The sequence below is a fragment of the Medicago truncatula genome, chromosome 1 (assembly GCF_003473485.1).
Source record: "Medicago truncatula cultivar Jemalong A17 chromosome 1, MtrunA17r5.0-ANR, whole genome shotgun sequence".
NCBI lineage: Eukaryota > Viridiplantae > Streptophyta > Magnoliopsida > Fabales > Fabaceae > Medicago > Medicago truncatula.
Window position 1 is genome coordinate 7,911,143 of NC_053042.1, and position 116,083 is coordinate 8,027,225.

The 116,083-nt window shown below is 33.3% G+C and overlaps 10 protein-coding genes and 2 pseudogenes across 14 annotated transcripts; 6 read left to right on the forward strand and 6 right to left on the reverse strand.

The window, feature by feature from the left end:
• Positions 1 to 12,693: 12,693 nt before the first annotated feature.
• On the forward strand, positions 12,694 to 17,900 carry LOC25482197 (filament-like plant protein 4). 2 transcript variants are annotated; one of them, XM_013610722.2, is made up of 6 exons: positions 12,694 to 12,885; positions 13,415 to 13,546; positions 14,008 to 14,227; positions 14,319 to 16,761; positions 17,033 to 17,075; positions 17,167 to 17,900. In XM_013610722.2, the coding sequence occupies exons 2-6, from the start codon at positions 13,442 to 13,444 to the stop codon at positions 17,599 to 17,601; spliced, it is 3,246 nt and encodes a 1,081-aa protein (XP_013466176.1). In that variant the 5' UTR covers positions 12,694 to 12,885; positions 13,415 to 13,441; the 3' UTR covers positions 17,602 to 17,900. The 2 variants fall into 2 exon arrangements, with proteins under 2 accessions (XP_013466176.1, XP_024631197.1); XM_024775429.2 differs by lacking the exon at positions 12,694 to 12,885 and adding an exon at positions 13,004 to 13,215.
• Positions 17,901 to 23,194: 5,294 nt separating this feature from the next.
• Positions 23,195 to 32,486, forward strand: LOC112418725 (5'-3' exoribonuclease 3). 2 transcript variants are annotated; one of them, XM_024775431.2, is made up of 23 exons: positions 23,195 to 23,578; positions 24,291 to 24,393; positions 24,490 to 24,566; positions 25,120 to 25,311; positions 25,406 to 25,525; positions 25,655 to 25,717; positions 25,869 to 26,012; positions 26,103 to 26,267; positions 26,465 to 26,542; positions 26,654 to 26,740; positions 27,332 to 27,610; positions 27,807 to 27,902; positions 28,813 to 28,908; positions 28,992 to 29,062; positions 29,613 to 29,741; positions 29,831 to 29,907; positions 30,004 to 30,044; positions 30,127 to 30,201; positions 30,353 to 30,510; positions 30,774 to 30,890; positions 31,072 to 31,147; positions 31,346 to 31,425; positions 31,552 to 32,486. In XM_024775431.2, exons 1-23 carry the CDS (start codon positions 23,375 to 23,377, stop codon positions 32,231 to 32,233), a joined length of 3,210 nt encoding a protein of 1,069 aa, XP_024631199.1. In that variant the 5' UTR covers positions 23,195 to 23,374; the 3' UTR covers positions 32,234 to 32,486. The 2 variants fall into 2 exon arrangements, with proteins under 2 accessions (XP_024631199.1, XP_024631200.1); XM_024775432.2 differs by having other exon boundaries at positions 23,196 to 23,578; positions 30,786 to 30,890.
• Positions 32,487 to 45,012: 12,526 nt separating this feature from the next.
• LOC25482199 (cytokinin riboside 5'-monophosphate phosphoribohydrolase LOG1-like) lies at positions 45,013 to 48,819 on the forward strand (annotated as a pseudogene).
• A 1,645-nt stretch (positions 48,820 to 50,464) lies between these two features.
• LOC25482201 (elongation factor 1-alpha) lies at positions 50,465 to 51,146 on the forward strand. Its single transcript, XM_013610727.2, has one exon. The coding sequence runs from the start codon at positions 50,501 to 50,503 to the stop codon at positions 50,948 to 50,950; it is 450 nt and encodes a 149-aa protein (XP_013466181.1). The 5' UTR covers positions 50,465 to 50,500; the 3' UTR covers positions 50,951 to 51,146.
• Positions 51,147 to 52,740: 1,594 nt separating this feature from the next.
• On the forward strand, positions 52,741 to 54,302 carry LOC25482202 (elongation factor 1-alpha). Of its 2 annotated transcripts, XM_039833321.1 has the most exons (2): positions 52,843 to 52,985; positions 53,065 to 54,302. In XM_039833321.1, exon 2 carries the CDS (start codon positions 53,081 to 53,083, stop codon positions 54,152 to 54,154), a length of 1,074 nt encoding a protein of 357 aa, XP_039689255.1. In that variant the 5' UTR covers positions 52,843 to 52,985; positions 53,065 to 53,080; the 3' UTR covers positions 54,155 to 54,302. The 2 variants fall into 2 exon arrangements, with proteins under 2 accessions (XP_013466182.1, XP_039689255.1); XM_013610728.3 differs by having other exon boundaries at positions 52,741 to 54,302.
• Positions 54,303 to 56,539: 2,237 nt separating this feature from the next.
• On the reverse strand, positions 56,540 to 57,534 carry LOC120580141 (putative proline-rich receptor-like protein kinase PERK6). Its single transcript, XM_039833323.1, has 2 exons — positions 57,183 to 57,534; positions 56,540 to 57,119 (listed from the first exon to the last, which is right to left on the reverse strand). The coding sequence occupies exons 1-2, from the start codon at positions 57,520 to 57,522 to the stop codon at positions 57,094 to 57,096; spliced, it is 366 nt and encodes a 121-aa protein (XP_039689257.1). The 5' UTR covers positions 57,523 to 57,534; the 3' UTR covers positions 56,540 to 57,093.
• Positions 57,535 to 57,798: 264 nt separating this feature from the next.
• Positions 57,799 to 68,585, reverse strand: LOC11420419 (ABC transporter E family member 2-like; annotated as a pseudogene).
• Positions 68,586 to 71,798: 3,213 nt separating this feature from the next.
• On the reverse strand, positions 71,799 to 77,665 carry LOC11415306 (transcription factor bHLH140). The gene is made up of 6 exons (XM_003589410.4): positions 77,525 to 77,665; positions 77,318 to 77,427; positions 74,770 to 75,734; positions 73,312 to 73,960; positions 73,057 to 73,227; positions 71,799 to 72,504 (listed from the first exon to the last, which is right to left on the reverse strand). Exons 1-6 carry the CDS (start codon positions 77,550 to 77,552, stop codon positions 72,184 to 72,186), a joined length of 2,244 nt encoding a protein of 747 aa, XP_003589458.2. The 5' UTR covers positions 77,553 to 77,665; the 3' UTR covers positions 71,799 to 72,183.
• A 1,765-nt stretch (positions 77,666 to 79,430) lies between these two features.
• LOC11422487 (L10-interacting MYB domain-containing protein) lies at positions 79,431 to 82,370 on the forward strand. The gene is made up of 3 exons (XM_024777943.2): positions 79,431 to 79,599; positions 81,037 to 81,372; positions 81,493 to 82,370. The coding sequence occupies exons 2-3, from the start codon at positions 81,043 to 81,045 to the stop codon at positions 82,072 to 82,074; spliced, it is 912 nt and encodes a 303-aa protein (XP_024633711.1). The 5' UTR covers positions 79,431 to 79,599; positions 81,037 to 81,042; the 3' UTR covers positions 82,075 to 82,370.
• Positions 82,371 to 83,202: 832 nt separating this feature from the next.
• On the reverse strand, positions 83,203 to 85,489 carry LOC11416394 (protein SPA, chloroplastic). Its single transcript, XM_003589412.4, has 5 exons — positions 85,218 to 85,489; positions 85,043 to 85,126; positions 84,871 to 84,922; positions 83,710 to 83,866; positions 83,203 to 83,557 (listed from the first exon to the last, which is right to left on the reverse strand). Exons 1-5 carry the CDS (start codon positions 85,374 to 85,376, stop codon positions 83,536 to 83,538), a joined length of 474 nt encoding a protein of 157 aa, XP_003589460.1. The 5' UTR covers positions 85,377 to 85,489; the 3' UTR covers positions 83,203 to 83,535.
• A 1,550-nt stretch (positions 85,490 to 87,039) lies between these two features.
• LOC11422758 (HVA22-like protein i) lies at positions 87,040 to 90,562 on the reverse strand. The gene is made up of 7 exons (XM_003589420.4): positions 90,325 to 90,562; positions 89,531 to 89,571; positions 89,229 to 89,327; positions 89,073 to 89,129; positions 88,921 to 88,984; positions 88,623 to 88,832; positions 87,040 to 87,895 (listed from the first exon to the last, which is right to left on the reverse strand). The coding sequence occupies exons 2-7, from the start codon at positions 89,560 to 89,562 to the stop codon at positions 87,335 to 87,337; spliced, it is 1,023 nt and encodes a 340-aa protein (XP_003589468.1). The 5' UTR covers positions 89,563 to 89,571; positions 90,325 to 90,562; the 3' UTR covers positions 87,040 to 87,334.
• Positions 90,563 to 94,105: 3,543 nt separating this feature from the next.
• On the reverse strand, positions 94,106 to 101,591 carry LOC11419256 (tRNA (adenine(58)-N(1))-methyltransferase non-catalytic subunit trm6). 2 transcript variants are annotated; one of them, XM_003589419.4, is made up of 14 exons: positions 101,457 to 101,591; positions 100,948 to 101,068; positions 100,710 to 100,834; positions 99,657 to 99,810; positions 99,288 to 99,369; positions 98,796 to 98,866; positions 98,289 to 98,330; positions 96,793 to 96,917; positions 96,457 to 96,547; positions 95,837 to 95,933; positions 95,562 to 95,758; positions 95,366 to 95,471; positions 94,786 to 94,872; positions 94,106 to 94,594 (listed from the first exon to the last, which is right to left on the reverse strand). In XM_003589419.4, exons 2-14 carry the CDS (start codon positions 101,055 to 101,057, stop codon positions 94,508 to 94,510), a joined length of 1,374 nt encoding a protein of 457 aa, XP_003589467.1. In that variant the 5' UTR covers positions 101,058 to 101,068; positions 101,457 to 101,591; the 3' UTR covers positions 94,106 to 94,507. The 2 variants fall into 2 exon arrangements, with proteins under 2 accessions (XP_003589467.1, XP_039689271.1); XM_039833337.1 differs by lacking the exon at positions 101,457 to 101,591 and having other exon boundaries at positions 100,948 to 101,412.
• Positions 101,592 to 116,083: the final 14,492 nt, after the last annotated feature.

Below are 116,083 nucleotides of genomic sequence, written 5' to 3' on the forward strand. Positions count from 1 at the left end.
AAAGAAATGATTAGCAAAACAAATGACTTTTGTTTTGAATTAGGATGGAGAACTAATACTAAACCATTCAAACTTAGTTTTTTAATGTAAAGACATTCAAATGTAAATCAGTTAATAACATACTAGGTTGGAACTTGGAATGGAAGGTATCCAAGAATTATGTATGGGAAGTTTGTCAAAGTGCTCAATCCTAGGTTGTATTAGCATAAAATAAAATATAGAAGAATAATTGGGAACAAATATTATTGTTAATTATTTTGTAGTTGGTTGGTGGGGATGGTTTGTCAGTTAGTGTTTTTCTTTTTAAAGTTAGTTGTGGTAAAAATGTAGGTGACGTTACTTGTACATTCTAAGCAGTGAGAATGTGACACCTGCTGAGGCAGAGAGTGACATTTTTTCTTAAGTAGATTAGGCAGTGAGTGACTTACACTGTCACTTCTGTTTTCAATTCGTTTATTTACTTTTTTAAGTTATAATACCAACTTTTGTTTTATTCAATTCTATTCTATAGTAGTGTCTACTCTCTGCCGACGGTGTGAAGGAGAAGTGTGAGTTTGGAGGTTTCTTTCTAGAATTAAGGCTTAATTTATGGCTTTAAGGCTTGTGTTAAAAAAACCATGTTTAAATGTGTTTTTGATCCCTGCACTTTTATCAGATTTTGATATTGGTTCCTGCGCTTTTTTTATTTGACATTGGTCCCTGCATTTTGTAAAAATATTGGTATTGGTCTCTCTGTTAACTTTCAGTTAAAAAAAAAACACAAAACTAACGGAGTGCCACATGGCCTAATCATCTCACGCCACGTGGCACCAATATCAATAGTTTTACAAAGTTCAAGACCAATACCAATAATTTTACAAAGTGTAGGGACCAATACTAATAGTTTTGTGTTTTTTTTTAACAGAAAGTTAACAGAGGGACCAATACCAATATTTTGATATAGTGTATGGACCAATTTCAAACAAAATAAAGTGTAGAGACCAATGCCAAAATCTGATGAAAGTTTATAGACTAAAGACATATTTAAGCCAAAAAATTATTGTGTTAAAAAGACTATCAACCAAATTCTATGCAGCAACGGAGCCAAAAATAATACTCAACGGGGGGCGCTTGATTTGCTTATTTTAAAAAATTGTTTCGATTTATTTAAAGTTAAGTAATTTAATATATGTTAAATTATATTCTTGTTCTTTAAGATCTCCTTCAAAAAATAAGTTATTGTTAGATCTGATTTTGATCTCAAAAGTCTTTTTTTTCATTTTGGTCTCTAAAGTCTTGGAATATATTGTGAACTTCTTTACATTGCAATCAAAGTTTATCATTTTGTTTTAAGTTCTTGCTTTATTTTTTGCACTTTTCATTTTATTTCCCCATTCTTTAAAATTCTGCAGTTTATTATTCAATCATTTACTTTTATGCATTATCATTCTATGTTTTTAATTACTACTTTTTGTCTACAATGAACATGAGTGAGTAGACCCCTTTAATATTGAGATTGTTGGATAAGTTTAATGATTAAATCTTATTCAAGTCAAGTCTAGAACTTTGTTTTATTTAAATTTGTTTTCTAATCTAATCTCATCATTTTTAAGTCGTATTTCAAATATCAATTGAAGGATCACAAGATGAAGATTGATATTAGAACAAATGAGATTAGATAAGGTGAGCAAAACATGTGAATAGTTTTGTAAACCTTTAGACTATAAGTTTCGCACTTAAATGATTTCAATGACCGTCAGCTATGAGAATAGGTTTGGTTGTTATTGAAATACATTCGTGTATTCTGAAAGGAAACGTGAAATATAATGGAGAAACTTGTCTTTAGAAAATGAGTTTAACGTAAGATAAAAATATGGGCTTGAATTGTTTGTGATTTGCTATTAAGACGAACCAATAGTCCTCATATGTTTTTTATAATCTAAATTTTGACAAAGAAACTATTCGACTTCTAAACTTGAACCTTTTCAACTAATCAACATTGAAAACGAAATCGATAATTACAATAACTCTCTATAGAACCGTATACTTGCGGATCGTATCAAAAAGTCAGATATAACCTAAAGTGCGTTGATCAAGTAAACAAGCTTTACAAGAAAGTTATTGCAAGTTTGTAGAAACATAGTTACTCAAAGGAACATGTGTTAATCTTAGATTAAGAAAAGTTATTAAGTAAGACATTTATGAAAACAAGGAACATATGGAGTTTTTTCTTTCTTTCTATAAATAGTTGTAAACGTATGTATTATTAGTCGGAACCTGTACCTAATATCAAGTCCACGGTGTTCGCAAATTAATGGGTCGCTACAACGTTTCAACAATTTTAATTTCAGTAATTATATTTCTTTTCTTTAAGTTTCTTGTTTTTTTTTTTTTGAAGGGAAGTTTCTTGTTCTTTATTTGATTTCATTTACTTTTCATCAATGTAAATGATTTTCTTCTATCAATCAAGTGGTCTTTCGAGCCACTTGAATTCTTTAATTTATTTTCTTCAAATTTATGATTGGAGTTGTCCCATTTATCGGAGAATCTCACTCTCGTTATTTAGATCTTGATTATTTGTTGTCAATGTTGGTTTATAAGCCAAAAATCACCGTTAACAACTCTTTTAACATTTAAATATGTCAAAATCTATCATTTTGATATGGGTGAAGATCCTATTCATTTGGCAGAATAAATGGAGTTTTGTAAGTTGGAGAGAGATAGACACAAGAAATAGATGATGGGTCCTACCATTAAGCGGGTCCCACCTAGGGTTGGAAATGAGTCGAGTTGAATCGAATTCGTCTGAACTTGACTCGACTCGTTAAGAATTGGTTCGGCTCGAAATCGACTCGAGTTCGAACCGAACTTTTTTTACGCTCAAACTCGGCTCGTTTAATATTCGTAAAAGACTCGGTTCGACTCGTTAGGTTCAACTAATTTAAACCTCTTAAAAATTTTGGTCCAAAATTTAAAAAAAAAAAATACAAGAGACACATAATCAATTGATCAGATCAACATTTTGAGCAACAATATGGCCCAATACTTCAAAAATAAAAACAAAAACACAATTTAAACAAATAAATTGATAGAGGGAAACACAAAATTTACCGTAGTGAAATTGGGTCTCTACCACTACCTTGAACAGTGTAGCATATGCATCATTTATTTATAGGCAAAGCTTGCCATCTATTATGTATCCACTTCCGATGTGGAACTTATGAAAACAAAAGAATGTTACTTTGATATTTACAAGCTTATTTGCTATTAGTTGTGGCCCTATTTTTTATTTTTATTTTTTCTTTCTTTCTCAGAAGCCAAGTATAATAAGCCTCCACTTTATATCTAGATAGCATCACGATTGACAAGTAAAAACAATTAGAAAATTAAACATCAAATCTTGAACATGGTATGACCGTAAACAAAACAAGTATGAATTGAAGCATCTATGACAATTGGATATCAGCTGCAAATTTGTGGCATATTAATCAATAATTGGGGCAAAGTAATATGAAAGTTGATTGCATTTTTCTTATAAATGTAAACATGTAATGGAAGACAAGGAATAATGGTCCTGCCTTGTTTATCAATTTTATATTTTACTAGTTCTTGAAATTTACCGTTGATACAGTACAATACCATATCTTTACACAATCTCTTACAATTATAAACATGTAAACATTTATATAAATTTAAGTTCGGTTCATTTGGTTCATGAACCAAGTTCAACGAATTAATTATCGAATCGAGTCTCGAATATTTTCGAGTTGGTTCGGTTCATTGACAGCCCTAGTCCCACCATCATTAATTATATTTTACTTTTTTCAAGATTTTATGTGTCTTTATCTCTCCAAATTGAAGAAATGGAAAAACATATAAATGGAGAGAATCCTAACCCATTCGATACATGTGGGATGCTAAATGTGATATCTCTTCCACCGAAATCCAAAGTTTAGCTTGTCAATATTGTGTAAGATGAACTTCCATTAAACCTAAAATTCACTTTTAAATAACCATACTTAATCGATTTTAATAATTTTTTAAATATTTTAATTTTATTTTCAGTTGTTTCATATTTTATAATAGGGTTTAAAACTATATGTTAATGAAATTGTGAATAAAAAATAGAGAAAAATATGTATTCAAAATTTGATTATATTAAAATGAACCCGCAATGCTATTTTTCTTTGAAATGTGTTAGATTATTTTTTTTGCTAGATTATTAGAAATAAAATAAAAAACTATTGAGGGACTAACACGTAGAGTTTAACTTAAGAGGGGAGGGGAATGTAATTTAAGCTTCTCTTCAAGCATCTTTGAGGGGATGAGAGTGTAATTTACTCTATTTTAAATAAGAAGTTGCGATGAAGAACAAAAATGATTTTATTTTAAATAAAATAAGTTAATAAATCAAAAGTAATAAATATTTTTTACGAGGATTGATTTGTAATAAGATAAAGTTTATTCTTACAGTGGTCTATCAGCAAGAAGGGATGGCAATGGGTACCCAATGGATAGGGTACTACAATGCCCATCCCCATACCCGCATCTGTAAAAATTACACGTACTCGTGCCCGTACCTCGTGTGCAACTACTTTAGTGCCCTTCTCCATACTCTATGGGTATCTAAGTGCCCATACCCGCACTCATTACCCGCACTTTAACTATGAAAAGACAATAAAAACATCACACTTGAAATAAAACTATGGTCTAAATCTCTTAAAATTAACTCATAAAATAATACAAATCGTAGTATTTAGTCAAATTAAAAACATCCAAAATATCTCTAAAAAATTGTACACCAAGATGAAGTTGTTATTGTATTAAACAGTTTTTTGGTTTAGGTTTTAGTTTAAGTTTAGCTAAATAAATTATTTAATTATACGCTAAAAAAAAATTACTTATGATATTAAATAAATATGTATATGCGGTGTTGCGGGGCTGAGCAGTATAGTACCCTTACTCGTGCCCAAATCCATTTAAATTCGTGGGTATTATCTGAACCCGTCCTCAGACCCATGATAGTGAGGTTTTACCCTACCCATTATGAGTATTTTGTGCGGGTATCCATTGAACATGAGTCCAATTGCCATCCCTAAACAAGACACCAAGTGACATTGCATCAACAATTATGCTATTGGCCAACCAAAATAACTTTTTAAAAAAAGTCATTTTCTTGACTACACCATAGAAGCACCCTTCATTTAGTTGTTGAGATGAAATGTTGTCGTTTTTGAAGGACGCGTGTGTCAAAATCTTTATAACCTGGTCCCCTCATTCTGAAAGTGCTAATCCAAAAAATTCAATACAATACGTGTGGGTGCCAACTGTTTTACCCTTTTTCTCATTGGATCCTTTGTGGCCTATGTCCCTCTCTCATGGGTGAATCAAACTTTGATACGACCCACTAATATACCTTTTGTGAGTTATTTTTAAATTATAATACTATATGTAAAGTTACATATTATTCTTTAAATTTAAATAATATGACTAAGAAAAATGTTTGTGCAGTTTTCTAAAAGAAATTTATATAGACATTTAACTTGGTGGATTCGTTTAACGATAGGATTCACTATCTATTTTTTGTATCTATCTCTTTTTAAATTGTATCTTTCATTTATTTTGTCAAATAGAGAAGATCTTAACCTCATATTTGTGCTCAATTGCATGAGTTAAGATTCTCTTCATTTATAATCATCTCAATTTCTTCCATTTAAAGAGATGAAGATACAAAGAAGTTTGAAAAAAGTATAAACTAATTAATAATAAGGGGGAAAGGAAATTAGAAGGAAAAACAAGGATACCCAAAAAGAATTTGAATATGAGAGAAGCTAAAGGAAAAAAAATAAGTATTGTGTGTTTTGTTTGTGAGAGTATAGGAAATAGTGTGAGTTGTTGATAAATCTACGAGTTTGTTGAAGAAGTTGGAGATTTTTGGATAATTATTTTACCAAAAAAATTAGATTCAATTAAAAAACGCCACATAATTTTAAATATGTAATAAACATGTATTTATCAACCCAGCATAAAACATCTTCAATTTTTCATTATCATTTGTCACCATTAACCAAAAGAAAACAGCATCCAAAATTCACAAGAAAGAGAATAGCATGCAAAAACTAAAATTTAAAATTGAAAAATTAAAGACTTAATTGCAGTTTTAGTCCCCTATTTTCAGTAACTCTTGAAATTGGTCCGTTCGTTTTTAAATCATTCAATTTTGGTCTCTTTCTCCTATTTTAAGACTAAAAAACAGTGATGGACATATTTTAATTGACATGACATACAATCAATGATGTAAAATGATTAATACCAATGTAATTATCTGAAAACTCTCTATAAGTTTCAATTTTAACATGACATAACACCATCTTTAAGTTTAAAAATCTAAAAGATGAACCAAAACTAGGTGATTATGAAATGGAGGGACAAATTATCTGAGTGAGTGAAAATGGGATGACCAAAGCTACAATTAAGCCAAAATTAAACAAATGACTTCCAAAAACTAAAAAAACAGGACATCTTAATGTTGTGAGTTTGTGGGATCCTATATTGAGTTTGATCATCACGTTAGATTAAAAGAAACCACACAAGTGAGTTTGACACCACATCTTCACTCTAAACCTTAAGTCATTAATATATGGGTTATATCACTTATATGTTGTTCAACATCTATTATTGCATCCAATGTAGAACTTTAAATCACAATTGACACGTTAACCTCTTTCTCTCAAGTATGAGACTCTCTGCATCTCTATAATCTACCATCAAAAACTACTATTGTTTCCCCCACAAAGTTGAACCCGGCTATGGTATTGTCGTTGGACCGTACGGGAGAGACAATACTGGTGTGGATTGACTCATTGAACACAAAGCGATCATACAAATGTGCATGATGCCACATCTTCACCCAATATATTAAATTTGGCGAAAGTCTAGCCTGTGCTTGGCACGGGTTTCCATACTAGTTTCTTCCATTTGAAGAGATAAAGATACAAAGAAGTTTGAAAAAAGTATAAACTAATTAATAATGGTGGGACACACTTAGTGGTAGGATCCAATATCTATTTTTTTTTTGTCTACCTCTTTTCAAATTGTATACTGAATTTATTTTGTTCAAATCCTTTCCATCTCCATTTGCTAAAAAAGAAAATGCTAACAAGTGTTCCTAGAACATTTGTTAAAAAGTCTAAAGAAGAAATTTTGTTTTAGTAAGGATGCATTTAACATATTAAAAGTTTAAAAAGTAAATTTTGCTACATAAAACAATTTATTAACTCTTGCAATAGGAGGAGTTAGAATACTCTCCATTCCATTTATTGTCCTCTCAATTTTCTTTCATTTGAAAAGATAAATGAAGTTTTAAAAAATAAATTATTAATAATAGTAAGACTCATTTAGTGATAGGATACACTATCTACTTTTTTTAACATTTTTTTCTATTTATTTTAAGGTCTTAGTAACAAGTACCCTTAATTAACCTTCCTGGTTCACATTCTAGACATTTCCAAACCTTTACCCTCTTTTTCAGTTTCCAATTTATTCCTTAGTCCACACAAATGTAGAATCCAAAGAAAAAGTCAGACTCTTCAATGTGCATTGTTTGGCTACTCCTGGAAAGTCTCGTAAAAGTACCTTGCATGCATGTGGGTTTAATTTGCAGAGAAAATATATGGACAGGGATACCCTTGTAGTACACACCAATTATCAAATAAAAAAATTGCTCAAAGCAATAATCAAAATCTTCAAAATCGCTTTCTCATTCTTTCATGCAGCTTACTCTTGCTCCAGTGGCCATTTATAATCTCTTTTTATTTATGGGTCCATCCAATAAAAATTTATTTCCTCTAGTCTTTGTCAAATAGCTTTTTTGGAGCAATAGCAAAATAATTTTTTCGAGAAAGCGATTTTGCCTCATATATTGGCATCGTTGGAAAAAGAAACTTGAAAAATACGTAACTAAAATATGATATAATATAATACAACTAGTATATTTTCCGGCGTTGCCCAGTTAGACATATAAGTTTGTGTAAATTATAGAAGCACAAACAAATATAATTAACTGAATTTAGTAAAATTATTAACATATATAGAATAAAATAAACATTTTTTTTTAAGTATTCGGACTTGCAAAAATTTAGAAACGACAATGTGTTCCTATAGACTATTGGGTTCACGGTGTCCGCTGTAATGGCATGCGCCAATTACGAATGGATGTCAATCCCTATTGCTATAATGACACGCACCAATTAAGAATGTCCGCTATACTGGGTTCACGCACAAAACAACATAAAAGATCAACATAAGCAAAAATACCTATTGCTAAACTATGGAACTCGTGAAATAATAATAATAATAATAATAATAATAATAATAATAATAATAAAACAAAATAGGAATGGATGCTACAAACTCAATTATGAATTATGAATAAGAATAGAGAGAAGAGTGATATTGTTGAATTGGAAAGAAAAAAAAAACAATAGTATAGGTGTTAGTTCAAGGACCTGAAACTCGTAGGTGTTTGTAATGGATGCCAGAAACAATAGTTCAAGGACCTGAAAGAAATAAAAAAACAATCAATAAACTCACTCGTAGGTGTTAGTTCCATCTTATATTATATATATATCTAAGCATAATCAGAAGAAATAATAGTATAGGTGTTTGTCAAACCTGAAGAAAGAAAAAGCTTAGATTAATAAAGGTTTGAGTTTAGGTTTCTGCTCAAAATATGTGATTGTGGTGATTGAATAATATGGTGTTAAAAGATTAGATAGTAACTAATTGAAACTTCTTTTCCTAAAAAAAAGAAAAAAAAATTTAATGGATAGTATTGAAAGTATTATATATAGTTTGTTGAGATATTTTGGCTACATAAAATATTAGAAATTAAATATAAAATTAAATAAAATGTTTAGTGGATAAGATCAAAAGTTTATTGAGATATTTATGTCAAATAAAATATAGAAAAAATAATAAAAATATTGAGAATAAACATGGAAGTGACACATGTCATAAAAAAACCTTACTTTATATATATACTTGGAAAATCAATTTTATATTTACAACTCATAGTATACTGTTTACCTATATTTGTTTGACCTAATCTTGTGCTTGTCGTTTTGGAAAACTAGAAGAAATAATTTGTAACGTAGCATGATTTAAAATTAAATGATTAAAAAATATGCCAACAATAGGTACTAGAATATCAATATATAAAATATATTAAAAAAATCCTCACCAGCAATTGTAAATTCAGCATTATAATCAAATAGATGTAATTAAAAAAATGAATGACACGACATCTTATAAGCTAAAACGATGGTCATTGGATGACCCTGCAAATTTTTTATTTGGTTGGTATCTTGCAAAACCGCTTATGTAACATTATTATATATAGATAGATTTTTTTTTTTTGAAAGATATATATATAGATAGATAGATAGATAAAATTATAGGGATTTGATTAAGTTTCGTTTTCATGGATTATTTGCAAAATTTATAATTTGGAGGAAAGATACATATAAATTATAAAATTTATAGTAATTTAGATAAATGTTGTATTGACTCTTACTTAACACTAAGTTCTTAAACAATTGCGTGCTTACGAAGTCTTGCCTTTTGTAACCCAATTTTCTTTCAAACATAGTTAATCAATTATTTGAACTCTATTGGGTAATTACTTATCTAGCTAGTCTTCAAAATTATTCAGCAAACATCTTAATAAGTTCATTGTTTATCCTTCAATTTTTTTGGTTTTCATACTACATTAGGGGTCTTCTAAATGAACTTTGTTTGCTTTATTTTATAGAAATAACAAGGTAAAATTTCGTGTTAGCTGAGTAATCATAGTTTTAATAAACTTGTCTAATTTCTTGATTTATCGTTAAACTGGTCGTAGGTATAAACTTTTTTTTTTTTTTTTTTTTTTTTTTTTTTTTTTTTTAGTTTTTTTTTTTTTAAATTGTCTATTTGGTTTTGTGGATTAGTTGTCTTACCTAACAATGTTGAAGGCGCATGCCACATTTGGTTTGGTATATTTTAAAAGTTAAATTAAATATTGGATTAAGATTTAGACTTCGTTTTTTTTTTTTTATATAAACGTTATCTGTTAAAATGTATTTTTTATTATATTGATTATTATTTGAAAATAAATTATCAAAATTTATACATGTATTATGATGATTTTAAAATTATCAAGTAAAGTTTAAAATATGTGACCTAATAAAATTGCATTCATTTATGTTTTTGCTTGATTATTAAATACACACACGTACTACATTACAAGAAAAAGAGATACAAAGATATACATATATGATATCTGTCACCTTGCAAGATTTGAAAATGAATGCTTTTGGTCCTTCATACTGTTTCCCATCCCACTAGTTTGGTCCCCCAGCTACTACTACTGACTCAAGTGAAAGATATATAGACGACAATGTGAAAGATAAAAGAAATATCACTAATGAGATTGAGAGTATTTCAACGCTGTAGGGAATGGATCTAAGAAACAAAGTGGTAAGGTAACCCTATGGATATGAAGAAGAATTTAAATCAATCAATTAAATTTGTTCGGTTTTTTCAATGTTTGAGGAGTTAGGACCGGAGAGAATTTTCAATGAAGAGATTCAACTTGAGAGAATCCAAATCCTTCTATTAATCTGAGTATCAATTTTAGATCATTTAAATTGATCATACGAAAACCGAACCAAATGTATTATTTTTTAAATGTGTTTATTTTATTATTTGACACTGAATTAATTATTTTTTCTTGAGGGGTATATGTTTTAACAAAAGACTAAATAAATATATGATTTAAACATCTTTTAGAATATAAGAATCTAATTTGAAATGAAAGACTATTTATTTTAAATATAATATTTAGAAATTTGCTAGCTGCTTTTTAGTAAAAATATTGTTTAGACGAGTTGAATTTCAGAATTTAAGAAGAAAAAAATTCTCCAGAGACTAATTAAAACTTTCTCTTATTAGCATTCCACAAAAGAATTAAGTTTGTAGTATCACTTTTTATTTATTTTAAAAAGTATAAACCAAAAGTCACATACATTGAGTGGAGGGGTACACCTACACCCTTATATGTAATACCTGTCTATTTATCACTTAAAATATTTTAATCATCGGTTGTTTTTTATGGACATTTAGGGTAATTTTCCCTTCTAAAGATGAGCTCATGGTGAACACTTTTTCATAGTACACCCTTTCTGAAAATAGATACACTTTTATCAAGACCAATACAATTATATCATTACTTTATACACATATCAAGTGATAATTAGTAACCTAAAAAAGTTATTGGTTCTGAAATACGTAACACTATAGTTTAAGCTTGGAAGTATTACAAAAAAGGGCATAAATGTATAAGTAGAGTAACCTGATGAATTTAATTAATTTTGTAAGTATAGGACGTTGATATAATGTCAAGTAGTGGTAATATTTATTGATTTAGAAAGCCGCCAACTCATATATGTCGTCCATGTCTATGCAAGCTAGGTTACAAATACTCATGAGCTGTATTTTATGTTATGGACTATGAAATATGAACTATAGTACAAAAGAAAAATAAAAATATGCCAGTGGCAGTAAGTGACGGTGGTCCAATAAAAAGTCTTTGTAATCAAGCTTGTCTCAATTGGAAAACATAATTTAATCATAAAATTTCTATTTTACTTGAAACTATTGTTTATGCAAAGTGAAAGCAAAATTATGACTTTCCTTTCCCTCTCCCATTATCGGGTACAGCTCATACATAAATTCAGCCACAAGCTTTAACCAACAACGGTGCAAGGACTTTTTCATCCCATTCCCCCTTCCATGCATTTTCATTTTTTATTTATATTTTGACCATGAATCAATAGAGTTGTGTCTGGACACCACAACATTACCGTGAATCAAAATTTAAATCTTAACTGAAATATATTTTTATATGTAATGTTTGATATACTTTAAATATGATTAAATTTATAGGCAATAAGTTTTTATTTTTTATTTTTTATCTAAATGACAATAGTCTTATGAAACTTATACACGCAAATAGAAGAGTCAGGGTTTGAACCCCATTTATAACGTTTGATATAACAACATTGTCATTTTTATCAATTGAACAAGAACTTGTAAACATATATCTCTGTTATTTTTATTAAAAAAAATAGTTCATCCGAAGAGTATACTTTTTGTGTGTTAATCATTAGATTTTCAAAGAAAAAAGACTTTGGTAATTTAAAGTTTGATCGTAAGATAAATATAATCTGGCCAAAATTTCTTCCCAAAAATCAAACTCTATTTTTTCAAATGATTCTTCTTCTTTAAATGGAGTTCATCAACCATTTAAACTCAATTATTTGGTTTATTTTATTTGAATGAAAATAGTATAATTTATTATCATAATAATAGTAGCCTACACTACTTAAAATTATTAAAAACTTAATTCTTTTGACTAAATTGCTAATTACTCCTAAGCCTTACAAAGAAAAACGTCCAAATTACTCCTACTTACTACTACTAGTAAATAAACGATGCTATAGTAAAAAGCATGCATTTGCCATGAATAATAATAATACAATGATGCTTTTCTAGTATTTAATTTAATTTAATAGTACTATAGTATTTTGATTTTATTATTTATTGATTGATTGAACATAAAATTCTAAGTAAGTTAAGTGAGAAAAGACTATAGTATAGTAGTAGAAGGTAAGGTGTTGCTTTTAAAAGAAGCACCTAATTCTAATTCCCAAAAATCTTTCTTAGCCACCATCACCACTACCACTACCACTACCACCTCCTCAATTCAATATCACAATCACATTCTCTCTTCTCTTCAATCTCTTCTTCTTAAACCCAAACTACCTCTCTCATTTATTAATTTATTTATTTATTCATTTTTCTTCTGTAAGTTCATTTTACTCTCTTCTTCTTCTTCTTCTTATTATTATTATTATTATAGTTTTTTTCTGAAGAGAAAATATATTAATTTTGTTGGATGATGATGATGATATAAACAGAGGAAAGTGTAGTAGTTGGATCTTGAAGATCACATTGGATTAATTTTTATTATCACTGTGTCTCACACTTTGAATGCATTGGTACAATTATAGTAATTTAAGGGACCCATTTCATATCATAATCATAATAATATTAATAATCAATCTTATAATAACCAAATTCTACCATCTCATCTGGGCCTTCTCTGTTTGTTGCATTTCTTCTGTTTATGTGATTGTGAGTGTTCACTTTTTTCATTCCACCACCGACACTATTCACCTTAGTGCATGTAATCATTTCTGTTGAAAATAAATATATATATGGATAATGATTATTGATTATTACTTTCTCTTGTTATTTTCTTTGGAAACATAAAAGGCTTGTTTTTGTTTTTGTTTTTTTATTTATATAAGGTTGTGTTTTTTATTTGTTGTAGAAGGTGTTTTGTATTGTGATTTGAGATATGGATAGAAGATGGCCCTGGAAGAAAAAATCATCTGATAAGACTGTTCTTGAGAAAGTTGCTGCTGAATTGGACTCTGCTGGTGCATCTAATCAACCCAATCAGGTATATGTTTTGTATAATCCTTGTTCGGCATGTGTCAGTGTCCGTGATTAAATTCAATGTATCAGTGTCAATGCTTCATAGGGTATATGTTTATTGGCATTTCACATAAGATTCAAGTATTTTTCATTTGACTTCTAAATTCTGCTTAATTTTTATGCATGGCCTAAGTTTTGAACAATTTCTGTTATTTTTGTTAACATTTCATATGAAAGTTTCTTACTTTTCTGCTATGGCCTTTTTTTAATCGCGGGTTTATGGTTAGCACATTATGAAGCATAATAGATGCGGCTCATTTTTAGATATGTGTTTGTGTGTGGGATTTGAACTTGGATAATTGGATTGAATACTTTACCTAACTAATACTCCATCTGTCTTGCTTTATATTGATACGGCAATATGATTAAGTTCGTTTATCTTTGTTTTCTGATTCTCTGCGCTGTTTCTTTTGCTTATGCAAGCAGGATGTTTATAAGAAGCCGAACTATGTCCAAATCTCTGTAGAGTCATATTCACATCTGACGGGTTTGGAGGATCAAGTGAAGACATATGAAGAAAAGGCTCAGACACTTGAGGATGAGATCAATGAATTAAATGAAAAACTGTCAGCAGCAAACACAGAGATAAATACCAAGGAAGCTTTGGTAAAACAACATGCTAAAGTAGCTGAAGAGGCTGTCTCAGGTATGCTGTTTTTATGTAAAATAAAGTTCTTTGATATTTAAAGTGTTTCCTTTTTTGTTTCCTGAGTTAAAGTTCTGTTCAAATTTTCCAGGCTGGGAAAAGGCAGAAGCAGAAGCTTTGGCGTTGAAGAACAGTCTAGAATCTGTCACTCTTTCGAAACTGACTGCTGAGGATCAGGCTTCACAGTTAGACGGTGCTCTTAAAGAGTGTATGCGACAGATAAGAAACCTGAAAGAAGAACATGAACTGAAAATACAGGATATTTCCCTTGCAAAAACCAAGCAATTGGACAAGATTAAGGGTGACCTTGAGGCTAGGATACGGAACTTTGAACAGGAACTTCTCAGGTCTGCTGCTGATAATGCGGCTCTGTCTAGGTCCTTGCAGGAGCGCTCCAACATGCTAGTAAAACTAAGTGAAGAAAAAGCTCATGCTGAGGCTGAAATTGAGCATCAAAAGAACACCGTAGAATCATGTGAAAGAGAAATCAATTCACTTAAATATGAGCTGCATGTTATTTCCAAAGAGCTTGAAATTCGCAATGAAGAAAAGAACATGAGTATGAGGTCTGCAGAAGCTGCTAACAAGCAGCATATGGAGGGTGTTAAAAAAATTGCTAAATTAGAGGCTGAGTGTCAAAGGTTACGTGGTCTAGTACGGAAAAAGTTACCTGGTCCTGCTGCGCTTGCACAAATGAAGCTGGAAGTTGAAAGTCTTGGCCGAGATTATGGCGAAACTCGATTACGGAAATCTCCTGTTAAATCTTCTAGTCCTCATTTCTCTCCGGTACCCGATTTCTCCCTCGAGAATATACAGAAATTCCAGAAAGATAATGAATTTCTTACAGAGCGCTTATTGACAATGGAAGAAGAAACAAAGATGCTGAAAGAAGCTTTGGCAAAACGTAACAGCGAATTGCAGGCTTCAAGAAGTATGTGTGCCAAAACACTTAGCAAACTTCAAATTTTGGAAGCACAAGGCCAGACAAGTAATCAGCAGAAGGGATCTCCAAAATCTCCCATCCATATGAACCATGAAAGCATATACAGCCAAAATACAGGCTATGCAGCAAGCATGATCTCCATTTCTGAAGATGGTAATGATGATGCGAGAAGTTGTGCCGAGTCTTGGTCGACAGCAATAATCTCTGAGCTATCCCAACTCCCAAAAGAAAAGAATGCTGATGAATTGGGCAAATCTGAGGCGACTAAGAAGTTAGAACTGATGGATGACTTCCTAGAGGTGGAGAAATTTGCTGGATTATCAGATGATTCTAATGAAGACGCCTCTTTGCCATTTACTTCAAACAATAAGACAGACGAAATCATGACCAATGATGTATCCGAAGTCAGTACCAGCAAAGATGATATATCCGAGCCTGAAAAGAAGAGTGATTTGAATCCATTGCAAAGCCAAGAGTCTCCTGCTGCAGGATCACCAGTCCCCAGTCCCCGTGGGATTGATAGCTTTTCACCAGCAGATCTTCAATCAAGAATACTGTCAGTGTTTGAATCTATGGCTAAGGATGCTGATGTAGGTAAGATCCTGAAGGATATTAAACATGTTCTTGAAGAAGTACATGATACTTCCATCCAAGACTCTGTAGCTGAAATTCCCGTCGATGTGCCAGCTTCTGATACTCCATGTGATAAAAAGGATGATCCTGAAGATGTTTGTTCAGTTTCAGAAAAAGAACTTATATCATCCCAAGAACCTTCTGAGTGTATGCAGATAACTTCTGATATAGAAGCTGCAATTTCTCAAATTCACGACTTCGTATTGTTCCTTGGCAGAGAAGCAATGACAGTTCATGATATATCTTCTGATGGAGATGGTATAAGCCAAAAGATGGAGGAGTTTTCTGTTACTTATAATAAAGTCAAATGCCATGAAGCAAGTTTGCTACAGTTTGTTCTTGATCTGTCTCATTTCTTGGCTAAAACAAGTGAATTCAGATTTAATATCCTTGGTTATAAGGGTATGGAAACTGAAACTAACAGTCCTGATTGCATAGATAAGATTGCTCTGCCTGAAAATAAGTTAGTTCAAGAAAATTCGTTGGGAGAGAGATATCAAAATGGTCATTCTCATATTCTCAATCCCTGCTCTAATCCTGAGGTTCCTGATGATGGAAATTTGACATCAAGTTATGAATCAAATGTCACGTCACAAAAGTTCTCCATGGAGGACTTTGAGGAATTGAGATTAGAGAAAGAGAAGGCAATTGTGGATCTGTCAAAATATTCTGAAAATCTTGAAATGACAAAATTGCAGTTACAAGAGACCGAGCAACTTCTAGCTGAAGTTAAATCACAATTGGCTTCTGCTCAAAGGTCAAACAGCTTGTCCGAGACTCAACTCAAATGCATGGCAGAGTCATACAGATCACTTGAAACACGTGCACAGGAGTTTGAAACTGAGCTCAACCATCTACGAATGAAGACAGAAACTCTTGAGAATGAACTTAAAGATGAAAAGAGATCTCATGAAGCAGCTTTGGCAAAGTGCAAGGAGCTAGAAGAACAATTGCAAAGGTTAGACATCTATCCAATATCATATAGTGTGTAGGTACTGAAATTAGTTTATTCTGCATAATCCATTCCTACTCGCAGGCCTGTTCACAACAGTGGAATTTATGTTGGTTTGAGTAAGAAAACGTAGGATTAGTACTATCATTGTGTGCATTTTAATTGCCTGCTAACATTAACTTACCATACAAGTATGCAGATATTTTTCAAATATTTTTGCAAAACTGACTATGCCAATTCTATTTCTACTTCCTCCTTTCGTTACTTTGTCTATTAGGAATGAGAGTTCAGCTGCTGATAATGAAATTCAGACTAAAAAGGTAAACCACCGATTCCATTCAAATAGAAAGCCAGGCTGGATTTAATTCCATTAAATAGAAATCTAAGATTGAATTATTTTCTTGAACATAGGAGAGAGACTTGGCTTCTGCTGCTGAAAAGTTAGCCGAGTGTCAGGAAACCATATATCTTCTTGGCAAGCAGCTAAAAGCTATGCATCCTCAAACAGAACCGATGGGATCTATGTACAGTGAGAAGCTTTTGAAGGTTGAAGGCTTCACAGAGCATCAACCTCGGAGCCCAAATTTGCAGGATCAGGTGGAGATGGACGGAGCTAGTTTTGGTTTTATGCAAAGGCAGGGTGCAGAGTCCCCTTTGCATTTTACAAACACTTTATATAGTCCATCAGATAATGACTCAAACTTTCAAGCCATATCTCCTGTACACCATCCAAATCACAAGCCCACAAAGTCAGCCTCTTCATCAGCTTCTTCCACTCCTACACCGGAAAAACATGGCCGAGGTTTTAGTAGATTCTTTTCATCAAAAGGAAAAAACGGTCATTGAGCTTTTGCGGCATACAGGACCAGTGAAAATTCATGATATGAGGCTGCATGGTAATGATATTTGGACAGCACCAGGTTGCGAACCCCTTCATGATTTAACGAAATTGAGCTTGTGGGAGGTTTGTGTAGTTAAAGGAGAGGGTGCCATGAATGTCTGGTAATGATATTCTTGTATCTAATGTTGTACATGGTAACCATATGTTGTATTCTTTTCCTTTTCATTGTTTCCCTTTATATTTGTAAACATTGACATAGTCTCTGAAATATTACAGGATATGCTGAATATGTTACATTTCAAAATTTATGCTTTCCTTTAACAATGACTATGGTTTTTTAAAAGTTGTAACCATGGTCATAAATGACAGATTTCGTCAAATAAAATATATTACTATTAAAGGGGTGCGGTTATTATATTTTCTTTTCTTTCTTACCCCGAAATGGTATAGGTTCTAGACCATTTAGGTTAGGAAAAAATTCTAGCTCGAGAAATAAGAAAAAATTATGATATCTCACTTTTCACGAAAACTTTATTTCATACATATGTTACTTTCCCAAATATCTATGAAATATGCTCACTTCATTTCATTCAAATCAAATCATTGATGAAAAAAACATGAGTTTGATTTCTAAAGTTGTTTATTTGGGAGACAACTAAATCCATGTCTAATGTATGCTGTCTTGTGGATTGGTCTCGTAGTGGATCCATATCGTGCAAGTTTCTTAATAAGAATTAAAAAAAATGACAATCAACGATTTAATGAATAAATTACTAAATTATTTTTATTAACTATTGAAATTAAGCATCGGTGATTGTCATACAAGTTAAGTATAATGGTTTGAGAATTGTTCATTAACGCACTATTTATTTGAGTAAAAATAGTAATGTTATTTGAGTAAAAATAGTAATGTTATTTGAGTAAAAACAGATGCAGATGCAGACTCATTCCATGAGGTTCAGCTGTTTCGGAACATATAGCCTCTGTTCTCGTGTGGTCGGAAGGTCCTATCGGTCGTCGTAAGTGTTCCGGTCCAGGTTTCTTGGGTTGCAGCAGTGGTGGTGGGTACGAATCTGTACGATTTTTACCTGCTGAATCTTTATTCAGCCGCTGTACAACCCCTCTCTTTGGTGTTGTTCCGTTCCTGTGGTGTTTTAGGTGGTTTCAAGGGTGTACCTTGCATGGTGCTGGCGATGCATAAGGGAGTGGTGGTGATGTGTGGTGCCGATCTGTGTGGTCCATTTTTGGCGGCGGAAGGCGTGTAAGACTGTTGGTGGGTGGTCCGGTTGGAGTGTAGGTGGTGACGGGGTGGTCCGGTTGGAGTGTAGGTGGTGACGGGGTGGTCGGTGGTAGTGACGGACGTGTTGTATCGAGGGGGTAATGTGTGGTGCCGAGAGGTGTGGTTCGTTTCCGGTGGCCGTACGTGTGGAGGCATCTCTTCCATTCATGATTAATCCTCCTTCAACGAACTTCTGGATCGTTTGTCGTCGTAAGGATCGTGATGGTTGAGGTTTGTTCGTGTCGGTGGTCGTGGGCTTCAGATTCTGCTTGTTTTGGTGGCAGACTCCCCGAGGTCACTGTGTGTTTCGTTTTTTACTACTTCGATGTTGTATTCTGTTGTGTGGTGGTGGTGCGTGGTTGTGGTTTGTTTGGACTCGGATCTGGTGTCGGAACGGTTTTGCGAATGGGAGATTTATAAGAGGGTGGCTGGTGTTTTTTAGGTGAGGAGGAAGGTATTTGTTGGGGTGACTCCTTTTTGGAGGCTGGCTCTGTTACTCGGGTCCATGTTCGTCGTCACTAGCTCTTGTTTGCGTCTTTGGGGTTGTCAAGGTGTTTAGGGTGTTTGGAGGGAGTGTGTCCCGTTGTGTTTGATCCTTTTCCTTGTGACTGATTTGTTGTCTGCACCAATCGCATATCATTGTTTATCGTCTTACATATTGTGTGCTGGTTTCCAGTGGGCCGATTATTTTTGCTTCGAGATCGGGAGTTGGTGTCTAGTTGCAATTATGTTTGACTTGATATGTTGTTCTCTGGTGTACTGGGGGCGAGGGGTGCCCTGCTGATTTGGTTCTAAAGTCTGGTGGGCCGATCACTTTTGATTCGAGATCGGGAGTCAACTCTTTTGCTGAAGTTGGTTTTTGGCCTTTTGTTTTGTGCTCTTTCGGTGGATCGGTGGTCGAGAGGTTGTGGAAGCTGCTTGTCCATTCGGTTAGGAGCTTTTGAAATGTGGCTCAGTTTGGGTGTTGAAGTCTGGGAGTTTTATTTTGAGGGGTGTTCTATGGGGGTGAGTAGTGGCGATGGGTGGTTGTGGACCGTGTTTACAGTGTTTTGTTTCTGTTAAGGTGTCCGTCTTAGGTGATGATGTGATTCGGTGGGTTATCTTCAGAGGCTTCAAGCAAGAGATCAATTAGAATTGCAAAAACAAAATCACCATAAAAAGATTAGAATTTCATTACTTATACACACAAAATCCCATGTAACTCGTGGAGTGGACAACATTGAAGAATAATTCAAAAGGTGAATGTGCATTTTTTCTAAAGTTACTATTTGTAGCCTTTTGATTCCACGGTAAAAAGCAACCACAACACCGTCTGAGATGACGAAACGCTCAGGCAAACACATGCTTAGAAGAACGGTATAGAAAGGACATAATCTTGTTTTATAGCTACTTATCTGAAAATTTGGTATACATAGAGGCTCTATTCCGGAAAAATTTTCATTTGCAAAGCCATATCTTGCTCACAGGTGTGTAGAAGTTTAATCATGATGGGTCTTTCACTATTCCAAAAATGTATTATTCATTTATTGACATAAGAATATGTGATGACAGTATATTTGATTTGGTATAAAAAAAACAATTGCTCAAAAAGAAAAAAAGACAATATATTTTGATCATGTTTGATTTAGCAAAAACATTACAAAATAAATAAATATGTGCTTACTCATTTTAAGTTGTCGATGGTTGCATAAGTAGAGCTTTACCAATGGTGCAACCACTAAACCACATGAATTGCTCGAGTGAGTTACACTGTAACAATCACTTAAAGCATTTGATCTATTTTTTATTTTTATTTTTTTACTTTTGGAATGCAACCCTCAAGAATATCAATAAATCTTATTTTGAATTATTTAAGTAATTTCAAGTGCTGCTTTCATGAAATTGATTTATTCTTTTGAACATCGTTAACTAGCTGCTTGTCATAGAAGTCATTTTCCACTAGGTAGATAATAGAGATTCAAATGACAAACCCAAATTAATCTCTTAAAACTAAGCTAAGAATGATAAGAGAGACCTCCTATTGGAGATTTTGTTTATTAGATTAAAAGGTAGGTCGATTGTAAAAAAGTAACGACATAATAGAGGGCCCTTAATTTATTGTTGTGTGAAAAAATGCAACAACAATCGGAAAACAGTAACACATTGGTGTAGTTTATACACAACCTTATTGACACTCATCTTGTCTTTTAGTTTATTGGACCTCTTAAGAAAGGGAGACTGAAACTCAATGTTGACGGTAGCTTTTTAGAATATTTCAGATGCTTAGGTGTTATTGTTTGCAATCACGATATAGATTAGATAGCTAGCTTTTCTCACTATGAAGTATGAGGTGATGAGTTGTTGTCTGAGTTGCGTGCTATCCGAATGAGTATTGATTTTTGTCGATAAAAAGGCTATAACAACATTATTTTGTGAGATTGATTGTGTTGGAGGCACTTGAGTTGTTTGTTTGTTGGTCATGATCGTGCCGATACATTTATGCAACTAACATATTTCATATTAGAAATGTTTTAAATGCAAATGGTATCATATATTGGTGCATGTTCTTAAGAAACAAAATATGTGTGCAAACTTTATGGCTAAGGAGGAAACACATGCAAGGTACTTTGCTCGTTGGAACTGCTCCCACCTGCCTTGGAGTCTTTCATCCTAACATATAAGCTTGGAACTTAATTTATGCTTTTCCTTTTTCTTTTTCCTCGTTACTTTGTAATACCACCAAAAAAAAAGAAAAAAAAACTTGATGAGTCACTCACTAAAATGAAATTAATCATTATGCATGTAAAGTAATTTTACATGAATTCAATTAGTATATTCAAATACGAATATTTTACACGTACATCCAATAATGTGTTGACACAACAATTAATGAATATGTCTCATATCATTTGACATAATTTTTTTACTTCAAAAGTGAATGGAAACAAACTGTAATCTCGCCCCATTCACAAGGATAAGATAATCATTTTTGTTGTTCATAGTCTTATATATTCCCACTCCCTCCCTTACATAAGGTTCAAATTTCGATCATAGTTTTCCCCCAAACATGTGTTATACATTTATTTTAGGTCCAAGCCTATTTTGTTGAACAACGGTAAATCTTCCAAGTTCAAATCTTAGAGAAAAGTAGACATGTCTCCCTTCTCCTCAATCATAATGAGGAGTGCTACTTTTATCTCCTATATTATAAGGAAGGTGTTCTGGAATGGGTTAAGGTCCAATTCATTAACATATTGGATTACTCTAAGTCAATAGCTAACAAACAAGCCATTATATAGACCTGTCCTAGAGGCATAGTAGAGGATTAAGTGAGGACCACTGATGGAACTAGATTCGTTTAAGTGCATTAGGATCGCCGATTGAGTTAGGACCCTTGATTGGATAAGGAATTTTCGATGAGGATCAAATCGTGACATGTCTACAATTATTTGAGAAGATAGTTGTCCAAGCTAGGGTTTTAGGGTCTCTTGAATCTTAATTCTTCCATTATAAAAAGTTATATCTCAGCCTATACCGAAGTACACACTTTCTAACCTAAAAACCTCTTACGACACTTACTAACTTGACTGCCAAAGTGTTTGCAAATACACCCCACCTCCAAGGCTGAACTCACAAATTTGTCCAACTATTTGGATTCGTCTAACCACCACCATTTGAAGGCCCGAACGAAGAGCCTATTTTAACAGATCATCGTCACCGTAGGAACATGAGTTCCAACGCATTCCACATCCTCCATTAGGGCCCAAAGACAAAAGGTTCCAACAAAACTCAACCAATTAAAACAAAATAAATTAAAGTTATACTCCCTCCGGTCTCAAATGTAGGGAAAAAAAAAACACACCAATTAAAAAAATGAATTGATTACATTGAAGTCATGTTAAAAAATGTACAACTTTTCAATTTTGCCCTTGTCATGTTTTAGTAATAATTAATGATGGAGTGGGTTTAAGTAATAATTGTTGCGTGGAATGATGGAAACTGTTGAACTTCTCATAAAAATAGTTGTACACTGAGTAATGTTTCTAATAGTTTTTCAAACTTAAACATGGTCTAGTATGGGAGCATGCAGCTTTGAATCATGTGATTTTTAACAAGGGTAAAATTGGAATAATAGTATTTATTAGGTTGCTTTTACTATACTTTTTCTTACATTTGAGACCACAATTTTTTTTTGTTTTTTTTCCTACATTTGACACGGAGGGAGTATATATTTGGTCCCTATTGAATATAATTTTGACATTTTTCCAATACGTATCCCGTACCATGTAACAAGTTAAAAAACATATATAATCTGCGCCGCCTAGCTACTTGAAGTACACAGTTCATTCACTATAATTAACCTAACCGATTCATATCACCGAAAAGACCATACACTCCTTCAATTTTACCTTTCGCCCTAAACAGAAGAACACTATCAACAACCATAACACACCCGTGCGTGTCATTCGGCGGTAACATCTTCTTCCTTCTTCTTCTTACGATCTGAGTTACTCTATACGATGGGAGTTCCGGCCTTCTATAGGTGGCTCGCCGAGAAATACCCGATGGTTATTGCCGATGCGGTTGAAGAGGAACCAGTGGTTATCGAAGGCGTTCAAATTCCGATAGACACCAGCAAACCCAACCCTAATAACCTTGAATATGATAATCTCTATCTTGACATGAATGGAATCATTCATCCTTGTTTTCATCCTGAAGATAGGGTAATTTTTTTACTCTCGATTCATTTTTTAGTTTCTATTATAATTGTTGTTGTTATTATTATTCGATTCGTAGAAATGTTAATGATTTTGAGTTATTTGACGATTATTATCATTATTATTACTATTGGATTCGGAGAAATGTAAATGATTTTGAGATATTATTATTGAATTAACCATCAATCTAGTCCCTAAACTATTAACCTCGCTTCAGTTTAGTCCTTAGACTATATATATATATATACACCAAGTAGTTGCTAAAATATAGAAAAGTTGTCAATCTAATTCATCAATTTAGTCCCTGATATGTGATATCTTAATAGCAGTGACTCAATTGACGGATTTTATATACTTTTGTTATATATGCATAGGTTAGGGACTAAGGGCCTGTTTGAATGAACAACTTATTGCAACTTATGGTACAGGCACTATAAGCTCTTATGCATAAGCTTTGATAAGCTATTTTTATAGAAAAAGATAAAATGATGGTAAATTGTTTTTGTCTATGCTATAAGCTGTTTCTATAAGCTATATCGCAGAACATAAGAAAATAAGCCAAAGAAAGCTTGTGAAAATTGTCAGAAGCTGTTTTAATAGGTTCTCCTAAATAGTCTAACAAAACTTATGCCAGTAGGTAAATTGTGGTTTATTCTTATTCTGATTGTTGTTGTTGGATTTAGAGAAATGTGAATGATTTTGTGTTATTTGATTGCAGCCATCCCCGACCTCTTTTGAGGAGGTGTTTGAGTGCATGTTTGATTACATTGATAGGCTGTTTAACATGGTGCGGCCTAGGAAGCTTCTCTTTATGGCTATTGGTTCGTGTTCTATCTTTTGTTTTCTGATTGTTTGTTTTCATGGTTTTTTTGGTTGTTGGTGACGCTTAATTGATTTTTCGGTTTTAAATTGCATAGATGGTGTTGCACCGAGGGCTAAAATGAACCAACAACGGTCAAGGCGGTTTAGGGCTGCTAAAGATGCATCTGATGCGGTATGTTGTGATGAGTTTTTTCATTCTTTTGATTTTGTGATTTGTTGGAGAATTAATCTTTCGTGGTTTTTAATGTGCAGCGATTTCCATTAACTATACATAGACCAATGCTGCACATTGGTCTGATTACTTATGGGTTTATTGAAATGTAGAAAACTCTGTTATTGGGTATTTTCCTGCTGCATTTTTATGTCGGTTTCATAGTCTTGACATAATTGTTGTTAAATATAGGCCCTATAGTGTAGCGAAATTTTAACTAACTGCTATTGCTAAGAAAATATAGGCACTATAGTGTAGCGAATTTTTAACAAACTGCTATTGCTCAGAAAATATAGGCACTATAGTGTAGGGAAATTTTAACTAACTGCTATTACTCAGCAGTAAGCGATTCAGTACCAAGTGTTGCCAAATATTAGTTGCAGTAGTGCTATAGCATTGTAGTAGTACTAAGTGATACATGTTCAACTTTAATATCACCGGGAAAATAATGAAATATTTTGCTAACGCGTAAACTTGATTCACCTTTTTTGACTGGTGTTCTCTTGTGTGATAGGCTATTGAAGAATCAAGGTTACGAGAGGAATTTGAGAGGGAGGGCAGAAAACTTCCTCCTAAAGAGGAATCGGCAACTTTTGATTCAAATGTCATCACACCTGGAACTGAATTCATGGCTGTTCTGTCAGTTGCACTACAGTACTATGTGCATCTTAGGTTGAACAATGATCCTGGTTGGAGTAACATAAAGGTAAGTTCATTGTATTTGTTACCTAAATTGTATGGCTGCAGTATGTGTGTCTTTGTGGAGTTTATAATACTGTGATTTTTGTGTATATCTGAAGGTTATTCTTTCTGATGCAAATGTTCCCGGTGAAGGGGAGCATAAGATTATGTCCTATATCCGCCTTCAAAGAAATCTTGAAGGATTCAATCCGAATACACGACATTGCCTGTATGGTTTGGTATATATCTATCTTCCAATATTTTGCTACTCTTGGAAAGCAACTTCTTCTTGATATTCACTATGTCTTCAATGCATTATCTATCTTGGACTTGATCAACTTGTTCATATCATTTTTTTATTTTGACAGGATGCTGATTTGATTATGTTGGGTCTGGCTACCCATGAAGTCCATTTTTCAATTCTTAGAGAGGTTTGTGTACTAAAATTGTATTGAGTCTCTGAATTAGTGCATATCAGCATTGTAAAACAATTAAACGATGTTAATTATTATAAAATAATGATTGCTGTTTTTGTCAGACTTTCCTAGGGATTGACACATGGTAAATAATGGGTTGTTTCAGGTTGTATTTACTCCTGGTCAAGACAAATGCTTCCTGTGTGGTCAAATGGGTCATATGGCTGCGAACTGTGAAGGAAAGGCTAAAAGGAAGTCAGGAGAATTTGATGAAAAAGGAGACGCTATTGTTGCTAAAAAGCCTTTCCAGGTCAGGGTTTGAGATAAATTTTGAAATTCATAATGAAATAGTGACGGGGCTTTGGGATTTACTTCTTACTTCTGCATGTTTCGTTTGTAGTTTCTGAATATTTGGACTCTGAGGGAATATCTGGAGTATGAGATGAGAATACCTAATGCTCCTTTTGAGATCGATTTTGAATGCATATTGGATGATTTTATCTTCATATGCTTTTTCGTTGGCAATGATTTCCTACCACATATGCCTACACTAGAGATTCGTGAGGTAAGGGTTGTATTTTATTCGCAATAATCTGCGGATTGTCCTTAATGAAAGTACTTGGTCTTCAAGTATACAGGAGTAGTTGTTTTTGATACTTAACGAATTATGATACCGGTCTTTTATTATCTGAAATGCACATTTTTATGCCGATAAGGTTATGCAACTGATACAATTTTTTGAACTTCCATTATTTTTTATAGGGTGCGATCAACTTGCTGATGGCAGTATACAAGAAGGAACTTAAGGGAATGGGTGGCTATTTGACAAACGGTAGCAAGGTACTTTCTTGATAGTAACAAGGGTGATGATTGGCATATTTGTAGTATCTGTGTCGTTTCCATCTAAATCAAGCTTATGTATAATGTTTATTTTCCCCCTTCTTTTCTCAGCCAAATTTGAGCAGAGTTGAGCATTTTATTCAGGCTGTTGGATCATATGAAGATAGCATATTCCAGAAAAGAGCTCGAATGGAACAGGTCTGTTGATCTTGGATAACTATATCATTATATTAGCCAGCAGTATGATTTTGTCGATGGTCAAGAACTGTAAATATCATTTATTATGTATTAGTTATATGTTGTGGCTGATCTTGAAATAGTTAAGAGGAAACAACACCGAGTATTCAGTATGCTGGCATAATTTATTGCTAAGTTGTCTTAATTTATGATTATGGATGATTAGTTGTATATTTTTCATGCATTTTGTATTTTAACACTAATCATGGTTCATAATGGATTTGTTATTTCCTTTTACCTTCGTATCTAGTTGCATCTTTTCCCCAATGAAAACAAGGTAGAGAGAGATCATCAGTCTATGCCCAATATCTGTGCTGTATTTATGCTGTACCTTTGTGCAGGAAAATGGGTGCTAATTGCTTAATTTTTAAGACAATTTATATCCATGTATTCTATCCATGTATTTTTGTATATGAACTGAAGGGAATGTGAGCGGTCAAAGAAAGTTCATATCTTGCCGTATAGTTTTCATGTTCATAGCAATAGATGTTTGACTGCTTGCTCTGAAGTGATTCCTCCTATGTGTTTTTACTGTTTTTTTTATATCTACAGCGAACGGTGGAAAGAATAAAGCGTCAGAAGTCACAAGCAAGAAGAGGAGATGATGTTGGGCCTCAAGTTCAACCCGAGTCTCTAGTTGCAGTTTCTAAATTCCACGGTTCTCGTCTTGCTTCAGCTCCAACGCCTGCACCATTTCAACAATCTGGGCCCACCTCAGTTAGAAAAGGCAATAAAGAAGTCTTTGAGAGGCCCAGTAAAGTTTCTAAGTTATCTTCAGGAGCAACTGCTGCTGCTGCAATTGTTGAAGCCGAGAATAGTCTTGAAATAGATGTATGTTTTCTACTTCAGAAGAGGCATTCTTTAGATAGAACTAATATATAAGCCAAGCTTTTACTGGATTATGAGCCTGGGAGAGAGTTAAACAAGCATTTTAATAGCTTGTTAAATAATTGTTTTTCTAAGAGTTCTACTTTGAGCTGGTGATTTCTATGTACTTCTTGAAGTTTAGTATTCTTCTGCTCTTCAGGTTGAAGATAACCAAGATGACTTGAAAATAAAGCTGAAGGGGATACTTCGTGACAAATCTGATGTGTTCAACTCAAAAGGTGGTCATGAGGACAAGGTATAGCATAGAACACATATAATTGTGTCTGGAATTTTGAACTTCATTGATGGTTGAAGTAGGTATTTATTGAATAAATGACATGTAAATTATCCTGCGTATTAGGTGAAGTCTTTGGTTATTTAATTTTTCCCAAGTCTTGTAGAAGAAAATTTAAAAAAATTCAAATGATTTTATTAAACGTTTATTTTTTATACAATTTATGTAATTTTCCCTGCAATATCGCCTGGGTTGATATTCTTCCCCGCTTTTAATGTTTTCTGGTGAGTATTGACCCTTCATTGTAGAAAAACATTAAATCAAAATCTTTAGAGCTCAATCAAAGCTTTTGAAATTTATAGTTTGCTGAGTGACGGATATGGGGGTTCTTTAGTTGCAAATAATTGCTTTTGAAGTTGAAACATCAGCTTTGAAGGATTACCCATTTGTAACGATTATCAAATATTGATTAGACATGTATTTTGATTTTTCAACGACAAATCAATGTGGTCCTAGTTGTTGTAGCAACGCCAAGACAAATTTCAAGTGGTTCAATCAACCTCTTGGCCACACAAGGGGCCTAGCCATTCCCATGATGGGAAAAGCTTACCGGATCAAATTTCCCCCCTCTGTGTGTATTGGGTATGGGATATTGATTCAATGCCTGTTTTTAGTATATGAAGGTGTTCGGCTATTGTGAGTTATGATCAACAACCTAGGCCTTTCTCTGTCTTGGCCATATGCTACTAGCCTACACAATGACTGGGATTGCCACCTTAATTTGCAATTGAATTATGCAACATAACATTTTAAAGTGTTTCTGGATTATGACATTAGCTCGATATTTTGAAAAGCATAATATGTCATAATATAATGATTTCCTATATCTCGATTATTGATTTCAGGTAGTTAATTGTTTTTGTTTAAACAGATCAAGTTGGGAGAACCAGGCTGGAAAGAGAGGTATTATGAGGAAAAATTTTCTGCTCAGACTCCCGAGGAACTTGATGCTATACGGAAAGATGTTGTAAGTTGGGAAATTGAAGTTTTATTAGTTTGGTTTTGATTCATGTGAAGATCTGGGTTTTCTTATTGCGATTTATTGCTTAGGTCTTGAAATACACCGAGGGTCTATGTTGGGTGATGCATTATTACTATGAAGGTGTTTGTTCTTGGCAATGGTAAGTTCTTTTTCTAATTTTCTCTGGAATGTTGTATGAATCTTAAGTTGTGTTGGCTTTCCTTTTCTTTTTAGGCTAAAATATGGTTTTAGTCCTTGCAAATATGTCTCGTTTTAGTTTTAGTCCCTGTAAATTTTTTTTGTTGTTTTCGGTCCCTGCAAATTATTTTGGTTTTGAAAATAGGAGCGACTATTTTCAAAACCAAAATATTTTGCAGAGACCTTTTTAAAAATCAAAAAAAAATTACAGGGACTAAAACCAAAATAAGACATATTTGCAGGGACCAAAACCATATTTTAGCCTTCTTTTTATATGTACTTGTTGTATTTTCCACCTTCCTCACCTTGATGAGAAACTGCGATAACCAAATTTTGTCTTCTATTAGATAGAAATTTATCGGGTGATAAGGAGTGCATGCTCTTCCGATACCATTGTTCTACTGATATTTCTATTTAGATCATATGTGGTATGGTATTCTAAGTGGAATGTTGTGTGTGTCATACAAAAAATAATTATTTTTCTTATTTTCCGATTCCTTGTTATGAAACAGGTTTTATCCTTATCATTATGCCCCCTTTGCATCTGATCTGAAGGGCCTTGGTGAGCTTAATATTAACTTTGAGTTGGGTACTCCATTCAAACCATTTGATCAGCTTCTTGGAGTTTTTCCCGCTGCAAGGTCGATTGCTATTCCATTTTTTCCATTAAAGTTGTAACTTAAACTAAACTTGAAGTTTCTGTAACATGGAAAATATGATTTATCTGCAGCTCTCATGCGCTGCCTGAGCCGTATAGGAAACTTATGACTGATCCAACCTCGCCAATTATTGACTTTTATCCAATAGGTATGTCTATAATACAGTGTACACTCAATAAGTTTTAGAAGTTTCATTGAATTGTCTGTATTGCTCCTGTATGTAATATTTGATGTTGTGTGTCAGACTTTGATGTGGACATGAATGGCAAACGCTATGCTTGGCAGGTTTGCCTCCTCGTTACATTTGCTTTTATCTGTGTTTTCAAACATGACAGCAACAGTTTCTAATAAAATCCTTCTTTCTTAGGGTATTGCGAAGTTGCCTTTTATTGATGAAGTGCGTCTTCTTCAGGAAGTTCGGAAAGTCGAAAACTTGTTAACAGTAAGCTCATTCCTTCATTAAGTTTTATCAGCACACATTCGTTCACTTCAGTTCATTGTTCTCAATTCCTTCCCCTCCTGTTCACACCCCTCTTATCATAGACTGATTTAGTTATATTTTGTTTTCCCATGTCTATTCAAAAAAATAATAGCCGGAGGAAAAGCGACGAAATGCAATAATGTTTGAGATGCTTTTTGTGAATTCATGTCATCCTCTCTCTGCGTGCATTAGTACACTCGACAACAAATGTAGAAACATGTCCAACTCTGAACGTGCTGATGTTAAGGAAAAAATTGACCCCGTTGAAAGGTTGGTGCACAGCTTTTCAATTTTTTTAACTTGCTTTTTGAACAAGAAAGGATTAAATTAATATGCTTATAATCCTAATGGTAAAGTAAAAAAAAAAAAACAATTGTTTTGAAACCTATGATGGCGTATTGTTCTTTTTTCAAACCAAGGACAAAAAGGACAGGTTGTATGCATCACATTATTTTGTTTGCATCATATGTTTGATTTATAAATTATAATGGCAAATTTAAGATCTTGCTCGATTACTTTCTGATGTTATTTAGGGATACATGCAGTGGTGGAATGAATGGTTACATATCCTTATGTAGTGGAGAACCTTGCCCTCCCATCTTCAGGTCCCCTATTGCAGGCATGGAAGACATCATGGATAATCATGTCATGTAAGTTTGCCACCGATGAATATATAATAAAAGCATTATTTGTGATCACGAATCTGATGAGGAATGCTAGCAGCCCTCTTTTGATCACACTTTTCAGCACACACCCGTTACGTTTGCTTCATTTTTTTATTAAATAACACTAAAGTTATGTATGTTTCTTATTTGCTGCACTGGTGCTCAGATGTGCAATATATAGACTTCCAGATGCACATGAACATATAGCTCGACCACCACATGGAGTTAAGTTTCCAAAGAAGGTATTAAATTTTCTACCTGCTGCTTATTAATAGTGCTCTAACTTCCTCTCCCTGGTTTCCCTTCTCGGGTTCATTGCCCAATTTCAGTGGTTTAATTAGCAAGACCATACTGTGTTCTACCTAGATTGTTTTGTTTCATCTGTTCATATACTGTCAGTATTGCTGAAAATAAAATAAAATCATGCTCCTTTTCTACAGACTGTGACAATTGGGGATCTAAAACCTGAACCTATTCCATGGCATGAAGATAATGGGAGGAGATACAACGAAAGTGGAAGGTAGGACTTTCATTTATTTGTGCTAAAAGACTTGAAGTTAAATTTGTTATTTACCATTGAACAACATGGAGTATTTTGTCACCCTTCTGATCAAAATTGTTAATGGGGCTCGGTTTTCTATTTCAGGAAAAACCCTCCGGGCTCCGTTTCTGGTCGCGAGCTTGGAGAGGCAGCACACAGACTCGTTGCCAATTCCTTACAGATCAGGACGGATGGAAATAGATACCATCATCCTAATGGATCAACGATGCCTTATAATGGACCAAGGGGTCACAGGCAATCATGGCCTCGTAATAACTATGAATCACACCCTGGCTATAACTATGAATCACGCCCAGGCTATGCTGCAATTCCACCGCCTTTATCAGCTCCTCCACAGTATGTACCTTACGCTGCTGCTCCTACTGCGCATTATGGTTATAACCAACCATACTCTCCACCTGTAATACCTAGTCCTCATCAACATCACTCGAATTCCTTTCCAAGAGGTGACCAAAACCCCAGATCACATCATTCTGATAGAAATAGCCACCATGTTAATGGCGGAAATGCAAGGCATTCCTCAGGAAACAATCAGAATCCCCGGTTTTCGAATACTCAAGGTTCATTTCCCCGTCAAGGTCACCATCACGACGCTGGTCGCCACAATCAACACTTCCAACCATATAGAGCTGACCAGCATTGGACTCCACGGGGTAACCCTAGTGGGTACAGGGAATATGGTCAACATTCAGCCAATCAATATTCTCTATTAGATAAAGGAGCAAGTAGGAAGCCAATGCCTCCACCCGGTCATAATCACAAATAAATTGTAGGGAGTATTTTACTCCGGCCTTAATTTTAGCATTGTTGTACCATATATTTTTTTACTTAGATTCGTGTTTGAGAGTTGTACTGCTAATTTATTTTTGCCGTCCAAACATACGATAATGGAGTCAGTATCCTACCAATTAAATAGAGGGACAATTGCATAATCTTAGGACTCAAATTTGTAACAGTATTCAATTTGTAAGGCCTTTCAATTATTATTTATATTATTGAGGTTCCCTTGTTTGCGTTGATTTTGGAGTTCATGAAGTGCACAATTATTATCCTCTGCTCTTGGTGCTTCAATGGGTTTAATAGACTTCAGAAAATCTTGCACATCTATTAATCAACAAAGTACTGTCGTATTTTACTGGAAAATCAAGACATTCCTTTCTTACTGTGGTATTCGATGTGATTATGTTTGTTTGGAGAAAACGCCTATAAAAAGATGGTGAATATTGTGGTATCCATGATATTTGGTGGGTATTCTTTCAAAAAAAAAAAAGGAAATTTGGTGGGTATGTATCCATCATCAAATCATTTAATAATATTTTTAAATTTTAAATGAATTTTGCTTACTGAGATTCTCTGTCTAATTAAACTCCAAGATGTCTAACAATTTAGCTAAAAAGATATCCATCGATTTTGAGTAGTAATAAAAGGGGATATTGAAAACCTCGAATAATAAGTGAGTGATATGGGAAGCTGGTTTTCATTTTGAGCATTGGGTGCTTCACTGCGTGGCATATAATGATGATTGATGCATAACAGAAGAAGAGTCTATGAAGACTATATTTATGTTAGTGGCTAGTGTAGGGTATTTAGGAGTAGTCAGAAATGTTTTTAAATTGGATAAACTCACATGTATAACCGGAGTTGTAAAATTGTATTTGGCATCGAAAATATTTGGTCTTTATTTATGACATTGTGGCAACGAATAATCGTTATTATGATTTTTTTTATCAAGTTATTCGATTTAATCTGATTAAATAAAAAACGAACTAATTTGATTGAAGGTGTTTGGAGAAATGTCAGGATGATCTAATCACACTCTCACCCCAAAACAACGTTTTAAATACCACCTTTTGTTGCTCAAACAACGTTTTAAGGACACTTGTTAGTATTTTTCATAAATCAAATATTAGCGTTATGAATATTATGTGTAAATTGCATTGAAAATATCCGTTGGATAGATAAGTCTTTATTTCAATCTTTCTCCTTTGGGGCGCCACAACTCGAACCCATTAACACATAGTTGAAGAATTACCATAAACCTAGTGATCTACCTTGAATATGTCCTTTTATTTTTGTCGTTAACTCGTTAAATTGAGAAATGCATGATCTTGAATCTTGACTATAAATAAATACTTGCATGATCTTTGTCATATATTAAATCAAAATGTGTCTTAACTCTACACTCCTTTTCAATATGAGAAAATGATTCACATTCGTCATCAGTTAAGAATGTGAAAAAGACGGAATTTATTATTGAAAAAAAATTCAAACCTCCTATAAAATAGAGATATGGTCGACAATTTACAAGTAGTGACATCCTCATCCTTTTAAAAAAAAAAGTAGTGACACTCTCATCTTACATGTTGGTTTTTTAAAGATGATTTAAATTCAATAAAAAAACATGATATAATATTAGAGTCTATTTATTGAAGGTCATCCATCATTCATATTCACACACCAAGTCAAATAGTGAAGGACGTGATAAGAATGAGTGTTTGAAAAGAACGAACTCTCTATAATAGAGAAATGTTATGATTAGCGTTTATTAAGAGTGTCACCCTTCACATTATACACTAGTTTTTTAAGGATGAGTTCAACAAAACAGTTAGGCTCAAGTGATTAATGAGTTTCAACAAAGAACGAATTATTTAGGAGAACTAAGTTTAATTCCTCGGTGGAACAATTCTTGGCTAAACTTTACTTACCTCTACTAGACTGAACTCCAGATTTTCATGACCCATTTTTCATGAAAACTAGGAGGTTAATACAAAAAAATAAAACAAAACTTACCGTAGTATCATAGCCTATCAATTTCGAGTCACCCATTATTTATATTCACACATCAAACTCAATAATGTTTGGGTGTGAGAGTTTATTGGAAAAAGATGGTCCTACATAAAATAGAGAAGGCCTAATTAAAGTTTAAAAGATTGTACCCTTCATCTTACAAACAACTCTATAAGGATGGATCAAACTCATTCATGATCACTCACCATTCATATCCGGGAACAAGTTTAGTTGTGTTATACTTGTATATGATGATGCATATTAAGAAAACTTTACATATCGGTTTAAAATGAGTTTATAAAAGGGACACTTCTCATTTTACAAATCAATTTTATATAAATGAGTCATTCGACCTAATATTAACCAAACACTTTTTTTTAATAGTAACTTAGGAGAAACTTACATTATTAGAAAAAAAATCTAGTAAACTTGAAACTAACGCGAAAAGGTTTATAATTAGTTGATAATTTATCTTTTTTATCTCAAATTTTGTTTCTTCACTCCTCCTATATATGTTTACTTGACTGTTCGTTTTCAACCAACAACAAAAAACACAAACAATCGAAAGAACATTGCGCATAGTAGCGATATCAGAGAGGGAAAGGGTTAGGAATTAGATTTAGAGACTGAGATTTTTGTTTGGCTACCACAAAAATCACTGATGCTATTTGAACGTGAATTTTAAAATTAGTTTAGAACTTTCATTTTTTTCAGCTCAATATGAGTTTGTTTTCTTGATTAGTTTTTTTTTTCTTTTCCAAAAGATAACGTTTGTTTCATTGACTCCTAATTTGTCGGTTAAATTTTTGTGTACTTATAAGTTACTTGATTACTGCTTCTTATAATCAAAACCCTAACAATTGAAAAAATTGAGCATAGTATAGATGGTGAGTTTAGGATAGATTTAGAGACGGAGATTTTGGTGTGACTTCTTCTAAAGTCATTGATTCGTTTTAGATGTGTTGAACGTTCTTGGAATGATCTTATTCAGAAACCTACCTTTATGAAAAGAAGGCAGATGAACATGTTTGATAGCCAGCTCTTGATCCTTAACAAAAAAGAACCCTATGTAACCCTTCTCTCATATGTGACAACCTAATACACTCTTACTAATGTCAGACGCCTATGTCCTTCTAGATATAACACTCTTGTTAACGGCGTTTATCATTGGATTACAGACAATTCACTCTACTATAGCAATGATGGTTTTGCGAATATTCTATATATGCTTTGACTTTCGCAACAACCAGTTTCACGAACTCAGAGGGCCAACCTTCTCAGTTGAAGACCGCAAATTTCTACGCGATGATGTTGCCGAGATTAAGGGTTCCCTTGCTTATGTTGTGCAGCATCACTTCGATTCTCCTGTCGTTTCGAACATTTGGGTAATGGATCAAAGTGGATGGCACAAAAAGTACAACATTATTGGCCCACCTGTGTCAATGTCTCGTATGCTCGGCCTTTGGAAGAATGGCGATGAACTCCTTGGAGGAAAGTTTGGAGAACCGCTCAAATCATATGACCATCAAGGCAACTCACTTTGCCAATTTCAAATTGATTTTCATAAGACTAAATATTAAGAGTATGTGCCAAGCATAGCCCCCTTGTCAACCAAGATAGGTAGGACACCAAACTAGGATCAATATATTTGTGTTAATTTAATTTCTCTTAATTATTAAGAAGAACTTCTGCAGGAGTTGTTATCATTGTTGATCAACTATCCTTAACTAACATTCTATCAAATTTATCTTTTAGTACTGTTTTTCGATTATTTAATAGTTATTACCATATAAAAATGCAACAAGAGAATACGTACACAAAAGTTGATCTGGTTAGAAAAGAGTCCACTCAAGATGAACTGGTTAGAAATTAAGGTCAATCCATTGCTTTGAATTAGAAATTGTTAAATATTGGGATAAGAACCATATATTGGAGTCAAACTGTATAGGGTGGTAGTTATTTTTAAGCTTACAAATATGTTATTTCAGGTAGTTATTAGAAATTTATTGTTTTTATGAACCAAATATTGTTGTTTTCGCACATTTTGTAACTAGCAGGTGTACACTTTTGTATGTTTAATAACTTTGTTCTTTTCATTCTTGCCTCCTTGTTTTTTATTCCTATTATTGGTCAAGTAACAAAAATTGGTATATCTAGAGACTTTATCCTAAGGGATTTGTGTGTAATTTTAACATGGAAGCCGAAGCAAGTCTCTACGGAATCACTCCGACAGTGCTTGACAGAAGCAATTACCAACTTTGAGCAGCATCGGAAGAAAATTATGAAATCCCTATACTTCCGAACAATCTCGCCATGACTTCCAAAGCCATGCAAGTTGACTAAATATTATTAAGTGTAATAGTGATTGTGTAATTAAACTTCAGCCATATTTTAACTATTATAATAATAATACCCCTGCATGTGAAATTATGCTTATTCGGGAAATCTTGGTTAGAATATGAAATATCTAGAGAAAGTTTCAGTAAAAAAGGAATGGAAAGAAATTAAATTAGTTGGTAAACACTACAGCATAAAAAGCACTTGAATCCAAATGAATCGTGAAATATCACAGGTTCTTCTTCTTAGTGATGAGGGAAATAACTTTGTCCTCCATAGTTTTATACATGGACTCATGATGTAGATTTTGGACATGCAAAGATTAAAGTCTAAATCTTAAAAACGTTGATGCCAAATAAATTAGAAGAACATTTCTATGTCCTTTCGTTGTTATATTTATTATCACGTCTTAGACAAATTGCTACATCGTTCAATGTTTGAATAGTTTCACATAATACTATAACCCGTTCATTTGGATTTTCTTTCAAGAGTTCAACGACAGTGTGTTGAAATGTGCTCGAATTTCATCAGTTTCCATGATCTGCAAACATGACAACCTATTGTAATGTCACCACCACACATGTCGGACACATACGAGATGGAAGCATGGTGTGCATAAGACATCATTTCAATTTCTGGAAACAACTAGTTTATGAAAAAAAAATAAAAAAAAAATAAAAATTAGTACAATGAAGCCGGTGTATCACATTGTACTACAAAGTTATGTGATAGATATAAATTTTCTACTGCTATGGCATTCTTGTCTTGGTTTATTTCAAAAGCTTGATATCTTTTTAATGTTTGGTTTTTAGTTTTACCTTATTTGTAAAAAATTTATCTTGCTCCTTGTTGATAAATATGAATGAAAAGGCTGCACATGACAAAACCATGATTTCTTTGGCATATATTCATTCATTTTCTTGTAAACAGAATTTTTATGACAATAGGGACAATATACTACTTGAAGAACTAAATGTATGATTTTTGGTAAGAAAAAAATCTAAATTTTTAAGTTTAGGGGGCATTTTGCACATAATTACAAAATTTCAAGGGGTATTTGATCATAATCGTAAACAGTTAACAGAAAAATTTGACGGAGGGGTAAATTGATTAACGTTATACAATTTCAGGGGGGTAATTGACGAAACTTACAATTTCAAGGGGAAAATTGACTATTTACTCAATAATAGTAACAACAATAAAATATATTAAATTTGTAATTATTCAATTTTTAAAGAGAATTTTAATATCTTCTATCAATTTTCACAAAAGGGTCTAAATCTTCTATCAATTTTTAATTTTACAAAAGGGTCTAAAATGTACTCCCTTATAAGCAAAAATAATAAAATCACACTTATTAAGAAAATTAAAATATAAAAATTTGAATTATAGTTTTTTGTGTTTTCTTTGAATTTTTTTTTTTATAGAAAGATGTAAAAATAATTTTTATTGACTATTGGTTATGGAAAAAATAAAAGAGAGAGAAAATTGAATGTAATTTGCATTTGTTATAAATATTAATAGTGAATGTCCAAATAACAAATGTGTTAGTGGACCATACTACTAGGTTATTAGGCTTAGTTCGTAAGCTACTATATTTCCCTATAAATAGAGCTCATTTGTAACATTGAGATACACATTAGTGAATAAGAATATTTCCTTATTCTCTCTTCTTCTCATTTTCTCTATTTACTTATATTCATAACACGTTATCAGCACGCTCTAATCACTGAAAATGTATTAATATAATATATTTCACCAATTTATAGTTTGTTTTCCCTTGCATATCATGTAGCTGTGTATATAAGTGAATAGGATCATTAGAAATTGGTTTTTTTATGTTGTGCCTATTTAATTGTTGTGATAATTATACTCTTGTATCGATGATTATAGGTTACTGTTATAATTTCATCAAATGGAATCAGTACCTTATAGATACAACAATTTTTGTTATGCAAATTATAGTATTTATTTATTTTAATTCAACATTCATGCATCTTAAAAAGAAATAAAGAAACTCTAAAACAGCAAAGCAACTCCTCACTTATACGTGTCTCTATCATTTCAAACCATCTCGCCTCATTTGGGTTCACAAAGGAAATGGCAACTCCAGCAGGAGCCCGTCCCACACGGTGCATATAATCCTGTAGTACACAAGGTCAGGAATTCGTACCATGATTTTTGGATTTGGGTTATTTAGATGTATTGTCTATAAATAGCCATGAGTAACAATCAGATTCCTTACCATTACATGAAACCAACCGTGAACTTCTAATTAATTAATCTTTATATAGTTTGATAATATTACATTTTATTAAGCTTTATATACTACTCCTCTTCATGGTGTTAACACAAATTATATTTGTGTATGACATATTGTTTATACGAAGAAAAATAGTCATAAGCTTTATATACTACTCTTCTACATGATGTAAACTAAATTATATTTGGTATAACATATTGTATATTAATTCATACAAAGAAACATAGTCAAGTAAACATATATATGTTTTATTATTATTAATATAATAAAACATGTCAATAAAAGTCTAAAAGCATTGTATACCACATCTTACTCTGGGGTCGCTGGGTATGTCGTAGTTAATCACCATATCTATTGCTGGAATATCTAGTCCCCTACTAGCTACGTCATTACAAAGGAGAATTTTGCAGTTCCCAGACTTGAACGCATTCAAGGCTTCAAGTCTTTTTGCCTATAAAAAAAACGTAATTATATTAAGAATTAGGCATATTTCTTATTGGCAGTTTAGAACAAATTACAATTACAATACAGGATTTGCAGTGCGGTACAATTACCTGACTCATAAGACCATTGATTAGGATGATTTTGAAACCAAAATCCCTAAGGCTTTGTTTGCGAGTTTTGAAGGGAAGGAAAGGAAAGGTTAAAGAGGGGAAGGGAAGGAAAGGGAGGGAAGGGAGAAAGGAGGGAAAACCTTCCCCTTATTTGGGAGTTAAAAAGCCAATAACGAAAGGAGATTGAGGGCTTATGTTATAATTTTACTATTTTACCCTTTTTCCTCTTAAAATCAATACATTGTTATACTTCGTAATTTAACTTCTAATTTATTCAAAACAACTTATCACATGAAAAACAAATTATTAAGATCTATTTTTAAAAAACAACTTATTTATAAAAAAAAAAAAAAAACTTATTACAATCATTTTTTAAAAACAACTTACTTATACAAAACAACTTATTACGGCCTCTTTTTAAAAAAATAGTTTATCTTATGAAAAACAAATTATTAAGATCTTTTTTTAAAAAACAACTTATCCAAAACAGTTTATCTATACAAAACAGCTTATTACGACCTCTTTTCAAAAAACTTGTTCAAAACAGCTTATTTACACAAAACAACTTATTACAATCTCTTTTTCAAAAACAACTTATTCAAAACAGCTTATTTATGCAAAACAGCTTAATACGATCTCTTTTTCAAAAACAGCTTATTCAAAACAGCTTATTATACAAAACAGCTTATTACGACATCATTTTCAAAAACAGCTTATTCAAAACAGCTTATTTATACAAAACAGCTTATTACGACCTCATTTTCAAAAACCACTTATTCAAAACAACTTATTTATACAAAACAGCTTATTATGAACTCATTTTCAAAAATTGCTTATTCAAAACAACTTATTTATACAAAACAGCTTAATATGACCTCATTTTCAAAAACAACTTATTATGCAAAACAACTTAATACAATCTCTTTTACAAAAACAGCTTATTACGACCTCATTTTCAAAAACCGCTTATTCAAAACAACTTATTTATACAAAACAGCTTATTACGACCTCTTTTTCAAAAACAGCTTATTTATGCAAAATAGCTTAATACGATCTCTTTTTCAAAAACAGCTTATTCAAAACAGCTTATTTATACAAAACAGCTTAATACGATCTCTTTTTCAAAAACAGCTTATTCAAAACAGCTTATTTATACAAAAAAGCTTAATATGACATCATTTTCAAAAACCGCTTATTCAAAACAACTTATTTATACAAAACAGCTTATTACGACCTCATTTTCAAAAATCGCTTATTCAAAACAACTTATTTATACAAAACTGTTTATTACGACCTCATTTTCAAAAATCTCTTATTCAAAACAATTTATTTATGCAAAACAACTTATTATGTCCTCTTTTCAAAAAATAACTTATTCAAAACAGCTTATTTATGCAAAACCGCTTATTACGATCTCTTTTATTAAAAAAAAACTTATTCAAAAAACACTTATTTATGCAAAACAACTTATTACGATCTCTTTTTCAAAAACAACTTATTCAAAACAACTTATTTATCCAAAACTTTTTTGTAAAAATAAGTTGTTTTAAATAAGCTATTTTTTGAAAAGAGGTCGTAATAAGTTGTTTTGCATAAATAAGCTGTTTTGAATAAGCTGTTTTTTGAAAAGAGGGGGATAATAAGCTGTTTTGGATAAATAAGCTGTTTAGAATAAGTTGTTTTTGAATAATAGATTGTATTAAGCGATTTTTGACTAAACGGTTTTTGAAAATGAGGTCATAATAAGCTGTTTTGTATAAATAAGTTGTTTTGAATAAGCGGTTTTTGAAAATGAGGTCATAATAAGCTGTTTTATATAAATAAGCTGTTTTGAATAAGCTGATTTTGAAAAAGAGATCGTATTAAGCTGTTTTGCATAAATAAGTTGTTTTTTAAAATGAAGTCATATTAAGCTGTTTTGTATAAATAAGTTGTTTTGAATAAGCGATTTTCGAAAATGAGGTCGTAATAAGCTGTTTGGTATAAATAAGCTGTTTTGAATAAGCTGTTTTTGAAAAAGATATCGTATTAAGCTGTTTTGCATAAATAAGCTGTTTTGAATAAGTTGTTTTTGAAAATGAGGTGGTAATAAGCTGTTTTGTATAAATAAGTTGTTTTGAATAAGCTGTTTTTGAAAATGAGGTCGTAATAAGCTGTTTTGTATAAATAAGTTGTTTTGAATAAGCTGTTTTTGAAAATGTGGTCGTAATAAGCTGTTTTGTATAAATAAGGTGTTTTGAATAAGCGATTTTTGAAAATGAGGTCGTAATAAGCTGTTTTGTATAAATAAGCTGTTTTGAATAAGCTGTTTTTGAAAAAGAGATCGTATTAAGCTGTTTTGCATAATAAGGTGTTTTGAATAAGCTGTTTTTGGAAAAGAGATCGTATTAAGCTGTTTTGCATAAATAAGCTGTTTTGGATAAGCTGTTTTTGAAAATGAGGTCGTAATAAATTGTTTTGCATAAATAAGCTGTTTTGAATAAGCCGTTTTTGAAAATGAGGTCGTAATAAGCTGTTTTGTATAAATAAGTTGTTTTGAATAAGCAATTTTTGAAAATGATGTCGTAATAAGTTGTTTTGTATAAATAAGTTGTTTTGAATAAGCGGTTTTTGTAAATGAGGTCGTAATAAGTTGTTTTGTATAAATAAGTTGTTTTTAAAAAAGATTGTAATAATTTTAGTAATGTCTAAAATTGGAATTTTGAATTATTAAGAGGGCAAAATTGTCAATTTGTATGTTTAACTCTCCAATTTGGGGGAACTTTAAAATTGAACAAATGAATCCATTTAAAACCCCCCAAAACCTTTCCCTTGTTTTATCAAAACTCGCAAACAAGGGTTACCACTCCATAAGCCTTTCCTTCCCTTCCCCTCCCCTCCAAAATCCAACTCGCAAACAAAGCCTAAGAGTCAAAGCCAGACGAAGCAATAAATCAAAACGCCGAGCGAATACCAATGATGTTTTACCAGCCATTTGAGAGAGAGTGTACGCAAGGTAGCAATCCTATGCAAGAAGCATGCAATGGATGAACACGATCAGCGCAAGCATAAATAATAATAGTTTCCGGTTCATAACCCAAAACTAATGGATAAAAAATTGATTTGCTTGTTTTCACTCGAAATGGACAATTTGTTAGAAGCGTTCAATATAAACATTTCTTGTATATCCGAGTGCTTTCGTTTGTGCATCAACTACGATAACCCATAATCTTATTCGGTATTAAATAAATAAAATACTTCTAGTATGCTAAATCTGTTGTATTTGTGCTATAAATTCATGATTGTATTGTATATGTCTGGTCTAACACAAAGCAAGCAACATATATTTTCTTATTATTCCAACTTATGAGATTTCTACATCTACATAGAACCAAATAACCTAAACCAAAGTGAACCACTTTTTAAGTCATGTTCTGTTATACTACTTTTAACCGACATCAAACATAACTTTTTCTAATTTGTTCTCTTCTAACATGTGTATCAAGAGCCACCAGTGACCAATCCATTCACAAATTTTTCCATAGTATCAAATCAAATCTTTGACAACCTCGCCAAGACACATTTACAAAGTCTAACTCACTTTAGGGAAAAGAATAATACTAGAAAGATGTCATTTGAAGCAGGGCAGTAAAACATGTGTGAAAAACATTGAAATATGAAATGGCCTATAAACAACTTCTGTTCGGTTAAGAATCCGATAGTAAATAAATTCAACTTGCAATTCATCAATCAAATAACTAATACATGCATGAATATTAAAAAAACTGGGGAAGGAAAATCCAACGAACATACCAACTGCTGTTTCGTTTTCTGCGCAGAGCAAACGAGATATTTCCAATGCAAAATTTATTTATGATTTCCTTGCCCCTTTAGAATGTATCTCTCTCGTGTTTGAATTTTTCTATACTAGGATGGAAACCCGTGCTTAGAATTTCTTGAGAGAGAATAGTGTGGCGTATCAAGTGTCCATTAAAGCCCAATATTTGGTAAAATAGTGGAAGTGGAACAGCAAATAAGTGAACACACTCGTGTACTTGAGCGTTAAATTTTTGGATGAGGATGTGGTATCATTCTCGCTTATATGATTGTTCCTTCATTAATATATCGATCAACACCAGTGTTGGTCTCACACAATGCTCAACGATGATAAACTCAATGTGTTGCCATGGATGAAAAATTTATAAATGTACCTGGCCAATCCACGAATAAGAGGACAAAAGAAAACCTTCAAATAAGGCCTTTATTTTGCCAAGGAACCCTGCAATGGTACATCGTCATTGCCAAGGAACCCTCCAAGGAACATAATTCCTCCCTTTGTAAAGTCTTATGAGGCCTTCTTGAATCTTCATTCTTTATCTTCTCAAGGACCACATAAATCTTCAGATGTCTTTGCTTTGCCAATTTGCATGATTTCTTCGTGAATTACATCAAAAACATCCTAAAATTGCTATGTTTACAGACTCAAATATATATATATATATATATAAAACATTACAAATTGCTAATAGATATTTAAATATAGAGAAATGTTAGCCAATACCAGAGACACTAGATAAAGAATCAAATATACTTGAATTACATTGGAAATTGTGTAGCCAATGTTTAAGAAGTCTAAAAAGTGTGATTTTCAACTTAAAACTTTTTTTTTCCTTTCTTAACAAGTGCCCTAGAGGCACCGATTAACATACGCTTAAAGATATTAAAGATCACTGTCTCGATGAAAATTTTTGAAATATAAAAAAAAGAAAAAAAGAATGCTAACTAATGCCCTAAGGACAATGATTAAGCATCTAAAAGAAGTAAATTTTAATATCTTCTATCAATTTTCACAAAAAGGTCTAAATCTTCTATCAATTATTATTTTTACAAGAGGGTCTAAAATGTATTTGGTAGATTAGTATGGAGTAAATCAGATATCCCTCATGCGCCCAATTGAAGAGACAATTCATTAAACCAAATAACACTGAACAACCCAAACATTATCTAATTATTAACTTCTCCAACTATGATCACTCAAATATGGTTTTTACACCATTCTAACGTCTAACTTCTTCAAGAATCGAAGAAGAATATATTTTAAGATCATTCATAATTTTTGAAGGGACATTATACCGAAAAGGGACTATGATCTTAAAGTATTATTCATTCCGAAGGACATAAAAATATCGGAGGGACTCTGAACTTAAGACCATTCTTAATTCTGAAGGGACATTATACCGAAAAAGGGACTATGGTCTTAAGAACACTCTTAATTCCAAAGGGACATAAAAAAGGAGATGAAGAGAAGAAAGACTCGTCAACACAAGTTAAGAAAGGGAGAAGAGAGAAAGAGTTCTCGACAACTCAATAGAAACTCTTTGATGTGATCTTTGAACTAGGTGAGCTCTCCTTTTGCAGGAGAGTTTGTAACTAATTTGTGCTATTCGCTGTTCTCTCTGATCTTTCTTCTTCCAAAACTAACAAAGTTGTTCCAACAAACTGGTATCACGAGCCTCTAGGTCGATCTATAACAAACTTCAACAATGGCGACACAATCAAACAAGGCCAATCGCAGCAAATCTTCCAATATTCAAGGGACATAGTTATGATAGGTGGGGTTCGTAGATGAAGGTTATATTTAGATTCAAAGATGTGCTTGAAATCATGAATGATGGTGTACTAAATTTGCAAGAGAATGCAACTGAAGCTCAGAGAACTGCAAATCAAAAATTAAGAAAGAAAGATGCAAAGGGCTTGTTTCTAATTCATCAGTGCATTGATCCTAATATTTTTGAGAAGAAAATTGATCAAGAATCTGCAAAAAGGACTTGGGATATTATCAAGAACGCTTATGGTGGTGATGAAAAGATAAAGAAGGTGAAGCTGAAAGCTTTAAGGCGCCAATATGAAATGTTGTAGATGTCAAATCAAGATTCAACTGCTGATTATTACTTCACAAAAGTGGTAACTCTCACATATCAAATGAAATATAATGGTGAAACAATGCAATGAAGTTTTGTCACAAGGCATTGGAAATATCTTGGTTCAAAGAAAGATGGACATGAATCTGTCATAAGTGATGCGATGTTTGTTCCAAGCATGAAGAGTAATTCGATAAGTCTTGGTCAATTACTTGAAAGAAACTATTCGGTGAAGATGAGAGGTAAAGAATTAAATGTCATTGATGAAAGTGAAAGATTGATCTTGAAGGCACCTCTATCCATAAATAGAACCTTCAAAATAGAAATTGAAGTATTGATCATCATTGTTTAGCAGCTACAGTTTTGAGTGAAAACTGGACATGGCATCACAAATACGGGCATCTAAACTTTAGAAGCTTGTGCATAATGAATGCAAACGGTATGGTAAATGAACTTCCCCATATCAAAGTACCTAAACAAGTTTGCAATGAATGTTGTGAAGCAAAACAAGCAAGAAATCCCTCAAAACATGATTTATATATGAAGGACGCTGTAACCAATGATGGAAATTCATAAGCAACAAAACCCATCAAATTTAGTAGTATTTGTGTCTTCTGTGGAACCAGCCCGGGCAACATGCTGCTATTCAACTCGCTGAACAACTGGTATAATATATAGTATTCTATATACTCAATACTTTCAATTTTTCTCAATTATTCTTCACATAAACCAGGTTTCTTGTCTCCAATATTCATATTATTATACATACCAGAATTAGAGTGTACTTTGGTGGTCCTTGTTATATTTCTATAGATGGTTTTTTAGTCTTTAACTCTCTGATTCTTAGAAAAAGGGGTCATGACAATTAACTGTTTAGCCAAAACGTAAGTAAAGCTTGACAAATAAGTCAATATTTGAACTTGAATTTTTTCGAATGATTATGTTTAATCATTTGGTACATGGAGTATGAAAGAATAGATGATAAATATTACCAAATATTACAATTGAAGTAAATTAAGATGAAAGTTGAAATGATATTTTATAATCATGGAAATTGAATGAATTAATACAGGTGGAGAGGAATATTGACTTGGTATATGGAGGAGGAAGCATTGGTTTGATGGGTTTAATATCACAAGTTGTGTTTGATGGAGGAAGCCAAATCATAGGGTAACTAATCCACCTCCACCCTTTTCTCTGCTTCTTTATTTGTGATTATGATCAATTTTCCTATTGTTGTAGGGTCATCCCTAAGACTCTTGTACCAAGAGAGGTATTTTGTTCAATTTTATTTTGTTTTAACCAAAAAAATTATGGCTATGTTTTTATGAGTATGAATGGAACTCAATATCTCAAGATTTACGATATCCGCACACTTTGTACACCAACTACTTGCGTTAAACCCTGTGGTGAATCATGACTATGTTTTTTTTTTAAAGGAATTATTAATTAAAATTTAATAACCATAATACATTCCGACAACATAAATAATTGGTCCCTTCAATTATGTTTTATTTATATCTTGTGTTACATAATAGTAAATACTAATATTACGAGGAGTCAGATAATAGGGGAGAGTGTAGGTGAAGTTCGGGCTGTATCGGACATGCACCAACGCAAGGCCGAAATGGCTCGACAGGCCGATGCTTTTATTGCCTTGCCAGGTTACTTTTTTCTCTTCGTAGCTCTAACATGGTAACTCAAGAAAATGATAATATTAATAATTTATTATGATGGAATTGTTTTCATAAAAAAAAAAAAAAAAAAAAGAAGAAGTTAATCTTTGGTCACAAATGCGACTTTGAATCAATATATAATAAACAAACAAAGTGGTTTGGCTTTACTCTTTTATGCAAAGTTACTAACTTAAAACGTACGTTTTATCTCATTGCAGTTTTTATAACAATAATTTTCCTATTCTTATAGGTGGATATGACACCTTGGAAGAACTATTAGAAGTGATCACCTCACCTGGGCTCAACTAGGAATTCATGATAAACCTGTAAGCATATACTCTCAATAGAAGTGTAATGGAATGTTTAAAAAGTATCTTAAAGTAACATTTGACATGTTGGGGCATATATTCAAACTCACAATACTCATGTTCTCTACACTTTGTGTGTGTGAGTTTCGCCACTAGATTCTTTAACATTAAAAAATCTTAATAAATGAAAAAATGGATTGATTGCATTATATATTGCAGGTGGGATTGTTGAATGTGGATGGTTACTATAACTCATTGCTGTAGATGAAGGTTTCATAACACAGGCTGCTCGTCATATTATTGTGTCTGCACATACTGCTCAGGACCTCATGTGCAAGCTTGAGGTATACATGATATTATACAACTCAATTCCCAAATTTTCAAATTAATTATTGCATCTCACTTGCTCCAGCTAATATTAGTATTTAATTTGTCTAGTATATGTTTTTTATTAGCCCTCTTAAAAAGAAAGTTTTTTAGTATTACCATTTCGTTCAAATAGTAAACAACATCTTCTAACTCACATATAAATACACATGTTTATAATACATTCAAATTAATCAACTGAACTACAGGTTTTCAAAACCTCAGCATTACTAAACTCCCAGCTGAACTACAGATTTTCAAAACCTTTTTTCCTTGAGAATTGAAGATTTTGATATAAAAGAAGAAGACAAATTAAATTTCTATACATACATAATAAGTATTCATTTGTTAACTCATTGCTAATTTTACCAGGAATACGTCCCCAAGCACTCTGGTGTGGCCTCGAAGCAAAGTTGGGAGATTGACCAGCAGTTCAATAACAAAAGTTAGCACCGTAACATTAGATATTTCTCTACTTGATCTTTCTTTTCGTTTTATAGATAGATCTTAGTCCTTACCTGGCGCATGCACCAACCAAACACCCTTGAGGTCTACTTTTTTGCGTGTTTATTAAATTTCGACTTCAACGTTGGAATTGCATTAATTGTAATTTTGTTTACACCAAAATCATATAATCTTACCTGTTGGAAGTATTTGCTAAGACGTTACAGCGCAAACTTCCTGCTGAATCTCCAACATGGGTAAGGAACTTTTGGATGTCAATGTTCTTTTCTGCAGCTTTGGATTTAACTAAGGACAAAATAGTTGACTTATGTGTCAAGTCATCTATAACAAGTTTGGCATTCTCCATCTTATTTGAGTATTCTGCGACCTTCTCAACAATAATAATATCAGCTGCCTTGTCATGGTTGAATTGGAAATCAGCTGTTGAAATAGACGGAAATGCCAGAGTCAGAGTATCATCAAGAGAAACTTGATTGTGACAGAAAGCAGCGGACTTATCAGCTTGCCCTTCTATTTCCTTTGACCCTAACTTGGAAGTATCATGCGTTGATGGAATGTTTTCCATATCTTTGCGGAGGGAATCATTTTTCCTTTGGACCAACAAGTACCAGTTTCAGTACCGATAGATTTATAAAGTGATGTTCGAAGGGATTATTACAAGTGCCTAATAAAACTAACAAAAACCAGGTTTATGAAGTTTCAGTGAATAAAACTCACTTTCATTCCTTATAATACAAATTATCCTCAATCCAAACACATCTAAAGTCCTCAAGCAAACTATAACTAGAACACCCATCAACTGCTTAGGATCTTTCAAATATAGGTGTATATGAAAATATCCAAAATCAAGATGATGATCAAAATGCATAACTCATAAGTATAACACACACAAACCCTTGATTCAACTCAGGGTTATCAAACAAACTAAAGCAGCGTTTAATAGACACACTAGAACAAGAAAGAAAATAACTCAACACGCTCTTTTTTATTTATTTAATTTTATTTTATGTTTGATGCATTATTATTACAAAAACAATAACAGAATGGAACATAAAATTAAGAAAAAGTACTACATTTTGATTCCAATGAAAAAGTCGAACCAAAGAGATTAACACAATGTAATTCAAACATATTCTCTATTATCGGTTAAAATTCATGAAGTCCCATATAAATTTTAACCAATAAAAAAAGGTGTGTGTTGCTAGCATTAATCTTTGTTTCTTGTTCTAAATGTGAAATTTCATTCAGTCCACTTTCATCAATTCCCTCACTTATTTCAACCTAACGTATAACCAACGCTTCAAATTAAAGACGTGTCCAGTGACCAGTCCAACACATGCCATCTCAACACTCATTATTACAAGCAATCACTTCTATAAAAATTTCACCAATGTCTACGTATGAGTGGGTGTAATGTGCTTATACTTGATAGTTTTCAACTAATGATTATGAGTTACCATTTCATAAAAAGGAAAAAACTTGAGTGGTTTAAGTGAAAGCCAACGAGGCATTTAATGAAACAGGTAAAAGGCAAAGTTTTAAAACCTGACAAACATGAACCTAAAAAGGGGGAAATGAAAGAGTTAACCAAGTGACTTATAGTATAGTCGTAGATGCACCTTCAAATGTGGTTGAGATCCATGTTCATGTTCGAATACTTGAAATTGTTAAAAATGGAATATTTGGAAAGAATGGAACACTGCCTTTTATAAGATAGATGAGTCAGTGTCTCCCACTGATTCAGGAAACGGCAATGCGCAATGTAATGTTGCATTGCATCATTTCTTTCTTTATTAACTGTACAAAAAAAAATCTTAGGTTGATAGGATTTTTTCAAAGCTGAATTTATATCCTATTTCTTCGTTTCCAATTCATGTATTCTTATTATCGATATCACCAATTCGTAGTTTTTTCATTTGTTTGTGTTCTGCTTTTCCTTTCCGATTCAGTTTTCGGTTATCATAATAATTGGGTTTCTGCTTTTTCCTTTCTATTAGTTAGATTTTTGTTTATGTGTTTGGATTATTATTATAATTTATGAAAATTCCACACTCGTAAGCTATGAAGCACATACACAAACACCATATAACACACTAACACACATACTAATTTTGAGAAACTCGCATAATTTAATGTAATCACAAGTGTCGGTGTCGGGTGTTGGACACCCTCCAATCAGAAATGTTTATGTAAGTTTTAATGAAAATTTATGTATTCAATTGAAAACTATTTGACTTTTTCAATGAATAATTTATTAATTTGAAATCCAACACTCTTTAGCAAGATCCTAATATAACATATCATACAAACACAAATACATGTTATAATCATAGAGGTTCTGTGTTGAATTTGCAGATTCATTCAAGTTTAAGGACTAATGAGTAGGCCAAAGTTTCCGCCCCCGGTTCCTCTTAACTTTCTGTTTATTGGTCATGTTGATTCCGGGAAGTCAACCACTGCTGGTCATTTGATCTACAAGCTTGGAGGTATTGAAAAGGATGTCATCGAGAAACTTGAGAAAGAAGCTGCTGAGATAAACAGACGTTTATTCAAGTATGCTTGGGTGCTTGACAAACTCAAGGCTGAGCGTGAAAGAGGTATCACAATTGACATTTCTCTTTGGAAGTTTCAGACAACCAGCTACTGCTGCACTCTCATTGATGCCCCCGGACACAGGGATTTCATCAAGAACATGATCACCGGGGCGTCTGAAGCTGATTGTGCTGTTCTCATCATTGATTCCACAACTGGTGGTTTTGAAGCCGGTTTTTGTAAGGATGGTCAGACCACTGAACATGTTCAACTTGCCTTCGCTCTCGGTGTTTAAAAAATGATCTGCTGCTGCAACAAGATGGATGCCACTACACCCATATACTCCTAGGACAGGTATGAAGAAATTGTGAATCAAGTTTCACCCTTTTTGAGAGAGGTTGGCTATAAACGAGTTCCAGTGCTTCTTAATCTTCAAATGTTTTGATTCAAAGTCTGGGCTAATAACATGCAAATGTAGTTGACGCATGGACGGAGCCTGCAGAACGTAGACATGTCCAGAAAGTTCAACATATATGTATATCAGTGGTGTTATATCAAGTGAAACATCATTTCACGAAGCATCACGAAGCCTTAAATTAAAAGTTCAAAACCGCTTGAGTCAGGACTTTGGAGGAAAACGCGGTAGGAAAACATTTTAAATAACCAATCATATTACTTGCAAATGCACCTTAACCTTACAATAATATGATTGTGTTATTTTATATTGGTTTTTTTAATATGTGCAAATATTCAAAAAAAGGTAATTACTTAACAAAACAAAAAAAAGATCATGAATATAAACTCTGCATACCAATGATATTCTTCGCAAAATAACAGTGAAGCATTTGATACGAAGTCCCTCCACATCATTTTTTTCTTTCTTAACTTCTACTTTATTTGCTCTTTCTAATCCTTGCTATTCTTTTCCTTGGAAACCACTGGCTCAAGGGCACCTAAGCGGCCTTCTTTTGATGGTCTGACTGTCCGTCGGGGAACTCTTGGTGGTTCATCCTGGCTCTCAGCCTAGGAGGATGCATGTTGACACCACTAGTGGTGAGGTTCATATGGAAACGGGTTCCTGCCTCCTGGCTCTCAATTTTTCAAAGTTAAAAATATGAAATTTTAAGCGCTAAAATTTCATATTTAATTCATATTTTGTTCAAAAATTCTAAATTTATATGGAGAGACTGATATAATATTCTTGACATCTCTAAAAAATTGGTTGCAGACTTGACCAAAAAAAAAATAATGGTTAAAGAAAATATAAACTGCTCCTAACTTCTAGGAGGGTGGTTATTTGGATTCTATAGTTATGAATTGTGTCATTCTAAATTAAATTAAGCAAGGTTATTAATCACTTTCTATAAGTATTCACGTTCAAGAATTTCTCAGCCCATTTCAAACCCACTGCATGCATCCTTAGCAATACTGAAAGCTGCTCATTTTTGACATCTGACAGGAAATTCTTTAACTACTCTTCTCTACCATCTTTCTCCTCCCCGCGTCCATCGCAGCTTCCTTCGAAGGTACGTAAATTCCTCCTATTTTTCTAATTCATGTATTCTTATCATCAGTATCACCGATTCGTAGGTTTTTCGCACAATTTAATGTACCTTTGTTTGTTTGTTTTCTACCTTTTCTTTTCGATTAGGTGTTAAGTTATGATAATAATGCTAGGGTTTATGCTTTTATTTTATTTGTTATATTATAGGTCAATTCTATGATGCACAACCAAGACAAGTCTTGCATCATGCACAAACTAATTTTCACCCTTGAATCAATAAATTTCACCACTAAATTAAACAAAATATGACGTGACTTATTGATCAATGGTGAAAATAAGACAAAAATAAGACAAGTATTGCATCATGCACAAAGTAGTTTTCACTATTGGATCAATAAATTTCACCATTAAATTAAATGAAATATGATGTGACGTATTGATCGGATAGTGAAAATAACATTTGTTTGTGATTGTTGCAACACCATTTTGCGCTTGTGCATGTTTGACAAAGCCTATATTATAATATACCATATTATATAAATATACATACAAACATACATGTGATAATGATAGAGGTTCTGTTCAGTGTTGAATTGGCAGATTCAAGTTTAAGGACCAATGAGTAGGCCAAAGTTTCCTATTAACATTCTGTTTATTGGTCATGTCGACTCCGGGAAGTCAACGACGGCTGGTCATTTGATCTACAAGCTTGGAGGTATTGAAAAGGATGTCATCGATAGATTTGAGAAAGAAGCTGCTGAGATGAACAGGCATTCATTCAAGTATGCTTGGGTGCTTGACAAGCTCAAGGCCGAGCGTGAAAGAGGTATCACAATTGACATTTCTCTGTGGAAGTTTGAGACAACCAACTTCCGCTGCACTCTCATTGATGCCCCTGGACACAGGGATTTCATTAAGAACATGATCACTGGAGCGTCCGAAGCTGACTGTGCTGTTCTTATCATTGATTCTACACTTGGTGGTTTTGACGCTGGTTTTTGTAAGAATGGTCAGACCACTGAACATGTTCAACTTGCCTTCGCTCTTGGTGTTTCACAAATGATCTGCTGTTGTAACAAGATGGATGCCACTACACCCAAATACTCCAAGGATAGGTATGAACAAATTGTGAGTCAAATTTCACCCTTTTTGAGTGAGGTTGGCTATAACCTAGGTAAAATTCCTTTTATCCCTATCTCTGGTTACGAGGGAGATAACATCATTGAGCGCTCTTCTAACCTTGATTGGTACACGGGTCCCACCCTTCTTGAAGCTCTTGACCAATTCAGAAGGCCTAAGAGGTTAATATTCAGGCCTCTCCGATTACCACTTCAAGATGTCTACAAGATTGGAGGAATTGGAATTGTGCCTGTGGGACGCGTTGAGTCTGGTATCTTGAAACCTGGAATGGTGCTGACTTTTGCCCCAACTGGGCTCCAAACTGAAGTGAAGTCTGTGGAGATGCACCATGAAGCTCTCACTCGGGCTCTTCCTGGTGACATTGTGGGATTTAACGTTACGAATGTGTCTGCTAAGGATCTCAGGCGAGGCTATGTTGCCTCAAACTCCAAGCGTGGCCCAGCTATGGAGGCTGCTGAATTTACATCTCATGTTATCATCTTGAATCATCCTGGCCAGATTAGAAATGGCTATACACCTATTCTCGACTGCCACACCTCCCACATTGCTGTCAAGTTTGCCAAGCTTGTTAGCAAGTTTGACAGGAATACTAATGTTGAATTTGAGAAGGAGCCCAAATTCTTGAAGAATGGCGATGCTGGTATTATTAAGATGATTCCCACCAAGCCCATGGTGGTAGAGACTTTTACTGCATATCCTTCACTTGGTCGTTTTGCTGTCAGAGACATGCGTCAAACTGTGGCTATTGGAGTCATCAAGGATGTGAAGAATAAGGATCCTGTAAGGTCAAACTATGGCTATTCGAGTCATGAAGGATGGGAAGAACAAGTATCCTGCATCATGGAGGAGGGATGATCCCTAAATTGGCATTGAAAAAGTGAATCTTGCAAGATGATCTATCTAGGGAAGTCTATTGTCTTTATTACAATAAATGGTCCTTGATCCATAGGATGTCTATTTGTCGTCTAGTAAACTTGCTTTGTAGGTTAAGTGTGATGTCTGCACCGTCATCTAGCAGCTTTTGTTCCTAGAACTGGCTTCTAGATCGGCGGTGGCAGGTCCATTTCTTTTTTGTTTTTATGCTATGATTATTGTGTCTAGTGTGAATACTTGGATTTTGTAAGCAGAAAGTTTCCAGGCCTGCTGCTTTTCTTTTAAATGTCAACTATTTATTTGCGTGTTTATTCCTCGGTGTAATGTTTTTAAGTTTTTTCTGGTTCATGTCTCTTATTGCTCTAGGCTATATAGTTTGGCGAGAATGCCAGGAGCATTTTTTATTTTTGAATGTCACATGCTGCATAATGCTCTGATCATTTGTTATTTTTGTCTAAAACTTAAATACCTTGGTATAATATTCAATCAAGTTATTGTTGCTTTACTTAACATCCTCAACTTTACCTGATGCAATGCTTGCTTTATATTTCTTTTCGAGATAAATTTCTTTTTTAATTTGTGAAGCATATACTACGGTACAAGTGCATCTTCTCTCTTGCCACAGAATATTTAAAGCAGCTTCAAGTTCCTAAGTCCAAGTGAGTTTTCGTTTCAACTATGCCATGCCTGTTGTAATATTGCAGAAAAATATAGACCCCTATTAAACAACTTATATATGTATTTATAGTTTCTTCTTCAGCAACTTATGTACATGTACAAATTGATGCATGATTGAGTTATGTTCTATACCGTTTAGTTACTATATTTTAAACTCTGTTGGCAGAAGGAATGTTCATACTTGGCTTTATAATTTCATTTGTCAAATTTTCTCTGCATTTTTCCCTGGAATTCTCTGAAATTCCTCGCTTCTAGCTCGCCCAGCAAATGTATTCTGCCTCAGAATCCCGTGCTTTGGACTAATTCTTGGTCATCAATCTCAAAACCTATATATATTAGATTAAATACTTACATCAAATTGGGTGTTTTTTACTAAGATTACTTGCAAAACAAGTCAATAAGTGCTAATGAGCTTAACATGATTTTGGCACTTATCATTCATCTTTCAATCTACCAGGTAAATATATGTACTTCTTTTCCTCTAGTTTGTCGGAAAAAAAATTCATCTCAACTGTTTCCTTAAATTATATTAACAACATTTTTTATTCACCTGATCTGTATTTGATTGAAAATCTCACTAGTCAGGTTATTGTTGTATATTGTAATCAAATGGATAGATATATGTATAGCTTTCTATAGATATTGGTATAGGTTGCTATGTATATTTTTGAATAGATATAAATGGTATTGATTTTGATTTTAATTTAGATTCTGAAAGTTCTAGTTTTATAATTATCACATATCTCAAGTAATCAATTATGTCATGATTTTATATTTGTTTGAGTTCCTTTCCTCACTGCTCATGGATTTGAAGAAATTTTCATTGATGTAACACTTAAGTTTCATAGGATAACATCTCAAGAATCTGTCAACCTTGATGATGAAGACCTTGAAATAGTTTAGGATCATAGATCTTGAAATAGTTGCAAAAGAAAGCTCTCAAGCACAAATGCCACTTATTCATGTCAATCAACTGTATGATGCAATAACATTGAAACCAAGCATCTTTATATGATTTCTGATTCAGCTTTCCTTCGATAGCCAATGCATACTTAGGAGCTGTCTGTTATTTAATACTTTCATATGGCCTTCCATGATCATTCTTATCATATAGTGGTTTTATTTCCAATGTTTTGTTAATACAAGGGATCTTAAATACTACATGCTAGCAAAATATTCACTTGTATATCTACACAGGTGATCAACTAAGTCTCACCACTATGGTGGAAGAAATTTGCATGCATGTCAGTTGAATGGCCGTGCCATTTTTGTTGATCTTCAAACATCATCAGATCCAGCAAAACATGTTTTTGAAATAATTCGGATTCCTATTCTTACACGGGATGAAGACATAACTATTGATAAGAGTGACATCTTTCTGTTGATCAGCTGATGAGAATCTCAGCAAATATTGAACCTCGTGTAAAAGTAAAAGGCAATGAAGCTAGCACTTGAATTGAAAGAGACTGTGAGAGAAGTGCTGAAAATTCTTTGATGATCTGGCAGCTGATAAGAAATTCTCCATGAAAAATGTTTAGAATATGCTGATAAGTTAATGTTACCTTGCAAAATAAATCAAAACTTTTCCAACAAACTTATGTTACCTTGCAAGATAACGCATGTAGTAAAACGATTCCATATGACAGGAAATGTTCCACAAGTTACTCATGAATTACCAACACTTGGCAATATTAAAAATTATAAGTACTCATTCAAGGAAAAGATGGGTTTGAGTCACATGGCATGGAAAAACAATGAGCACCGGTTTTACCAGGCAAAACAACCACCATAATGCTAAAAGTATTTTTAAATTCGTGTAAAACACTGAAGCATTCAATTCTAGAAAAGAAAACAACTACTCACAAACAAACAAAAAATACAAATGCCTTGCACAAAGGTTCCCTGCAACCTGATCATCCTCAAATCCATTTACACACCATTTTGATTCCCTGCACCATTTGCATTGTTGTCATGAGCAAGACCATTTGCGTTGTCGAAACAAATGATGGAGTTGCTCACAATGTTGAACGAGTCTTTGCGCTGCAGATTCTGACAAAGTATGGCCTTGCCGACAACAATGGTTTTGCTCATGACAACCATGCTTTTGCTGCTGACAACGCAAATGGTGCTGACAACAATGGTGCAGGGGCTGATGACAACGCAAATGGTCTTGCTCATGACAACAATGCCTTTGCGCTGATCTGCACAAAGGTTCCCTGCAACCTGATCATCCTCAAATCCATTTACACACCATTTTGATTCCCTGCACCATTGTTGTCATGAGCAAAACCATTTGCGTTGTCATCAGCCCCTGCACCATTGTTGTCAGCACCATTTGCATTGTTGTCATGAGCAAGACCATTTGCGTTGTCATCAGCCCCTGCACCATTGTTGTCAGCACCATTTGCATTGTCAGCAGCAAAAGCATGGTTGTCATGAGCAAGACCATTTGCGTTGTCATCAGCCCCTGCACCATTGTTGTCAGCACCATTTGCGTTGTCAGCAGCAAAAGCATGGTTGTCATGAGCAAAACCATTGTTGTCGGCAAGGCCATACTTTGTCAGAATCTGCAGCACAAAGACTCGTTCAACATTGTGAGCAACTCCATCATTTGTTTCGATAACAATATTGCCATCAGCTGAATTTTCAGAGTTTTCGGTCACCGAGATCATTTCCTGAATTGAAAGAGACTAGCACTTGAAGCTAGCACTTGAATTGAAAGAGACTGTGAGAGAAGTGCTGAAAATTCTTTGATGATCTGGCAGCTGATAAGAAATTCTCCATGAAAAATGTTTAGAATATGCTGATAAGTTAATGTTACCTTGCAAAATAAATCAAAACTTTTCCAACAAACTTATGTTACCTTGCAAGATAACGCATGTAGTAAAACGATTCCATATGACAGGAAATGTTCCACAAGTTACTCATGAATTACCAACACTTGGCAATATTAAAAATTATAAGTACTCATTCAAGGAAAAGATGGGTTTGAGTCACATGGCATGGAAAAACAATGAGCACCGGTTTTACCAGGCAAAACAACCACCATAATGCTAAAAGTATTTTTAAATTCGTGTAAAACACTGAAGCATTCAATTCTAGAAAAGAAAACAACTACTCACAAACAAACAAAAAATACAAATGCCTTGCACAAAGGTTCCCTGCAACCTGATCATCCTCAAATCCATTTACACACCATTTTGATTCCCTGCACCATTTGCATTGTTGTCATGAGCAAGACCATTTGCGTTGTCGAAACAAATGATGGAGTTGCTCACAATGTTGAACGAGTCTTTGCGCTGCAGATTCTGACAAAGTATGGCCTTGCCGACAACAATGGTTTTGCTCATGACAACCATGCTTTTGCTGCTGACAACGCAAATGGTGCTGACAACAATGGTGCAGGGGCTGATGACAACGCAAATGGTCTTGCTCATGACAACAATGCCTTTGCGCTGATCTGCACAAAGGTTCCCTGCAACCTGATCATCCTCAAATCCATTTACACACCATTTTGATTCCCTGCACCATTGTTGTCATGAGCAAAACCATTTGCGTTGTCATCAGCCCCTGCACCATTGTTGTCAGCACCATTTGCATTGTTGTCATGAGCAAGACCATTTGCGTTGTCATCAGCCCCTGCACCATTGTTGTCAGCACCATTTGCATTGTCAGCAGCAAAAGCATGGTTGTCATGAGCAAGACCATTTGCGTTGTCATCAGCCCCTGCACCATTGTTGTCAGCACCATTTGCGTTGTCAGCAGCAAAAGCATGGTTGTCATGAGCAAAACCATTGTTGTCGGCAAGGCCATACTTTGTCAGAATCTGCAGCACAAAGACTCGTTCAACATTGTGAGCAACTCCATCATTTGTTTCGATAACAATATTGCCATCAGCTGAATTTTCAGAGTTTTCGGTCACCGAGATCATTTCCTGAGTTTTCAGAGAACAAAATTATCAAAAATCTAAACAGCACCAGATTGTAAACGAGAAAATAAAAGATAAACATCCTAAAATTTGCAGATATATATACAAGTCGGAGCTAACTATAATTAAATTATCAAAAATCTAAAAAGCACAAAAGTAGTGTATCAAAAGGCAACATAGTGACCATCCATTCATAAATATCACTGTAGTATAACATCTTTGACAAACTCACAAAGACACATTAACTAAGTTCAACTCAATATAGGGAAAAGAATAATAATACAGTGATTTCGTGATTTTGTTTGAAGCATGCATGATGCCAGTAAAAAACATGTGTTAAAAACATTGACATATCAAAGAATTTTCCCCTCAACAAAGGTAGAATGAAATAGCCTTCAAACAGCCTCTTTCGGTTAAGAATCCAATAGTAAGAAATTCAATTGCAATTGATAGCTAACCCACATAATTGAGATACACACATTTTTAGACAAGGGAGAATATTAACCTTTTGTTGCTGCTTCAGTGTCTCCAACACTTCGGGAGATACAAAAACCTACGTAGAATAAAAAATTATGAATAACATCAGTGTGCATACGGGCAAAATACACATCTTTCCCATGAAAGACGCTTAAAATAATACAGTTCCCTCCAGATGAAATAATATGCGACACTACAGCCCATTTTAATGTATATAAACCAACTGGTGAGCAAATCACCTAAAGCCATTTTTTTCTTTTTTAGAATTGTCAATGTATCATCCAGAAAATCTCACTCGAACACCATATTATTTTATTTTGGGTGTGGAGTTGGTTGGGTTGCACAACTAGTTTGAGCTGAGGATTAAAGTTGGAGGCCCCGGGTGCAAACCCGTGTAAAGGAGAAAGATACCAACAACCAATTACTAACATTGGCATTTTAAACAAAAAAGAAAATTAGGACTTCAAAAGATTAATAAATTTCAAATTATCTGCTTTGGGATTTCTCCCAAAACCATCATTTCATTTTCTACATCCCCAAATTGAGTTTAAAAACTATTTGGCATTTATTTATACTAATTAAAATTTCCCCTATTTGTGAGCTGTATTTTCCTAATAGTCTGTAAGGCACTAAAACCAACAAAAGAAAGAGTAAGAAATAATATTACTAAACACTTTGTAAACATTATGGTGTTACCTTCACATGATTCCTTGAAAACACACTTTCGATCTTACGGACCTGAAATCATAAGAGTGGAATTTTCTCTATTATTACAACTGTAAATTTAAAGATAAACAAACTACATAATCAAGCATGTTGTGGTATATAAGATGTACGTAGAAGATGTATTATTATAACAAAATATAAGATATAGTATATAAAATGTATTATTATAACTAAATATAAGATATTTAACCTAGAATAATATGATTGACTACTTTTTAAAAAATATGAAGTATAAACTACCGACCAGAATTTATGTTCATTGGAGTTTGACGAAATAAAGAGAAACGAAAAGATATTATATAATCAGAGAGAACTATGTCTATAAAGTGAATATGAAAGTAAAAGAATGATTGATTTAGTCAGTGTAGTACATCCTCCTCTCCTAAATATCCTCCACTCCTCCAACCGATAAGTCTTGGTCAATTACTTGAAAGAAATTATTCGGTGAAGATGAGAGGTAGAGAATTAAAGGTCATTGATGAAAGTGAAAGATTGATCTTGAAGGCACCTCTATCCATAAATAGAACCTTCAAAATAGAAATTGAAGTATTGAATCATCATTGTTTAGCAGCTACAGTTTTGAGTGAAAACTGGACATGGCATCACAAATACGGGCATCTAAACTTTAGAAGCTTGTGCATAATGAATGCAAAAAAGGTATGGTAAATGGACTTCCCCATATCAAAGTACCTAAACAAGTTTGCGATGAATGTTGTGAAGTAAAACAAGCAAGAAATCCCTTAAAACATGATTTATCTATGAAGGACGCTGTAACAAATTTAAGTCGCTTAATTTCAAATTGACGATTGAGATGAACTACAATGTGAAACCACCTAAAATCCATACAATAGAAAATCTGGTTCCAATGGTAACCACTCCCTAAATTGAGACATGATACATTAATTGTAGGCAATAATAATATAAGTATATGATACTACTATTGTTGTGTGTGATGTAAGATATGATGTATCAGATTCTCATGTTATACAAGAGAACTAATGACACCAAAATTCTTATAGATTCCCTTCACTCACTTTTGGCCATTTGTTTTCCAACAAACACCCCTACTAGAAATTTACCTAGGATATCTAGCATGTGTGTTAAATTTGGCATTGGATACATTAAAATTACAATAATAAAGATTTCCTTTGAATAAGATATAGAAAATTCTCGTCTTATACCTCTAAAATAACACTACTGACGTGAACTTCCAGCGACTTATGCTTCTTCATCACGAACCATGACGTCGTCTAGTAACTTGAATATCTGAAATAAATAAAAGGGATTGGGGTGAGACAAGATGTCTCAGTGAGTTCCACCTATCCTAGATTGTAGGCAATCTCAAGGAACCTAGGATCGACATTTGTTCTAAACTCAACCCATTTCGGATTTATACAGTCTTTATCCTACATAATAAAAGCTCATTTTGCTTCTTTCTGCTTTTCTTTTGGTTAGCACAAGAAACACGTTTGCCTATTCTATTCTTCTGTCTCTCTCACCCTTCATTATATTTATATTCACATATCATAACATAACCAATTCAAGCAACAAAATCATAAAAATACTTTTCCCTATTATGGAAATTCATAAGCAACAACAACCCATCAAATTTAGTAGTAGGTTCAAACGTATTTGTGTCTTCTGTGGCACCAGCCCTGGCAAAAATCCCATCTACCAACATGCTGCTATTCAACTTGCTGAACAACTGGTATAATATATAGTATTCTATAGACTCAATACTTTCCATTTTTCTCAATTATTCTTCATATAAACCAGGTTTCTTGTCTCCAATATTCTATTCATATTATTATACTTATCAAAATACTAAAAGTCAAACCAAAATTTTTGGCCTCACAATGTTTGCTTCAAACTATCTATATATACCAAAATCAGTGTGTACTTTGGTGGTCATTAATATTACTATATATGTTTTTTATTCTCTAATCCTCTGGTTCTCAAAAAGAAAGAAGTCATGACAAATAGCTGTTTAACCTTTGACCAATAAGTTAGTATAGTATGACAAATAACTTTTCAGTCAGGATTTGAACTTGAATTTTTCCGAATGATTTGGCGTTAATAGAAACTCATTAACCACTTAAGTCTAACTACTTGATTTTGGAGCGCGAAAGAATAATGCTAAATATAACTAAATATTACAATTGAAGTAAATTAAGATGAAAGTTGAAATGATATTTTATAATCATGGAAATTGAATGAATTAATACAGGTGGAGAGGAATATTGACTTGGTATATGGAGGAGGAAACATTGGTTTGATGGGTTTAATATCACAAGTTGTGTTTGATGGAGGACGCCAAGTCATAGGGTAACTAATCCACCCCCACCCTTTTCTCTGCTTCTTTATTTGTGATTATGATCAATTTTCCTATTGTTGTAGGGTCATCCCTAAGACTCTTAGAGCACCCACATCCATGCCACCTAAATGGATCGTATAAATGGGACCCACATAATATATTATATTACTTTATACTTCCCAATTATTTAAACCACTCAACTACATTTTCTAAATATCCATACCACTCCTCTAAAACTCTAAAATGGGTCCCACTTATCTTACAACTACAACATACTTTAAATTATATTTTACATTAATATATAAAATGTGTAATGAAAATATATAAAATGTATCACGCAATATGCTCAAAATGAATCAAAATATCTAAATAATAAATAAAATAAAATGAAAATTATACGAAAATATATTAAATAATTTACTACTTGACACAAATAAGTTATAAGAAAATATATTAATAAAATTATTAAACGTTGAAATAAACTACTACCTCCAAAAAGTACCACCAGAGAGAACAACATAATTTTTAAATTTTAACATGCATGATACCCTAAATTTTTAAAAAGGGACGAATTAATGAAACCATTGAAAAACAATGACACTTACAGATAAGAAAAGGTTCATCCCAGTAAGCAGTGATTGTGGACAGTTTGCAGTAAAATTAATTGAAGGTTGACCCTCAAGAACGATAACTTTGTCAGCAAGATAATTTGCCATGATGAAATCATGCTCAACGATAAAGGCTGTTTTCTTTGCATGAAGAATAAACCTCTTAATGACTTTTGCAACTACAATACGCTGTTCGGAATCAAGATATGCACTTGGCTCATCTATCAGATAGATGTCTGCAGGCTGTTGTTGTAGAACAATAGCAACTGATTAAAAAACTATAAATACTATTTAGTTTAAAATGAATAGATGTCTAAAGTAGCAAAATCAAACACACAACAAAGCTGAGTGATATAGTTCTAAAAATCTTGCTACAACATCATCACAAATTGATGTCTGCAGGCTGCTATAGTAGAACAGTAATAGATCGTGAATTCAATTAATATTTTGTTTGAAGTAAAATGTATTACATTAAAGAGATATAAATAGATCAATCACAACAAATCCAAGTTTAAAAAAAAAAAATCAACACAGGTTGAGCTTTTAACTTATTTCCGTTACATAATTTGAAAAAAATCCAGCTGACATCACCAACAAAGATTGGGCATCTCAAAAGTGAGGAAAGTACAACATCTCAACCATAGAAAAAATAAACAGCAGTTGATGAACATTCATAGCAAATCACAGCAGATCATAGATTGTCATCAATCTAAAGTAAATAACTCACTCTGAAAGAGCAAAATTCCACTGGTATATAGGAAACTAAGATTGTATTCAAGAATGTAGAAGGGAAAGAAAAGACAGGGCAGACACAAGAACTAAGGTGCACAAGCAATCCCAAGGATGAAACATAAAATACCTTTCCAAGACAAAGGCATAAGGCTACTCTTTGCAACTCTCCTCCAGAAAGATTCTTAACGTCTTTGTCCATCAACTGTTCAATAAGTAGTGGCTTCATCACTTCTGATATAAACAGGGGATGAGTATATACATTACGGATTTTTTGATGTAGCAAGTGTCTAACAGCTAATCGGGATTTTGGGCTAATTTTCTGAGGTTTGTATGATACGTTGAACTTGGGCATCTCCACATCAGATCCACCTTCTATAGTATCGGGTTTCAACAAACCAGCCTGAATAAAAGAAGAGGGTGAATAAATATATGAAGAATTATGCAGTTTGATAAAGAAATAATAAGACTAAAAGAATACCAGCATACGAATGAATGTTGTCTTTCCTGTCCCATTCTCACCCAGCATCACAATAATCTGTGAATCTGTAAATTCTCCTTCAACTGCATGAAGCCTGAAATTGCCTTGAGTTTTAGTCATGGTTGGGTATTTGAATCGAGCATAAGTTTGAGCTTCCTCGGCAGTTTTCTGTGGAGTCTCTGCAACCTGGATAAAAGATTAGAGCAAGGTTAATTCGATAAAGTTTATTTGTTATTTCTACCCTTAGTTTTTGGTGGGTTAGCAACCTGTAGGATTTCTCTGACCCTTTCACGGTTCCCCTGTGTTCTTCTATTCATAAACGACTTCTTTTACTTCAAAACATATTCAAATCATCAATAATTATATTTTCAAGTTCTACTTCTACATCCATCGTTGATGTTCCAAACGAAGCAGGATAATACATAATCAAGATTCCCACAATTCCCTCAAATCGTTCCACAGCTTCCTTTTTACTTTCATTTTTTAATAATGAGAAACAAGCTGCGAGAAGAGGGTTATAGAGCTTTGATGGGTTAAAGGGTTCTTTGAGGGAGAAATCAAGGAACTTGGCAGATTTCGTTGCTCCTCAAGGTTGTGTCATACTACCATAGAAGATGCTCATGAGATCTGAAACTTTCTAGAAACATACAATTCATGAACTCACCCAACAAATTGTTTAACAAATGATTAGAAATCCATAAAAAGGGTTGATTTAACAAGTATTCAGACATAGTGAAAGATGCAATCAATGGTCATGTTCCATGGAAGCAGTCATGTAGATGACGTGAACGAAGAAGTAAAGCACAACCTCATTACTCCAAAAAAAAATACTTTTTTTTTTAATTTTCAAGTATATATAGCATTTTTTAATATATATTTAGTTCAATGATATATACCTTATCATGCGGGTATCAAGTGTCGGACAAACAAATGATATGATAAAATAATGTTATCGTATTTATTATCATGTTTTCACCAAACAAAGGATAGAGTAATGTTTATCTTGTAACTATCCTATCTTTTTTTTTTTTGGTCAAGTACCCTAGTGGCTAGAATTCACATTTTTTAAGGTCAATAAGCGGGGTGTCCCGGGTTCGAACCCCAGCCCCTGCATATAACAATGCATGTCCCTACCAACTGAACTATGCTCACGGGGACATAACTATCCTATCCTTATCCAATTCATTATCATATCTTGTCTCTATCCTATCCTACGCACCAAACGCGCCCTTAACGTTTTGTAAAAAGTTAAAATCACTTAATTAGTTCAGGTACATCATCTAAGCTTTTAGATAATTAAATAAATAATTATAGTGATAAATGTATACATATATATATAAATTTTAGCAAAATATAAGGACTAACAATATAATTTAATCTTTTTTTAATGGCAATATAATTTAATCTAATATAAATGATGCAATGTAACCAAAAAAATATAAATGATGCAACACAAACGGAAATAATTGTGATCTGTTCATTTAAATGGGGAAATTTTGCTGAGTATATTCAGAAACCAAATACTTTCAGCACTTCACTCATGTATGTTTTTGATATGTTGAAACAAACACCATTGGAACAACGGATGGGAGGTAGTAGATAGATTATATGTACCTTGAAAGTAAGAGAGACCTCCCGAAACCTAAGATTTTCTGTTGGAACAAATCCGGACAAGAAGATATTAATTCCTTCTCTGACTGAGAAAGGGAGTGTCACAACACCGTATACATCAGGTTTGCCATACAAACAGCAAATAAAGTCTGATAAGTAGTCCAAAACACTAAGATCGTGCTCGACAACAATTACAAAGCGGAAAAAAAGAAGAGGATTTCAAATAAAATAACGATTCTTGATAAAAATCAATGACAAATCACATAGTGATATCAACAATGTTTAAAGCAGAAACTACAAAGGAAAGGAAACAAACCTATTAGGCCTGAGCAATGACCGAACAACTTGCGCAGCTTTCAGCCTCTGTTTCACATCAAGATAACTGGAAGGTTCATCAAACATGTATATCTCAGCATTTTGGATGGCAACAACTGCAATGGCAAACCTTTGGAGCTCACCCCCTGAAAGATCACCAACATTACGATCTATAACTTGATTAAGTTCAAGATCAGCACACAAAGCTTTTCCTTCATATCTCTCTCATTTTTTTGGTCTAGCACTTGCCCCACGTTCCCTTGCACATGGTTTGGAATGTCGTCAACATATTGAGGCTTGATGACAGCCTGTATTGTAACGTATAGTGAAATAAGCAAGCCGGAAGGAAAAAGGACAAAAAAAACATCTGTAACACACTACCTTATCAATACAAATTTCAAAAACAGCTCAATTTAAATGAATGAACATTGAAAAAAAAATGAAGCACAATTGATGTTAATTTTTTTAGGTACAATTGATGTTAAATTGTTAGGCTATCAAGTAAAGATAAGAATGTTTTTCATAAATAAAGGATAAAGAACTCTGTAGTGATTATTATTATAACGAATGCAACATTTGCTTCCAGTGCAGAATCGGTGCTGAAACATGAAATCATATATAACTAATTATGGATTATAATGTCTTAAATTTTTGGGTTGAGCCTAAGTCAATCTTAGACTTTAAAGGCAAGGGCTATCCGTGCTTTATAAACACTACACATGCCATATCTCTGAGAAATGTGGGACTAAATCCACCCCTTTCACACCCAACACAATGAAACTGCCGGAGGATGCAATGAAGGCAACCCAAATGCCACAATTAGGCGGCTAGGGGGGACTGCAATGAAGGAGGAATTCCCAACATAATGCTTACAAACAATTCTTATATTATGTATTACAAGGCTTTCCAATTTGTATTAATGTAGTATCTCGATGATAATATGGTTAAGGTTATTGAATAAGGACATAAACATCACCTTCAAATCACCCTCTTGAATGTGAGTAAAGTAATTCTGCAATTCAGATCCTTGAAAATGGGTCAAAACTTCCTGCCAATCAGGGGGGTCCTGCAAAGGGAAAGAAAGGTTAAAAATGAAAGCAATGAAACCTCTCAAACATGTTTGTTTTTTCACTGTTGATTAAAAATTGTGGTAATTTCTTACAGTGAAACGACCCAAGTTGGGCTTGAGTTTTCCAGCCAAAATCTTAAGTGCAGTGGACTTCCCAATTCCATTTGTCCCGACCAAACCAAGCACTTGCCCCGGCATGGGAACCGGCAACCTGCAATTACAATTCTTGGATTGGAATAAAAAGCAAAACATAAAAACATAAGTCACAGCACACACACCTGCGAAGCATAAAGGTATTAGGACCATATCTATGAGTGATATCTTTGTTAAAATCCTTAGTGTTGATAATTTCGATGGCTCCAAAAGGACATCTCTGCAGCAAAATCACCATCACATAAACAAACCCATTATTGTTATTATTATTAACAAAAGCGAGCATCTTTAAATAAAATAAAAAATAAAAAAGTGAATGAATAATGAATAAATAATACCTTAACACACATACGGCATCCAATGCACAATTCCTCAGATATGTAAGCAATCTTGGACTCAGGAGTAACCTCAACACATGATTTTCCAATTATGACGACAGGACAAATCATCTGGCACTCTTGATGACACTTTAGCGGTCTGCATTTGTCGTTGTTAACGAAGGCAGTACGCATCGATCGTTCATCAGACATGTTGCAGCAAATAAAACCTAAATCCCAAATTACAATCAGAAAATGAATCGAATTGAATTGAGAGTAAATACAAAATTGAAGAGCTTACCGAATCGAGAAAGGAATGGGAGCGTTAGGGTTTTTTTTTTTGAGAGATAGAGAAGGACGGGGTTTTTTACTTCCAACAAGAGTAGCGTACAATGTACTAATGCTGATGGTTTTGATAAGGAGAAGCAAATGGATGGTTATGTTAAACGAGGTGTGAACAATTTCCCTTTGACGGTTAACTTGAAAACTTCGACTCATGTGACGGGTCTTGTGAATGGTGAAAACCTTAAAGGCTATGAATGGTAGGGGGAATGAGGCATCTCAAAAAATCCTTCATGATAAAGATGATAATTATGAGATGGAAGACATTGTTGTGGAAACTCCCAATATACAGTGATAAGTGGTCTCTGGTTAGTGAGTTTTTTTTCTTTCTTTTTCATCTACCTTTATCAATGATTGTGTTTAAAGATTTTTCTCTTATTTTTTGGAATGTTCGTGGCTTCGCCAGTAAAAAGAGTAAAACGCATATGCGTGAGCTATTAAAAAGGTTTAAACCTGATTTGTTGTTTATTTTCGAGACTCATACACCCTTTGCTTCCTCTAAGCAATTTTGTGATAAAGAGGGATTTAAATGCCTTGGAGTGGAGGAAGCCCAAGGTCATTCGGGAGGTGCTTGGGTTGTGGTTAATCAAACTAGCCGTTTCTCATATGATGTTATGGATACTATGCAACAATGTATCAGCGTTAAGATTTCCTTTGGTGTTCATTCTTGGGTTTGCACAGGGGCTTATGCTAGTCCAAACTACACAACTCGGTGCCTTTTCTGGGATTATTTGGTGGACCTTAGAACTCGAATTGACCAACCATGGGCCCTTATTGGGGACCTTAATGAGATCTTACTTCCTTTGGATTTAATCAAAATCAAAATTTCATAAAAAAACATCGTTCATAATTTCAAATGTTAGTGCAATAAAAATAGCAAAACGACGGGTGTGCCCGTCTTTTCGCTATATATACAAAGAGAATACATGGATTTGTGATGTTTTTTCACTTTCAATTAAACAAATTTGACTATAAGAATGTTGTTTTATTGTTCACATTTAAAAGATAAGAATTTATATTATATTTTTTATATCATTAAAAAAAGATAAATATGATTTATATTTTGATGGTGTCATTCAAAATAATTTTAATCGAAATTTCATTAATAAAATATTATTTGTAATTTACACGCATTAGCGCAATAATAAAAGCAGACATATACAAAATGCTCGTTTGAGCATGTCTAAACGTTAGTATATATGCTGATATCACCAGTTTAATATAGTTAAAATAGGTAATTAGTTTTCGAATTCCCTATATTTGAATTAAATTAAAAATTTTAAAATATTGAGTTAATATAGGTTTTGAATTAGATTAAAAATAAAAAATTATTGAATTAATATAGATAAGATATGAATAGTTAAAAAGTCATCCTAAAGTCTTCTATTCTCTTTATATATAGTATACAATATTATTTTTTTGAACAAAACAAAATGAGCTATATTACTCGAACAAAAAAGTCTTCCTGCACAGACGTGCAAAAGAAGAAAACTTAAGGTTGATACACAATATAAACAACCAAAAGCAATAAAAAAAATAAAAAATAAACTACTATATAGCCGATATGCAGATAATATGATAACGCCTCCAAAAATTGTAGTCAAAATTAAACATAATATAACCCGGTTTCAACCACAAAAAAGAATGAAACTTAACATGTTCGTTCAATGAAAGAATACTTTCTTCCTTGTACTTTATTTTTAATTATAATAAAAAGGTTTGTCCAATATGCTTAAGGCTTTGTTTGGATTGATGGAATGAGGTGGAATGGAATAGAATGGGGTGATATCTACATATATTCCCTTGTTTGGATTTCTACATAATGTATGGAATGGCATGGAACATGATGGAATGCATTCCATCCCATACAACCCTTTTACTCTATTTTTCATTCCTTCCAAATTGGAGGGTATGCAATGGAATGGAATCTCTTAATTAGATAATTACTCTTTTACCCTTTTTAATTTTGGTTGTCAGTTTTGTACTCCATTGATTTTCTTTTATCGTGGTCCTGCATCTCCTTCGTCACACATAATACATAACACGACAACCTTGTCTCTTCCAGCAAATACATATTTCTTCCTAGCTGTATTTCATTCTATTCTAATGAAAAAGTTCCAGTAATTAAAATTGTCAAAGTTGATTATGTTTCTCACGGTTTCTATCATTAGTTAATTGTATGTGTTTTAGTCGACAGAGATGCATCGTTTCATGATGATTAGGTTTATGAAGACAAACTTTGTCGTATTAACTTATATTTGATATCATTAGTATGTTGTATGTGTTTTGGTATTAACTTATATTTGATATTATTAGTATGTTGTATGTGTTTTAGTTGACGGAGATGTGTCATTTTATGATGACTCGGTTTATGAAGGCATATTTTGTTGTATTAACTTATATCAAAGATTTTCATTGTCAAAATTTGAGTTTCAAGTTCATTTTTAGTACAATTAGGTCATATATAATGTTAAATTTGATTTTATCTGATATCGTTTGTCAGTTGGATCTGTTTCAGTCGACGAAGATGTTCCCTTTTCAAGTTGACTTGATTTGCAAATGTATAGTTCGTCGAGTTGACTTATACCAATGATTATGATTGTTGAAAGTAGAGTTTCATGTTCATTCTTAGTTTAATTAGGTCATATCGTACATTTAGTTTGATCTTATTTAATATCATTAGATGTTTGGGTTTGTTTCAATAGATAAAGAAGTGTTGTTTCATATTGACTAGGTTTATCAAGGCATGGTTGTTTGAATTAATTGATATCTAAGGGTTCGATCGTCAAAATTAGAGTAATTGATTTAAAGGGGTAATCGGTCGAACCATAAACCAAAGGGGTAACTGGCCTTGTATGGCTATTGGATCAAGTAAGTAATTGAATCAAAATAGGAGAAAATTAGTGAACCGAGGGTTTCGGTAAACCGGGAATATATTCCTTCAAATATATAGACACGCATATTACTCAGAAATTTTGGTTGAATATTTATACATCATTCAATTATTTATGTTATATTATACTATTATATTAAAATAATTTAAATTTTAAATGAATTTTAGCACCCAATCTAGGATTACATATTATGCATACTTAAGAATTTATCTATATATACTCATAACAATGCACAAGAGAATACATCTTTTTGAGTTGAAGTATTTCTTCTATTTTTCTATTTTATTTAAATTATTTTATCATTTCTATAATATTATGTAAATTATAAATAAAATAATTAGTTAAAACTTATTAAAATAGAGACAGTCTATAACAATACGAACGAACCATAATAGGCAAGGTAAAAAAAGCATTATTTTGACCCTGTATAAAAAAAGTAACGTGTTTTGGTGTAAAAAATAAATCTTTAATTTTACTTTTCACTTCAGTATTTTTTATCATTTGATTGTTTGTTTGTATGTAATAAAAACGGAAGGAGATGCATATCAATATTGATGCAATAATTGGTATTTAGCACACAAACTCTTAAAAGATAAACTTTTCTCGAATGTTCTTTCAAAAAACTCTTCTCAAATGTTGTCCTTTTGCTTTTAACAAATATAAATTATTAGAAAAATGTGATAGGATAATAGGGATGTATTCAAGACTAAGTTTATGATGCGAATAGAATAATAGTGTCAATTTTTTTTTTGGCAAAACAATAAAGACTATGTATTATCCCATCCTAAACAACAGTTTAGTAGTTTTTTTGGGCTAATTTTATTAGTTCAAGTTCATTTTTTATTTTTTTTTGACAAAATTAGTTCAAGTTCATTTGTAACCTTAACAATTGTTAGCTACCAATTTTCTTTTAACATTTATTTTTATAGACATTTTTTAATCTTTATATAAGATAAATTAACCAAGTGATTAGATGCAAAGTAATTAATATCCTTCAGTAAATGTCAATTTGTTCTGATAGTACCAAAGTTTAATCCCTAACTGAAAAAAAATTTAGTTAATACTAAACTCTTAGCTGAATTACAGATTTTCAAAACCTTTTTTCTATGAGAATCTAATAATTGATAGAAAAAGAAGACAATACGAATTAAGTTTCTTCTATACATACATAATAAGTATTCATTTGTTAACTCCTTGCTAATTTTACCAGGAATACGTCCCCAAGGACTGTGGTATGGCCCCGAAGCGAAGTTGGCAGATTGACCAGCAGTTCAAAAACATTTAGCACTGTAACATTGGATATTTCTCTATTTGACCAAGGTGAGTCTACGTATATATTTATCGTTCTTTTCCTTTCATAGATTAGCACTTACTTGGTGCAGGCACCAACCAAACGCCCGTTTTCGAGTAGGTTAGCAGGAAAGGGTGCTTGACAGCTACTAATATGTGACTTTAAGCGGGGTATGTTTGGATGTGCACTTTTACATTTGTGGCACCTCAACTCCATAGACAGTAGCTTGTCATCATCTTTCAATGTTGCTTTTCCATGAATAGATACCTCATCAATTATATCTACTGAGTCGCGAAAGAAAGCAGTGTTAAACGAGTTCCAGTGCTTCTTATTCTTCAAATGTTTTGAGTCAAAGTCCTGGCTAATAACATGTAAATGTAGTTGTCGCATTGAAGGAACCTGCAGCACGTAGACATGTCCAGAAATTTTAACATATATGTATATAGTGTACACAAAAAAGGGAAAATAAGATTTTACAAGCCATGAAAATTTTAGTTTACAGATAACACCTAGAAGCATGCCCAACAACAACAACCAAACCTTATCCCACTAAGTGGGGTTGGACCTAGAAGCATGCCCATAAAAATTAAAAAAAACTTAACCATGACTTAAGCTACTTGTAGATGCACCTTCTCAGCATAACAATAGTACAATCGAGTTATTTCATATCGGTTTTTCCAACACATGCAAACAGATGATTAATAACCGAAAAAAAGGGAGCAATTAATGATCCTTAGAGTGTGCATGCTGAATTATCACTTAATTGTAGAGTTATTGAGATAATGACGAAAATATGCCCAGCCACAAAAAATCATTTTCAACCTCAATTCAATTTGAATTCAATTTGGCCGCAGCTAACTTAAATTTGTTTTACGGTTAAAAACATGCTAGAGTCAAATTCACTCATTAACCAAGTGAAAAAAATAGGTCTTGAATATAAACTCTGCATACCGAGTGATATCCAAGGCGAAATACCAGTGAAGAATTCTCACTCAAGAATTTCTCAGCCCATTTTAAACCCACTGCATGCATCCTTTTCAATACCGAAAGGTGCTCATTTTGGACATCTGACAGGCAATCGAGACCTCCACTCCGTGCCAACACCAGAACATGTTTTTGTGCCTGCAAAGCACATAGAAATTCAGTGCAATACATTTAAAGAGTCAAGCATGTCAGAAAAAAGTGAATAAAAAAAGATGAATTCACCTTAGGATACATATCATTCAATACAACAATGTCCTCTGAAATTTCAAGCAAGTCATCCTTATGCTTTTCAGGATGCATAGCTATTAGATGAAGAGCTTGAGCCCATGATCCCCATGCCTTCTTTGTGCTCCCATCGGTTCTTTTATGCTCTGAATCTACCTTTTCATCTCTAGAACCCGTAAAGGTCGTGTCAAAACCATCATGGGTTCCCTTGTATTTCTTGCTTTTTTCCAATTCGTGATCAGCATCTCTCTTACTCTTTTGATCGGTATTTCTGGAACACTGTTCAGACTGATCTTGCAACTCCAAAGACTTTTTTCCAAGGTTTTCATTTTGATGTACCGTGTTCCTAACAATTGATGCAAAACCTTCAAATAGTGATGCATAAGCATCCTGGAGAACCTTGCAGCCTCTTTCATAATCATTGTTCAGACAATTTGGTCTTTGTGGATTCATATTAGGTCCAAGGACGTGTATGACATGGGTCACACCTTCTCTGGTGAACAAAGGAGAAGATGAAGGTAGAGGGACAACAACAGCATTCCCAGGTGAAACAGTCTTCGCTTTTTCTTTGGTTGCAGACTCCAGTTCAGGACCTGCGGCATCAAAAATTGATGCATTAACACCTCCACCGCCAGGTTTCAGTCGCCTGCAAATGTTTTTTCATTTCAACCAAGAGAACATGTGAAAAATGACAGGTTTAATTGATCGAAAACATTATTAAAAAAAAAACTGAAAACATATTCTATCCATGGGAAATGAGTTAAAACTAATGAGATTCAAATCAATAAGCAAGCTTAAGCATTGGCGGTAGAAGATGCATCACATACGAAAAAGTGATAGGCGTTAGTCTAGAATTTGATTGTAAAATTACAGTTAACAGAAACTTCCTAATGTGGTATCAGACAGCTAGAGATCAAGGAAATCCTAAGGCTTTGTTTGCGAGTTTGGAGGGGAGGGTTTTTGAAAAAAGGAAGGAGCAAGTGGAAAAAATAGAGAACTTTGGGAGAGGAGGGCTTTGGGGGGTTCATTTTTCTTCATAATATAGAACCCTCCTCATTTTGGGGGATTCAAAAATTGTATTGGAGGAGGGTTTTGGGAGGTTCTGGAGGGTTTACATGAATTCTTCAAATTTAATCCGCGTTGTTATAATATTCTTAAATTAAAAATATATATATTAATCATAAGCATTAATTTATCACTCTAAAAAAAATACTCTTTCAAATTTTTAGCATTAATTTATCACTCTAAAAAAAAATACTCTTTCAAATTTTTAGAAAGATTTCTCAAATTTTCCCTATATTTCCTACCCCCCAAAGCCCTCCCCTCCCCTCCCGTCCAAACTCCAAAACAAAGCCTAAAACACACAGCATATCATATAAAACTCATATTTTTCACACATGCAGTTCTTTGAGGTCTATTTTATGCGTGTTTATTAACTATCTACTTCATTCTCACCAGTTCGCAGCATTTGCAATGACATTACAGCGCAAACCTCCAGTTGAATAAAGGCGAGTGATGTCTCCAACATGGGTAAAGAACTTCTGGGTGTCGACGTTCTTTTCTGCCGCTTTGGATTTAACTAAGGACAAAATTTTTGATCTATGTGTCAAATCAACTAGAACAAGTCTGGCATTCTCCATCTTATTTGAGTACTCTACAACCTTCTCAACAATAATATCTGCTGCCTTGTCATGGTTGAATTGGAAATCTGCTGTTGAAATAGAGGGAAATGCCAGAGTCGGAGTATCATCAAGAGAAACTTGATTGTGACAGGAACCAGCAGGTATATTAGTCTGACCTTCTATATCTTTTGACCCTAACTTGGAATTATCATGCGCTGATGGGATTTTTTCCATATCTTTGCAGAGGGAATCATTTTTTCCAGAAGTCTGGGAAGTAGAGTCTCCAATGGTATTTTCTTTAGATGCAGTATCAACTGGTACCTCTGCCTTTTTCAGGAATTTCATTATACTAGATTGGATTTTGGAATCTGGATTTTTCTGACCGAAGCAGCCATGTGAAAGGTTCTCCAGTGGCCCAAGTTTTTGATATGTATCAATAGCATCTTTGACATTACTCTCACTCTGACAAAATGTTATTCGGTTAAAGCCTTCGCTTAATTTGGGCAACTCTTTACTTTGAAGCATTCTATTCACAACTGCAGCAGCTTTTCCACCTTGCAAATTTCCTTCATGCCCAGATCGTTTAACAGATCGAGAAATACACAGCTTGGCAGGAAGGTCGAGTACAACTGCATGGATATCTATTTGGGATTCACCCCGAAGCTTTAAAAAATCTGACCGCTGTTCTCTATTAAGATTGCACCTGTCAATGAATACACTCTTCCCATCTTTCAATCCTCTAGCTGCACTACTTAGGCATTGAGCTTTACTTCCTGCTTTACCGTTTCCAATAGTGTCCTAAAGCAATAGAAAGTACAACCAATATTAGTAAAGATTCAAAACCAGCTCCTGCAATCAAAGCACGCAGATTTTTCACATCATGCACCAAGGGATTATTATAGTTGCGGAGCTGCCTAATAAAACTCACAAAAACCGAGGGTAAGAAGTTTCAGTGAAAATTCCTCACTTTCGTTCCCTTCATAATACAAACTTCCAAACAACAAGAACCAAGCCTTTTCCCACTAAGTGGGGAATGAATAATTCCCTTATCCTCAATCCAAAAACACCTAGAAGCCCTCAAGCAGACTAGAACTAGAACACGCATTAACTGCTTAGGATCTTTCAAATAAAAGCATATATGAAAATTTTCGAGATCAAGATGAAGATCAAAATGCACAAGTATAACACACACCCCTTGATTCACCTCAGGGTTATCAAACACACTAAAGTAGTGTTTAATAGACAGGTTAGAACAAGACAGAAAATAACTCAACACACATTTTTTTAATGTTTGATGTATTGCTTTTTATTACAAAAAAAAAAAAAGATAACACACCTAAAGGCTAAAGCCCTCGTGCAGACTAAAACTAGAACACCCATAAATTGCTTAGGATCTTCAAAATATAGGTGTATATGTAAATATCCAAGATCAGGATGAAGATCAAAAGGAATAACTCATAAGTACAACACACACCCTTGATTCAACTCAGGGTGTTATCGAGCAAATTAGAGTAGTGTTTAATAGACAGATTAGAACGAGACAGAAAATGACACAGTACATGTTTTTCTTCTATGTTTAATGTATTATTATTACAAAAATATAATTGAATGGAACATTTTGATTCCGATGAAAAAGTGAAACCAAAGAGAAAAACATAGTTTAATTCTTCAAGTAGTGCTAGAAACACACACTTTCTAACACATTTTCTATTATCGGTCAAAATTCACATGGGTCCGTATAAATTTGGTGGAACCCATGTGAGCTTTAACCAATAAAAAAAGTGTGTTGACAAGTGTGTGTCAAAGGGCACGTTGCTAAGATTATTCTTTTTTTCGCATGCCAGATGTATAATTTCATTCACTCCTTTTTCATCAATTCCCTCACTTCTTTCATTCTAACATAGAACCACCCCTTGAAATCAAAGACGTATCCAGTGTCAGCCAGACACAATATTACAAGCAACCACTTCTATTTTTTCAAACTATTGCAGATGTCTACGTGTCAGTGTTGAGCCATGTAATGTGCTTATGCTTCATTTGCAAATGAAAGTTGTGTACAATGTCCTATGAAGCACGGACACTCCTCGGATTAGGTGTGTCCTGGTGTCAGAAACGTTGACACGACACTGACACATATAATTACACTGAATTATGTGATTTTCTCAAATTATTAGTGATGTCAGCGTGTCATTGTCTGTGTCGTGTCCGGTGTCCATGTCTGTAACCGTGCTTCATAGTACTGTCATGTAATGTGGTTATATACTTCATAGTCTACGACTAATGATTATCAGTTACCATCTAAAAAAAGCATAAAACTTGAGTGGTTTCGGTGAAACCCAAGAAGCATTTAATCAAACAGGTAAAAGGCAAAGTTTCAAAACCTGACAAACGCGAAGCCATGTGCGAGAAGAGGAACGCATAACTTCTTCACAGAAGGTGGATTTCCCGCTTCCAGGTGCACCAACTAAGATTACCAAAATGGGTTTTGCATCTGCATTATTAATTTTCATGATTCATTCGCATATATGCATGAATAGAGAGAGAGAGAGAGAGAGAGAGAGAGAGTGATGAAGGTTATAGAAGGAAACCTTTGTTGTTGTCGAGGTCCATGTCCATGTTCGAATACGAGATTCTTCTTGTTTAGGATTCTATGATCTGAGGAGTTGTGTCACTTTTTGGGTTCAAGACAACACGTCACACCAAAATAATAGTCTATCACTATGCAAAAATCAAATTTTTAAGTTGATTCATTTAAATGATGTAATTAGTCAATAGTATAAACCAAATACATCATTTATGCATGAGGATGCGTGTTTTTGCTTCTGGACCAAATGGATTGTTTATCTAAAACAAAAAAAAAAGTAATGTTATTTGAACAACCCTTTCTTGTGACAACTTGTTAGACAACCAAATTATACAAAGAAATTTAGGTAGTGGCACAAAAATCAAAGTAATAGAGAGATAAAGTAGAAGGACAATATGAGTATGAGAGAGAAAGTTGTCACGAAAGTTATCAAAAATTGATTGTTCAAATATCATTTCTCAACAAAAAATGATCTTTATATGTATTCTTTTTATCTTGATTGGTGTAAGAAATTTAAAGGGAGTGATGATTAAAATGAATTTATGTTTATCTCTTTAAAAAGAACTCAAAATATCAAGTATCTCTTATTTCAACGGTCGTTTTTTGTTTTTTATCGGGAAGGTGAATGGGTTCTCATTGTCTCTTTAGTTGTGGTGGTGTTTTTAGATATCATAGTATTACGACTCCTAACTTCTACGATCCTTTTGAACAAACTTTGAGATTGATTTACGCTGACTTTGATAGGGATAACAATAGGCACCATTTGGACCAGAAATGTTCATCTCCATATATGTGTTAGTAAAAAATTACTCATGCTCTCGACCATGGTGGATGATAAATTTAGTGTCAATCCTCCTATATATTTTTTTTTGTTAATCTTTGAAATGGAACCATGACAATCTAAAGTTTGGTCAAGAGATAAGTAAAGTTTAAATAAGAGTCATTTCACTCAGAAATTGAACTAAAGTTCTCTTAAACAATTCGTTGTTTGAAGGAGCTCATTAATCCTCATATCATCTAGGTACCGAGGTGCTTGTACTTGTGCCCATTTTCCACAATTTAACAAAAAAAAAAAAAAAGACAATAAATAACAATAAAACACCACATTGTAATTAAAAAATGATCTAAAATATTTTAAATCAACTTATAAAATATTACATATTATGGTATTTAGCTATTAAAATCATCTGATCGTAGCATGATCGTAGCAGGAAGGATAACAATTTATGTTTTAAGAAATGTTCATGTTAAAGTTTAAATACATGTAAAAAAAAGTTACTAAGATATGTTTATGTGTGCGGGTTGTGGGTGAGTTTACACGAGAGTATTTGTACACATATCGATTCAAATATTTAGATGCACAAACCTAAGTTTAAACTCATAAATGTATTAAGATTTCTCTCCATTTATCTTATTTAGAGAGATAAAAACATAAAGGAATTTGGAGAGAAAAAAAAAATCCTCAAAAAGAGTTTGTATAGCAAAACTCATTTAGTGGAAGAACTCATTATCTATTTTTTTTTTTATTTATATTTATCTATCTTAAAATGAAATTCTCTAATTGTTATCGTAAAAAGGAAAATGCCAACAATTGCATTGAAACACTAATTAAGAAATCAAATATAATAGTATTTGTATTTAAAATTGTGCAGTCAATGCATCAAAAAGTTTTAAATTTGTCCTTTTCATCTTAAGATTTCATCTTTTAGTTTTCTTAATCAATACTTCCGAAGACGCCGGTTAACATGACCCGTATAAAAAAAATAAAAAATAATTTTAATTATGTAACTTGGTTGGTAACTTAACTCAGAACATCCACTTATTTTAAAAAAAGAAAGAAAAACGATGTTCTAATCCTAACACTAGAGTTTGTTTTCTTCCATATACATTACTGAGATAATAAAAGAGGGAGAATAAAAAATAGGTGAATAATAATAAAGCACTGAAAATAAAAATGATGAAAAGTGAATATTCAGTCACTGAGTCACGTTCTCTGCCAAATTGAAACTGATTGATAATACGTACGACACACTCGGATTCATTCAAATTCAACAACTCGAAGCGAAGCTGTTGAGCGAGGTATTGAATTTCAAAACCTTCTTCTTTATTCTATTCTATTCTTAGTTAGGGTTTTATCTTTCCAATTTTTAATTCAATTCGATTTCCCTTTTCATTTTATTTTTTCTCAAACATTACATTACTACAATAGATAGATACACTCACACAATGCTGCTGCTTATTTTGCTTCTATTTGAGCTTTGTCACCCTCCTCCTCGGTTTAGGCATGTCCTACACAACACTGACACGTATAAATTCATCTAATTATGTTGTTATCTCAAATTATTATATGTGTCGTATCCGGTGTCCGTGTCTGAGTTTGTGCTTCATAGCCTTGAAATGCATAATAAAGGGAATTCCTTGATGTAAAGAAAGATGCTCAGCATTAGTTTAGTTGATCGATATGTAGTGGTGAAAGAGGTTTCTTTCCCCTTCACCCCTTGTTTTGATGTTTTTTGGTTTGTCTGTGTTGGTCTTTTGAATTTCTTTTTTCTATTTAATTAAGTGAATCGAATGTTGGTGGTCTTTTATATAGTATAGCAAACAGCAATTCCATGATATGAATAAAAAGATGTGGAATTTGAGGCTGTAGATCTTTCTTTTTATTTCCTTTCTTTCTGCATAGTTAACTTGAGTGTAACTGTTGTTGAACTGATTATATAGGATGCTAGTTAGTGGGGTTAAGTTCTAACTCATATCTGCAAATAATAGACTCTTAAATCAAACAAAATTTGGTGGCAGTTTTTGTTTTAGTTATGGTGCCCTTTGAGATAGTTGTGACACTTATGTAAAAATGCTATTGTTGATCATGACAAGGGTAGGTATAAGCTTTTAGCAAATATAGGTGAAAGTTGGAGATCATATCTTACCACAAGTTACACGATTTATATATCTTGGATCCATAGTACAAAACGATTGAGAAATAGAAGGAGATGTAAACCATCGAATTCAAGTTGGGTTGTTGAAATGGATGAGGGTCTCAGGTATTTCATGTAATAAGAAAGTGCTGCTCAAGTTGAAGGGAAAATTTTCCTGAACATCTATAAGACCGACAATGTTGTATGGTACAAAGTGTTGGGTTGTAAAGAACCGACACAAAAGATGGGGTAAAACCTATAGTAGAAAAGATGGTGGAAACTAGGTTTATGTGGTTTGGACATGTAGAGAGAATACCTCGGAATTGCAGTAAGGAGAGTGGAATTGCAGTAATGGAGGACAATTAAATCACTAGAGGTAGATGAAGACCTTCAAAACTATAAAAGAAACTAGTAAAAACGATCTAGAGATTAATGAGTTGGATAGAGTATGGTATATGATAGTGTCGTTTGATTATGTAGTTGACCCCACTTAGTGGGATAAGACTTGGTTGTTGTTGTTGTTGTTCGGTGTAGTATATGTGAAAGGTGTTTTCAAGAGAATCTTATTGAGCAAATTACTGAATTTTAAGCATTCATGCAGGTGCTGATGGAACTTGAATCCAATAATCAACCCAAGCAAGAGCGTTCAAGGACAAGATGGACAGCATCACTTGACAAGATATTTGCAGACTTGGTTGTTAAGCAGATTCAACTGGGGAATAGACAAAACGATACTTTTGACAAGAAAACGTGGAATCACATCCGTGATGAGTTTAATAGGAAAACAGACCTTAATTTCAATAACAATCAATTGAGGAAGCATCTTGATGTTCTTCGGACGCGCTTCTATAATTTGAAATCTACTAATGATCAAAGTAATGGCTATGTAATAGATGATCCCCTTTACATTGGCCTTGAACAGTGGGAAGACATAGGGGTAAGTTAAGTTCCTTTCTCTATACCTAAATTTCCTTATGCATTATACTCTAAATTGAATTGTTTACTTTAGAAGAGTCAAATCTAATTTTAATATGAATTTGTTACGTTTTCTATACAGGCACAGCCTAGGAATGAAACAGTTAAAGGGAAAGATTGTCCGATATATGAGCAACTCTGCGCAATATTCACAGACTTGCCCGCTGATGGGAAATACGCTCAATCTAGTCACTATGGAGAGTTAGATAAATCTTTCGGTATCAATGCTGCTTACTTGACTTCATATCCAGAAATTGGGGTCTCTCATGAAAATCCATCATCATCAAAATCCATTCCAAGGAATATCTCAACAGTTGAGAAAGTGACCAAGAATACTCTTGATAGGAAAAGGAAACGTCCTAATGAGACACAAACTACTAGTCTAGATCAAGACACATGCAATGCTATGGCAGAAGCCATGTTAGAGATGATTTCTGCGTCGAGGTTAAGAGCAGTTGTTTCGAGTGTAAGTGATGATAAATTTTCCATAACAAACTGCATCAAGGCTCTGGATGAAATAAAAGGCATCGATCAAAATCTTTACTTTTCTGCATTGGACCTCTTTGAGAATCCTAGTTTCAGAGAGACATTCATTTCTTTAAAAAGTGTCAAGATAAGGTTGACATGGTTGCAAGGAAAGTGCAGTAAAAGTTCCTTCCGTTAGTATAGGTTTAAGCCATTTTGAAGTTGGCTTCATTGACTTAGGCTATGGACTTAGCATACCCTTCTTTTTGTTTTGCTGTAAGTAATTTTGTTTTAGCTCTTGCAACCTTTCTAAACTGTTCAAGTGCCATTTGATCTGAACATGATTCCTATAGTTATTTCTCTAGATATGATTTTGATGATCCATTTTATCTACACTTATCTTTGATACCTATTAGTTAAATGTAAACAAATGATATCCTTTGCAAATTTTATTGCCATGTTAATGATTTATGACTCAAACCATTTTATATTGAATTTGTAGTCCATTAACTTCATGTATATTCATTTAACCTGCAATGGTTGAAAAAAAGAGAAGACTTCTGTTGTACTTCATTCTACTGATAAAGGAATCCAACTGTTCATGTATCTTCTCTTCATTCAGAAGTGTTGTCAACAAATCAAAACCCAAGGGTATACACCATGATTCTTATGGGTCAAGCTTGCATATATTAAGGGAGATACTTTTCCCAACCCCTAAAGTCACTTCAGAAATACACATTCCAAAAAAAACACAATGTCTGTGTCATCCGGATGTGTACTTCTGGACAAAAGCATATTTTATTTCCCATATGAAAGATGAAGATCACTTCTAAAATCATGTTTTTTTTTTTTTTAAAAGACGCTCCAAATATTAAACCATCTTTCCTTTGCTAATAAAAATACAGTTTTCAATATAATGGCGGCATTAGTGTCTTTTAACTTTTCACTGTGGATGTATGCATGATAAAACCAATTCTAATCTATCTTCAGTAAAAAGGAGAACTTGATTTCACATTTCATTCTTAGAGCTCTAAAAAACACTGACAACGAATTCAAACTTAAAGCTATCCTTAATCCCATTATCACTTTTGCTGCTGCAATCAAAAGCAAAACTGACATGGCTTCTATTAATTTCAGGCAATAACAAAGAATTACCTCTCACTTAAGAAACTAATTATGCTTCTAGTATCGTTGTTACAGTGGTAATACAAAATTTGAACAAATAACCTTGAGCAATTTAGTGAGACCTCTCAGGCTCTCACCCTATCACCATTACTAAAGCTTATTATCCTTCTGAATTCTAATATTGTTAAAGAAACGATGATGCCAGCCATTAAAGATAGTAAACTCATTTACAAGAACAGAACTAACAACGGTGATAGTTATGTAAGCATAGTTACTTTCACCTGGGGCCATATACACAACAAAATTCAATCTTTACAACAGGACATTCAATAAATAATGTCGACAAACACCAAAATTTTACATAGATAGGTCATGAAAGGGAGTGGCCTAATATCACTGGTTAAAATTGTAAACCAAATGAAAGCATCAACATGATTTTGATAGTTGTATGCGGTGTGTACAGAGACAAGAAATGGAACGAGTACATTAACATCACGATTAAATCCAAAATCAGTGCCCACAATCTTAGCTTCTCTCAGTCATCGTCTTTGAATTCTCTGATCAAATATTAAACACAAAATAGTGTTAGCAATTTTCATGGTTATTGCAAAACGTGTGCCAAATGACAAAATTACCATGGTATACATAATGACTAAACTAATTCATTATTAAATTATTACAAAGGGGAAAATAAGATTGAACACCGTACCTACGATCAAGGTAACGAGGTTGAATTCCAGATCCTTGACAAGTTGTGCATGTCAGTGAACCCGCACCATCACAATTGATGCAGCGAGAGACCTCCGTCTCAGCTCCACCAAGTTCAACAGTCACATTACCGGTTCCCAAACAAAATCTGCATTTCTCTGGCAAAAGTGCAACATTTTCAAAGATAAGATTGGTAAAGAAATTATCAACCTGATGTGGATTTGAACTGATTACATTCACAACCTAATGTCTAGTAACCGGCACAAAGCAACCAGACACAATCATAAGCATCGCAAAAAGTTTCAATAAAAACAAAATGGCAATAACCTATTTTATTATTCTTGGTATAGATAGAAATGAATCGGATTTAGTCTAGTTGGAATAAATACTGATTAATATTATGGAAAACAGTGGTAGTGAGAAGCAATTAATATAATTTTCTTTGCAAGCAAATACTATTCGACACTCCCTTTGACTTAAACTCAACAAACACTTGTCCTCGTGAGCTTAGCTCAGTTGGTAGAGACAATGCATAATATATGAAGGTTCGGGGTTCAAACCTCGGCCACCACCAAAAAAAATTGAACAAACACTTCTAAAAATAGAATTATTAAAAGAATCATACAATACCAATAAAAAGTTAAAATAATAACTTCTCATCTAAGTTGAAATGAAATTCTGCATTTTAAATTCTTTTTCTTACAGAACTTATATAATTTAACTTATCCATAAACACTACCTATAAGCAATCTTTAACGAATGCTGCTAGTTTGAACAATCATTGATTAGACTTTACCTAACAATTAACTCCCAACCAAACTCCATATTACGAGTCTCTTTTCCTCGAGATAAGGATTAAGACAAGAAATAACAATAACTATAAAAAAAAAACTTATCCACAAACACTGCTTATGTCAAGAATCATAGACATATTTTAATTGAGAAATTCCAATGAACTAAAAGCCAATTTAAACTCGGATGAAAAAAAAAACTAATCTATACGTTGGCCTTGCACATTACACTACAGCAGCAACAATAGTTATGTACTAAAAGTAAAAATTACTCCAAATTAACAATAACTTGTGAACTACCTCCATAATGCTCCATTCATAAAAGTATAAAGTGTGATGATGAAATTGAAGAGAAAAAAAATGATACTTACGAGCTCCAGATCCATTGCATGGGAAGCAGGGCTGCGTGTTATCTCTCTTAGCCTGCAACAAATTCCAAAAAAAAAAAAAAAGGTACATGTATACCATATATAACTAAATTTTAATCCAACACATTATTATATTATATGATATAGTAATAATTAAATGGTAAAAACACTTTACAGCATTATCAATTTGTGATTCATAAAACACTGGTATGCCAATTCCAACAGCCACACTCAAAACACCAACAGTTATAGCAACTACCTGAAAAAACAAACACTCACATATTTATCTTAAGATTGATAGAAAATAAAACATTGTATTAATGAATAAGAAATAGGAGGAAATTATAAACCGTGTTTTGATCAAGTTCAAGAGCTCTAATACGTGGATAAAATGTGGGTTTTGGTTGAAATTTATTTCTAGCTAATGGTGTAGTAGATAAGGATTTAAGAGGAGAAGAAAGAAAGGATGAATGTAATTGAGGAAGTGAAAGTGAACAAGATATTGTCATTTCTCATTCACTTCAACGAAGTGTTGAATGTGTTGTTAGGCAATGAAATGAATGAAACTCTCAATCAACAATGCAAGTGAACATCATCAATCATCATCCATTCAGTGGTGAAGCTGTCACAACCACATGACATGGTTATGTTTTTCATCTTCCACGTGGCTCCATTGTGGGCATTTTTTTCAATTTCTTAATTTCTCCTTTTTTCTTTGTTATTTCTTTGAGAAAATTGTTTTCTCCCTTTGTTTTTACTCATTTCCACCCCGATTTTTCATAAATAACCCCAGTGTGAGTTAACATGCGCTGATTTCTTGTGTGAGTACATCATTTCTTGATAGAGATGGTGTTTTTAAAGCTTTTAAACGTGCATTTTTCACAATATTCATCATCGACCATCATTACATTTATTTAACACTTTCATTCATTCACAATACCTTATGTTTATTTTTTTAATTCCCAATCATTCACTACTTTTTTTTTAAAAAATCTTTTGTTTGATGGTAAGCATGTCTTAGAAAGATCAATTCATTCATTTTGAAAATAAATCCTAACTAAAAATAAACAAGTACGTAAAATATTCTAAAGCAATAGAATGCGACAAATTAACATTTAATGTTTAATTTCATCAGGAATGAATAAATGGTATGAGACTCCATATAAGATATGTGACTCTATTGATATATGATGCAAAGACATTAGACCCATTAAGAAAACTATTTCTCGAGAGTTTTAACAAAAAATCAAACCACACAAGTACTTCTAATCAAATCACACAAGCAGTTTGGGGGCCTGTTTTTTTTTTATTGGTGTTTTTGTGGTTTTTGGTGGTGCCTTTGGGCGTTTTATCCTTCCCCGCTTGTGGGGTCTGGAGTTTACCCTAGGGGTTTTGGTGTTGGGCGTCTTCGGACGGTTTTTTGGTGTATTTGTACAGTTATCCGTTTTTTATCTTTTATATATATATTTTGCCATTAGAAAAAAAAAAATCTAACCAAATTTCAATTTCATTATTGCCATGGCACGAAGGGCTTCTATTACGTGTCATTCAACAATTTCACTCAGAAATCTTATAACTAATACAAATATATGTTGTTCTAACGGTACAAATCCTTAGAAATTCCAAAGTCAAATGCCAGTAAAATAAGTCTTCATTATTGCCATGCCAGTAAATTCCGAAACTATGGATATGTTTGGATAAACAACTTATTCACAACTTATAACACGAAGCTCTTATCCCGATAAGCATTTATGTATAACTTTGCAAAAGCTATTTTATAACAAAAAATAAAATAACGTTAAAATGTTTGTGTATATGCTATAAGTTGTTTATTTTATTTTTTTTTGACAAGACTATAAGTTGTTTATATAAGCTATACTGGAGAACTTGTTGAAAAAAGCTTATGACAATTGTCATAAGTTGTATTCATAGGCTCTCCCAAACAAAGTCACAAAATTTATGTCAGTAGATAAGCCGAAATAAACCATCCAAACATAACCTATGTACATTGCCACACTTCACCTTCCTACTTGCTCCTGCAATGAAGTTGTCATCAAGAATATATATTAAGCACAATTTGTTATGTTGCAGCATTTGTTTGAACTACTACAAATATTTGCTTTTGAAAATACTTCTTGTATGTTGATGACAACTATCAATTTCACTGCAAAGTAGAATTTAAATTTAAAATGTTATTGTTAACCAACTAAAGTTTCTGAAAACAAGTTAATACTGTCTGTTACACTTAATCGTGAAGACCTGCTATACAGAGGAGCCGATGCAAATATCCATCCCATCATAATATGATTCCATAAAAAAGTGGCATCAAGCTACTACGATTCCGTGCCTAGACAAATTCATATTAAAAGAAAAAGAAATAAAATGAAGCAACAAATCCGAAACCGTTACATAACGCTTTAAAATGTTCCAACTACCCTATTTCCGGCTAAACATCGACAATTTTGTGCTACTGGGTTCCTACTGATCTGGTTTTTCTTAGTCTTCCCCGTGTAACCCGAATACTTTCTTCCATTCTGGTCTCCTCCTTTACAAGAGATTTTCCATTTTCAGTTGCTGAAGAGGAGGATGTTGCTGTTGATTCAATATTCTTTGGGTTTGACTCTGTTGATGACGAAGATATGATAATTGTTTCAGATGAAGGATTAGACTTCTGGGTAATTAAAACTGCTGCAGAAGATTTTTGAGTAGTTAAACCAGCTACAGGAGGCTTCTGGTTATTTAAAGAAGCTACTGGAGGCTTCTGGTTATTTAAAGAAGCTACTGGAGGCTTCTGGTTATTTAAAGCAGCTACAGAGGATTTCTGTTTGTTTAAACCTGCAACAGGAGGGGCTACTTTAGGAGCTTGTGGAGAATCCAGTAACTCCTCTTTTACTTCCTTTTGGAACTGACTTGAAGTTGTGCTAGAGGCAGGAGATGGGGGTTCTTCAACTTGTGGTTCTGTAGCAGTGGCTGGTTGGCCCTTGGCAGGTGCAGGTTTACGAACTCTCACACCCGGTCCCGGTCGTTGCTGCAATTTCAGGAGAATTTGATTGTTAAAAGAAAGCATGCAAGAAGAAGAGTTAGATATGTTAAGAGAATAAAATAGTTGATGTAACATTGTTAGTTACAAGTTAATTAGGTTGCTAGGTTGTTGTTGTTGCCATAATTAGTGTTATATATCATTTCTTGTATCAAATTTGTTCATATATTGAATATGAATTATGATTGCGTGATAAAGAGTTATTTCCCTTTCTCCCATTTTCCTCCAACAATGAATACTTTCAAGATGGAAGAGAAAGGAAAGGATATATACTGCTCGCAAAGAACACTTTCCTCCAACGATGAATACTTTCAAGATGGAAGAGAAAGGAAAGGATATATAATGCCAGCAAAGAACACTACCATATGCATACTAACGATCGATCAAATGTTAATCTACAAAATTTCTAGCGAATAACAACTTTACGATGTCTAACAATACAAACACATGAAATGAAATATATTCAACGGTATAAATGAATAAAATATGAGAGTCATTTTGCTTATCAGAAAAAGAAAAAAAAAAGAGTCATTCCAGTTATTAGTTAGTTTCCTTGTTCAAATCCCCCTAGATTAATGATTTAACAGGTATGTATTAAGTTGTATGTGGCTTTAACTGTGTTTTGATATGCACATCCATAAGTACTTATATCCAAAGTTAAGTCAAACTCAAATGTAATAGCAAACAAAACCAATGCATAATCATAGTGAACTACCTGAGCGGGATGAGGTGCTGGTGTTGATTGTGCTGAAACAAACTTCAAAATGTCATATATTCTAGTCTGACCATAACTAACAGCTCTTTGAGAATACACAACTACATAATCTCCCGCCCTTGTCCTTAGTTCCGACAAGCTCCGATCAATTTCTGGCTCATGTTTTGCAACATATGGTCTAAAGAAGGAATCATATACATATGTTGTTCCCTAACACAAACGTAAACTTTACCATCATATTGAAGAAATGCAAATAATATGCTTATATCAGATTCTACCACAGAAAATAATTATATACCTTTGTTTTGGGGTACCACAAAAATATGAAAAATGCCAACTTAGCTTCACAATACATTGGGACCCTTCAAGAAGAAATCAATTCAAAAATAAGAATCCATGATAAACTGTATTTGAAATAGAACAGAAACCTTCAAAGATAGAGTCATCCACCATGATACAAAAGTATCTCCAAATCTCTCACACACTGTCATAACAGCAACCAAAATCCTGCAACATGGAAAGATAAAAACATGATCAGTATCATTATTCACCACAAGTTATCAAATACTACACGTTTAGCATCAAGGATCAAACAATATTGCATACCAATACTGGCACCAAAATCGAAGTTGTTCAATTTCTGGCTTATTCTTTTCAACTACTTTATAGCATTCATACGCTGGATAGGCATAGCCAAAAACACTCCTGCCATTACACCAAAGGACAAATAAAATCATTAAATTTCAAATACCACAATGCTAATCATTAAACCAGACACAACAGAAACCAAGTCTTATTCCACTAAGTGGGGGTCAGCTACATGGATCAAACAATGTCATAATGTTCCATCACAATGCTAATCATTATCACCATATAGATTCGAAAAAATTGGAGAGTGTGAAACATACACAAGCGCCCAGGTAAGAAAGGATCCTATCATTCTGTATCCCTGAAATTAAAAATCAAAGATAACCTGTTAATCCAAAGTCCAAACAGGATATACCAAAGCATCCAATCCAAGCAACTGAAACTAAAGAACAATGATACTGTTAATATAATTAAGCTTGCAAATTCTAATTCATAACTAAAATAGTTCTAATTCCCTGCTCACTAACGTTTTAGATATGATACTATGATACTATCCAATGGATTGTATCATAAACTATTTTACATTTTGAATGAATTGATTTTACTTAAAAGTGAGTTGTGATTTATGATTGAATACATTTACGTGAAAGTGAGTTGAACAATAAATTTCAGTTTACCTCTCAAAAAATAAAAATAAATAAATTGTGTAAAAGCACGTTTAGACTCAAAAGCTACAAATTCTAACTTGGAAGTTAGAATCAGCTCTACTCGTGAGCAACCAAACATGTCAGAATCAATTTCAAATTCAACTTGTGGTTTTCAGTTTCAAATTGAAAATGCAGTGTTCATAGGAGGAAAAAAAAACCACTCCTCAGGAGTTTTATTCAGCACAATGCTCATCGAAAAACAGAACTATATTCTAAATTAATAAATCCAGGGCGAAAAAACGATGAAACTCAACAAAACTATGACATGTAATAATGCATTGAAAGAATTTGATTAGATAAGATTTACACATCGCAAAATGAAACAGAAAACAAGCACTTAAACATGCAAAAAATGAAAACGAAGAAGAATAAGAAAAGTGTTAAATCTAAAATGATAAGAGTTTTACGAGATGAGGTGAATCTGGCGGTGGCGGTGGCGGTGGAAGATCGGCGACGGCGACGGAAAATGTTGTTGTTGTTGTTGTCGGTGAGAGATGAAAGGGGGAAAAGTAACAGAAGAAGGTTTTGGAGAAGAGCCGTTAAATTGTTGCTTTTCAATTTGCAAATGCAAATGTCACTTTCTTCTTCTTCTCTTCATTTTATGCTACCAAGTAACTCTACTACTAGTGACCGAGTGAGTGAGTGATTAGGGTGACCAAATTACGGCTTAATTATAACTAGCCTTAAAAATCGTATTAAATTTGATAGGATTTTTTCAATATCTTACCTCCTTACTAAACTCGATCAGATTTAATCTCATTTAGAGTTGCCTTAAAATATATGTACTGGATCGTTGAATCATTATCAAACAAATTATTGAATCATTGGTTGAATTGTATCACTTAGATGAATAATTTAATTATACAAACACAACAAATTGTATTAGTTGTGTATATATTAATTTGGATAAAAAAACGACAATATAAAGGAGTCGAGAGAGTGAGTAATACTCTTCAAATTAATTTTATGAAAAAATTGCGTTGACATTTTACCTAAAATTCCTTCTAGTTTTCAAAATGCACTCACCGCCTCTCTTATCATTCACTATATATATGATATGACTAGAGTTTTCACTTTAATTTGTAGAGGTATGATCACATACATCTTATATATGCAATTTGAAAGGTATGGTAATGTTCCTAGTGGCACAATGGGTGTGTATTCTAGTGTCTTTTTGGTGAATGACTAGAAAAGTAAGCATGACAAAAACAAAATGATTGGCGCAATTGTTTTTAGTAAGTATAGATAGAGTAGGTGAGTTCATTTTGAAAACTACAGGGAAGTGAATGTCATTTAAAGAGACTTAACAGAAGGCTATTACAATTCTCTCTAACTTTAGTGTTGATCCTATTTCCATTGTTTAAGAATGAACTAATTTGAGAGAATACTTTCAATTTACAAAAGAAGAAGAAGATCTCCATTAGTTTGTAAGTGTTCAACATGAAGTATTTTGATCAATATGATCGGGTTCGAGTGAGTATAAATAAGAAGGATCTACTACATTTGTGTTTGACAAAACAGACGAATAAATGATTGATTATTGTCATGCTAAAACGATCGAATGGTATGAGACTCTATATAAGATATGTGACTCTATTGTTATATGATGCAAAGACATTAGACCCGTAAATCCCTCCTCACTTCCATATATAAAGAGAATGTTTTGTTATAATTAAAACATCTCTCATATCCACATTTTAATATTCAATTAAAGACTAACTTGTAAATTAAGTAAAATAAAACTTGTAAATGAAAAGAATAAATGAAAAATTCAAAACTTTAAATTCTAAATAGTTATAGTTTGGTGGTGAAGGTACATGTATGAATAACCACAAACAAAATTGCTTTTGATCAAAATCAAAGATGTAAATTAGTTGAGGTGCACAAGTTGACTGTAACTGGACCCCAAATTAACCTTCTCATTTCATCAATTATTTGTCACATTCAGTGTCGTTAATTGTTCATTTTTGCATGGTTGTTTACTTCACACAGCAGATAAGCTTTACATAATTTCAAATTAAGTTGTAAAACGTGGAGGAGGACAGCATGAGCAACACATTGCTTTAAATAAAGTTTATCCGTGAAGTCTCCCATTCTCATGTGGATCACTTTGTCTTCTTTTTTGTGCCAGAATGCATGCTGCAAATATGTTCCAAGAAATCATGTGGCACACTTAAAATACTATAATGTGTACAAAAAAATACCAAAACTATATAATATAATAATTGGTTCAAAAATCTTGATTATAAATAATATATTGGAAATGCGTGATGTTTGGTTATATATTGGGATTGCTTCTCCATTGTCCCTTGATAGGATAGAATAGTTGCAAAGAGAAGCAATGGATTAGGATCACTATCTTTTAGTTGGTGGAGTGGAGGGCACGGGTCTTTATTGGAAGTTTTTGTCAACCACAAGAAAGCTAAACAACCATGGTGGATGGATTATTGGCATCAAAAGCAAAAGGTGAAAAGAAATAAACTTGTCATGTAATAAAGGGACCTTAATAAAATGTTATGTATGTGACTATCATCATATAAAATGTACATCTAAAGGTCCAAAGAAAACAAGCGAAAAGGATGTCATGTGTTGGACAAGGTGATATATATGTTTCCTCTTAACAAAAGATAAAAAGGGTAAAAATATTGTACAAAAAAGGGTAAAAAAGAAAAGAAAGAAAAACCTTGGATTCTATTATATGTTATATGGGGCATTGGGAATGTCCAACATAGATGGTATGAATATAATGCACCATACCATGATGCTAATCGCCAAAATTCAAAATCATGATGACCAATATTGTTGCTTATTCCCTCATGTGCCTCCTCCTCCTAATCATTCTATTTGTTAGCCTGTCGCTGTCAATATCTACATGTAGTTTTTCTTCCTTCAATTAATTAATCGCAGTGGAATTTATTTTTTTTTGACTCATTATTTTTGCATCATTTTCTTTAGCTTCTATGAAATAAAAAATAAATCAAAAAACACTGTATTTGACATCTATATTTTCTTTAGAGATTAAAATAAATAAGTAATATCAATTGTTAAATAAATTAATGTGTGATATTACATGCACATAAAACTTCACAAATGATTACAATATTAACCTCTTAATTTTCTCACTTTACTCACTATTAAATTTATGTAAACATTTTGTAAAAACAAAATTATACACATAAATTTTTTATTACCCTATATTATTACGCTATACTCTACACATGAATAATTAGTATAGAAATTAATTTCCAATCAATTTTAATAAATGTACATTGTTAATTTTATTTTATATAAACAACTAATTACCAATATTGAAATTATTAGGTTGAACATATCCGTATGAGTTTAAACATGAAATCTTACAATTATACATGGAAATTTCAATAGTGTACCACTTCGTATATATTGACAAAAACTAGTTATCTTCTCGCATTATATAATTATGTTTTTAATATATGTTAACACTCACAATGACAAAGCAATGAAATTATAGATTTATATGCATTCGTATAAAAGAAATTTTATTTACATCATGAATTTGTAAATATTATTAAACTCGATAAAAATTATATATTCAATCCATGATCACTTGTATGTAATGACATGAGTCTCTTCCAATTTAATTAGTGTTATTTAATTAATGTAATGCAGTTTGAACCGATCGTAAAAGAATCAACATTGATGATATATGTTAAAACTCTCGAGAAATAGTTTTGTTCATGTGACTCTACTTAGACTCAATAAATTGATCTCCTCGGTTGCTGGAGATATTCAGTTTAAGCCTAACTGTGAAGATGGCTAGTTAACAAACAATACTTGAATATGCCATCACAAGTCACAACCCACCCAGCAAAAGCAGCAAAATCTCGAAGCAATCTGCTCTTCCATATGCATTTGATAAATATTTTGATTCCAAATATACACGTAAACTTAATCTTTAACATATGTGGGACAGGGATTTAAATGGCCTAATTGAACCCGACATTCACAAGATAGCATGTGACTCACATAGCTATTCGGTATAGATGTGTTATTTGAACATCAAAATAAAAACATTAGATTTGACTGTCTTTTTATTTTGATGTTCAATTAACATAGTTGCTAACAGAAAAAGCAGGTCATTTTGGACTGTTCCATTATTTGATGTAAGGAAAAGGAAGCTATTAGTTTTGTGGAGGTAGGTAACTAAGATTTAAGCAATAACAGTGACCGTTCTTCTATTAGAGATTAATGAAAGCAAGTAACAAAAAGATTTGAGAAATGACAGTAACTATTATTTAGTTTCAGGTAAAAATGAAATAAAATAGAAAAGCTATAAACTACAAAAATCTTGTTGCAGCCCGCAAAAAAATTGAGGTAGTTAAAAGGTTTTTTTCTTTGTTATTTCATGTTCCAGGCTTTCCTCAACGCCGGTTTCGATCCTTGTATCAGGAGGTTGGAAGGACTTGGTTCAAACCATTCCCCACCAGGTGAAACCGTCGAGGTAGTTAAAAGGCTTGTGGGCAGAAAAAACAGTAAAATATATATCTAGTGAACACTGGCCATACTTTAAGCCGACAAAATTTGTAATCAAGGGAGATGGTTGAGCTGGAATCAGCTGCTGCAGATCTTTGTCCCACTGAGAATGTAACCCCCAAATGCACTCATTTGCATGCATGGGTGAGTTCTTGATGGAAGTACCTACAAAATAAAATATACCATTAAATAGTTATCAGAGATTTGCACAGAATTGGTAATTGAAATTGACGTGTGATTAGTTTTCAAGATAGATAAAATTAAGTTATTTGCCCTTTTTATTTACTTTTATGAACAAAGGAATTCAAAATACCAATAATTTCATAATATTGATGTTGACAAGAATAATTAAGTACCTGGTATTCACGTAGCCAAGGCTCAGTTATTTGCAATCCGATGGCCATTTTCTCAAGCTGTAGATTGTGCATGCAAGTTGCTAGAGGCTGCAGTTTATACAGCAAACAAACAAGAAGATTATGTTAACAACTGAGTGAACAGAAGCATAATCTATTTGGCATTCAGTGCCAAATGAAGTATTGAAAATTTTCAACTTTACCCAAACCTACACATGATCTACAATCTCCAGGATACATGATAGTTAAATTGATAATATGTGCAGCATTGTGTAATGCCTCTTTAAGTATACACATATGGATTTGATTGAAGTCTAAGTTGCAAAATGTTTGATCTCTTACAAATTTGCTACTATTCATAATCTATCATTTATATGTTTGATCTCTTAAAAATTTGGAACTATTCATAATCTTATCTTTTATATGTTCCTAAACTTATAACCAAAGCTACCCAGAACAATAAACTTTTGATCCTTAACATGAAAGAAACAAAAGAAAACAAATTAATTGAAAATATTATCATGCACGGATACCTTTATAATAAATCGCTATTCATTAAGCTTGAAAATTGAACCAAAATTACCTGAAGATATTGGTGATAAATAGCAAATGGGGCAGAGTTTGATAAAAGTGGTAAGAGGTCTTTAATCAATGTCCAAGTATCCAAGTCTGGTGCAGCAATAATTAGGCTGTGCAAATTATAAAAGAAAAACTCAATTTTATGATTTTTAGAATAGTGAAGTGAGTCAAATATGTAACTTTGATTGAAGTTTAATTACCTAGAAAAACCATTTTCCTTCCACGAGTCAATGATTTCTTGAGATGCTTTTTCTCCAGCCTTTATAGCTTTGCAGGCTCTTAGAGCAGGAAATGTGGAACTCTCAATATTTTCAGCATTGTCAGCTCCAAGATCAGAAATTCCATTTTCTGACGAATGAGAGATTTCCTCCATGCTGACTGATGCACACATTTGATTCTGCAACATCGCAACATATGATAAATTGTTCGAACAGTAAGATAGAACCAATTAGAAGATCAAGGAAGTGCAATTTACATTTAATTGGCTTTCCACACTGCCGTCATCATGTTTTGGATTTTGTTGAGATGATTCCTTTTGTGACAACAAGTCAGAAATGGAAGACCTTACAATTCTGCAATAAATAAAAAGATGTTAATAACACCAGACAAAAGAAACAAAACTTCAGTTCATGCACATTCAGACAAGTTGTATAAACATTCTTAGATAGTAACAGAAAATTAACTAAATGATTCAGAGGATACTTCAATTTTGTAAGATGATTGGTGAACATGCATATCACTTTGATCAATATTCCTAATACCTACTAATTCAACACATGGCTATCCCGATAGAAACCTATAAACATTTCTCTTTGATTCCTGAGCTATATATATTATAAAACTATAATAAAAAATGCATCTAGAGCTACTCATTTGGAAGAAAAAACTAATCACGTCGATAATGCAAAAGATATCCATGCCAATACAAAGAGTGATCCAAACTTTTTCTGAAAAATGAAAGATTTAAAAAGGATAATCATTTCTCTTTCAGTGCATCAACCGAAACTTACTTCAGCATGAAGACTGACAAAAAAACATTCGCATGATTTTAACTCAAAAATAATTGGTAAACTGCAACAAAACATATCAGCTGACCTCTTGCAGATTTCGTCGCTTAAATTAAATATCCTCACAATATCCATGGATGGTGCCTTTCCAAGATATGAATTGCATACAAAACCAGTGCCTGTAAAACATTAACGTTAGATTGTAAAACTTAATGCATGTATTAGCTCCTGAACTATGAAAACCAACACTATCAATCACTAGACCCAGAGATTGTTAAGAATGGAATGTGAATATATCTATTGATCAACAGTATAACGACAACTTTTTACGTCTCATTGTTGTGATGATTCAAGTTTATCGCACACCATATTTAGAAAGAGTAAAATCTAAATGACCGAAACTTAGTTTAAATTTATATCACACCTCCTAAACGCTCTGCCACAGCACCAGTAAGAAGGCCACCAACCATATCAACAACGAGAATGTCAGAATTTGAAGAAACATTAGCCATTGAAAGTAGAAGGGACAATGTGTCCACACGCAAGAATCTGAATCAGTTATAGTTAGTTAGAAACCAATTCAAGGATATATACAAAGAGAGAATGATACTACAATTCAATAATATAATAGCCACACACATACACACCCCTTCACACTTTTCAGACTATAAAGATGCCACACATGATGTACATGTCCAAAACGCAAGAAAAAATGAACTCAGAATACTTACATCCAGAATAAGTTGTTTGGATACTGGATAAAGTTTGCGGTTTACAGAAAAGCACAAAATAGCAGTTTCCATTTTTTTAAGGTGTTATTTAGCATGGGAAAGTAATAAACTTCCCTTCCCCACCATGGTCACGTAGGTTTTAGACCATTAGATCAAATAGAAAACACAGTTTTATTATAGAACCTCATCACTAGATTTTTCTCTGCACATAGTCTACCACCATTCCCCCTACATTCCCCCCCACCTCGGCGTTTTCTCATAAACCATTGACTCTAACTGTAGCTTCTCGTTACACACCTTTCACCCCACAAACAAATTCGTTAAACATTTTTTTTTTTTTTGACAGGACAAATTCGTTAAACATATTCATTGATAGAATCAGCAATTAAGCAAAAATCAACACTGGGACATCAATTTCAACATAATAACGCGGATCCTAAAATCAGCAATTTCCACACCAAATCAACATTTTAAAAACTAATTTTGATCCAGTATAAAATAGCATGCATCAAATTCACCCTAAAACCCCAATTTGAGCAGAGTTCAATTCTTTTCCCATAAATCAACTTCCCTCTTTTTATTAGAATGTCCCAGAAAACCTATTTTAATTCTTTCTTTCCTTACCGACACGCTTTGGCGATATTATACAACTCTGTCATCCTTTTTCATCAACAAAAGTGAAATTGGGTGTATTTTTTATTTTGTTTTTAAATAGAAAAAAAAATTACAATTTTACGGTAATAATGTCAACGATGGGAAGTTGTGAAACTGTTATAGAACATTCGGATTCAACAATTGCGTCCCTTCTTTCATAACACACGTGGGGTAGAATGGCGGTGGAAGATGTATGGGAAAAAAATATAGTGGTGAGGGTCTATGATAAAAATGTGTTCTCTATTTGATTTGATCTAATGGCCTAAAAGTCTAAAACCTACTTGACCATGCGGGGAAGTTTATTATTTCCCCATGCTAAATGGCACCTTTTTTTAAAGCCTGTGTATCAATTCAAAATTCTTATACATTTAAGGTAGAAATTTGCTCTTTTATATTCTTATTATTTTTTCTTTTCTCTGCACCACATACGGACATTAAAGATGTTAAAATGCTATATATATTCATGGTTTACATCATGCTCCAAAAGAATAGCTCAAATCTAACAGAAATAAATGTGTATGGTAAAACATCTTACCCAATTTTCAATGGATGCTTCATGAAATAAGCCTCACATATACTGGAAAAAAATAAAAAGTAATAACCATAAGACATCGAGTGGATACTCATAATATATAAAAATGTATATATAAGATATTGTAACACAAAAAGTGGAACAAAGTGAAATCAAGGGTACATTTGTGTAGTTATTAATGAAAACAGAAAAGAAAAGAAAAAAATCAAACCAAAAAGCCCTCAAATTTGTTTAGAGATTGTTAGAGATGACTTTTTGCTTGCACTTCTTTTTGTAGAATAGTGCCAAAACCCAAAAGGCATGATAGCATGTAGAGATCACGCACTGAATATCAATTACCATTATCAAAGAAAAAACCAAATGCTCCAAAGACAAATAAAATATTTATGTTTTCTTAAACCATATCATCTACATATTTGATTTTCAACGCACACCTCAGAGAGAAAAGAAATGTAAAGCTTTGGCAATATTTGAAAATAACAACAACGATAACATAAAAATAAAGGTCACCTTCGAGCAACAGGACGTCTTATAAGTACTTTTGGTGCATATTTCTTCTGTTTCTTAAGTCTATATTTCTCCTGCACAGATATAGTGAGCTTCAGTTCATTCGCTAGATAAAGAGAGTAAACAATTTGGTCCATAAAAGATGCTACATCTTGTATTTGGATCCCTGAGGGTTTCTGTCTACACAAAGTCATCCCCAGAGTTGCCGCCTTGCTGAAGAGTTCACCCTTCGATTATTTGGTATCATCCGTGAGCCCTTGTAAAGAAGTTGAAGTAAAACATTAAATGCACACATCTAATGCCCTTATAAGTAATGTTTTACACTCGCTCACTATCACCAAATGCCGGAAGGGTGGACTTGTTAGCAAGTCCTGGAGCTCATTTGTATAGACAGAAGAGGATTAAAATAACACAAATAACATTTATCAGTAGCCAAATTACATCTTCACTCTAAATTACAAACTACATAATCTCTTTATACATTTAGATATATACCTGTGAGAATGAAGTTTTCTTATCAAATGTTGCGCTATTGGCAATGAGAGCTTCAATTATTTCATCACCCTTAGCACCTTGCCTGCATATATAGAATAGCATAATTTTCACTACTGAATCCCAAGCATACCAAGGAAATAATAACTAGACAGTTTGTTCCAGAAAAGGAAGATGTGGATTGCAGAATTCACATTGACAACAATGGTAGTATGGTACTGAAGATATGTTTATTTATACGGCCCATCTATATCAAACATATAGAACCGAAGTACACAAATCCAGAACACGTGAAACTTTATCATTCTTTTTCATTGAATCTCAAGAGACAACATTAACATTGAAAATCCAAACAAAATAAGATGTCCTCACCTTCGCATGTCTTCTATATCTTCACCAGTGAGGCTTTGCGCAGTATTATTGTCGATCAACGACCGGTTGTCCCTCAACTCACCGGTGAGTGGACCATCTTTTGACTCGGCTTGGAATCGACCATCTTTTATGTCTTCAGTGTTATTAATATTACCTATATGGCAGATCGAGATGTACCATGCTGGTTAGAATGAGAGTAAAAGCGAAGAGTGCAGGTGAAGTACAAAGAAGCCATAACAAAGCTATTATAAAAACAAGCTACTGGGATTGGACTAGTTGCTTTGCCAAGGGGTTATGATAGTTCGTTGACGCAATTTATTACAACAAACAAAAAATACCGTTAAGAACTAATAAATGGAAAATTGAAAACAAAACACTTGCTGCAAAACAGTTGTATTTCAGTTAAAAACGAATTTAGTGTAAATGAAGCAAAAGGAAAGCATATATTATAGACTGAACAAATAAAAGTAAATTTAATAGTAATAATATTTAAACAGAAAAAAACAAGCAAATAAATAACTATGACCCTGTTTGAATAAATAACTTATTTGCAGTTTACAGCACAAACGATCATTATGATAAGCGCTAACATATAACCTATTCATATTATATTTGAAAACAAATAAGCACGTAACATTTATGCTCAAATAAGCACTTAAACATTGAAAATTCAAATAAGCTTGAATGTCGATAGATAAATAAGTCAATCCAAACGAACTGTATGCAGTAATTAACGATACTTCAGATTGAACTTGAAGACAGATTTCGACAAATTTAATTACATACAAACAATTATATTCTAATTTTCATAAGCTATTTCGGAGAACTTATGAAAATAAGTTGAAAATAGCTTCGGAACAATGTCATAAGCTGTTTTCATAAATTCTTCCAAACAGTCTCACAAAACTCACGTTAGCAGATAAACTCAAATAAACCAATCCAAACAGACTGTATGTAATAACAATATTTCACCTCAAAGGCATATTTGGACCAATTTAATTACAAACAATCAATTCTATACTATTTGTGTCAGTGTTGTATCAGGTATCATACCTTTAGGTTGAAAGGGAGATAGAAAAGGAGCGCCATCGGAAGAAGTGTCAAGTTGAAAAACAGTACCGAATGGACAACCGATCAGTGGCTGCAGTGAGCAATTCTTATTTCCAATCTTCAATTTCCTGAAAAGTTAGTTATTATTATAATTCAATATTAACATTCATAAATTGATTGCAAATATATTATATTAAATTAAGTAAAGAAGAAGAAAATTAAGGATGAAAAAGAAACTGACGCTGCAGGAGAAAGACGAGCAAAAACAAGACGATCACCATCGTTGATATCAAGCAAGACGCTGCAACCTTCCCATGTCACTCTTTTCTTATTGTTTTCACTTGAACACATTTTTCTCGATCCTGAATTCAATATTATTTTCTCAATATAATAAGATGATAGATAGAGATTGCAGTGAGTGACCACTGAGAGATTCAAAATTGAAAAACAATGATGATGAAATCAAATCAGCATACACTACTACACTTTCTTAACCGCCGCCAGTTATATTTGCTCATAGATTCTGATGAGACCATAAACCCTCAAGGCTCAAACTAGGGTACAATTTTAATTTATTTTTTTTACCCACACCCCAAAAATCTCAGTTACACCCAAAATTAACTATTTTTTTTTCTCTTCATAATACCGAACTCAGAATCGAATATAATTAAATTGAACATTGAACATAATTGAACCCAAAGGAAAAATCAAACATAATCGAATCTAGTCAGAAAAACACAGCTTTCTTACTCGAATTGAAAGAGGTGCGCTGGAAGAAACAAAACAGTAGATGGAGGTGATGAATGCGCGGTATGACTTGAATGTCTGCAGGGTTTCGATCAGTGTGACAAACGTGGAGTAAATAGACAAAAATTGGTAAGTTTCGTCAATTACCTCCTCCGCAACTTTTTGATTGAGGATAAATTGATTAACGTTATGAATAGTAATTAGAGTTTTGTTAATGTCATTGGTAATTACCTAATTACTCGACAAAGATTTATCGGGTGTAACTAGAAATAGTCTTTAAAATATTTTATAAAATATTTTGAGTATTGTTGTGGACACATTTGATTTGGCTGAAAAACATGAGTAAATTACTCAAATTTTCCTCGGCAGTTAACTGCCAAAATTTAAAAGAATCGGCTGCAGTTAACTGCCGAGGAATTTCAAAATTAAATAAGGAAATACACCTAAATTTTCCTTAATTAAATTTAATTCTGTAATCCTTTTAAAGAATTAAACATAATTATTTTTATGATTTCATTCATATGATTTTGTTGCCATAAATGAAAAAATATGAGAGATGAATAATATCTGCAATCGGTAGTTAATGGACTTAAAATGATGATTCAATAAAAAAAATGCAACAACAACAACGTTACAAATGATAGAATAATTATATTTGTAATTATTAGTAATTAATTTCATTGATGTATGTCATTATTTATATGTTTGGCTAACATATTATTCCTTTATACTAATATTTCAGATATTATTACTTTAATTAACATGAAAAACACACATCAAAAAATAAAAATGTTTCCATCGGTAATTAATGAACCTAAAATGATGATTCAATAAAAAAAATGCAACAATAAAAAACATTATAAATAAAAAGAGCATTTAAGTCCTCAATAAACATTTCAATAAGTGTAAAAATTAAGCATTTGAATATTGTTTTGCAAATTATTTAAATAAAAAAAAATCTTTGTGCACAATTATTTTAATGTAGAAAATATAACAACATATTATACCTTAAAAAAAATCGTTGTGCACAATTATTTTAACGATTTATTATTATTATTTTTATTTAAGTAATGTGCAAAACAATATTCAAATGCTTAATTTTTACACTGATTTAAATGCTATTCTTATTAAGATATATACGCATAAGTATAATACTGCAATTGTTTGAAACGTACCAAAATAATGATTGAAACATTCAAAATCAATAAATATTATTAATGACAATTTATGGTTTTTGTCAAAAAAAAAAAAAAAACGTTTGAGGTTTCCTCGGCAGTTAACTGCCGAAGTTTTCAGTTTTCCTCTGTAGTTTACTGCCAAAGTTTTCCTCGATAGTTAATTACAGCCGATTCCATAATTCGGCAGTTAACTACCGAGAGAAATTTGGATAAATTACTAGTGTTTCTCAGCCAATGGCAATGTGTCAACAACAATTCTCAGATATTTTCCTTTAGTTTATTTATAAGAAATTGGAATTCGAAATGGAACTCTTTGCCTAACACAATGTCATTGTCAACTTACTTAAACTCACGGACGCATTTTTTTTTAGCAAATAGTCACTAGTCCCTGATTTTGCAACTCGCTGTCACATAGGTCCCTGACTCAAAATTAAATACAAATAAGTCCTTGACTCTGCACTTTCGTTATCAATTTAGTCCCTAACGTTAAAAAAATATGTTAAGTGATAATATGGCGCATATGAGGTGTCACATAGACCAAAGTGAAAGTAGAAAATTATCACTTTGGTCCCTGGACCAAAAATCAATATCCCCAAATTGAATATCAAATCCCTAAATCTTAAATCCTTAAATGCATGTCATCTAATTATCTTTTTTATTCAAAATCAATCTTCCATTAAACACCAACCTATTGTTAGTTTTTTAGGTCTCTGAATGTGCATACTTACTATCAGTTAGGTCCCTGACAGTAAACATGAAATTTCACTAAAGTCCATGGCTATTAGGGACCTTTTTGGCTTGAAAGCTGATCTTGAGGCAATGATATGTTGGGCTAAGGTTTGGAGTTTTATAGTAGTGCCATAGTGTTGTGGTTCGGTTACCTCTTTCTCCCTTTAGTATAAAATGGCATCAGGATTACATATATAGAGAAATTAATTATGAATGGTGTGTTTAATTATAATCCCTGTAAGTATTTTAAATTCATAGCTTGATTTTTTATGTGTCTTTCAACAACAATATCCAATTTTTGGTGGAGAGATTTGAATAAGTAATGCATAAATTCACTTACTAAAATATACAGGCTTGAAGTTGCATGTTGTGATTATTATTACCATAGTTTAAGACATTGTGCATAGACAATGACATTCAGATTTGTGCAAGAAGGTGATTTGTACAAGAATGTGTTGATTCAATAATATCAAATATCATATTCATGCTATTAAATTACATGAAAGAACTTATGCTTTAGTTGCTTTAACTTCTCATGCATGAAAGAAAAAATTAAAGTGAAAAATTTGATAATAAACTTGAAAACATAAACAACTTATGTTAGATGTAGCACTAATACCTACTGAGTAGAACACATTTTGAGTTAGAAATTTTGTTAAAAGAAATTCAATAGAAATGAATTATCATTTGAAAATATCTTGAGCTCTTGATTATTGTATGCTCAGACTTACGGGGTAAAGATATGAATTATCATGTGAATATAACAATAATCAAGAGTAATAGATGCTAATGGATTTCCTAATTCATTGTCAGGGACCTAACTGATAGTAAGTATGCACAGTCAGAGACCTAACAATAAGTTGTGTTTAATGGAAGATTAATTTTGAACAAAAGAGAGAATTATATGACATTTAGGGATTTGAGATTTAAGAATTTGGGAATATTGATTTTTGGTTTAGGGACCAAAGTGACCATTTTCTACTTTCACTTTGATCCTTGTGACACCTCATATGTGCCACATCATCACTTAGCATATTTTTTTAACGTCAGGGACTAAAGTGATAACGGAAGTGCATAGTCAGAGACTTATTTGTATTTAATCCTGAGTCAGGAACCTATGTGACAGCGAGGTGCAGAGTCAGGGACCAAAATGATTATTTGCTCAATTTTTTTTTGTAATATAAAAGTTTAGACGAATAGGATTGCATGAGAGTTAAACTTACGCATTTGTTAAATATGAGCTCAACTCGTTATCAATTGAACTAACATTCATTAAAAGAGTTTTATTCCTTAATGTCTATAATATAAAATTTGATGATGCTTGTATGACAAAGAGATTAGTGCTAGTTTACACATGAATTTATGATCTCCATCTTCATCAAAACTTGTCCCACCTTTTTAGGTGTTTGTTTCATGTCTAAGAATTCCATCCCTAAGAAGCAGATTTCCTATTGTAACAGCAGGGTGCTTTAAAGCATCTACATTGTCCGATTAGAATTGTACGGTCATGATCATTTTTACAGTTTTTAATTTTGACCGTTCGATCTAACGAACGACTGAGATTAAAAATTACGTGCATTTGCTACAACATCAAATGGTGTTTTTGTATTTAAAATCTGGATGAGTAAAAGTGACTTTTTTGTTGTTTGAATTCTAGAATCTAAATGTGTAAAAAAAAAAACATTTTCGTCACAAGAGGGGTTTGAAATAGATAGAGTTCGGGTTCTAAAATGTGAAAGTGTAAGATTTTTTTAACTGTTTAGATTCTAGAATACAAACGTGTAAAAATCCCCGAAACAACAATTAACAACGATTCAACTCTGACTAAATTGAACTTGGCAAAAAATTTTCTTTTCTAAATGATTGAGAAAGACACTTCAAAATTTAAAATACAAAATCAAAGTGCATTATTACGAATTTCACAAGGAGCGTCAGATGTATTTGAGGGAAAAGAATTTCTGAAAGGTTTTTTTTTTTTAACGTTAAATTTCTCAAGAGATAGAAACTAGTCATATTTAAGCCCACTTCTTATTAATCGGCGTGGACCGTTTTTCTTTAGGTACAACAGTGGAGGCCTTTTTATTTTTATTTTTATATAAATTGGGCAAGCGCAACACAACAACACAACAACAACAATAATATATTGGGCAAGCGCAACACAACAACAAGACGCAAAAAGCACAACTTTGCACAATAGAGTTTTGCTCAAGAAAGAAAGAGTGGGAAAACTAGAGAGTTTTATATAGTGTTTATTTATGAAAGAAAATTGTAGCAATATTCCTTAAGAATGAAGTTCTAGTATTTCAATTATGGTTATTCATTAACCCATTTGGGGTCGACCTAGTGGTTGGCTTGAGATCTTGAAGTTTGCTCCTCCAGAGGTCTCAAGTTCGATTCCCTCTGGTGCCAATTTCGGTGGGCTAAGTCTATACAGAGCTTGCTCTCGCTTTAAATGGGGCCCCGCAAGTGGGTGGTGAGATTGGTCCCCTCAGATTATTGGATCGGATACCGAGTTTTAAAAGAAATAACCAAATAATAATGTTTATTCATTACACACGTTGAAAAGGTTTTTCCCACCAAAAGATTTCTTGATAAGTTGATATTATTCCCGTCCATTTTTTATGTTTTCACTAATGCCTATATTGAGTTTCACAAATGGGAGAAACTATCGATTCATTTCTCAACAAAATAGAGATCGTAGATAGTGTTAGGAATCTTGATTTTTTTTAGGAATGTGTTGGGAAACTTGATAGAGGGCTTGGAAGAGATTAAATGATTAAACTGAAAATATTTTGTATTGATTGAATAAAAAAGATGATTACATCAAATAATACAACGAGACTTTTATGATCACTACAATACAACAAAACTCCTGATTAGTGTAAATAATGTATAATTAAAAAAATTCTTGTACGTCAAATATATAGTTTAATAGGTGAGCAAACGGATGATATCCTAGTGTTGTAGTTGTTAAACTAATTTTTAATTATATGTTATGTAATGACTAATGAAAAGAAATGGATTGCATAATTTGTTAATGTAAAAGTAGCTTATTGTATGGTTGGCCAAATCCATATTGTCTGATTTAATATAACGACTCTCATACTTGATTCCATATGTTGTTTGGTTTCCCTTCACTAATTATTATTTTAATTGATTTCTCAACCTTTTATGCTTTGTAAGTTGAATCTTAAGATATTATTGATGGGATATGATATGGCATTTGAGAAGAAGAACATGCATTTGCATGCTATTTCAAGCTTGTACTTGTATACTACTTGCTAGTCAAATATCACCTTCAAGACATAAACGGTGTAATAGTTGGAAGGCACAAATTGCCATATGGATGCTTATTCTTTCATGATATGATGCCTTCTTGTCTTTGCTTATATGATTTTAGCAGCTTGTTTTACGAATCTTGGCCCCGTTAGATAGTGATATTGTTTTGCAACTTGTAAAATTAAATTAATATTAGAAAATATATTGGACTGGTCTCAGTTTTAATAGAAAGAAAAAAACTTCAAATTTTATGTTGTTTAATAGGAAAATTAACAAGAGATTAAAATAACACTAGAATAAATACACATGATTTCTTGTTATAGTACAAATTGACGTGACAACACATCATTTAACGTATGCATGTAAATTAAATAAACTCAATTGTAATCGCCTCGGCCTCATGTGAAAATACCTAGTCAAAATTAATGTAGATAGTATAAATCAACAAGTCATATATTTTTTTATTATTTGCTTAATGTGTAGCAACCGCTTCCTAGAAATTAACACATCCGATTCTAGTGCCTTTGTCTGCGCTTTTGTTCATCTAGATATACTCTAATATATTGTGCAGGTTTCACATTTGTCAAAGGTTTGTTTTTGAAGCAATTCTCATCGTAATAATAAGATTGTCTGTCTCCATGTACTATGAATTTAGAGAATAGATATTGAAAATTAAAAGGCTTGGTCAGACATCTTAGTTAAATTATGGTAGTTATCCCAGGTTAATTAGCTTTTCTTCCCCGGCCCGTTTTTGAGGTAGAGTGACCAGCTCCTGCAAATTAATTAATAAAAAAATGTGTAGAAAACGTTAATCTCTACAGTACTAATAAGATAGCACATGCATGGATTATCTTAGTGACATTGATTAATTTAAAATAAAAAAAAAGTACACGTATTATTGCATCATTCATGTCTTTGTGTAAACAAAACATAGCAGAAATATTAGTACACAGCTCATTAGTAAAATTAGCTTTGTAACTTCAAGATACAAGTTCAATTTCTGATTAATATCATTGTAAAATGACTATTAATGACACTTGAATTAATAAGAACACTTAAATAAATAAAAAATAATTCCTTCCCCAGTTTATGAAAGAGAGAGAAAAAACATATATTTAAAAATTTGGACATAACATCCTAACAAAAGATTGTCAAACCATCGACTCTAATACCATTGTTGATTCTTAAAAAAAACCCAAGAAATATCACATTTAATTAAGAGCAATCACGCAAGAAAGTTGAACATCACTTCTTGACACAAAACTTTAACTTTAATTTATTAAGTATACAATTTGTCTTGATGATACATTATTTAACGAGAGACTTCTAGCTCATACTTGAAATACCAACAAAAACCAAGTTATTAGAAACACAAATTAGTGTTTTTTCTGACTTTAAACAATGTCTCAACAGGTAGACGATAAAATTGAACTGCTCAAATTAATCGGTCTTTATATAAGATATCGAGTTTTAAAAATAAATTATAAACACAAGTTAATTGTTTTGAGTTTTGACATAATTCATAAATATTATTAATCGCGTCCATCATAATCCAAATTCCGAACAAGAAATGCAAAAAACAACTAAAAGAGAAGAATGATAAATACTCCATGAAGAAATGGCGATGATAAAAGTATATGGATGTTGTGCAATGGCCTCATTTGTATGCATTTTTTCTCCTATCTTTGGCTGTCCTACAGTGAATTGTTGTCGTAGAACAATAATGTTTTGCGTAGAAACTTCAGTTTTTTGGCTAAACTAAGCATGTGGTTGTAGTCTTGTAGATGTGTTTTTTTCATCCAATCAATAATGTATACTGTTGTCTAACATGGAAGTTAACTAAGATTCAACGAATAATTCTCATCTATGATTCCTTTTTTGCATAATTACAATGGTTCGCATTTAGACTTTTTTTAAGGTTTATATTATGTACATCCATAAAATAAATAAGCATAATTTTTTAGGAGGAAATAAGTGTAATTTTGTAAAGAAATAGTTAATGCATGATGTAAAACGAGTCTTATAAAAAAGGATATATAAAATTTGTAAGGCTTAGCACAAACGGTCAGTAAACCCATGTTGTTAGATTGTATATATTTCGTAATTTTGGATAATTTATTTTGTATGTGTGAGTTTATACTTTATAGTGATATTTTCCACTTCAGTATATATATAAAAAAAATCAAATATAAAAATGCTTATATATTTACAAATATTTACCGGTCCTTTAACTTTTCTTCATACGTCTTTATCATTTTTATAAGGTGTTTAATTTTTATGAACAAGCACAGAGACAAGTAGTTAATTGAAACATAGTATCAATTTGATTTCTCAACAGTTCAACAACGTTTTGTCATGGAAGGTATTGTTAGAGTGAAGGTAACTGGAATGCGGGACTCATTGGTCCTTTTGTTGGAATCAGAGGCTGGTGCGGTCGCGAGAGTGGCGAAGGCGCATGAAATGTGGTGGAGAGGCATATTTCTTTCTGTGAAAAAATGGTCCCCTCAATGTGTTGCTGGAAAACGAAGGCTATGGCTGAAAGTGTTTGGTATTCCACTACATGTTTGGGATGAAGAGCTGTTCAAGGCAATAGGGAACTTTTTTAGTGAGTTTTTAGACTTTGATGAAGACATTATTGGGAGGAGGAGGTTGGATTTTGCTAGAATTAATGTTAGAACCTCAAGGAGAGGATTGATAGATGAAGAAATTCGGATTAGGGTGATGGGGGCGGTTCATAAATTATGGGTGGTGGAGGAGTTTTGCGGTGGTGAAGGGTGGCAGAGGGCGGTGAATGAGGATGAGGATGACTTGCAGTCTGTGGGGTCTAGGGATGATGTCATTCCATAGGTAAGAGAGAAGGAATTTCTGGTGGAGGTAGTGGGGCCCGAGATAGGGGTATCTGTTGAGCAAAAGGAAGGGTCACGTGCTAGCTTCTATGTGGGTATGTACAAGAATGAGGGATTGGTGGATTTGGGTTTGAAGTCTCAAGTTAGGATTGGACAAGTGCCCTTTGTGCAGGAATTGAGCAGCGGCGTGCAGCCTGTGATGGAGACAGAGGCCTGCGCTGCATAGGTTTTGGTGGGTCAGCGTTTGACCTCTTTGGGCCCACCTGTTGATTGTTTGGTGGAGTTCCCTCCTCTAGAGAAGACTAATGGGCATGGGCTTGTTCTTTTGAGGAGAGCAACTAAGTCTCTGGATAATTACTCACATTCGGATGGGCATAATGGAGCTGTTGTTAGTGATTCTTTTTTTTTTATTTTTTTTTTTATCACTAATAAGGTGGATTTAATTCATAAAGGGGTGCAATTTAAAAACAAGCATATTAGATTCAAGGATGATTTTGACGGCTCGGATATGAGTGACTCAATTGAAGATTTTGCGGATGAAGAGGAGAGGATGTTGAAACTTAAAAAGAAGCTTCGCCTTAAGAAACAAACTTTAGGGCCGAAAGGTAGGAAGGATGTGTTGGCTAATTCGGCTTCAACTCCTCCTTCCGGTATTGCTTTGATTATTCAAGATCATGATGAAGTGGTGCCGGAGACTCAAGATGATATTCGTGAGGACATCAACTTGGACGTTTTGGCGAAGTCAAAAATTGAAGCCATCCCACAGCAAGATTTCTTTGGTTGTTAAGTAGACTTCTAAGGTTGTCCAATGATAGTATCGTCCTTTAATATTAGAGGACTAGGAGGGGGGGGGGGGGGGGGGGTGAAGAAGAGAAGGATTAGGAAGTTGGTGAGACAAAATAAGGTGGATTTCTTAGCTATTCAAGAAGCTAAATTAGAAGATATTTCATCGGCCCTTTGTTATAATCTATGGGGTAGCGATGATTGCCAATGGTCTTTCCGTCCATCAGAAGGAAATAGTGGTCGAATTCTTTCCTTGTGGAGGAAGTCTTGTGCTAATGAGGTCTTTTGTTTTGGCGGGGAAGGTTATGTTGGTGTCTGCTTTGAAAGTGGAGTGCATATACATAAGTGTTTTGTCATTAATGTTTATGCTAAATGCGATTCCTTGTCCAAAAGAAGGTTGTGGGAGGCCATTTTGGAGGAGCGCCGTAGGAGAGGGAATGGTGCGTGGTGTGTTCTTGGGGACTTTAATATTATGTCTAACAGAGATGAGCGGAGGGGTGTTCATGATGAGTCATCTTCAAGTCAAGTGGTTGATATGGATTGGTTTAATAGGTTCGTGTGGGACATGGATGTGGAGGATCTTAATGTGATGGGTCGCCGGTTCACTTGGTATCATCCTAATGGGATCTCTATGAGTAGAATTGACCGGGTTCTTATTTCGGAGGAATGGATGAATATATGGGGTGATTCCACCTTGTGGGTGCTACCTAGAGATGTTTCCGATCATTGCCCATTGGTGTTGAGGAATGGGGGCCTAAACCTTTTCGTTTTAATAATTTTTGGTTTTCGAACTCGACTTTTAAAGGGGTGGTGGAGGAGGAGTGGCAGAGGGATAGTGTGAATGGTTGGATGAGCTTCGTGTTGAAGTAAAAACTCAAAAGCCTCAAACTTCACCTTAAAGAGTGGAATAGAGAGGAATATGGGGGTATGGAAGAGAGGGTGGAAAGGTTGGTGGGTGATATCAAGGAGTTGGATGATAAGGGTGAGGAGGTGGGGTTGGAGGAGGAAGAGATAGCTAGTAGGAAAGCTAAGTTTGGTGATCTTTGGAGAATTCTTAAGGCTAGAGATGCTTCGATTGTTCAAAGATCAAGAGTTAGAAGGATGAAGGAAGGGGATGTGAATTCCAAGTATTTCCACTCGTGTATTAAAAGGAGATCTAGTTCTAATTTTATGAAGGCTCTTAAGGTGGGTGATGGATGGGCGGTTTCTCCCACCGATGTCCGGAAGAGGTGGTGGATTATTTCACAAATCATGTTGCTTCTCCAGTGGTTAATAGGCCAAAGTTGGATGGAGTCCCTTTTCCATCTCTCACCGAGGAGGATAATGAGTTTTTGATCGCTCCATTCACTTTGTTGGAAATAGAGGCGGTGGTTAAAGAGAGTGACGGGGATAAAAGCCCGGGTCTGGATGGGTACAATTTTGCGTTTATTAAGAAATTTTGGTACTTGATAAAAGATGATGTTAGGATCATGTTCGATCAATTCCATGCTAATGGAGTTTATCGAGAGGTATGTTGGCATTTTTCGTCACGTTGATTCCAAAGGTTTCTTCTCCGTTGGAATTAAAAGATTATAGGCTGATATCTTTGTTAGGGTGTCTTTACAAGTTGCTTGTGAAGGTTCTAGCAAGAAGATTGGTCGGGGTTATGAACTCCATCATTTCATCCAATCAATCGGGGTTTCATAAAGGTAGAAATTTGGTGGATGGAGTTGTGGTGATTAATGTATTGGTGGATTATGCCAAAACGGCGAAAAAACAATGTTTGATCCTTAAGGTTGACTTTGAAAAGGCTTATGACTCGGTGGATTGGGGTTTTTTGGAGTACATGTTGATGAGAGTGGGGTTTGGTGATAAGTGGGTGGGTTGGATGAAAACATGTGTTTGTGGAGGTAGTATGTCTATTCTTGTGAATGGAAGTCCTACGGAGGAAATTAATATTTGTAGAGGCCTTAAACAAGGGGATCTGTTGGCGCCGTTTTTGTTTTTGGTGGTTGCGGAGGATTTTAGTGGGTTGATGAGGAACGCAGTTAACCTTAACTTGTACAAGGGTTTTCGCTTTGCCGGTAGCTAGGTGGAGGTTTCTCATCTTCAATATGCAGATGATACTCTTTGTATAGGTACACCTTCGATGGAGAATTTGTGGACGCTTAAAGCTTTGCTTCAAGGTTTTGAGTTGGCTTCGGGTTTGAAAATTAATTTTACTAAGAGTTGTTTGATTGGGGTTAATGTTCAATCCGAATTCATGGATATGGCGTGTAACTTCTTACATTGTTCTCAAGGTTCTCTTCCTTTTGAATATTTGGGTCTCCCAGTTGGGGCTAACCATAATAAAAGCTCAAATTGGCAACCTTTGGTTGATCTTTTGGATCGGGGATTAAATTCATAGGGCAATAAATTTATTAGTTTTGGTGGTAGTATAGTGCTATTAAATTCAGTGCTTAATTCTATTCCTATTTACTATTTATCTTTTATGAAGATGCCGGTAGTGGTGTGGAAGAAGATTGTTAGATTGCAAAGAGAGTTCTTGTGGGGTGGTGTTGGAGGAGGGAAGAAAATTAGTTGGGTAAAGTGGAAGACCGTTTGTCAACGGAAAGAGAATGGTGGGTTGGGTGTGCGGGACATTAAAGTCGTTAATGTGAGTCTCCTAGCCAAATGGAAATGGAGATTGTTGGTTGGGAGTACTTCTTCGTGGAAAGAGGTTTTGATGGCTAAATATGGTGATAATATCTTTAGAATGGTGGAGGGAGATTCTTATTTATGGCCAAGGTTTACTTCGTCTTGGTGGAAGGAGATTGTTAATCTTGAGGTGTTTGGCGGGATTCCGTGGTTCAATTCGGAGGTGGTTATGAGTGTGGGAAACGGTAGGAAAACGAGCTTTTGGAATGATAAGTGGAGAGGTAATTCGTCGTTTCGAGCTAAATATCCGCGGCTTTTTTCTATTTCTAATCAAAAGGAATAAAATGCGTGGGCGGTGGAGGGAGTTCTTATATCCGGGTTGGAGTGGACTTTTGATTGGAGGCGTAGGCTATTTGTGTGGGAGGAACAATTGTTGTGTGATCTTAGAGAGAATTTGGTGGGTGTTCGATTAGGTGCTGAGGAGGACGGCTGGAGGTGGAGGTTGGAGGATGAAGGGTATTTCACGGTTAAATCCGCGTATGAGAAGTTGGAAGGCTTGGTGTTGAATGATGATTTGTGGAGTGATGAGGAGAGGGTTGTGTTTGCGCAAGTGTGGAATAGCCCTGCACCTTTGAAAGTGGTAGCGTTCTCGTGGAAGCTGCTGCTTGATCGTATTCCAACGAGGGAAAATCTTGCTGTTAGGAGCGCCCTTCCTTTGGAGGTTTCCACGCTTTGTGTGTTGTGTGGCAATGGGGTGGAAACGTCGAATCATTTTTCTTCATTGCACGGTTGCGTCGAGAGTCTGGATGGGAGTCTTAAACTGGTTGGATTACAATTTAATAATTCCACCCAATCTGTTTATTCTTTGTCTGTGTTGGAATGGGTGGGAGAGGAATAAAAAGATTCGGCGTGGCCTTTGGCTTATTTGGCATGCTACCGTTTGGGTGCTTTGGAAAACTAGGAATAATAGGATTTTCAATAACTAGATATTGAACATTGAGGATATGAGTGGTGTTGGAATCTTAAGGAATGTCTTAAGCGTGATTTTTTGGGCTAGTTTTTTTCTCAGGAGTTTTCTGTTTTATTATGTTGTTGGTTCATCAGGGTGGAGGTGTGCTTGGTTAGCTTTTTTGGTGTTCCTCAAGGGCGCAGGTGGTTGGAACTTCTTCTGCTATCTGCTATTCTGTTTCTCCTGCTATCAGCTTTGTTTCTTTTCACCCTATTTGCATTTAGGCTTCTGTTGTGTTTGGTTCTTTAGTGCTGTTGGCTTTCGGCAGCTAGTAGCACTCCTCCTTTTTGGGTTTAGGTTCCTCTTATATACGGGACGGGTTTTGGTTTGGTGCTTTGGCATATATTCGGCACCTTATAATTAATCCCTTTCTTCTTGCTTGGTGTAGCTTATGCCGGCTTGATTTAATAATATTCGTTGTTTCAAAAAAATAATAATTGATTTCTCAATAGACATGTCGAAAAAAATGTGTTTAAAAATAGCTGAAAAATAACACGAATGTTTCATTACAAATCAGTTTAAAGAGGAAAAAAAATCAGTTTAAAATAGAAGATACAAAACTCAAATAATAAAATAATATCTAAATGAATAATGGATAGGTTGCAACTAGGGTTGGAAATGAGTCGAGTCGAGTCGAATCTGTCTGAGCTCGACTCGACTCAATAAGAATTGGTTCGGCTCGAAACTCGGTTCGAGTTCGAAACGAATCTTTTTTCTAGCTCGAGTTCGGCTCGTTTAAAGTTCACGAACCACTTGGTTCGACTCGTTAGGTTCACCTCATTTGCTCAAATTGCATATTTCAAAACCTTTTTTTTGGAAAAAAGATTTTTTTGTCAAAAATTCATGTCTTTGACCTAAAAATACAAAACCTTTAAAGGAACAAAAAATATAATACAAAACCTTTAGAAAGGTAGCAACACTTTATATATACTACCTGTAGCATATATATACTACCTGTATTGGTTTTATATGTTGTATTTGTAATGCACCGCTTGTATATATATACTTCTCATCTCTAATCTTTTACAAAACTCCACAATGTGGGACAATTTTTATGCACAACTTTGTTTTAAAGCCTTTTGAAAGCATTAACTTTTTTCCCTCTTTCTAGTATTACAATTATCGTTGATTTTTATTAAATTAGCAATTAGTAATATTTTATATGAAAAAATGCATAATTATTAGAAGAAGTTTGTAAGAAATCCTATATTATATAAAAAAAATTGTGTATGTATATATGTCGAGCTTGTTCATGAACCAAACGAGTCGAATCATACTAAGTTCAAGTTCAACTCATTTATTTAACAAGCTTAATTTTCAATTCAAGTTCGACTAATTTTGTTCATGAACCAAGTCCAATGAACCAATTATCGAATTGAGTATCGAACTATTTTCGAGTTGGTTCGGTTCATTGCCAACCCTAATTCCAACGAGTCCACTGGTTTGTTCTTTGATCACCTTGGAGCAGTAGGCCATACCTTCCTAGCTAAAAAATCAGAGCCATCTGATGAAAGTGTTTTGGTTGAACGACCAGACATGACTCATGATGAGTCACCCCACATAGTCAATATTATTACAGATTTCGTTGTAACATTTATTACATTTTAAATTTCAAAACTCTATTAGAACACTTAAGTTTCAAGTTCTTATTCTTGCGTAAAAAAATTATTAGTAATTTCAACCTCTATAAGCAAAAGAAATATTAAAAGTAAAATGAATTTGGTCCAAAAATTAGACTAAAACTTTTGACATTTTTTTTTATCCATTTATTTATAATTAGGTTAAATATATGTTTTATCCATGTAAATATAGGAACCTTCATTTTGAATTAAATTTGAGTTTTCTTTTTACAAAGGAAGTTATTATTAGATTCTTGCGGATGAGAAATTGAATTTAATAGAGGTCGGTTGAGATTCAGTTTCTTCAAACGATTAAGAAACTGATAACATTCTTGTTGATGAAAACTGAATTTAATCGAGGTTGGTTAAGATTACTCAAGTGTGGTTCTCTTTCTTCAAACAATAAACATTGAGGGAGAAACTTTGTCCCCTAGTTATGAATTTCCTAGCTACTTTAACCAAACGTTAGATATGGTTATTTTTAAATTTTTTAGTTACACTAAAAATTGCATAAATAAAAGTTAAATAGAGAGGAGTTTGCTAATTTTGATCGGAAATTATATGTATTTGG

What these genes read in the sequence shown, in the direction of transcription:
- LOC11419256 (XM_003589419.4), bottom strand. Translation starts at nt 101,057, where the DNA reads ATGTGTTCAAGTGAAAACAATAAGAAAAGAGTGACATGGGAAGGTTGC. An exon ending in AGAAAACTTCATTCTCACAG is followed by an intron (nt 98,867 to 99,287) that starts GTATATATCTAA and finishes ATATCTGTGCAG; the next exon opens with GAGAAATATAGACTTAAGAA. An exon ending in AGCGACGAAATCTGCAAGAG is followed by an intron (nt 95,934 to 96,456) that starts GTCAGCTGATAT and finishes TATTTATTGCAG; the next exon opens with AATTGTAAGGTCTTCCATTT.
- LOC11416394 (XM_003589412.4), bottom strand. Translation starts at nt 85,376, where the DNA reads ATGACAATATCTTGTTCACTTTCACTTCCTCAATTACATTCATCCTTT. An exon ending in AATCACAAATTGATAATGCT is followed by an intron (nt 84,923 to 85,042) that starts GTAAAGTGTTTT and finishes AATTTGTTGCAG; the next exon opens with GCTAAGAGAGATAACACGCA. An exon ending in ATGCAATGGATCTGGAGCTC is followed by an intron (nt 83,867 to 84,870) that starts GTAAGTATCATT and finishes CACTTTTGCCAG; the next exon opens with AGAAATGCAGATTTTGTTTG.
- LOC11422758 (XM_003589420.4), bottom strand. Translation starts at nt 89,562, where the DNA reads ATGATAGGATCCTTTCTTACCTGGGCGCTTGT. An exon ending in TTTCTTACCTGGGCGCTTGT is followed by an intron (nt 89,328 to 89,530) that starts GTATGTTTCACA and finishes GTGTAATGGCAG; the next exon opens with GAGTGTTTTTGGCTATGCCT. An exon ending in TGTGGTACCCCAAAACAAAG is followed by an intron (nt 88,833 to 88,920) that starts GTATATAATTAT and finishes CGTTTGTGTTAG; the next exon opens with GGAACAACATATGTATATGA.
- LOC112418725 (XM_024775431.2), top strand. Translation starts at nt 23,375, where the DNA reads ATGGGAGTTCCGGCCTTCTATAGGTGGCTCGCCGAGAAATACCCGATG. An exon ending in ATGCTATACGGAAAGATGTT is followed by an intron (nt 28,909 to 28,991) that starts GTAAGTTGGGAA and finishes TTTATTGCTTAG; the next exon opens with GTCTTGAAATACACCGAGGG. An exon ending in ATCATGGATAATCATGTCAT is followed by an intron (nt 30,891 to 31,071) that starts GTAAGTTTGCCA and finishes ACTGGTGCTCAG; the next exon opens with ATGTGCAATATATAGACTTC.
- LOC11415306 (XM_003589410.4), bottom strand. Translation starts at nt 77,552, where the DNA reads ATGGACATGGACCTCGACAACAACAAAG. An exon ending in ATTGCAAATGCTGCGAACTG is followed by an intron (nt 73,961 to 74,769) that starts GTGAGAATGAAG and finishes AAACATTTGCAG; the next exon opens with GCGACTGAAACCTGGCGGTG. An exon ending in TTCGCCTTGGATATCACTCG is followed by an intron (nt 72,505 to 73,056) that starts GTATGCAGAGTT and finishes TACGTGCTGCAG; the next exon opens with GTTCCTTCAATGCGACAACT.
- LOC25482197 (XM_013610722.2), top strand. Translation starts at nt 13,442, where the DNA reads ATGGATAGAAGATGGCCCTGGAAGAAAAAATCATCTGATAAGACTGTT. An exon ending in AGCTGAAGAGGCTGTCTCAG is followed by an intron (nt 14,228 to 14,318) that starts GTATGCTGTTTT and finishes CAAATTTTCCAG; the next exon opens with GCTGGGAAAAGGCAGAAGCA. An exon ending in ATGAAATTCAGACTAAAAAG is followed by an intron (nt 17,076 to 17,166) that starts GTAAACCACCGA and finishes TCTTGAACATAG; the next exon opens with GAGAGAGACTTGGCTTCTGC.
- LOC11422487 (XM_024777943.2), top strand. Translation starts at nt 81,043, where the DNA reads ATGGAACTTGAATCCAATAATCAACCCAAGCAAGAGCGTTCAAGGACA. An exon ending in AACAGTGGGAAGACATAGGG is followed by an intron (nt 81,373 to 81,492) that starts GTAAGTTAAGTT and finishes TTTTCTATACAG; the next exon opens with GCACAGCCTAGGAATGAAAC.
- LOC120580141 (XM_039833323.1), bottom strand. Translation starts at nt 57,522, where the DNA reads ATGATCTCGGTGACCGAAAACTCTGAAAATTCAGCTGATGGCAATATT. An exon ending in TCATGACAACAATGCAAATG is followed by an intron (nt 57,120 to 57,182) that starts GTGCTGACAACA and finishes ATGACAACAATG; the next exon opens with GTGCAGGGAATCAAAATGGT.
- LOC25482202 (XM_013610728.3), top strand. Translation starts at nt 52,778, where the DNA reads ATGAGTAGGCCAAAGTTTCCTATTAACATTCTGTTTATTGGTCATGTC.
- LOC25482201 (XM_013610727.2), top strand. Translation starts at nt 50,501, where the DNA reads ATGAGTAGGCCAAAGTTTCCGCCCCCGGTTCCTCTTAACTTTCTGTTT.